Source organism: Xiphophorus hellerii, chromosome 7 (assembly GCF_003331165.1).
Source record: "Xiphophorus hellerii strain 12219 chromosome 7, Xiphophorus_hellerii-4.1, whole genome shotgun sequence".
Lineage (NCBI taxonomy): Eukaryota > Metazoa > Chordata > Actinopteri > Cyprinodontiformes > Poeciliidae > Xiphophorus > Xiphophorus hellerii.
In genome coordinates this window covers 12686466-12793124 of record NC_045678.1, presented here as the reverse complement: position 1 = coordinate 12793124, position 106659 = coordinate 12686466, and the positions used below count along the sequence as shown (strand labels likewise).

General features: G+C 40.8%; 1 protein-coding gene across 1 annotated transcript; it reads right to left on the bottom strand.

Moving 5' to 3' along the window:
- Positions 1 to 3209: 3209 nt before the first annotated feature.
- On the bottom strand, positions 3210 to 64300 carry nck2a (NCK adaptor protein 2a). Its single transcript, XM_032568010.1, has 4 exons — positions 64044 to 64300; positions 38076 to 38317; positions 7096 to 7865; positions 3210 to 6057 (listed from the first exon to the last, which is right to left on the bottom strand). Exons 2-4 carry the CDS (start codon positions 38299 to 38301, stop codon positions 5863 to 5865), a joined length of 1191 nt encoding a protein of 396 aa, XP_032423901.1. The 5' UTR covers positions 38302 to 38317; positions 64044 to 64300; the 3' UTR covers positions 3210 to 5862.
- Between the last annotated feature and the right edge of the window lie 42359 nt (positions 64301 to 106659).

Sequence of the window (106659 nt, the reverse complement as noted above, 5' to 3'; positions counted from 1 at the left end):
GCAAGATATAAGGTATTTTTTAAGTCAATAATTCATCAAAAAGTACTAGTTTCAGAGTTTCAGAGACATTTATGACATAATCTACCAGTGGAACTAGTATGTTTTTAATCATTATTAAGGAATTACATATTTAAAACAAGCTGCCATATCTGGCTGAAAAGTTATTTTTAGGTTAGTTTTGTTTTAATTCAAATGTACAAAGATATTTGAACTAAAAACTAAACAGAAAATACTTGGTAAGATTTTGTGTTTGCAGTGTATTAAGCTGACTGAACATTGAGTATGGGAGTAAAAACGTGCCTAATCAATTAGTTATGAATATGTATTTCTGAGATGAGAAAACAAAATTTCAAGTCATTAATTTTTCATCTATTGTTTACAAAATCACCCTGTAAATATGACAGCTTGAGAAAATCTTTTGAAAATTTTAGTTTTTGGTGCAGCCCCTCAACATTGGTTCAGTTCAAGTCAGGTCAGTGTTTATTGATATTCCAAAGAGAAATTGTTTTGCAGCGGACATCATAAATACAAAATGAAAAACAGAGAACACATCTACAAAAGACATCACATTCATTCTGTTAACTGGGCCTTTCCTTTGAAAAGAAAGGCCCTTTCCTTTTAGACCACCACTGTACTCACTTCCTGTGGAAGTAAGCTGTGTAGCAGTGCTAATTATGGGTTTTTATTACTGAAATTACAGGATGTTTATTGACTAACCTTTTATTATTATTATTGTGGAAAAGGAAATGCTGCATATAAGGACTGGAGTATATGCTAGATCCTTTTGAACTATTTAGAAGATAACTGTGCTCCAGTGACGTGCGGTCAGGGGAGGTAAGCAGAACCTCACCTGTCATCATGGAAGAATAATATATAATGATAAAATAAGTTATAATGCTATTTTCACCCTGTGGTTTGTACTATAAAGTACCTATTTTTCATTTAGCTTAACCAATTTTGATTATTTTTTTCTTCAAAATCGCTGAATTTTTGCATTTTCCCATTTAAATGCTCGGAAGAGAAGCCGGTGAGGCAGCAGTGAGCTGAGCCTCACCTGGGATGATCAACCTCTCGCTAACTGCACTGGCTGCCATTCTATGAGAGAATGTTTCTCCTGTCTGTACGTTGCCAATAAAGTGGCTAAAAAAACATTTAATATATGAACTGATTTTCCATAATTTAGCTTATCTATATGATGTACAGTGTTTTTTGTCACCAACTGTGTGTGTAAGGTGATTCGTGTGCTGAGGAGCGATCATGAACGGCAGAGAACAGATTCGAGGTGAGGCAGGCAGTTCTCTTGTTTCATGGCAGGGGGCGCTCATGATCCCAGACATTGTGACTCCACAACTGCAGAGTAAGAGACAGCGAGCTAGCATACAGTAAAGTGCAGCGATGATTATTAATAAGTGAGAAAATCACTTATTAATTAATCACAAAAACCACAACCTAAAACCATACTACTGCAACAGACTGAATGTTCTGCTCTTTGTGTAGGAAAAATTTGAGTGTTTTTTTTTGTTTTGTTTTGTTTTGTTGTTGTGGCGTTGTTGTCCGTTGCTATGGCAACGAGTCTGCCCGTAGCTTGCGCTGATTTAGAGAGCGACAAAGAAGTAGTTTTGAGTACTTTAACGGGTTTTCCCTTTGCTGTGGAGCACAGCACGAAATTAATATCATCTACACGTCCAAGTTTGATTGTGTTAACCGAATTATTCTACGGCGGCAGCGCGGCTATGCATGACATGTACTGTAGTGTTTTTGCCCTCCAGCGTTGTCCGCATGCGCGAAATTTCCTTACGTAAATAACATGCAGGGGGTCTATATTTGTAAATCTGATTATGATGAAGTCAGTGCCTCACCAGCTATGAACCTCACCGCACGTCACTGCTGTGCTCTGATGGCTCTAAATTGGGACCACAGAATATCTACAGTGAATAGTTACTATAGACGTGTTTATTTTTATATCAAAGCACGCTGAGAAGGAATGTTTTAACTTTGTCCTGCTCTTTTGGCAAACCCAGTTGAGATCTCAGCTCATGTGTGTCTGTGAAAGTTTGTTTTGTACTCAAGTTTTACTATTAAAACTGATTTCAGAATGTTTACTCTGCTAATAATTTACAGCTTTTTTTCTCATCCACAAATGTTTTATTTTAGTATTATTTTTAGAAACCACCACAAAATGAGCTCTGGATACAATTAGCTGAAAACAATACAAAAAGAATGAATAATTCAACATTGGAAATTTAGTTGTTTTTTTTTTTACTAGTTTCTTTCCCCCATTAAAGCTAAAATAGCTGGCAGTTCAAGGTCAATACTGCCCCCATGTGGAGAATTACTAGTAATGCAACAAATTATTCAAAGACCTTATGATTTTTGCATAATATAATCATAATCAGTTCTTTGCTGTAACTTTACTCAAGAGCATGTCTATCATCAGACTAGGATTACTGGAACACCTCATCCCAAATGGGTGGACAACAGTGGAAAATGTGTGTAATATTATATCAAGGTACTGAGTGTGTGAAGGCGTTCACAAAAATAGGAAATGTTGATATGAAACTTTCCTTTCCTTCACCAGCAGCTCTCTGGTTCCACCTCAGTACCAGATAAGAACCCGTCTGACAAGAATCATCCGTCCTCAGAGACGGGCAACACCTCAGATCAGAGCTCTCTATAAAAAAAACTACAGGAAATGCTCTTTAAGTGTTCACACCAAAACATGAAAGAACACAGCTTGATCTTTCAAGCAATATAACACATAAACTGCAGTGTTGCAATGCTTAGCCTGCATGACTCTTCTCTTTCTACGCTTCATTTTATGTCAGGTGATAACTCGGAAGCTAATAATAGCCAGCACACAGAAAGCATGGCAAACTTCTCACTCTTTTTCAAACAAGTACAGTAGCTAAAATGAATGCTGCAAAACATTGTTTTTTGTATGCTTAAATGTATGGACGCATGTCGCATGTGTATATATTTTAAAAAAAAATTGATTTGTACAAAATAAAGCATAAGTAGCGTGTCAGACTTCGCATGAGGACTTTAATCCAGTTGTGAAACCCAAGTGCCTTATGACCTCAGTAGGAACAGGAAGACACAATAGAACCATTAAGGAAGAAGCTAAATTTAGATGTTCTTTGGTACCAAAAGATTGTCAACCAGATAAGAGGGAAATAATCAAAAATGCAACCAAGAGACCAATCACAAAATAGCTTCAAAAAACTCCTTTATTGATGGTCCATATGGGAAGCTTCAAGCTCTACAAAGATTCAATTTATTAGAAAAAACAAAACGGAAACCCTTAAACTCAAACTTCACTGGATTTAAACCCAGAACCGTCAACGCTGCATGAAACAGTCACGAGTGTTTGTCAAAAAATTTTATTGAACAAAAGTATCTCAATTCTCATCACGTTGTCAGTGATACAGTACCGTAGGTTGGATCTCAATGATTCATATATGCACCTCTTCTTATTTGAATATATACATACAGTGGAGACAAGAATTAAATAACAGTGCTCAATAACATTCAGATATATCATATAAAAGCTGAGGACCCCGTGATCAACACTTCCATTGGTAAACAAACACAGAAACAAGTGGATGTTTGGTGTTGCTAGATTTCTGGATGCAAATCAGATGGTGGTGTATTTGGCTTCTTTACAATGAAGGATGATTTATTTCAACTGAATACAAGCTAATCAAGGGTTTTAATCTGCTACTATGCTATGCCTGTATAATAGTTATTGGGCCCTCTGTTAAAGATGTGTAAAATAGAATATTAATCTTATCACAGCAAATCCTACTAAAAAAGTTATTAGAACTTTTTAGTGTGTTTTTCTTGTTAATCTGTGCATCCAGAAACATTTTCCATTGGTCAAATTATGATACCGAGGCCTAATTTTCTTAGCCACTCTTCTAAATGAGAAAGACAAGAAAACATTTGAACTTCTTCTTATTCTGTGGATAAAGAAATTAAAAAAATCCCTCAGTAAAACTAATTTTTTGCTGAACATCACCTGTGCCAAAAATCAGCTCCAACATTTCTTATGAAATAAATATAAGTTTTAAAGTGTAGTTAAGTTTTCCTCTCTTGATCTCAGAGTCAATAAGCTTTTAATGACCAAGTGAAGATTTCATGTTTCCAGTGGGGATAATGACTATTTCTCTTACTTCAAAATAGGAAAGACAAGAAAACATGTCATTTTGTTAAAGTAGATGTGTGTTGATCAGATAAGTCATAAAAGGACGCAACAAAAAACAAAGCCACTCACCTAAATGTGACCATAGTGAGACTGAGAGAAGTGATTAAAAATAAAAAAATCACTAAAAAACTGTGACAAACACAGTTCTATAACTATTCCACTCTCTGTAGAGTGGGATAGTAAATAAGGTTAAAAAATAAACCCTCACCTTTAAAAAATGATTTTCCTTTTTGCACATCTTAAGCAGTGATGCCAATAAATGAGGAGCATCCAGAATGTCTAAATACAGCAAATTGACACTAATTTTACAATCAGGTGTTTGCGACTTTAATATTAAATAACTAGTTTTAAATATTCAGTCCTAAACAGAGCTGAAGTAGCCGCTAACCAGGGGTGCTAATATATCAAATTACTTTGATTTATAAAGATAGAGCTCTAAAATACCTATCCCTAAATAGACTTCTGTTCAAATCGGGGTTTCATTTAATTACTGATTAGTCTTTAATATATATTTCCTGCAAAGTTATTTGTAATCACAAAGATACTATCAGAAGAGGTACTTTCTTTCTTTTTCCCCAAACAGCATCGCCATCACAGAAACAGTGTAGTTACTCACGAAGCATTCCCAAAACAAACAAACAAAAAAGATTTTATTGTTGTTCTTCCTCATGTAGCTACAAACACGTACTGGAGAACAGAACGGCAACATGTTCAACTCGACACAATATAAAGCACGAGCACTGAGCTGTGGGTTAATCTGAGAGTGCAGTGCAGAATTGGAGCCAGTAGTAAACGGGTACAGGGTGGCACGTTTGGTTACATGGATCAACATTCAAACTCTACAGGAACTCTGAGGTCTCTTCTATTGCACCGCCTGGTAGAAATACTACAGTGATTGTTGTTGTCCAGATTTAAAGTATCACTAGCAATTAACTGTTCGGTAGAAACAGAAAAAGGTGGCACTAAAAAAAACAAAAAACAAAAACGAGCGGGTGGAGGAATGGTGAAAATTAGAAAGAAAAAAAAAAAGGCAAAAGTGATTCCGGTCACTTTGTGAAAAAGTAACTACAAAACTTGAACAAATTTAAATATGCTTTAAAAAATATATAATAAAGTGAGTTAACTAACAAGTGGGTCTTGATAGACTAAATGAAACATGGGCTGCGATTAGACGTGACTGAGGTCTGAGTCCCTCTTTGAACCGGTGAGAACGTCGATTCTCTCCTGGATGAGTTAAGAGCAATGGTGGAACTTACAATGTGCGTGCTAGTAAGAAGACGTTACGTATGACATCAGAGGGAGAGCTCAACCCCCCGACAAGGCCTCAGGCGTTCTGTTAGCAGCAAATGTGGTCACTGCATGTTAGCACATCCAAGAGAACAGAGGCTCGGTACACACTGTGTTCTCCGTGTGGCTCGGTGATGGCTGTCTGAGGGTCGTCTGCAAAAAACAGCAAAGAGCTAGAAAAAACAAACAAGAAAACAAGTTTGTCTAGTTTTCACTTGAAAAAAAACAAATCCAGGAGATCTGAGGATCTGGATGTGGTACAGACGCCACAGCAGGAGGGGTCCAGAGCTAAGGCTTGGGTTAAGACAGTTAGGGATCATGTGTGTGTGTGTGTTTGTGTGTGTGTGAGAGATCCAGTGTAGGTGTGTAGATCACAGCAGCGCCTTCACCAGGTACAGCTTCTCTCCGTGATCGCTTGTGTAGATGGGGGCCTTCTTGTAATGCTCCACTAGTTCATCCATGGAGGTGAACCTGCGCTGGCCGATGCAGTACATCCCGTCTGACAGCTGCACTTTAAAGTGCTTGTTTTTCTCCACCGCCTTCAGGGACACGGAGAAATCACTGGGCTAAAAGACAAAACAGGAACACACGATTACGTTGAGCAAATTAAGATCGGCCAGCAGGGGGCAGCATTGTGTTCATAATATAAAAAAAAAATAAAATCTTGTGCTATAATTTAAAGGTTTAAAATGGCAGTTTTACAACTTTTAAAACAAGTTAATCAAAAGGTGAAAGGTTACTTTCTATTAAGGCCATAAATACTGAGTGGATTTTATTTATTTAAATTTTCTTTCAACATGAAAAGGATTAATTGATACTAATCAGACAGGAAATGGGCAAAAAGAGTGAAAAGAGGGAGAAGAGATGCAGCAAAGGTGTCAGGTTCAGGAATCAAACCCAGGACGGCGGCAATGAGGATTACAGAGTCTGTACGAGAGACGCTCACTCCAACTCTACACCACAAAGCCTCCTGAGCTCATTTTAGACCTCGGAAGTTCATCTATTGAGATTAAAATGGTTTCCTCTGAATTCAGGATGTTTACTAACTATGAGTGGATCTAATGACTGAATTAGAAAAAAAGAGAAAAGTTAAGCAGAAAATAAGAATACCATTTATGTATGCATACATTAAACTGCTATGTATGAATTATGAAATTACTGAGCACTAAGTATATTTCAACATAAAATATTCTGCGCCATTTAGATAATTGTTTATTGGCGATTAATCAGTGTGAAAATGCAGAAATATGGTGCATTAGTCGGATGCAGCCACGTGCAACAGCTTGTTTAACTGGAAAATTGTACGCAATGGGTACAGACCTTACTGATTCATCTGCAGCCATAGCTACAAGTCAACAACCTCAATAATGTGTGTGAAAACATTGCTGGAAGCAGATGTAGATTAAATTCCTGCACCTCAGTTACATTTTCATGTGATTCTTGACCATCTACTCTTTAAAGTCATTTATATGCTTCTTTCATTTTATAATATGTGTGCAAATTTACCATGAGAATTTAATTAAGATTTCTAATTTTATTAACTTTGGATAAAAACCTTGTCAGCGTCTCCTACATGGTGCCATGACTTCACCTAAATGACTCACCGATGACTCGCTGTCTCGTATGAGGAAGTCGCCCTCCTCTCCCCGTTCGTTGAGTATGCACTCAGCCTCATGTCTGGTGATGTTGCCGTAGTACCAGTCCCTGCCGGCAAACCTCCCCGAGCGAGCCGGTCCCGTATAGCGGCTCTGAGGGGAGCTCGACGTGGTGGAGGGTGGGCCGGGTCGCTCGTCCAGCACCACCACATAGTTTTTAGGCACCAGGCCCACGATGCCACGAGAGTTCTTACACCTCCACCACTCTGGGTCGTTCTCCGGCTTCTCTATCACGTCCATGATTTCTCCTTTTTCAAAGTTCAGCTCCTCCTCGGTTGTCGAGCTGAAGGGGTAGAGCGTTTGGACCAGGTGGAGGACGACGCCCCGGCCGCCGGCACGGCCGTTGGCCAGCAGAGTTCCCTGAGGTCCGCCGATGTAACCCCGCGGGGAATCCCCCTCTCTGTCGTCCACCCCCATGAGCTCCTCCTGGACGTAATTGGAGGGGAACCAGCCGACGCGGCCGCCCTGACTGCCACGCCACCAGCCGTCGCTGCACTTCTCCATGACGACCACCCTGGAGCCTTTGAGCAGAGTTAGCTCGTCATCTCTCTCTTGTGTGTATGCAAACTTGACCACAGCAGGGATGTTGAGGTCATAGATCCTCTCTGCGGCGCCGACCACACCTCCGCCCCCGCTGCCGTTGGAAGGATACTCTGTGTCTGAGCTCGGCGTAGGGGAGGTATCACGCGCACTCGCCTTCCTCTTACCCTTTCCCAAACCTGTGCATGAAAAAGACAACACCTTCAGTTGAATAGTTTGGAAACACTGGACATAACTGCATCTGTGATCTTAACTCCTTTAGCAGTATCTTAGATGGCCAAACTTAATCACAAAATATAATTTGATTTCGTTTGTTTAAGCCTTCCTTTTTCTGGAAAGAAGTAATGACTTAAGAACTGACTGCCCTGCATTCAAGAAGACAAGCAGGAAGTTCGTGGATATTTTTGTTGTGAAAATATTGTTTTAGGTAGAAACAAAAGTCTCATATGTCCTGTAGAATGGCTAGTTTTATCTGTATTTAAAATTTCAAGAAGTGTTCTTTTTCCTGCCATCTTTTGGATCAGCAGAATACCTTTTAGGAGTCACCACTTATCAAATATGACAATCCAGCATCCAGTTACTGGACGTCTGAAGACGGATTTTGATGAGCTCCTGCTATTGCTAAAAACGCAAGCAGAAAAACAGTGCAGAGGGGGCGTGCCGTGGTGGCGTAGCGGTTAGCGCGACCCGTATTTGGAGGCCTTGAGTCCTCGACGCGGCCGTTGCGGGTTTGACTCCCGGACCCGACGACATTTGCCGCATGTCTTGCCCCCTCTCCTTCTCCGTTTCCTGTCAGCCTACTATCATATAAGGGACACTAGAGCCCACAAAAGACCCCCTGGAGGGGTAAAAAAAAAAAAAAGAAAAACAGTGCAGAAAATCAACGTCATCGTTCACAACTTCTCCTTCTGTTCCCTGATTGGCCAGCTTGAAATTCCACCGGAGGGAATCCAAACTAATGGGAAAAAAAGATTTAACTGAGTTGAGTTGTATCGAACCTTGGGACTTGATCAGCAAACTAATCCGGGGGGGATTATAAAATAAAGATGCAGGCAAATTGAGGAAATTGTACTGGCATGTGTCAAGTCAGCTATTTCTTCAAAACTGATAAAATGTAGTTGGGGCCTGCCATGCAAAGCAATGGCAGGAACCTATTGTTATTGTCGGAGAAAGTGTTTCTTTATTGGGGCCTGCCATGCAAAGCAATGGCAGGAACCTATTACTCTACACCCAACAAAGTGTCTCTTTATTGGGGCCTGCCATGCAAAGCAATGGCAGGAACCTATTACTATTGTCGGAGAGAAGCGTCTCTTTAATATTCTTTATTCTTCCGTAACCGTTAATGCGGCTCATACCGCTTGGTGCACACCTACAAATGAGGTATCAAAACGTGCAGAAAATTCACGCCATTGGAGCTATTACTTGTGGTGGGATTTGGGCTTAACGTGGCGACATAATTCGCAAAAAACTACGAAAAAAACCCCATTATAAGTCAATGGGAAAAATCCTAGAAATACCCTATTTTTGAGGATTTTCTGTGTCGTCACAAATTCACCTAGAAATGCCATTCAAATTTCATTTTGTAGATATGTCTGTGATCTCTTCGAAAGTGAAGACGGCTCGTCGATACCAGTTACGGTTTGTCCACAATTTGCCTCTAAGCGACCCAAAGTTTCTCATTTTTCTTCAAATTAGAGTGACAGCCCATCTCGGTTCAGATCTGGGCACAACATTTCTTTCTCTCATCGCTGTAAATGCTCTGAGTGAGGTACAGATATGAATCTCGGGACTATCGCAGAAGACACATTGAACTGTCATACGCTACAAACGCTTTTCGAATATGTATTACGGTTCCCGAACAGGAAGGATTTGTTTCCAATGCTTCTTTTCAGTAAAACGTGTTTGCTCAAACACACAATTGTGTGTTTGACAGCTCAGAGCTCAGAGCTCACACCCTGCTGAGACCATTATTTGCCATAGCAACGGAACTCAAGAGGCTATTGGCTGCTGATTTGTACTACAAATACGCATCATTGTAGTTCTATCTATCCTCAGTTGAAACAGATCAGGACTGAGAACTGGCCTTTAGAACTACGTGCTGCTATGGGCTGTATATAACTGATTTAACTCAGTAACTGTTACACATGGGATTAGTTTGGAACTTTAAAATTAAGCATATTGAAAATTTCAAAATAAAAGCCGAAATGAAGCATACTGAAAATTTCAAAATAAAAGCCTTGAATATTTTTACATCATGTAATTGCTGTTTTTGGCTTTGTATGACTTTTTCATCCAAAGCACTGTTACACATGGGATTAGTTTTGAACTTTAAAATGAAGCTTAACAAAAATTTCACAATAAAAGCCTTGAATATTTTTACATCATGTAATTGCTCTTTTTGGCTTTATTTGACTTTTTCATCCAAAGCACTGTTACACATGGTATTAGTTTGGCCCTTTGAAATGAAGCTTAACAAAAATTTCAAAATAAAAGCCTTGAATATTTTCACATCAGAAAATTGCTCTTTTGAGCTTTATATAACTGATTTAACCCAGCAATTGTTACACATGGGATTAGTGTGGCAATTTAAAATTAAGCTTGATGAAAATTTCAAAATAAAAGCTTTGAATATTTTTACATCAGGTAATTGCTGTTTTTGGCTTTATTTGACTTTTTCATCCAAAGCACTGTTACACATGGTATTAGTTTGGCCCTTTGAAATGAAGCTTAACAAAAATTTCAAAATAAAAGCCTTGAATATTTTTACATCATGTAATTGCTCTTTTTGGCTTTATTTGACTTTTTCATCCAAAGCACTGTTACACATGGTATTAGTTTGGCCCTTTGAAATGAAGCATACTGAAAATTTCAAAATAAAAGCCTTGAATATTTTTACATCATGTAATTGCTCTTTTTGGCTTTATTTGACTTTTTCATCCAAAGCACATGGTATTAGTTTGGCCCTTTGAAATGAAGCATACTGAAAATTTCAAAATAAAAGCCTTGAATATTTTTACATCAACTACTTGCGTTTTCAGCATTATATAACTGATTTAACCCAATGACTATTACACATGGGATTAAAATAGACTGTTTTGCATGAGCAGCAGATAGATCCTCTATTGCACATGTGTCAAACTCAAGGCCCGCGGGCCACATGTGGCCCGCTACGTCATTTTATGTGGCCCTCTCCCCCCTACCACCGTTTTACAGCCCCATTGATTGACTTAAAATAGGTTTTGAGCACGAATGGACTACAAACTACATATCCCATAATGCCTTCCGATTCTTACCAACCAACATTACGGCTTCTCGCCACTAGAGTGCAGCAGAGTCACCTCAAGCTGATTATTAATTGTTTTGAGCACGAATGGACTACAAACTACATATCCCATAATGCCTTCCGATTCTTACCAACCAACATTATGGCTTCTCGCCACTAGAGTGCAGCAGAGTCACCTCAAGCTGATTATTAATTTTCCCAGCGAATAAAACTGAAACATCGACAAGCTAAGAAGCTAAAGAGCGAAGTTCCGTGATGTTTCAATCGAGGACTTTTACTTTTACCGTCTACTGCCCCTGATTTAATGCCGCAGCTTCGACTCCACGCAGCTCGTGTTTTGTCCACGTTTGGAAGCACCTATCTGTGCGAAGAGATGTTTTCAATAATGACTTTAAACAAGACCAAGCACAGATCGCGCATTACTGACGAAAACCTACACGCCGTTTTGCGGATTGCCACAGAATAGAACAAAAAACCAGACATCGACGAACTGACCAGGGGGAAACGGTGCCTGACATCCGGCCAGAAAACATTGGTAAGCACAAACAAACTACATTTAAATAGAATGAATGTAAAACCAAAACTCAGTATACTGGAATATGCATATAGTTTATTGATTTTGCTTGTGTTTTGTTTATTTACAGAACACAACACAATGAGGATGTGTGTGAGTTGGTGACAGGGTGAAGAGGGATCAGCGTTGTGTTCAAGGACAGGCAACGTCACCTCATTGTTTTGTTCTTATGTGAAATGCATGTTCGTTGCGTAATAAATAACGAAAAAGTTTTGTGAATGAAGTTGAGAGTTAATATCAAAACTTGTTTTTTATTATTTGTCTGCTTATCTTCAAAGCAGACAAAGAATAATTTTCCCAGCGAATAAAACTGAAACATCGACAAGCTAACGAGCTAAAGAGCGAAGTTTAGCTGAGCAGCTTAAAAATACTGAGCATATTTTTAAACTGCTCAGTTTAAAAATACTGTAATTTTTAAACTGAGCAGTAATTTTACATCCATGCAAACTCAAATGTAATATTTAAAACTTGAATACATAAAATCAGTTATTTAACAATATGAGGTGTTGTTTAAAAATAAAAAAGATAGCAATTTCTTTTTATTGCAGAGACATTAGATTCTTAAATTTATGGTATTCTTTAAATGTTGTAATTTTGGTTCATTGTAAACTTTACCTGTAAAAAGTTTGTAGAAATCTTTAACATAAGGTCAATATATATTTTTAAACTGTGATATGTTGTGTGTGTGTGCGTTATTGAAAATTTATATTTGTGACAATCATTAGGTAAATGCTAATGAACTGCCTTCCTGCAGTTTATGAGCATTGAACTGTTACTAAACAGTTCAATGCAAGGTTCATTAGCGTTAGCATTTTAGCTTCAATAAGCTATTAGCTATTTATTTTACTTTTTAGCAATGTTTAGTATACTGAATGGAGTAAATCAATTACAGAAAATATCCTAGTGATTTCCCACATGCTGATGAAAGGAATGACGCTAACATTAGCGTTTCTGCTGATTTTAGCTGATATACTTACTTTATAATACTGAACGGTGCACGTCCGCCTCGCTTAACGTTCTTGCGGTTCTCCGCGTGCCACTGATTACGTCGCGGCGTTCTTTAGCGTCGATGCCGATTTGTGGCGTGACGACGCCGGGCCCATGCCCGACGGGCGCGCCTTGGCAGGCCCCGGCTAAATTTCTTCCGAAATTTTCTAGTTGGGGCCTGCCATGCAAAGCAATGGCAGGAACCTATTACTATTGTCGGAGAAAAGCGTCTCTTTAATATTCTTTATTTTTCTTCCGTAACCGTTAATGCGGCTCGTACCGCTGGGTGCACACCTACAAATGAGGTATCAAAACGTGCAGAAAATTCACGCCATTGGAGCTATTACTTCTGGTGGGATTTGGGCTTAACGTGGCGACATAATTCGCAAAAAACTACGAAAAAAACCCCATTATAACTCAATGGGAAAAATCCTAGAAATACCCTATTTTTGAGGATTTGCTGTGTCGTCACAAATTCACCTAGAAATGCCATTCAAATTTCATTTTGTAGATACGTCTGTGATCTCTTCGAAAGTGAAGACGGCTCGTCGATACCAGTTACGGTTTGTCCACAATTTGCCTCTAAGCGACCCAAAGTTTCTCATTTTTCCTAAAGTTAGAGTGCGTCTCTGGCTGCTTAGAGTGAGAGATGAAGACAACTTTTTCAGCCCAAATCATTTTTGAAATCGCCATCACGCCCACAAATATCGCACGATTAGTATCAAAATCGGTCCTGACATTGATACGCCTGTCTGCTCCGGTAAAATGTTTTCGAAATTTATCTAGACCGTACGGTTTTCTGTCACGGTGCTTCAGAGCAAAGTCATGCGACAGGATTTTCTGAGGCTCTCAGGCTCTTTCACTAACACTTCACACCTTGGTGTGAAACTTATTTAACATAGCAACGGAACTCAAGAGGCTATTGGCTGCTGGTTTGGACTACAAATACGCATCATTGTAGTTCTATCTATAGTGAAACCCTGAGTTGAAACAGATCAGGACTTAACTGGCCTTTATAACTACTTGCTGCTATGGGCTGTATATAACTGATTTAACTCAGTAACTGTTACACATGGGATTAGTTTGGCCCTTTGAAATGAAGCTTAACAAAAATTTCAAAATAAAAGCCTTGAATATTTTTACATCAGAAAATTGCTCTTTTGAGCTGTATATAACTGATTTAACCCAGCAATTGTTACACATGGGATTAGTGTGGCAATTTAAAATTAAGCTTGATGAAAATTTCAAAATAAAAGCCTTGAATATTTTTACATCAGGTCATTGCTCTTTTTGGCTTTATTTGATTTTTTCATCCAAAGCACTGTTACACATGGTATTAGTTTGGCCCTTTGAAATGAAGCATACTGAAAATTTCAAAATAAAAGCCTTGAATATTTTTACATGACGTAATTGCTCTTTTTGGCTTTATTTGACTTTTTCATCCAAAGCACTGTTACACATGGTATTAGTTTGGCCCTTTGAAATGAAGCATACTGAAAATTTCAAAATAAAAGCCTTGAATATTTTTACATGACGTAATTGCTCTTTTTGGCTTTATTTGACTTTTTCATCCAAAGCACTGTTACACATGGTATTAGTTTGGCCCTTTGAAATGAAGCATACTGAAAATTTCAAAATAAAAGCCTTGAATATTTTTACATGACGTAATTGCTCTTTTTGGCTTTATTTGACTTTTTCATCCAAAGCACTGTTACACATGGTATTAGTTTGGCCCTTTGAAATGAAGCATACTGAAAATTTCAAAATAAAAGCCTTGAATATTTTTACATGACGTAATTGCTCTTTTTGGCTTTATTTGACTTTTTCATCCAAAGCACTGTTACACATGGTATTAGTTTGGCCCTTTGAAATGAAGCATACTGAAAATTTCAAAATAAAAGCCTTGAATATTTTTACATGACGTAACTGCTCTTTTTGGCTTTATTTGACGTTTTCATCCAAAGCACTGATAAACATAGGATTAGTTTGGCGCTTTGAAATGAAGCTTAACAAACATTTCAAAATAAAAGCCTTGAATATTTTTACATCAGCTACTTGTGTTTTGAGCATTATATAACTATTTTAACCCAATGACTGTTACGCATGGGATTAGTTTGGCCCTTTGAAATGAAGTTTAACAAAACTTCCAAAATAAAAGCCTTGACAACATTTTAAATCATACTGAATGGTGCACGTCCGCCTCGCTTAACGTTCTTGCGGTTCTCCGCGTGCCACTGATTACGTCGCGGCGTTCTTTAGCGTCGACGCCGATTTGTGGCGTGACGACGCCGGGCCCAAGCCCGACGGGCGCGCCTTGGCAGGCCCCGGCTAAATTTCTTCCGAAATTTTCTAGTAATTCTTTATTTTTCTTCCGTAACCGTTAATGCGGCTCATACCGCTGGGTGCACACCTACAAATGAGGTATCAAAACGTGCAGAAAATTCACGCCATTGGAGCTATTATTTTTGGTGGGATTTGGGCTTAACGTGGCGACATAATTCGCAAAAAACTGCGAAAAAAAACCCATTATAACTCAATGGGAAAAATCCTGGAAATACCCTATTTTTGAGGATTTTCTGTGTCGTCACAAATTCACCTAGAAATGCCATTCAAATTTCCTTTTGTAGATACGTCTGTGATCTCTTCGAAAGTGAAGACGGCTCGTCGATACCAGTTACGGTTTGTCCACAATTTGTCTCTAAGCGACCCAAAGTTTCTCATTTTTCCTAAAGTTAGAGTGCGTCTCTGGCTGCTTAGAGTGAGAGATGAAGACAACTTTTTCAACCCAAATCATTTTTGAAATCGCCATCACGCCCACAAATATCGCACGATTAGTATCAAAATCGGTCCTCACATTGATACGCCTGTCTGCTCCGGTAAAATGTTTTCGAAATTTATCTAGACCGTACGGTTTTCTGTCACGGTGCTTCAGAGCAAAGTCATGCGACAGGATTTTCTGAGGCTCTCAGGCTGTTTCACTAACACTTCACACCTTGGTGTGAAACTTATTTAACATAGCAACGGATCTCAAGAGGCTATTGGCTGCTGGTTTGGACTACAAATACGCATCGCTGTAGTTCTATCTATCCTCAGTTGAAACAGATCAGGACTGAGAACTGGCCTTTAGAACTACGTGCTGCTATGGGCTGTATATAACTGATTTAACTCAGTAACTGTTACACATGGGATTAGTTTGGAACTTTAAAATTAAGCATATTGAAAATTTCAAAATAAAAGCCGAAATGAAGCATACTGAAAATTTCAAAATAAAAGCCTTGAATATTTTTACATCATGTAATTGCTGTTTTTGGCTTTGTATGACTTTTTCATCCAAAGCACTGTTACACATGGGATTAGTTTTGAACTTTAAAATGAAGCTTAACAAAAATTTCACAATAAAAGCCTTGAATATTTTTACATCATGTAATTGCTCTTTTTGGCTTTATTTGACTTTTTCATCCAAAGCACTGTTACACATGGTATTAGTTTGGCCCTTTGAAATGAAGCTTAACAAAAATTTCAAAATAAAAGCCTTGAATATTTTTACATCAGAAAATTGCTCTTTTGAGCTTTATATAACTGATTTAACCCAGCAATTGTTACACATGGGATTAGTGTGGCAATTTAAAATTAAGCTTGATGAAAATTTCAAAATAAAAGCCTTGAATATTTTTACATCAGGTAATTGCTGTTTTTGGCTTTATTTCACTTTTTCATCCAAAGCACTGTTACACATGGTATTAGTTTGGCCCTTTGAAATGAAGCTTAACAAAAATTTCAAAATAAAAGCCTTGAATATTTTTACATCAGGTAATTGCTGTTTTTGGCTTTATTTCACTTTTTCATCCAAAGCACTGTTACACATGGTATTAGTTTGGCCCTTTGAAATAAAGCATACTGAAAATTTCAAAATAAAAGCCTTGAATATTTTTACATCAACTACTTGCGTTTTCAGCATTATATAACTGATTTAACCCAATGACTATTACACATGGGATTAAAATAGACTGTTTTGCATGAGCAGCAGATAGATCCTCTATTGCACATGTGTCAAACTCAAGGCCCGCGGGCCACATGTGGCCCGCTACGTCATTTTATGTGGCCCTCTCCCCCCTACCACCGTTTTACAACCCCATTGATTGACTTAAAATAGGTTTTGAGCACGAATTGACTGCAAACTACATATCCCATAATGCCTTCCGATTCTTACCAACCAACATTACGGCTTCTCGCCACTAGAGTGCAGCAGAGTCACCTCAAGCTGATTATTAATTTTCCCAGCGAGTAAAACTGAAACGCTAACAAGCTAAAGAGCGAAGTCCCGTGATGTTTCAATCGAGGACTTTTACCGTCTCCTGCCCCCTGATTTGATGCCACAGCTTCGACTCCATGCAGCTCGTGTTTTGTCCACGTTTGAAAGCACCTATCTGTGCGAACAGATGTTTTCAATAATGACTTTAAACAAGACCAAGCACACATCGCGCATTACTGACGAAAACCTAAACGCCGTTTTGCGGATTGCCACAGAATAGAACTAAAACCAGACATCGACGAACTGACCAGGGGAAAACGGTGCCTGACATCCGGCCAGAAAACATTGGTAAGCACAAACAAACTACATTTAAATAGAATGGATGTAAAACCAAAACGCAGTATACTGGAATATGCATATAGTTTATTGATTTTGCTTGTGTTTTCTTTATTTACAGAACACAACGCAATTTTTAAACTGAGCAGTAATTTTACATCCATGCAAACTCAAATGTAATATTTAAAACTTGAATACATAAAATCAGTTATTTAACAATATGAGGTGTTGTTTAAAAATAAAAAAGATAGCAATTTCTTTTTATTGCAGAGACATTAGATTCTTAAATTTATGGTATTCTTTAAATGTTGTAATTTTGGTTCATTGTAAACTTTACCTGTAAAAAGTTTGTAGAAATCTTTAACATAAGGTCAATATATATTTTTAAACTGTAATATGTTGTGTGTGTGTGCGTTATTGAAAATTTATATTTGTGACAATCATTAGGTAAATGCTAATGAACTGCCTTCCTGCAGTTTATGAGCATTGAACTGTTACTAAACAGTTCAATGCAAGGTTCATTAGCGTTAGCATTTTAGCTTCAATAAGCTATTAGGTATTTATTTTACTTTTTAGCAATGTTTAGTATACTGAATGGAGTAAATCAATTACAGAAAATATCCTAGTGATTTCCCACATGCTGATGAAAGCAATGACGCTAACATTAGCGTTTCTGCTGATTTTAGCTGATATACTTACTTTATAATACTGAATGGAGCACGTCCGCCTCGCTTGACGTTCTTGCGATTCTCCGCGTGCCACTGATTACGTTGCGGCGTTCTTTAGCGTCGACGCCGATTTGTAGCGTGACGACGCCGGGCCCATGCCCGACGGGCGCGCCTTGGCAGGCCCCGGCTAAATTTATTCCGAAATTTTCTAGTTGGGGCCTGCCATGCAAAGCAATGGCAGGAACCTATTACTCTACACCCAACAAGGTGTCTCTTTATTCTTTATTTTTCTTCCGTAACCGTTAATGCGGCTCATACCGCTGGGTGCACACCTACAAATGAGGTATCAAAACGTGCAGAAAATTCACGCCATTGGAGCTATTATTTTTGGTGGGATTTGGGCTTAACGTGGCGACATAATTCGCAAAAAACTGCGAAAAAAAACCCATTATAAGTCAATGGGAAAAATCCTGGAAATACCCTATTTTTGAGGATTTTCTGTGTCGTCACAAATTCACCTAGAAATGCCATTCAAATTTCATTTTGTAGATACGTCTGTGATCTCTTCGAAAGTGAAGACGGCTCGTCGATACCAGTTACGGTTTGTCCACAATTTGCCTCTAAGCGACCCAAAGTTTCTCATTTTTCCTAAAGTTAGAGGGCTTCTCTCGCTGATTAGAGTGAGAGATCAAGACAACTTTTTCAACCCAAATCATTTTTGAAATCGCCATCACGGCCACAAATATCGCACGATTAGTATCAAAATCGGTCCTGACATTGATACGCCTGTCTGCTCCGGTAAAATGTTTTCGAAATTTATCTAGACCGTACGGTTTTCTGTCACGGTGCTTCAGAGCAAAGTCATGCGACAAGATTTTCTGAGGCTCTCAGGCTGTCTCACTGACATTTCACACCTTGGTGTGAAACTTATTTAACATAGCAACGGATCTCAAGAGGCTATTGGCTGCTGATTTGGACTACAAATACGCATCATTGTAGTTCTATCTATAGTGAAACCCTCAGTTGAAACAGATCAGGACTGAACTGGCCTTTAGAAGTAATTGCTGCTATGGGCTGTATGTAACTGATTTAACTCAGTACCTGTTACACATGGGATTAGTTTTGAACTTTAAAATGAAGCTTAACAAAAATTTCACAATAAAAGCCTTGAATATTTTTACATCAGAAAATTGCTCTTTTGAGCTGTATATAACTGATTTAACCCAGCAATTGTTACACATGGGATTAGTGTGGCAATTTAAAATTAAGCTTGATGAAAATTTCAAAATAAAAGCCTTGAATATTTTTACATCAGGTAATTGCTGTTTTTGGCTTTATTTGACTTTTTCATCCAAAGCACTGTTACACATGGTATTAGTTTGGCCCTTTGAAATGAAGCTTAACAAAAATTTCAAAATAAAAGCCTTGAATATTTTTACATCATGTAATTGCTCTTTTTGGCTTTATTTGACTTTTTCATCCAAAGCACTGTTACACATGGTATTAGTTTGGCCCTTTGAAATGAAGCATACTGAAAATTTCAAAATAAAAGCCTTGAATATTTTTACATCAACTACTTGCATTTTCAGCATTATATAACTGATTTAACCCAATGACTATTACACATGGGATTAAAATAGACTGTTTTGCATGAGCAGCAGATAGATCCTCTATTGCACATGTGTCAAACTCAAGGCCCGCGGGCCACATGTGGCCCGCTACGTCATTTTATGTGGCCCTCTCCCCCCTACCACCGTTTTACAGCCCCATTGATTGACTTAAAATAGGTTTTGAGCACGAATTGACTACAAACTACATATCCCATAATGCCTTCCGATTCTTACCAACCAACATTACGGCTTCTCGCCACTAGAGTGCAGCAGAGTCACCTCAAGCTGATTATTAATTTTCCCAGCGAATAAAACTGAAACATCGACAAGCTAAGAAGCTAAAGAGCGAAGTTCCGTGATGTTTCAATCGAGGACTTTTACTTTTACCGTCTACTGCCCCCTGATTTGATGCCACAGCTTCGACTCCACGCAGCTCGTGTTTTGTCCACGTTTGGAAGCACCTATCTGTGCGAACAGATGTTTTCAATAATGACTTTAAACAAGACCAAGCACAGATCGCGCATTACTGACGAAAACCTACACGCCGTTTTGCGGATTGCCACAGAATAGAACTAAAACCAGACATCGACAAACTGACCAGGGGAAAACGGTGCCTGACATCCGGCCAGAAAACATTGGTAAGCACAAACAAACTACATTTAAATAGAATGAATGTAAAACCAAAACTCAGTATACTGGAATATGCATATAGATTATTGATTTTGCTTGTGTTTTGTTTATTTACAGAACACAACACAATGAGGATGTGTGTGAGTTATTGACAGGGTGAAGAGGGATCAGCGTTGTGTTCAAGGACAGGCAACGTCACCTCATTGTTTTGTTCTTATGTGAAATGCATGTTCGTTGCGTAATAAATAACGAAAAAGTTTTGTGAATGAAGTTGAGAGTTAATATCAAAACTTGTTTTTTATTATTTGTCTGCTTATCTTCAAAGCAGACAAAGAATAATTTTCCCAGCGAATAAAACTGAAACATCGACAAGCTAACGAGCTAAACAGCAAAGTTTAGCTGAGCAGTTTAAAAATACTGAGCATATTTTTAAACTGCTCAGTTTAAAAATACTGTAATTTTTAAACTGAGCAGTAATTTTACATCCATGCAAACTCAAATGTAATATTTAAAACTTGAATACATAAAATCAGTTATTTAACAATATGAGGTGTTGTTTAAAAATAAAAAAGATAGCAATTTCTTTTTATTGCAGAGACATTAGATTCTTAAATTTATGGTATTCTTTAAATGTTGTAATTTTGGTTCATTGTAAACTTTACCTGTAAAACGTTTGTAGAAATCTTTAACATAAGGTCAATATATATTTTTAAACTGTAATATGTTGTGTGTGTGTGCGTTATTGAAAATTTATATTTGTGACAATCATTAGGTAAATGCTAATGAACTGCCTTCCTGCAGTTTATGAGCATTGAACTGTTACTAAACAGTTCAATGCAAGGTTCATTAGCGTTAGCATTTTAGCTTCAATAAGCTATTAGCTATTTATTTTACTTTTTAGCAATGTTTAGTATACTGAATGGAGTAAATCAATTACAGAAAATATCCTAGTGATTTCCCACATACTGATGAAAGCAATGACGCTAACATTAGCGTTTCTGCTGATTTTAGCTGATATACTTACTTTATAATACTGAACGGTGCACGTCCGCCTCGCTTAACGTTCTTGCGATTCTCCGCGTGCCACTGATTACGTCGCGGCGTTCTTTAGCGTCGACGCCGATTTGTGGCGTGACGACGCCGGGCCCATGCCCGACGGGCGCGCCTTGGCAGGCCCCGGCTAAATTTCTTCCGAAATTTTCTAGTTGGGGCCTGCCATGCAAAGCAATGGCAGGAACCTATTACTCTACACCCAACAAGCGTCTCTTTATTGGGGCCTGCCATGCAAAGCAATGGCAGGAACCTATTACTCTACACCCAACAAAGTGTCTCTTTAATATTATTATAATTCTTTATTTTTCTTCCGTAACCGTTAATGCGGCTCATACCGCTGGGTGCACACCTACAAATGAGGTATCAAAACGTGCAGAAAATTCACGCCATTGGAGCTATTACTTCTGGTGGGATTTGGGCTTAACGTGGCGACATAATTCGCAAAAAACTACGAAAAAAACCCCATTATAACTCAATGGGAAAAATCCTAGAAATACCCTATTTTTGAGGATTTGCTGTGTCGTCACAAATTCACCTAGAAATGCCATTCAAATTTCATTTTGTAGATACGTCTGTGATCTCTTCGAAAGTGAAGACGGCTCGTCGATACCAGTTACGGTTTGTCCACAATTTGCCTCTAAGCGACCCAAAGTTTCTCATTTTTCCTAAAGTTGGAGGGCTTCTCTCGCTGATTAGAGTGAGAGATCAAGACAACTTTTTCAACCCAAATCATTTTTGAAATCGCCATCACGGCCACAAATATCGCACGATTAGTATCAAAATCGGTCCTGACATTGATACGCCTGTCTGCTCCGGTTAAATGTTTTCGAAATTTATCTAGACCGTACGGTTTTCTGTCACGGTGCTTCAGAGCAAAGTCATGCGACAGGATTTTCTGAGGCTCTCAGGCTGTCTCACTGACACTTCACACCTTGGTGTGAAACTTATTTAACATAGCAACGGATCTCAAGAGGCTATTGGCTGCTGATTTGGACTACAAATACGCATCATTGTAGTTCTATCTATCCTCAGTTGAAACAGATCAGGACTTAACTGGCCTTTATAACTACTTGCTGCTATGGGCTGTATATAACTGATTTAACTCAGTAACTGTTACACATGGGATTAGTTTGGCCCTTTGAAATGAAGCTTAACAAAAATTTCAAAATAAAAGCCTTGAATATTTTTACATCAGAAAATTGCTCTTTTGAGCTGTATATAACTGATTTAACCCAGCAATTGTTACACATGGGATTAGTGTGGCAATTTAAAATTAAGCTTGATGAAAATTTCAAAATAAAAGCCTTGAATATTTTTACATCAGGTCATTGCTCTTTTTGGCTTTATTTGACTTTTTCATCCAAAGCACTGTTACACATGGTATTAGTTTGGCCCTTTGAAATGAAGCATACTGAAAATTTCAAAATAAAAGCCTTGAATATTTTTACATGACGTAATTGCTCTTTTTGGCTTTATTTGACTTTTTCATCCAAAGCACTGTTACACATGGTATTAGTTTGGCCCTTTGAAATGAAGCATACTGAAAATTTCAAAATAAAAGCCTTGAATATTTTTACATGACGTAATTGCTCTTTTTGGCTTTATTTGACTTTTTCATCCAAAGCACTGTTACACATGGTATTAGTTTGGCCCTTTGAAATGAAGCATACTGAAAATTTCAAAATAAAAGCCTTGAATATTTTTACATGACGTAACTGCTCTTTTTGGCTTTATTTGACGTTTTCATCCAAAGCACTGATAAACATAGGATTAGTTTGGCGCTTTGAAATGAAGCTTAACAAACATTTCAAAATAAAAGCCTTGAATATTTTTACATCAGCTACTTGTGTTTTGAGCATTATATAACTATTTTAACCCAATGACTGTTACGCATGGGATTAGTTTGGCCCTTTGAAATGAAGTTTAACAAAACTTCCAAAATAAAAGCCTTGACAACATTTTAAATCGTACTGAATGGTGCACGTCCGCCTCGCTTAACGTTCTTGCGGTTCTCCGCGTGCCACTGATTACGTCGCGGCGTTCTTTAGCGTCGACGCCGATTTGTGGCGTGACGACGCCGGGCCCAAGCCCGACGGGCGCGCCTTGGCAGGCCCCGGCTAAATTTCTTCCGAAATTTTCTAGTTATAATTCTTTATTTTTCTTCCGTCACCGTTAATGCGGCTCATACCGCTGGGTGCACACCTACAAATGAGGTATCAAAACGTGCAGAAAATTCACGCCATTGGAGCTATTATTTTTGGTGGGATTTGGGGTTAACGTGGCGACATAATTCGCAAAAAACTACGAAAAAAACCCCATTATAAGTCAATGGGAAAAATCCTGGAAATACCCTATTTTTGAGGATTTTCTGTGTCATCACAAATTCACCTAGAAATGCCATTCAAATTTCATTTTGTAGATACGTCTGTGATCTCTTCGAAAGTGAAGACGGCTCGTCGATACCAGTTACGGTTTGTCCACAATTTGCCTCTAAGCGACCCAAAGTTTCTCATTTTTCCGAAAATTACAGTGCTTCTCTCGCTGATTAGAGTGAGAGATGAAGACAACTTTTTCAACCCAAATCATTTTTGAAATCGCCATCACGCCCACAAATATCGCACGATTAGTATCAAAATCGGTCCTGACATTGATACGCCTGTCTGCTCCGGTAAAATGTTTTCGAAATTTATCTAGACCGTACGGTTTTCTGTCACGGTGCTTCAGAGCAAAGTCATGCGACAGGATTTTCTGAGGCTGTCTGAGGCTCTCTCCCATGTATTTGAATAGAATTTCAGATCTGGGCACAACATTTCTTTCTCTCATCGCTGTAAATGTTCTGAGTGAGGTACAGATATGAATCTCGGGACTATCGCAGAAGACACATAGGCCTGTCATACGCTCCAAACGCTTTTCGAATATGTATTACGGTTCCCGAACAGGAAGGATTTGTTTCCAATGCTTCTTTTCAGTAAAATGTGTTTGCTCAAACACACAATTGTGTGTTTGACAGCTCAGAGCTCAGAGCTCACACCCTGCTGAGACCATTATTTGCCATAGCAACGGATCTCAAGAGGCTATTGGCTGCTGGTTTGGACTACAGATACGCATCATTGTAGTTCTATCTATAGTGGAACCCTCAGTTGAAACAGATCAGGACTGAACTGGCCTTTAGAACTATTTGCTGCTATGGGCTGTATATAACTGATTTAACTCAGGAACTGTTACACATGGTATTAGTTTGGAACTTTAAAATTAAGCATAATAATAATTTCAAAATAAAAGCCTTGAATATTTTTACATCAGGTAATTGCTGTTTTTGGCTTTATTTGACTTTTTCATCCAAAGCACTGTTACACATGGTATTAGTTTGGCCCTTTGAAATGAAGCTTAACAAAAATTTCAAAATAAAAGCTTTGAATATTTTTACATCATGTAATTGCTCTTTTTGGCTTTATATGACTTTTTCATCCAAAGCACTGTTACACATGGGATTAGTTCGGAACTTTAAAATGGAGCATAATAATAATTTCAAAATAAAAGCCTTGAATATTTTTACATCAGGTAATTGCGCTTTTTGGCTTTATGTGACTTTTTTATCCAAAGCACTGTTACACAATGGAATAGTTTGGCCCTCTGAAATGAAGCATGCTGAAAATTTCAAAATAAAAGCCTTGAATATTTTTACGTCATGTAATTGCTCTTTTTGGCCGTATATGACTTTTTCATCCAAAGCACTGTTACACATGGGATTTGTTAGGAACTTTAAAATGGAGCATAATAATAATTTCAAAATAAAAGCCTTGAATATTTTTACGTCATGTAATTGCTCTTTTTGGCCGTATATGACTTTTTCATCCAAAGCACTGTTACACATGGGATTAGTTCGGAACTTTAAAATGGAGCATAATAATAATTTCAAAATAAAAGCCTTGCATATTTTTACATCAGGTAATTGCGCTTTTTGGCTTTATGTGACTTTTTTATCCAAAGCACTGTTACACATGGGATTCGTTCAGAACTTTAAAATGGAGCATACTGAAAATTTCAAAATAAAAGCCTTGAGAATTCTTACATGAGATTATTGCTGTTTTGAGCACTATATAACTGATTTTATCCAATGACTGTTATTCATGGGATTAGGTTGGCCCTTTGAAATGAAGTTTAACAAAACTTCCAAAATAAAAGCCTTGACAAAAATTTTAAATCGTACCGAATGGTGCACGTCCGCCTCGCTTAACGTTCTTGCGGTTCTCCGCGTGCCACTGATTACGTCGCGGCGTCCTTTGGCGTCGACGCCGATTTGTGGCGCGACGACGCCGGGCCCAAGCCCGACGGGCGCGCCTTGGCAGGCCCCGGCTAAATTTCTTCAGAAATTTTGTTTTTCTAGTTGGGGCCTGCCATGCAAAGCAATGGCAGGAACCTATTACTCTACACCCAACAAGCGTCTCTTTATTATTATAATTCTTTATTTTTCTTCCGTCACCGTTAATGCGGCTCATACCGCTGGGTGCACACCTACAAATGAGGTATCAAAACGTGCAGAAAATTCACGCCATTGGAGCTATTATTTTTGGTGGGATTTGGGGTTAACGTGGCGACATAATTCGCAAAAAACTACGAAAAAAACCCCATTATAAGTCAATGGGAAAAATCCTGGAAATACCCTATTTTTGAGGATTTTCTGTGTCGTCACAAATTCACCTAGAAATGCCATTCAAATTTCATTTTGTAGATACGTCTGTGATCTCTTCGAAAGTGAAGACGGCTCGTCGATACCAGTTACGGTTTGTCCACAATTTGCCTCTAAGCGACCCAAAGTTTCTCATTTTTCCGAAAATTACAGTGCTTCTCTCGCTGATTAGAGTGAGAGATGAAGACAACTTTTTCAACCCAAATCATTTTTGAAATCGCCATCACGCCCACAAATATCGCACGATTAGTATCAAAATCGGTCCTGACATTGATACGCCTGTCTGCTCCGGTAAAATGTTTTCGAAATTTATCTAGACCGTACGGTTTTCTGTCACGGTGCTTCAGAGCAAAGTCATGCGACAGGATTTTCTGAGGCTGTCTGAGGCTCTCTCCCATGTATTTGAATAGAATTTCAGATCTGGGCACAACATTTCTTTCTCTCATCACTGTAAATGTTCTGAGTGAGGTACAGATATGAATCTCGGGACTATCGCAGAAGACACATAGGCCTGTCATACGCTCCAAACGCTTTTCGAATATGTATTACGGTTCCCGAACAGGAAGGATTTGTTTCCAATGCTTCTTTTCAGTAAAATGTGTTTGCTCAAACACACAATTGTGTGTTTGACAGCTCAGAGCTCAGAGCTCACACCCTGCTGAGACCATTATTTGCCATAGCAACGGATCTCAAGAGGCTATTGGCTGCTGGTTTGGACTACAGATACGCATCATTGTAGTTCTATCTATAGTGGAACCCTCAGTTGAAACAGATCAGGACTGAACTGGCCTTTAGAACTATTTGCTGCTATGGGCTGTATATAACTGATTTAACTCAGGAACTGTTACACATGGTATTAGTTTGGAACTTTAAAATTAAGCATAATAATAATTTCAAAATAAAAGCCTTGAATATTTTTACATCAGGTAATTGCTGTTTTTGGCTTTATTTGACTTTTTCATCCAAAGCACTGTTACACATGGGATTAGTTTGGCCCTTTGAAATGAAGCTTAACAAAAATTTCAAAATAAAAGCTTTGAATATTTTTACATCATGTAATTGCTCTTTTTGGCTTTATATGACTTTTTCATCCAAAGCACTGTTACACATGGGATTAGTTCGGAACTTTAAAATGGAGCATAATAATAATTTCAAAATAAAAGCCTTGAATATTTTTACATCAGGTAATTGCGCTTTTTGGCTTTATGTGACTTTTTTATCCAAAGCACTGTTACACAATGGAATAGTTTGGCCCTCTGAAATGAAGCATACTGAAAATTTCAAAATAAAAGCCTTGAATATTTTTACGTCATGTAATTGCTCTTTTTGGCCGTATATGACTTTTTCATCCAAAGCACTGTTACACATGGGATTAGTTCGGAACTTTAAAATGGAGCATAATAATAATTTCAAAATAAAAGCCTTGCATATTTTTACATCAGGTAATTGCGCTTTTTGGCTTTATGTGACTTTTTTATCCAAAGCACTGTTACACATGGGATTCGTTCAGAACTTTAAAATGGAGCATACTGAAAATTTCAAAATAAAAGCCTTGAGAATTCTTACATGAGATTATTGCTGTTTTGAGCACTATATAACTGATTTTATCCAATGACTGTTATTCATGGGATTAGGTTGGCCCTTTGAAATGAAGTTTAACAAAACTTCCAAAATAAAAGCCTTGACAAAAATTTTAAATCGTACCGAATGGTGCACGTCCGCCTTGCTTAACGTTCTTGCGGTTCTCCGCGTGCCATTGATTATGTTGCGGCGTCCTTTAGCGTCGACGCCGATTTGTGGCGTGACGACGCCGGGCCCGAGCCCGACGGGCGCGCCTTGGCAGGCCCCGGCTAAATTTCTTCCGAAATTTTCTAGTTGGGGCCTGCCATGCAAAGCAATGGCAGGAACCTATTGTTATTGTCGGAGAAAGTGTTTCTTTATTCTTCTTTATTTTTCTTCCGTAACCGTTAATGCGGCTCATACCGCTTGGTGCACACCTACAAATGAGGTATCAAAACCTGCAGAAAATTCACGCCATTCCAGCTATTACTTCTGGTGGGATTTGGGCTTAACGTGGCGACATAATTCGCAAAAAACTACGAAAAAAACCCCATTATAAGTCAATGGGAAAAATCCTAGAAATACCCTATTTTTGAGGATTTTCTGTGTCGTCACAAATTCACCTAGAAATGCCATTCAAATGTCATTTTGTAGATACGTCTGTGATCTCTTCGAAAGTGAAGACGGCTCGTCGATACCAGTTACGGTTTGTCCACAATTTGCCTCTAAGCGACCCAAAGTTTCTCATTTTTCTTCAAATTAGAGTGACAGCCCATCTCGGTTCATATCTGGGCACAACATTTCTTTCTCTCATCACTGTAAATGCTCTGAGTGAGGTACAGATATGAATCTCGGGACTATCGCAGAAGACACATTGAACTGTCATACGCTTAAAACGCTTTTCGAATATGTATTACGGTTCCCGAACAAGAAGGATTTGTTTCCAATGCTTTTTTTCAGTAAAGTGTGTTTGCTCAAACACACTTGTGTGTTTGACAGCTCAGAGCTCAGAGCTCACACCCTGCTGAGACCATTATTTGCCATAGCAACGGAACTCAAGAGGCTATTGGCTGCTGGTTAGGACTACGAATACGCATCGCTGTAGTTCTATCTATCCTCAGTTGAAACAGATCAGGACTGAACTGGCCTTTACAACTAATTGCTGCTTTGGGCTGTATATAACTGATTTAACTCAGTAACTGTTACACATGGGATTAGTTTTACACTTTAAAATTAAGCATATTGAAAATTTCACAATAAAAGCCCTGAATATTTTTACATGACGTAATTGCTCTTTTTTGGCTTTATTTGACTTTTTCATCCAAAGCACTGTTACACATGGTATTAGTTTGGCCCTTTAAAATGAGGCTTAACAAAAATTTCAAAATAAAAGCCTTGAATATTTTTACATGACATAATTGCTCTTTTTGGCTTTATTTGACTTTTTCATCCAAAGCACTGTTACACATGGTATTAGTTCAGAACTTTAAAATGAAGCATACTGAAAATTTCAAAATAAAAGCCTTGAATATTTTTACATCATGTAATTGCTCTTTTTGGCTTTATATGACTTTTTCATCCAAAGCACTGTTACACATGGGATTAGTTTGTAACTTTAAAATGAAGCATACTGAAAATTTCAAAATAAAAGCCTTGAATATTTTTACATCATGTAATTGCTCTTTTTGGCTTTATTTGACTTTTTCATCCAAAGCACTGTTACACATGGTATTAGTTTGGAACTTTAAAATGGAGTATAATAATAATTTCAAAATAAAAGCCTTGAATAGTTTTTACATCATGTAATTGCTGTTTTTGGCTTTGTATGACTTTTTCATCCAAAGCACTGTTACACATGGTATTAGTTCAGAACTTTAAAATGAAGCATACTGAAAATTTCAAAATAAAAGCCTTGAATATTTTTACATCATGTAATTGCTCTTTTTGGCTTTATATGACTTTTTCATCCAAAGCACTGTTACACATGGGATTAGTTTGGAACTTTAAAATGAAGCATACTGAAAATTTCAAAATAAAAGCCTTGAATATTTTTACATCATGTAATTGCTCTTTTTGGCTTTATTTGACTTTTTCATCCAAAGCACTGTTACACATGGTATTAGTTTGGAACTTTAAAATGGAGCATAATAATAATTTCAAAATAAAAGCCTTCAATATTTTTACATCATGTAATTGCTGTTTTTGGCTTTGTATGACTTTTTCATCCAAAGCACTGTTACACATGGGATTAGTTCGGAACTTTAAAATGAAACATACTGAAAATTTCAAAATAAAAGCCTTGAATATTTTTACATCATGTAATTGCTCTTTTTGGCTTTATTTGACTTTTTCATCCAAAGCACTGTTACACATGGGATTAGTTTGGCCCTTTGAAATGAAGCATACTGAAAATTTTAAAATAAAAGCCTTGAATATTTTTACATGACGTAATTGCTGTTTGTGGCTTTATGTGACTTTTTCATCCAAAGCACTGTTACACATGGGATTAGTTTGGAACTTTAAAATTAAGCATACTGAAAATTTCAAAATAAAAGCCTTGAATATTTTACATGACGTAATTGCTTTTTTTGGCCGTATATGACTTTTTCATCCAAAGCACTGTTACACATGGGATTAGTTCGGAACTTTAAAATGGAGCATACTGAAAATTTCAAAATAAAAGCCTTGAATATTTTTACATCAGCTACTTGTGTTTTGAGCATTATATAACTATTTTAACCCAAGGACTATTACGCATGGGATTAGTTTGGCCCTTTGAAATGAAGTTTAACAAAACTTCCAAAATAAAAGCCTTGACAACATTTTAAATCGTACCGAATGGTGCACGTCCGCCTCGCTTAACGTTCTTGCGGTTCTCCGCGTGCCACTGGTTACGTCGCGGCGTTCTTTGGCGTCGACGCCGATTTGTGGCGTGACGACGCCGGGCCCAAGCCCGACGGGCGCGCCTCGGCAGGCCCCGGCTAAATTTCTTCAGAAATTTTGTTTTTCTAGTTCTTCTTTATTTTTCTTCCGTAACCGTTAATGCGGCTCATACCGCTTGGTGCACACCTACAAATGAGGTATCAAAACCTGCAGAAAATTCACGCCATTCCAGCTATTACTTCTGGTGGGATTTGGGCTTAACGTGGCGACATAATTCGCAAAAAACTACGAAAAAAACCCCATTATAAGTCAATGGGAAAAATCCTAGAAATACCCTATTTTTGAGGATTTTCTGTGTCGTCACAAATTCACCTAGAAATGCCATTCAAATGTCATTTTGTAGATACGTCTGTGATCTCTTCGAAAGTGAAGACGGCTCGTCGATACCAGTTACGGTTTGTCCACAATTTGCCTCTAAGCGACCCAAAGTTTCTCATTTTTCTTCAAATTAGAGTGACAGCCCATCTCGGTTCATATCTGGGCACAACATTTCTTTCTCTCATCACTGTAAATGCTCTGAGTGAGGTACAGATATGAATCTCGGGACTATCGCAGAAGACACATTGAACTGTCATACGCTTAAAACGCTTTTCGAATATGTATTACGGTTCCCGAACAAGAAGGATTTGTTTCCAATGCTTTTTTTCAGTAAAGTGTGTTTGCTCAAACACACTTGTGTGTTTGAGAGCTCAGAGCTCAGAGCTCACACCTGCTGAGACCATTATTTACCATAGCAACGGAACTCAAGAGGCTATTGGCTGCTGGTTAGGACTACGAATACGCATCGCTGTAGTTCTATCTATAGTGGAATACTCAGTTGAAACAGATCAGGACTGAACTGGCCTTTACAACTAATTGCTGCTTTGGGCTGTATATAACTGATTTAACTCAGTAACTGTTACACATGGGATTAGTTTTACACTTTAAAATTAAGCATATTGAAAATTTCACAATAAAAGCCCTGAATATTTTTACATGACGTAATTGCTCTTTTTTGGCTTTATTTGACTTTTTCATCCAAAGCACTGTTACACATGGTATTAGTTTGGCCCTTTAAAATGAGGCTTAACAAAAATTTCAAAATAAAAGCCTTGAATATTTTTACATGACATAATTGCTCTTTTTGGCTTTATTTGACTTTTTCATCCAAAGCACTGTTACACATGGTATTAGTTCAGAACTTTAAAATGAAGCATACTGAAAATTTCAAAATAAAAGCCTTGAATATTTTTACATCATGTAATTGCTCTTTTTGGCTTTATATGACTTTTTCATCCAAAGCACTGTTACACATGGGATTAGTTTGGAACTTTAAAATGAAGCATACTGAAAATTTCAAAATAAAAGCCTTGAATATTTTTACATCATGTAATTGCTCTTTTTGGCTTTATTTGACTTTTTCATCCAAAGCACTGTTACACATGGTATTAGTTTGGAACTTTAAAATGGAGCATAATAATAATTTCAAAATAAAAGCCTTGAATATTTTTACATCATGTAATTGCTGTTTTTGGCTTTGTATGACTTTTTCATCCAAAGCACTGTTACACATGGGATTAGTTCGGAACTTTAAAATGAAACATACTGAAAATTTCAAAATAAAAGCCTTGAATATTTTTACATCATGTAATTGCTCTTTTTGGCTTTATTTGACTTTTTCATCCAAAGCACTGTTACACATGGGATTAGTTTGGCCCTTTGAAATGAAGCATACTGAAAATTTTAAAATAAAAGCCTTGAATATTTTTACATGACGTAATTGCTGTTTGTGGCTTTATGTGACTTTTTCATCCAAAGCACTGTTACACATGGGATTAGTTTGGAACTTTAAAATGAAGCATACTGAAAATTTCAAAATAAAAGCCTTGAATATTTTACATGACGTATATGCTTTTTTTGGCCGTATATGACTTTTTCATCCAAAGCACTGTTACACATGGGATTAGTTCGGAACTTTAAAATGGAGCATACTGAAAATTTCAAAATAAAAGCCTTGAATATTTTTACATCAGCTACTTGTGTTTTGAGCATTATATAACTATTTTAACCCAAGGACTATTACGCATGGGATTAGTTTGGCCCTTTGAAATGAAGTTTAACAAAACTTCCAAAATAAAAGCCTTGACAACATTTTAAATCGTACTGAATGGTGCACGTCCGCCTCGCTTAACGTTCTTGCGGTTCTCCGCGTGCCACTGGTTACGTCGCGGCGTTCTTTGGCGTCGACGCCGATTTGTGGCGCGACGACGCCGGGCCCAAGCCCGACGGGCGCGCCTTGGCAGGCCCCGGCTAAATTTCTTCCGAAATTTTGTTTTTCTAGTTTTTATTGTAAAGCACATTAAAGTTGAGTATATGTGTTAATGCCATTTCAGTTATTTTTAATGCTGTAGTTTGCACGATCTCCCAGTTCATATGTGGTTTTCTCTCCAGCTTCTTCCCACAGTCCAGAAACATGATTGTTGGTTATTTGGGCTTTTTAAATTGTCCTTAGGTACGAGTGTGTGTGCATGGCTGTTTGTCCAGTGGTGCCCTGCGATGTACTGGCAACCTGTCCAGGGTGTACCCCACCTTTACCCCAATAAACCCTGGAGATTGGTACCAGCTCCCTTGCGACCCAGCAAGGATAAGCAAATTGACTGGAAATCAGTATTGCCCAATATTAAAATATTTACAAAGGTTTCTGGGTCAAAAGAAACTCCTGATCAGGATATCCTTCACATTCAATATGAGGGAGACTTTGTTGTTGTAAGAACTTTTGTTTAATGATCAATTAGAAGAAAACAGAGAAACTGCTGAGGCTTTTGCGGTAAGATGTCCTGCACTGGACAACACACGCCTTCCCCCAACTCCTACAGAACAAAACTAGGGCTTTTCTCTACTTAGCATTCAGCTGACATCATCTACACACCACATACACCTCCATATAAACCCAAAGGTTGAAAATAGATGGAGCACAGAGGGAATGAAAAGTGGAGCAGGCACCATGGGCTTAATAATGACAGGCACATCCAGGATCAAAGTCAGGCCCTGCCTTACCTGCTTCTGACTCCGCCATTCATGTTCTTTCAAAGACGAGTCTTTAAACTGTTTGAACACTTCACTCGGAATCAAACATTGTTTTTTTTTTTTAAACTCGACTGAACATAAACTGAGGAGGTCTCCTCTTCTTCCTCACATGGATGTTAAAACAGTAATTACACACAGCACGGCTGTCTGCATTTAAACCATTTACTTGACAGCTGAAGCTGGTGTCAGTGGAAGCTGGTGTGTGCTGCTAACGACTGAAGAGAGAGAAATTTTGACAGCTCCTCTCTCAGACTCTGCCGCAGAAATGTCACTGCTGAACAGAGCATTTACTTTGTTTGAAAATTGCAGGGTTCATGCAGAGTAGCATGAAACTTGTTGGCAGAGAGTAAGAGAGAGGGGAGTGTAGTGGAGAAAGACAGGGGGTCTCTTGGCAGCTGTTCCTCACACACGCTGGAGACCAAACACATCAGAGGCTATAGCTGACAAAAATGCAAAGGAGGAGGATGAGGTAGGAATAGCAAGCAGTGTGTGTTTGTGTATGGCACTGAGTAGCCCACAAATCTGATATTTATGAGTGAGGAGCAAGGCTGACATCTGGGACAACTTGAGAAGGTCAAGGAAAGAAAAACTAAATAAAATGACCAAGGTAATGCGGTTGAGAGATGCTTCACGTCTCCCTCCGAGCCAAGCAAAAAAACACCTGTATCTCCACACACCTCTCCTCTACACACATTTCCACTTCAAGGCACCGGTCTGCCTGTTAGAGCGGCGGCGTGACATCTTCTCTGAGCCTTCATCTACCTCTTCATCTTGTGAAAGGAGACGCAATTTTTAAACCCAGAGGGCTTCAACTAAGGGGGAAGTGAGCTGATGAAAGGCTCAAAGTTGCAGCATATTGCTTCACTCTTCTGCTTCCACTGAAAGGCAGCGGGGAAATAACTGTATTAAGCGAGTCCTTGCAAAATCGTACCACCCACCAAACACATGTGTCCGCAATCAAAAAGCCCAACAGGACCCTGTAGTGAAGTGTTAGCTCTAAAACAGCGGGTGATGAGGTTTAAGAGCTCTTTAAGAGTGAATCACAGGTGAGATATGTGGTCTTTTAAATAGCACCTCCAGCAGTGCGGCTCTGTTTTTAATCGAAGGGCTATGAGGTCTTAATGCCCCATTGTGTGTAAAGTCGGTAAGGCTGTCAAAAGGCTTGTGGAGTAAAAAAAAAAAAACTGAAAGAAAAGAGGGAAAAAACTACAAGGAGTGTTGGAGAACCCATGTTTTGGTTTAATATATTCTCTCAGACTAGGAGAACTTTGGACAAAAACTGTCAAACTTATCAAGTCAAAATGTTGGATGCTAATGACCAAAAATGACTTAGTGATGAAATCTAATAAAAACTTGGTGAGACAAAGTATTACTCTAAGGGTGTGCACACTTAAATGTAACCAGGAAATGGCAACTTTTTACAGTTTGTTTTTTGTTAGTTGAATCATATTTGACTACTTTTACAATACGAGTGAAAAACGCTTTGAAAAGGTTTTGTTGTGTTTGTTGCACAAACACAACAATGCATATATACTGTAGTCACACACAGTCAGGGTTACCTTCAAGTGTATTATATTTTTAAATTTCCTGTCAACTTTAAACATTTTTTAACTCAAAAACACGGCAGGCCGCTGAATGAATGACTGACCTAAAGCCCAACCGCCAGGCTTAGCAAGCTTCCTGGGGAAACCTTAGGAAGACTTAACGAAATTTGTACTCTTTAAAAACTCAAATAGGCAGAAATTGAATGTTCTATTTAGTTTTATAGGTGAGTATTGACCCAGTTCCAGCAACTATTAACACAACTATGTTTTTTTTATTTCCAAGGAGAAGAAAGTGGGGCACCGAGCAGCAGGCAGCCATTTATAGTTAAGACTCTGTTCAGATGGATGCTAATGATACAACTGCTCTAAAAAGCAGCATACATGGAGAAGAGAAGCTGCAGAGAACAGAAAAGAGAGGGTATCAAAATGCTCACTGAAGAGAATTAAAACAATGAGGAGGGAAAAAAAAGTCTGACAAAGTGATCAAACTCTCAACCAATCAAATTGTCCGCTGAAGTGTGTGCGTAGTTTCCATTATCACCTGACCCTCACCTATTGCTCATCGGCTCGTCGTGAAAGTGTTCTCGCCTATTGGATTTTCGCAGGCTTTTAACAGGAAAGAGCTGCAGGCAGGAAGGATGCTGCCCAGACTGGGATGGAACGGGGCCATAATGTTGTAGTCGATATATAACTCAGTCAGAGAACGGGGGGATGATCCATCATTCCGATACAGCCATTAGGTGCCTGATTTGTCCTGCAGTATAACTACTGATAAGAGAAAAGCAGAGGTCCATGGTGGCCAAGAGAGGAGCTGATGAAATTGGCGCGGGAGTGGAGAACAGCGGGAGGAGGGCTTCATCCCTGCGCCCTGTGACCTCTGGTTAAGGTGACCGACTGCAGCAGGCTGCGTCAGGGCGGCCGGCATGCAGCTGCAGCTGCAGCTCCCCCCCCCCGAGGGTCTGGATCCACAGAGTGGGAGAGGTGAATACATTAAAGCTGACCTCGATCCACCTCGCTCCGTCACCTCCGACTACAGCTGCCTTTAGAAACCACACATTTATTGCTTGTTTTACATTTAAACTGCTTTCCACCAGACATTTCCATTTCCTGTCCAGGTTCCTCTCATCCCCGTTCCCAACCATTCTGATAGCGGAACTGGTATCCCATAGTGAAGCTGTCAAAACAAATTAATTTCACTGTTTGCTTTGTTACCCATTAGTAGATCAAAAGAGCAAGTTTTTATATTTTGCTCCCTTGACTTGAGCATCAAAGATCAGAAAAAAAAACTAAGTGCTGCCATTTAATTTGTGGAGGATGTTTGCTGGGGGTGACATCTGTGGCATTTGTTCACTTCAGAGGGAAAACATCTGAGTGGGTGTTAAAGAGCGCCATTGTCCCAAATGATTTCTTGCCTACACTTCCATATTCAAAAACTTGTAAAAATGAATCAGGGCACAATCTACCTAAAGGCTAGAGAATTATTTCTCCCATAAGACGCCAAAATAAACCAAACTTTTCGCTCAACTTTACAAACTAAAAAGTCAACACTTGGATGCAAAACAATGTAACCAGAGGGCCCATTGTCACATAAAATATCACAACAACCAATCAGGATTCTTACCAAATTGATATTTCTCTAACCATGTCAGTCTCCTCATAAAGTATGTCTGCAAAAATTTATGACTTTACTGCAGATATTTTTATGTCAGTCAGACTTTATACCATCACAACCCAAAGAGGCATTTTTGCCCTCAGTCCATTTGACAAAACTCATTTGGAGCTGCAGATATTACCAGACGCTTCAACAACAGGACTAATAATTTCGGATAAATATCTACTTTGTTGTCAATCTTAAAGGCAGACCATTTTATTTCTGTTTTAGGCGTTTTCAAATTTTTTAAATAAAAACATTACTTTTATTTTATGTTACAATGCAATGTTGACATTTGTGGAAAAAGATGAGAACAAAAAGCAGCTTCCAACTTGACACGACAATATATATGTAAATATATAATTATTTATTAAGGGTACTTTTAGTTATTTTGTTAATTCCTTTAAAAAAACAGTAAAACTTCTATCTGTTATATCTATTTACAAAAACATTATGTGGTTCTTTATCATTTATCATATAAAGGGCCGTTGTAGAAGATCCAAGGAGCCACGGATGGACAAACAGATTGGTTGTCAGATGACGATTGGTGGAAAGACAAAAGGATTGATGGATTATGGACAAAAAAATGGATGGACAGATTGATGAATGAACAGACGAATGATCGATGGATAAAACTTTGAGTCTGCAGGATTGGGAATAAATGTATATATATATAAAAACTATGCTCAGTGACAGCTTTTCGGGACCACTAATGCACTGCACACCTGTAAGCTCTGCTTTCAAGCAAAAAATAATAATAATAAAAAATAAAAATAAAAACACAGACCCACTAAATGTTGACCTAAAATGTTCAGTGTGTTCTGTTTTTTCTTTCAACAGCACCATAAATCATAATTTCTCAAAGCCTAACGTGTTTCTTTCTTCTGGGCAACAATATTATTTTTGTTCTTTGTTTCATTTTTCTCCTTTAGATTCAAAAGTTTTAAACATGATTTAATAATGGGATGGAAATTTCTTCCTTTGACACAGATAATTGGTGTCTTCTATGTGCCTGAATGACAAAGTCGAGGAAAATTTATTGCATAAAGGAGAAGTCTCTTTGAATAATCTGTCATCTGTCGTTACTTTCATTGCCAGTCAATAGAAGGAGGGCTTCTATTTTCCTCTTACTTAATCGGAGAAAAGTAGAGACTTCCTTTCACATACACTATACACACCATTTTCACCCCCTTAGCTGAAAGCTATACCCACACAGAGAGACTAATATATTCAAGTCATGGCTGGGGACACTGAGCGACAGAGTGCTGACAGCTGAGAGCAATGGCCGACTCAACAGGCTCCCTGGAGAGACTGGTGACAGCTTCCAGCCAAGATAGAAACACAGTGAGAAAATCGTTTTACTCTTTATGAAAATCCAGACTGAAAAACAAACTCACAGAGCACGGAAATATCTCATCTTAGTCAATGTGGGACACAGATTTACTGCTTTTGATGAAAAGCATCTCTACACTTTAGTAGTGATAATTCGTGCACTCAGGGGACCTCATTCTCTGCCGCAGCCGGAAGCTGAAAGCCTCTTACCCAGGGTGTCTTTGATGTTCTTCACCAGAGAGCCTTTCTTCAGGCTGTTCTTGCGCTCCACGTAGTTCGACGGCACGTAACCCGTCTGGTTGGCGGTGTTGCGGACGCGCCACCACGTTTTCGAGTCGTCGAGGAGGTAGAGGCGCTCGTTTTTACGGATGTCAAGTTCCTGGTCCTGCTGGGCTATGTAGTCCCACTTGGCTACAACAATCACCTCCTCTGTCATCTTTCATGGAGTCCTCCTGGGGAGAAGCAGGAGGAGTCACAAGTCAACAACAAATACATGATGCCGAGCGATCTGTACATTTAAACACAATCCGACTTTTTCTCATGACAGAAAAACAAAAGCTGATAACAGACAATAGACTGAGTTAATAATTAATCAGCTATAAATTGCTGCATTTCAATGGTAGCTCCTGCAAAGGATTTGCCATGTTGATATTGTACAGTAGTCTGAATGGACAAATTAAATATTTGGTTTTTAGGAAACTTTTTTTCAGCTTTATCAATGAGGCATCCCTCATTCAAACACAGAAGGGAGTTTTCTAGACTTCTTCACATCATGGCCAAAAGCTTCCTGGTAAGTATTGGGATTTTATAAACTAAATGAACACATTTTCAATATGGGAAGAAGTAGATTCATGGTTGTCAAAAGAATTTTACAAATGAAAAAAAACAACCTAAAGAGTCAATCTTCAGAGTTCACCCTATGAGTCCATCTGAATGTAATTTAATCTTGATATAGAGTTGGTCTGCATGAAACATGGTGGTGGCAGCATAATGTTGCGGGCACACTCTTTAGAGTTGCAACTAACAATTATTTTAGTAATCGATCATTCTTACGATTGAAAATAAAAGTAGTTTTATTATACAAAACTACAAATACATTAAAAGATGCAAACAAATAAATAGCTTTTTTTTTTTTTTTAAAGAAAAAAAAGAAAAACACATTGCCTAAAATGCAAGTGCATACCATTGCTTCCGTGTACACTTCATTCATTGCAGTAAAGGAGGCATCTACAGCTAAAACAATACTTCCAGCATCAACATGACAATAGCCCGGCGCTCTCAGCTTAACTTAATACAGCTTCAAGCTAATCTGTCAACTATGTTTTGGATTAACTGATGAATAAATGGATAGCAAAAAAAAAAAATACATAGTTAAAAAAACTGATTTTGAACCAGGTGAAGCTAAAACTTTGCCACTTGAGGAGTTTTTGGTAGGACTTGTTTACAGACAAAAAGGCTTTTCATCTTAAAAGCAAAATGTAAATTTTTCGTACAGTTTAGACTTAATTATGTCTTTTTTCAGTCTGCTATACTCAAGTTAATTACAAAATCACTTGACAGTTATTTCAGTAATCGACTCATCACAATCTTTTCCATCTGACGTTGATCTACTACCAAGGTTGGTGGCTGTAACATGACTAAATGAGGAAGGGTTTAAAGGGTGTGAATACTTTATCGCTGTGTTTGTGAAGCTCAGTGCTGCTGTCACAAGTAAGAAGTCATTAAAAAATGATAAACACTCATCCCCGAGTAGAATTGCTAAAGTGCTTATCCCTGCTCACGCTGGGTATTAGTCGGGATAAACCCAGGAAAGGTTTCCAGTATATTATATAACCAAGATAAATGTTCATGGTAATATTTTGAGCATAAACTGGCATTAAAGCCTATAATTCCTTAAATGGAAATTATGGCAGCATTTCATATACGTCTAACAGTGAAGCCCAGTCGTGTCAGAAGATACCAGGTAACACCATTAGCTGAAAGCATGAAGTTTAACGGCAGAAACTGCAGCTCTACAGACATCGAAGCTTCTACAAAAGGCTTATTTTGGCAGAAAGCAGCACAAACACACCAAATAAATCAATTTATGTGCTCTCGCTTGTGCACAAATACACAAACACACCTTGCCTGTTGGGGGTTTCGTTTTTTTAGACAGTGCAGTGAGCGATTACATGCTCTATTTCACCAGGCTTTGAGTAAGGTCATTTGACATGGGTCAACTAGACCACCTTCCTGTTCAGGAACTGTAGTCTTGAGTCTGTGCATGTATGAGTAACGGCTGCTGTGGGATAACCTCACGGTATGAAAACAATCTGATCGACCCAGTTTATATTTAGCTCACCTTCGAGGTGTGAGAATAAAAACAAGAACATGAAAGGAAAGTCAACCGTCTCCAGACTGATTTAATTACTTATAACAAATTGGTGAATACTCAGTACAACAAACAGCCACTTTGTCAATGTTCTGCCATTGAAGATAAGCTGTAAAATTAATAAATGCGTGATCTTTTTATGAGCGATTGTTCTTTTAGAGCAATAAATGAAAACCTAATCTCAAGCAAGATTATGATTAGCGATTGAGATGTTAGGAAGTAGTGAGCAACCTTTAGACAAGAGTTAAAAATAGTCTTCCACATAAAAGGGAATAATAGATATCCATTGAGTTTTTTTCCACCATGTTGAAATGATCAGTCATTAACTGATTCAAACAGAAACCCCTGCAGTGGTTAAAATGGAAAACAACATTGATTTGAGTGCAGAGAGAAGCATGTGGGTGAGATTACCCATTAATATTTAGTGTATGTGAACAATGGATAGTTTTACACAGTCTAGACAGGGAAAAAAATGCATATTAGCCTGCAGCACAGATGCAAGAAGAATGTTTGCTTAATTATTTACATTTTACTCTTCAGTGAAAAAAATGGGTAAAAGCTACTCTGAAGAAAGATGACTCGCGCTAAGAGTTGCTTAAATTAGACGTTATAGAAAGATTCCATTAGCGGAGGAACAATTTATATCTTCTGCGTAGATTACTTATTAATACATGCTAATAGCAGCAGTGGAAAATGGTGCCCTCTTTACTCAACCACAGACATTTATCTCAGTTTCACTTAGGCCACAAGCGCAGAGTCAGAGATGACTGGGAACATTCCTGCTGTTACAACCCGTAGGTTGTGTCACTGCAGGAGAATGCCTAATGGCTGCTCTACAGCCGCTCATGTGCAACAGTTTGCACAGAAAATGTGCCCCTGCTTGCCGTCACTAAAAGCTGTCAAACTGGCTCTCGCCTCGCAGGCCGGGACAGGGACGGCTGAGAGGAGGAGGAGGAGGAGAAGAGTTGTGCAACACTGAGGAGTGTGTGCCAAGTTCGCTACAAGTTAAACAGCTTGACTGTTCAGGATGTGTGACTTTTATTTTTTCTTACTGCAGCGGAAGAATTGAGGTTAAGATGGTTAGGTTGACGTTTAAGGAGGAGACAAAAGCAACAGCTGGGATTCTTTAGAAAAGGGGAGGAAAGTGGATCAGAAGGATGGATTTATGACAAGATGAGGGACGGTGACGTCAGCTCTTCCAGGAGACAGGCGGTGTGTGAATGTGCTTGGGTCTCTGCGCCTCAGAAAGCAGTAGCTGGATTAGACTGGATTACAACTTTCTGTCAGTTTTACAATGTTTATTCCTCCTTTAAATGCATTCATGAAATCTGAGAACCACTTCATTGTTGCAGTGCCTAGGATTCGCACAGTCGTTAAACACCTACTGCAACCACAAACTTTTTTTTTTTTTGATTCTGTTATATACTAGCAAAAGTACTGCACTACTCCAAAGTGCAAGGAATTTTTTTAATGAGAAACTTAAAAAGCATTGCCTGCATTTGTAGTTAGCCCCTTCCCGCTGCATTAACAAGTGTAGAAGTCCTGGTAATGATTACTGTTTGATAGCGTAATCAGGTTTGATCAAAAGATTTAACCCAAGTCGTCACCAAACTTGTGAGGAGAAGAAGGTAGCTGAATTGGAAGCAAGACTAACAGGACATTTCCTCTCAAAAAACTGTTTTAATTTTTTCCTTTCACTTCACTCTGTTCTTATTATTAACCAGTTATTTGGCATGAAACACGAAACCGCTACCGCATAAGTTACTAAGTTACTTAACAGATTGTTGCTAGGTAACCAAAGAGCGAGGGAGTTAGCTGATGCCACCAACCTAGCTTAGCTTAGCTGGCCGAGAGAGGTTGAGCAGTTAAAGTCTTTGATCTGCCTACATTCCCCAGAAGGCTGTGCGTTTCTGGATCAGAGTTCAGTGAAATTATTGAATATTCTATTGGATGTATTATCTATCGATATTACTCATGTGTCTATCACAATATATTATTGATTTATTGCCTTGTCTCACATTTTAGCACCTACTATTTTAGTATATTTACAGTCTACATCTTGTGTACTGATGGTTTATTTTTCTATGCAGTTTATCATTTTCAGTGAATACTATATCTGAAAATATAGTATTCCTCTTGGTAATCACCAGAGGAGACTAGGCTTTACTTGTCTCCTTTCCAGTCTAACAGTTACAGTAAAGACGGATTAATCTAGGTTTATAGTGGCACCAATTGCGCCTTCCCTGAACCTGCCTGTTGGCCTCACATGCTATTATTTTGAAATTAGGACGCCTGCGAGTCCACCTCCAAATTTTTGTAACGTTTTACATTTTTTAACACACACGCGGTGGGCCACTAGCGGACTGCCCTACCGCCTCTACCACTGGGCTGAGCAGATCTTCTGGGGTAAACCAGAAGATCCAGAATTACCAGAAGATCTGCCACATGCCCTGTTTACAGGGCATGTGGCAAATAAATAAAGGAATGAAACTGCTTGTAACTGGAGTGAAACACATCCTGTTTCACTCCAGTTTTCAATATGAAGCACTGAAAATCTACTTTTTGCCTGCTAGACATAAATAAAATATACATAAAACCTTTCAATGCTTTCTACCATTGTACCATTATTTAGTGGTTTAATAATATTTTGTTTCTTAGCATGATTTCTCACATGACGATGTCAGAATGTTGCCTTTCTTTAGCTGTAATATCAATTTCTGCATCTTTGACAACCTTGCTCTGTATCTGCTACCCTAAATTATGAACACTCAGCAATCAGCCCCATGAGAGAGCTCCTTCTGACTTCCTGATTCACTCCCATTAAGGCAGTCAGAAATCTATCTACGACAACCCAAGAGCAGTGAAAAACAGATCTGGTTATGCTAAAAATAAAAATCTATTTTATAAGATTTTATTTGCTGCCTTTTTAGGGCCATGTAATTACTGGCTGCTCACTGGATGCTAACCAACAAATTTGGATGAAGTGGGTTAAAATAAATAAATAAAGGAATGATTTACAGCTCAAACTCCTCATGAGCCCCTGTTCCTCTACAAAGAGCTGTTAAAAGAGAAAGATGAGCAACAGACTGCTGAGCTGGGGTTCAACAACACTTCACAGCTCCCCTCGCTGATGGGGGAGCGTTCAGAGGCTCTTTCAACACTTCACAAAGAGGAAGAGAGAAAATAAAAGAGGATTATAAAAAAGAGGGAATGTTTAAAGTGGAAAAAAAATGTTGGCAGAATTTTCTGTGTTTGGCATTTAGGTCAAAGGCTGGCAAATTTCAATCAATGGGAGACTATTTCCACCCCCCTATCCGCTCTACAATGTTTGCAGTAGCTACCTCTCACAGAAAGGAGGCGGACTGCTTCACTCCCCATTGGCAATCGCTGTCGGAAACATTTAGAGCGAACTGAACGCACTGAAACAGGAGGAAGCCAAATTTGATGCAAGAGCCACCCCGGACAAGACTTTTTGTGATTTAAAGAGCTCTAATGCTCGTCTTCACAAGATGATTCATCTCCAACAACAAAACCAGGCAGAGGCAGAGTTGGATACCTTTCACATGCACTTGGGGATGAAGATGTCGTCCACATGTTTGCTGGCTGCTGCTATATTTCCTCGCATTTTGTGAGGCAAAAAAACAACAACATAGAACTGGAGTGTACACCTCAAAAGGTTTTCCATCTGTAACATTTACACATTAGGAGCCCTTTTGTTTTCAAAAGCTCCTGAAACAGAGGGTGTGGTGTAAGTAGAGTGCATCTGCCTTCCCATGATGTGGTTGTTTTTTACTCCTCTTCTGTCTCAGAAACAAAAATAGGTGCTGTGCACATGAATGCCATCATATTAATAAAAAAATCCCAAACCACAACAGGATGACATCAAAAGCATGTCTTGCAGTTAGATGGAAACAGGACAGAAAAACCACAAAAACTGAGCCAAGCCTGGTCACAGACAGAGGAGGCTTCTTCAGACTCAGCTATTCAAAGAAAGGGGAAAAACTAGCTTCCTGGAAAAGTCGGGCATGTTTCAAGGTTTTTACAGCAAATCCAGACCAAAACCAATGAAATATAAAAAGAGTATTCCAGAAAGAAGCTCTGTCCTTCAGTAGGAGTAGAAATTGTGAAATACAGAAAAAAAAACTGCTCTATCAACACAACTCAGCCCAGAACTGTGATCCGTTGGCTTAAATTCCCCTACATGCTCACAGTTACACAGTGAAAACATGAAGCTTAGAGATTTATAAAATTGCCTTACAATTTGGTACATCACAACTGCAACGGAGTACTTGGATGTAATATTTGATAGGATGTCATATTTCAAATGCCGTGGATGCAAATCCTGCAAGTCAATAATACTGTATATTTTTTGCTTGCCTGCCCTCAATGTCCACACCTGGTATATTTTTAGTGACTGAGATGAAAACATTCACAAAGAGTGGAAACTCAGAGAGGGAAGAACTTCAAATGAATCCAACATGTCAAGATTCATTAAAACCTTTTTGTGAGTATGATGAAGAAAACAAATTAACTAAGAGCAATTTGAACACAAAGTTGACTTTATACAATACAATTTTTGTTTACATAAGAGTTTCAGTAACTAGGAATCATGATTCTTAAGTTCTGTTAATATGTATGTAATATTTATCATCAGTAAAACTTCTCAGAGTTGTGCTGATTTACCAAGAACAAATAGTGATGGTTCCTCAGCTCTGAATGAGAGAATAATTACATAAAGTTCTCTTCAGGTCAGCAGTCTGGGGCCCTGATTGGATTATGTCTTAAATACACACCGACTTAAAGAAAAATATCCTAAAAAGCTTTAAAAAAAAAAAAAAGGTGTCATTTCCATGTTTCCATACTTTCATTGAGAGCAATTCCACTTTCATTTCCTGTCATCACTTCAGTCTGTCTCCCAAGAGGGGAAATTCAGATTCTTCAGTCGGTCTCAATGGGGGAAAAAATAGACAGTTCATTTTTCAGCTGCACAGTTGTTCCCTTATGAATTTCAGATTTATCCCTTCACCCTTCAGTTCTAGATAGCTCCTTTCTGAAGAACAAAATCTCAGCCACACAAAGGCAAATGGGAGCTATAGAGCCACAGGGTGGAGAAGAAAGGGGTAAAGAATGAGCCAGACAGAACCGGCATCTGATTAATCTACCAACAACAGAATGATCACTTCACTTCAATTACCTGCATCGCCTGCCAGATATGTCATCATCTGATTAAACAAAAATGCTAACCTTTCTGGAGCGAGTTAAACATAAAGGGTTTCTGGATAATAATGGTAGATTATTGATGCAAAATAATACATTCTAATTCAAGAAACAATGATATCTCAAAATGGAAATGCGGTCCCCTTGGGGTTGCTTTTGAATGTTTTGGTATGTAACAAAAGCCAAGTCAGGTAAGTCAGTAACGTTTAAAATTGATCTAAAAGGTCAACTTATACACCTATGGTAGCCACTAAACCACTCACTGATAATGAAACCAGTAAATCACCCAGTTTACTACCCAGAAAGATCGGTCTGATTTGGATATAATTGAGCACATGCAGACCAGGAATTAGTATGCAAATGGTTTGATTTGCAAGGAGCTTTCTCATCTAAAACAGAGACGACAATACATGTGTGCATCATCAGTTGCGATGTGTGTTGCAGGTAGATCCTGGAGCTTCTGACAGTCTGTCAAAGCAGTGAATGAGGATGCTTCATTCGTGCATTAGAAACAGAGTTTGACAGGAGGCGCTTTGTGGGTTTGAATGAGGCCAGTGCAATAGTAGGGCATAAAGATGTCAAAGAACGGCAATACAAGATGTCACCGACACATAACGTGTCATCCTTCGCCGTGTTGTGAATAGTGTGTCCCTTGTGTCGGACAAAAACTGGCATTACCGCAGCCTATAGTGGATCACTCAACTCCTGGTGCCGCCGCTTATGTGCTGTGGTGCAGTTTAGAGACGGCTCAGCTTCTTGCTAATCAAATCATTTACATGCCCATCACCGGTCTTCATGCAGTCCAAATTACATTAAAATCAGATCATTCCCTCTGGGTGTCTATGCTCAAAATTTTGATGAAGCCTTTTATAAGATTCAAAGTTGTACCCACAGGGTTGCACCCCACTCGTGTTTGCTATAAGTTTTTTGATAATTTTTCATAACATCCCAAACTTGGGCTGCAGCATATCTGAAAAAACTCAACCGGAAAACTTTTGCTTAATATTGAAAATAATGATATTGATTAAAAATAACCCAGATTTCAAATTACTATTTTTCCAACATTACCAATTTCTTCACTAGCTTTAGGATCCAAGACACAAAAAATATACATATACTATGCTCAAAGGCAGCTACAGTCTATCCATTTGGTCAAAAATTTTATCAGCAGGCACAATTACATGCACCCTAGTAGCTTGATTTGAAATACTAGTATATTCTTAGCATGCAGAAGGGGAATTCACAATACTTGAAATAAGATATTAAGCCAAATATTTAAATCAGGCAGTTCCTAGCCATTTTCAACACCAACATTGTGATGAACACTGCAATTTGATATATAGTGCAGCTCTATTTAAACCATGTATTTCCGTTTTACTGTAAATACACTTAAATATACCAATTAGAACAACCATTATGCATTAGTACAGATTCAGATTCATTTTATTCGTATCCCAATTTGGGCAATTAATATTGCAGCAAATACAGAAGGCTCAAAGACAAAATATCAAAGATTTTAATAAACAAAACAAAACAAACAAAAAAAAACTATAAGCACATAAAATACAGATCAACACATAAAGGGAAGAATACAGCAGCGTATTTCATTATTGGCCAACAGTTGCTACACTATATCAGGTGCAAGTCCCCCTACCTTGTCCTGCATTAAAAATAGATATTGCTGTAGGAACAAAGGAGTGCTTGTACCTGTTACTTTTTATACAAGGAAGTCAGAGCCTGATGCCAGAAGGCAGAAACTGGAACTCAGCATGTAAAGGATGAGAAGTATCAGCAATAATGTCTTTAGTTTTCCTAATGATTTGTTTTTTACACAGTTCTGTAAGTGATAATTGTTCAACCCCTAAGATCTTATTGCTAGTATGTATTACTCTGCTAAGGGCATTTTTTGGTCTAATACTGAGATTCACAAACCAACAGAGGAGGGAAAAAGTCAACACAGATTCAATATATGATCTATAAAATAGGATCATCAATGATTTATCAACTTGAAACTTTGCGAGCCTCCTTTTTTGTACGTTTTCTGAATGGCAGGTAAATTTTAACTTATTATCCAAAATAGTCCCAAGATATTTATAGTTTTCTACTCTACAGACTGATACTTAGAATATATAATCACAGAAGATGATTAAAAACTTTTCAAATAGCATGGATTTAAATTGTATAATATTTTGGAATATGTTTTAGAAACTAATAGTAGGCTGATGTTTGCTAAGCTAGTAAATGTCATCTACCAATGATGGCAAAAAAAGCAGCAAGAAAATACAGAGTAAAACAAGATTTGCTCCATCACCAGTAATACTGTAGCCATCATACCACAGTTATGTTGTTAAAAAATAAAACAAATCAAGCAGAGGTTGACTTACCAAGAAGAAATGTAGCACATGTAGCTTTTTACACGTAGCTACATCTAAAAAGCTGCTGTGATGATTAACCTTGTTTTATTTTGGGCTCTGCCTAATTCTTGCCTTTTAGGTTTGCCTGTCATCATGCGTTTAATTTTGTTTTCCTCTTGGTTTTTTTGAGCAGGTACAAGTCGAGAAATTTGCAGTTTTGCGATAACTTAATGTCACTTCTCTGCCATTAGTCCATCTGCAACACACCAGTATCTTCAGCCTCAAAGGCGATTGCGCGCTGTTCAGGAGAAGAGTGTGAGCAGCGCATCCATGAGCTTGATTGACAGCACTAAAACCCTCCCCCTGGCTCTGATTGGTTGTTTTTGAATAAGAGCGATGTATTACTGCAAGTGGCATTAGGACCGTAGGGAGAAGTCAAGGGAGCTTGATTTTGTTGAGAATATCTCTCATATTCTACTGTCAGGACCTACCAAGATTTTTTTAAAATATGAAAAAAAATTTTTCCAAAAAGTTACATACTGCAGCTTTAATCTCTTATTTCACTCAGAAATACAGAACTGCGGAAGTGTATAGCGTCCCAATTTTTAATAATTCCTTCCAGCAATGCACCACACTTTGCTCTCTAGTACGATTGGATTCAAATTATGCAAGATTCTGTTTTGATTAACATCTTAATTTAAAAACAGAATGATGCTGCATGCAAATTTGATTCAATTTTCCACTACTATGATTATATTAAAAGTTGATAAAAAGCCTTGGAGCTCAGAAATCTCAATAATTTCCCGTTTTTGTTCTTGTTTATAGGCCTAAATACAGCTTAAAAACTTGGGATACTTTTTCTACTGTTAATATTAGGTTTGTCTCCTTCCTCAACAGCACAGTGTTTGTTCCAGTTGCACACCTCCCTGTACTCTAAATATATAATGTAACACTTCTACAGAGCAGCATGTTCCCAGGAAATGAAATAGCCTAATTTTCTGTACACAGCCTTTTCTACCTTGCAGACATGCTCACCAGCATAAGGTTTTTTGTGTCTTTTTTATTTATTTTAAGTAGTAATGTGGTGCATCTTGCAGGACAAAAGTAGAAAAGTGTAACTGCATAGGTTTAACAAACTGCGGATGTCTGTTTTTTTCTCTGGTTGAATAGACAAAGCACTTGAAATGATGATGTAATTGACAATTAAATGATGGAGAAGAATTCAAGGCAGAGTAATTCTGTATCAAATTAGTAGATTATTAAGAACAACTGAAGATGTCCTTTGTTGTAACAGAAAAACATCTCCTGTTTTCCTGCTGAGTTTAAGATCTAAATGACAGGGTTCAAGTCTTCCTCAGTACAACATCCCATTTAGAGTTGAAATAGACATCTTTTGGTTAACTTATAGCATCCAACCTCAAAGATACACAAAATATTCAATGTTTATAATCCATGTCTATAACTGGCTTACGAATGCAGCAATTTATGCAAATGATACTGTTCAGGGTTCTTCTTCCTTTACTTATATCTCTAGATATTTTCCACCCATGCAAGACAGATCCTGGGGAACCTACTCAAGTAAAATGGGCCTGGGGACACATTTGGTCAGAGGTACTGCAGTCGCCAAATTCTCGAAACTCTTTACATAAGAGAAGTAATTACCAAACTACTTCAGCATCAAACAATGCAAACATTTCCCTATTATTTTAAACTAGGCATAGCAATTGGTGTTCAGTCAATGTGGGACATTGTTTTTAGTTTAAACTTCTGTAAAAACAAAATATGCAAAACAGATAATATTAAAAGTAATAAAAACTAAAATAAACCAAAGCCACACAATATTAGAAAACCGAACATACTGATTGCAACTGACCCAGATTTCCATCACTACTCTCTTTTCCATTACCACAATGTTCCCAACACTCCTGAGATTTATCATCTTGATCACCAAGATCTACATTAGGTGTGTGCCTGAATGATTGTGAAAGTCCATCCAAGTTGCTAAAATATATGATTTAGCAATATGATTGGTAATATGTTTTATATTTTTGGTAAATCTGAGATATTATTGCCACCCAACCTAAAATAAAGGTTTTTAAATAAGAGCACTACAAGGTCAGAGTTTGTGGTGATCACTGGTGAAAAATGAAACCAGAAAAAAATCTATGACAAAAGCAATATGAGAAGCAATGACCCAATTACACCTGATCTAACTAACCACATTAGCGGAACAATCTGGAGAAAACCTGGAGAAAGGAAAAGCAAAGAAAGCATCTCAGTTTACAAAGTTGTAACCTCATGGTGAAATGAAGGCAAGGCAATAACGCACATTTACATACATCTGTCAGATTTCCTACAAGCAACCAATTTTGCAGGGATTTCTGTTAATGAGGTAACATGGGAGATGAACCAGATCAGCCATTTTTGAAGAATGCATAATTAGTATGAATTCCTTACTTGTAGCTTAAGAGATCAATCAGAAGGATCACAACTGCTGAAAATAGCATAATTTTATAAGCCTAACAGGTGACTAGATTTAGTTAAGTACTACCTATTCGCATGTGAAAATTTAAGCTAACCAACTATGAAGCAAGAAAACAATCCAGACATTCTCTTCTAAATTTCTTATCTCTTCCTTGGGTAACACAAACCACAGCTGACTAAAATTGTGGCTTGAGATTTACCTTCTCTTGCATTCTCTGCTCCAGTGACTCTCTCCCTACTCCTCCCTCAGCTATAAACCTGAATTATTCCCTTTGATCAGATTTTATCTTCAGGCTCCCAGGAGAGAACAGCCCAATGTTTTAATAAAAATGCACGAGGCGCAGTGTGATGTGATGAAAACCTGTTGAGCACAAATATAGAGATTACACAAACTGCCGTATGAATATTTTTGTATCTGACAACACTAATACACAATAATTATCCGCCTTTTAAGGTTAGACACTTGTGTTTCACCTCTGCTGGGACCAAGATTTAAAGCAAAGTGGTCTCAACGTTAACAGCATTTGCATTAATCCCATTAGTGCTCTTAGAAAGTGAATCGTGGGACAATAAAAACAAAACAACTAGGATGAATCTTGTCAATTTTTGCATCAATACAGTGACTGGGTCTTGAGTTTTCAGCCTTTCGAGAATTTAAACCTTAGACTTTAACCTGGTAATTTCCTGGTCCCAGTGGGACAATAAAGTTAAAGAGTTAGCCTTATGTGTTTCATTAAAATGCCGTTAAACCTCATAGTAAGCACCACCATGCGCCTACATAACTACGTGGTTTTCAAATAAGTTGACAGTGTAATTCATCAAGACTTGTCAAGCTTCCCTTTAGATTTGTTGAACAGTTCAATGAGATTTGACTGATACGACCAGAAAAGATTTAGATCATGTATACACAGTAATTACAAACTCAAAATGAGCAAATTACTGGCAATATGAGGGGTGGAAGACAAAGCAGGATTCAATGAAAGCACTGTGTCTCCAGAATTATCTTTAGTAATGACAATTATAGAAAAAATGTGAATTCTACTTGTTTTCAAAGAGTTTTGGAAAATTATTTTTTCATCTGAACTTAATTGTTCATGAATGAAATCTTCCATCACTGACTGGAGAGAAAAACAATCTATATTTAACCAAGTTTTCTGATACACATGGGAACCTTCTCTAAAGGAATTTGAGCAGGGAGTTTTTGCTGCCGTTCTGCTCGTCAGTCTTGCTCGTGTTTATTTGCTTTTGTTGCACAACCTAGTTTTGATCCGTGAGGCACAAGAGATGCTCTCAAAACTATGGCAGAAACATAGCAGCACGTAAAGCTTACATTGTGCCTTACATGCTTAACTTAATCAGGAAGTCTTCAGATAAGAGCAAAAACAAGGGGGAACTTGCGTCACTGCACAAATCACAAAAATCAGACTACCAGCTAATGATTTTAACACTTAAAGGAAGTTTCCTTTTAGGGTGTTTATCAGCCAAAAGTGAAAGCATTTTAATAGCAAATTATATCTGCAATCAAAGCAACAAACTGATCACAATTTCAGACGCATCAACCAACTGATCAGAGATTAGCTTTTTTTTTTCCTACATTCAGTAAAATAGATTATAAAATGTTATTGGCCAAAATCAGCAGGTCAGATATTGAAGAAAAGTGGAAATCTGTATTGGCCATGAAAAGCCTTATCCAAACATTTCTAACTACAATTACAGTCAAATTAAAAGAAAGCTCACCAAGTCAAATGTGAGATGAATAATCTCATCATTATTTCCTAACACCATGAATCATACACAGAAATGTAACCAATGTGAAAATAATTGAGACAGTATTGATTATATCAAATTTATATTCTGGAGACCTTTTGAACATTTTCTATTTTCAAATTAATATTGTACCTCATTTGAAAACAAGATCTTGAAACCTCTGTGATTTTAATAAATATTGATTTTTCCTACAGCCTTTACTTATATCATCAATTGTCCTGCCATCCCCATTAATGCCGTCTCCTCTTTGTCCACCCCTCTGACTGATAATTCAATCCATTTAAGCCCTCCTGCTCCCAAGATGGTTTCTGCACTGCTGGGTTCCATAGCTTGACATTTTCCACTGCTGGCTAGAGTGATTTGCTCTGGCCTGAACACACAAAGGCATTCCTGTTTCTGTGACACGAAGATGATATCACTCCTTCAACATAAAACCGTGAAGCGCCAGAGTCAGCAAATGTCTGCCGGCAGCTCGCTGGAAACTGCCAAGGTCACGTTCAAACAGATGTAGTTCTGCCAAGCTAAACCTGCACGAAAAGGGTAAACAGATGCTTTGTAGCAAGTGCATATAAGAATGAGAGAGAGCAAAGAGCAGATGCTTACAAGCCAAATAGAGAGCACGCAAACGTGAATCCTCAGGAGAATCGTGTGGCATTCTGAGCTGTACACCTTATAAATAAAGCAGGACTCACTTCACCTGCAGCCATGTGGCTGTGTGTCTGAGTGTACGCCTGTTGAAGGAAATATAAGAGTGCACAAATGGATTAGACAAGGCCTATCACGTTGCTCTCTCCATCAATTGAATCAACTTCCAAGCACGCAGCAGCACCACATCACATGGTAATATCTAGTAGTATAGCTTGAATTTCTGAATAAATCTAGAAGAGAAATATCTAAAATGATGAAAACTGTCCAGATGGTTCACAGAAATCTATGTGACAATGAGTTAAATTATGTGTATTTACGGGTACTTCGATTCTCTCTGGAACACCATCTAAACACAGAGCCCCAAACTAAGCTAATCACCACAAAACATTTATAATTCAGACTTGGACTTCTCAAAAAGAATTTCATGGTTTATTGTAGCAATGGAGCCAAACTGATCAAATATCCGTAGCAAAGCCAACACTAATATCCTTCTTTTTCTATTGGATGTTGTCTAGACATTTAAGCCATCACTTAAACAAAAGTTAGAGATTTATGTGTTAAATTGTCAAATTAAATACATAGACTCGACAGATTGCTAGTAGTTCAAACATACTGATGGTACATCTAGTCAATCCTTATGAACTAAATTATGATTTTAAATGTTGGCCGACAAATCGAAAATTTTAAAACCAGGTAGGAATATGTAATTGTTAATCAATTCAATTTATTTAATCTAGAACATGGAGAAGTTGATGTTACTGAGTGCTAAACTGCTAAATTATTAAATGGTTTTGTGTAACTATTTGTTCACACCAATATGGCTCTGCTCATAATTACTGAGGGTTTGCTGCAGAAACCTTGTTGTGTAAGGATTCCTGAGACTACATTACCAATATCTACACCCCAATAAAGCTTAGGAGTTGACGGCACCAACCTTTTATGAACTACTTTTATGTGCTGAAGTGCATCATGTTGACCATTCTGCTATTCAGTCCTTACTCTTAGTTTATTTACAGCTTTAACACTTCTATAAGATAATTTTGACAGGCATAAAATGGTCATTTTGAAACTTATTATGCAATTACCAATCCAGTGAATACAGAAAGAACTCAAATTATGGGTAAATAATGTAGCAGTTTTAATGAAGTGTGTGCTTTTTAGATTTGCTGATCGTACAGCAAAGAGCCCTTCAAGATTTTCCAACATGCAGAATTTCCATAATGGGATGAATAAAGTGTAAAAAGAGAATTAACGATAATAAGAAACGCACAACCTGGTAGGTCAAAGTTCTTTGCTGACAAAGGAGCAACTATCAGTTTGCTGGTTGCTGTTGTGTCTTGTCTCATCTATTTTGCAATTCCTGCAGCTCTGTTTGGCCTTGCAGTGGAAGCGGTGGGGTTGGTGGCAGGTTTACACTGGAGTCAAATTCCATTCACACTTCCTCACTTAATTCATGCCTCAGCACAGGCACTCACCATTTGTATATGCGTGCTTTCATTTTTTTTCTGTGTATAGTCTGGGCACTTCCCATAAATGCAAGGATTTGTCCATAATCTTTTAAAGCAACACTTTATTGTTGAGCTGAGTTAAATGTAATGTAGGAGCATAAAGGATTTAAAGACAAAATCACAACTGAAGCAGATTTCAAGTTGGAAGTTTGTTAAACTTTATCTGTAGCCCGAGTCTCTGAAACCGGCTGTAGTAAATAACTAGACTGTCAGACAAAACCTTAAAATCAGTCAAGCCCTTTGGAAAAATGTTGATGTTTTTGTTCCAGAAAACTCTCTAAAATGAAGACTTACACATCTACACTGCGACTTCTGTGAACTCACCCAATTCCTGGCATTGCTGTGCCAGAATTTATTATCTTGGCTACTTCATAATTATATCATAGCAGTACCTGAAGTAAAGCAGTTTGTTTAGAAATCCAATCTTATGTAGTGCACTGTATCTTTTAATTAATTTGTTGTTAGCTAAAATTCTAATTTTGTTTGTCAATTACAATAATCACACAACTACGAACATGCCCACCTGTCGCGGATGCGGCCTTAATCAGATGGAGGAGGCACATCCACTCAGAGAGAAACTGGATTATTTTTCTACCGGTTACAGACAGAGATATCAAAATGAAAGTGGCTGATGAATCTAAATTGAATACCTTCGTATTGTATTTGTTCCCCCATTTGTAAACATAAACATAAGAAGGATGAAAATCATTTTTCCTCTTGTGCTTGGGCTAGAGAAAAGCACCAGAGGAAAAATTAAATTTTGCAGAGAACAGAGAAGGTATGATTTTACGAGTCACAACTACATGGAAGGAAGTAACTTTTACCAATCATAAACGTGACTTCCTTTTATGATTGGTCATTTCATTAGTGGATAACATCCCAGTCTTTCCATCCACCATTCTCAACCAATGACAGAAAATGAGCACCTTAAAATATTAACAATACCCAAGTATATTTTGCAAATCCAGACCTCCCTAATACAATGTAAGCATTTTTAAACTGAAGTGGTTGCATCGTGCAGGTCTACACTAGTGGGAATAAAGCTGTTACACCTTAAACATTGTTTTAAAGGCCTGACCATCTAACAATGCTTTTGTTGCAGCTTTTAATGACCAAGACTATATAAAAAAGAATGTGAAATCTAGGTTCAGTTAAGTAAAATATCTATGTAACAATATTACAGAAAGTATATAAAATCATGATTATGATCACTATTATGCAGCTCTACCTCCTCTGTAAAGAATACATTATCTGACTTGACAAAACAATGAACTTAATAAAGTTTTTTGTGATTATTTTCATGTTTTCCTAATGTATTTTTCCACATTTATTAGAACGCTGATGCCTTCTGCGGCATCCACAAGAATGGCCCAAGTCCGTCAACGAGGTTGAACCACAGATGGATTGATGCTACGTGGGCTGGGAAGCTCTAGAGGGAAACTTGGATCGTTCTGCAAAATACAGATAAGCAAAGCTCATGTTGTGGAGTTTGAGATAACATGATGCGTGTCTGCATGCTGTCAGCTTGTGCATTAGAACAGCCAAAGGGGGGGGTGTACGTCCACTTAATTAAATCAATTAGAGCGTGAAGGGCCCGTCAAAGCCTCTGCCGAGAACAACAGAATCGAACGAACTCTGAAACAAAAGCTGAACTCTCTTTATGAGTCAGACAAGCTGCAACATTTTCCTCTGAACCTTTTTACAGACAATGCACCCACATTGATGCGATTACAACTATCCACCAACAAATGAAAACGGTCTGGTTCATATTTAAATTATTAACATTTTACCCTGCTTTAAAAAAATGTATCCACTCATCGACAATGTTTATATTTTTTTGCTCTCTTTCCTTGTTGTTCAGTTTTAGTAACGAGTTATAGTTGTGAGCTTTTGTCCCAATTTGAAAATTTCCTTTTACGACCCGCTAGATTTCACTCTCATCATGTCTCTCCTAATGGCTCAAGTGGTAATTTTCTCCCATGTAAGACAATCCCCATACACATTAAAGGAAAGAGTGGGGGTGACTGTTACAATTTAACGAGCAGCTCTCCGCATGTTTATGAATTTGTGCTCACTTTCTCTCGAGTAAGGAGAAGATGAAGTTAGAATCTGCAAGATGATCTTCTAGAAAGCCTCGAACGGATCACAGCCTCCCTTGTCTTGAAACGCATTCCCTGAAGTAAAGAAGAAAAATGAGAATTTTCCTCAAAATAGGAGTTTAATTTCACAGCAGTCTGGAAAACTGCTGCACATTAATTTGTAGCTGGCTGGCTTCATCGTTCCCTTTCTGATTTGCGTTTGGTGAGACGTGGTTAAAGCCAAAGAAAGAGTAAAACTCATCAACTCAAATGACTGCTTTAAGTGGTTCTTCAAGTCAAAAAGTCTTGATTTAAAACAGGAAGACGGAAGCAGCATTGGAGAATAGCATGATATGACTCACAGTTGTTGCTGGTCTGAGAAAACCCTCACATGACAGCCGCGTATATTCCCACATATTATATCCCACAGATCCCCGAAGATGAAAGTAATTCCAGGAAGAGAACGTTCTCCTTTTCCATCCCATGGATCTACACAGCAGATGTTTTTCCTCTCCCTGATGAATGCTTTGCATTAGGGGCGTCTACAGTTTTTCCAACTGAATTACCAACAGGAGCAACAAAGCCTACAGACTTTCCCATTCTCCAGCAAACACACAGGAAAGTTGGCTTTCAAACCAGTCAATGAAAGAATGATTTATTTTAATCTTTCACCACTACTTTAGTGATTTCCTTCGATGCCATCTTGGGTCTTATCATACACCACTAAACAGCATGTTGGTTTCTGTGGAAAACTGGGCTTCTACCATATTTACTCACAAACTTACCACTCCTCCCAGTTTTCTGCCCTTTCTTGCCGTCCCAACCAATGCCAAGGATTAGGCAGGTTGCCCAGTGGTGAACAGGGACAGTGAGGCCAACAGACTGAAACCAGTTGTCTGGCATTAATTGGGAACTCAAGTCTGAGTGTTGGCGAAAGGAGATAATGACTGAGATGAATGTTAAAAAAAGAGAATAAATAGGAGAAGAGTAGTAAGTACAGATGAAAGAAGCAGAAAAAGGTCATGTCTGAATGACATTCAAATTTAAACAAGTTTAACACTTTGACAACAAAACGACTTTTAAGAAAAAACAAATCAATGGTTTTAGCATACATAAGATATACTATAGATTGTGAAAAAACAAACAAAAAACCCCCATAATTTCACAAACGGATGTAGATCAAACATCCTGACATCAGATGATCCCAGAATAGCTTTGGCTGACTTTAATAATGTTTGGAGTGCTAATATGTTTAATTAGCCTATTATTTCTCATAATTGATTCGGCTGTTTCACAACACATAACTTCAATATTTATTAATCATCTGGTGCTCAGTGTTGCGCAAGTTCACTAAGCACAACCACAGTTCACACAGTTAACCTAATTCAATATAGTTCACCATCGGAAAGGTTTTAGCTGTGTTCAAAGTTCCAAAATAAACAATATGGCATTAATCTACATTTTAATATATGAGTATACTGTCACCTTGTAGCACATTCACTACAACAGATTCTGTAGTCTGTGTTAATTTCCACTGTATTCACATTTAATAAATCTTAATTTCAGGATGCTCATCTGGAAATCATTGCAATAATAATGTTCAAATGAGTCATTGAGTTGCAATAAAGCTGCAATTTCATGCTTCCTTCATGATTATAGGCACCGTGTGGGAGCACCTACTGCAGGGAGATGCCAAAATCCAGTAATAATTAATTTGTCATTAGCAACCAAAAATAAATTTTACATATTTTGGATAGAAAAGGACACAAATGCTGCACTGCAAATGGTTATTTGAAAACAAATACTGAAAAGGTCTTTTTTTACATCTGTATGTCCAATCATATGTCCAATAAAGCATTTCATTTTCAAATACTCTCTTTTTATCATCAAAAAGTAAAAAAAGAAAAAGATCTTCCATTTCTCTACTATGTCTGGATACTATGGGTGTAATCATGAATCAAGCTTACTAACTGAAACAATACACCGTAGGTCTCAAAGTCCAGTACTCACGAGCCACTTCCCAGAAATTCTTTTTGTTTCCTGCTCAAAAACATCTGGATCAAAGTTTAAGGCCATTTACCTGATTCCAGCATGTTGGACGCAAGCTGAAGGGCAATGGCTCTCAAGGACTGGAGTTAGAGACAGCAACAACAACCCGCACTGGGGTTATGAGAACAAAAAACAAACACATTTTCCAGTAGCGTCGTTTTTAAGCACTGTCTCATAGGTTGGTCCTTAGTCCCCAAAATAAAAGTAGAATCCCAATTGTTATGATCCTATATTCAGATTTAAGTGTTTTAGATGTTTTAGCGATGCGTTATCAAAATCCTTAAAAGAACCATTTGCTCGGCACCCACCAGTAGCTACAGATCAGTTTCATAATTCAACATTTAACACTAAACAATTAATAAATTGTGCTTTAAATAAGCTGTAAGAATTGTGAAATAATTCAGTTCTAGTTGATATTCAGTCAGAACTGAATTAATGAGCCAGCATGATATTCGGCATTAAGAAAAAGGGGATGACAACAAAAATCATTAGCTCTTAAACCGATTAAGCCATGTAATTGATGCTTAAAAGCTAAAATTTTTACCAAAAGGTTCCCCAGTTTCAAACACAGCCAAATCCTAGAGCAACCTATCATATGCATGTTCAAAATACAGAAGATTTTGTGAACTGTGACCTGGAGTGACTCTTAAAAACACTGAGGCATGTGAGATTATGCAATTATAATACAATTTTAATTCTATGTCCCAAGCCCTTAATGTGTTTCCACTAATGTCACCACAGATGTAAACACAGTGCGATAGTTACCATATCTCTAGATCACTGGGTCATAGGAACAGGTTGAGCTATTATGGTTGCTGGCCCTCCCAGTTTAACAACAATCCCATTCACCAGGTTACAGTTCCCCACTAAGACAAAGGCCTTTATTTTGCTATCAACATGATGATCTTCATGAGTAATTTTCTGTCTCCTGACCGCTCATCTGTTCCTACGCTTATTAATTCCTCTCTCTCTCTCTTTCTACTACAGAGCTTAAATTTTCCCAAAGGGAAACAAACATGTTGCTTTCCTCGGGACAAAAATACCATATGTGAAAAATATTTCCACTTCCTAAATATGCTTTCCCATTTCTCGATCCTAAAGATTACGACTAAAAATTAAGTTATTGTATTTTGCCAAGCAAACAAACAAAAAAATGGAAAAAAAATATAAAAACCCCATAAGGGACGGAGAATTAATTATAGCAAAATGATTCTGATCCTAAACTGTAAACCTACAAGGTTTACAGTTTACACAAGGTTTACAGTTTACACAAAAAAATATTCTAGTTACTTCCCAATAGGAAAGTCATAAGATACAGGTCACAAGATCTATGGCAATGTTTCTGCTCCATTTTATTTATTTATTTTTACATATTTTTAAAAAAGTCACCACAAACACAGATAAAGGTTTCAAACCTCTAATGAAATCTATCAGACGAAGGCATGTAGGCCTTTAAACCACCAGCAGTGACTCAGGACATTTCAAACGCATTAAGCAGGAGAGGAAGAGGAGCAATTAGTCTGATGTCATGACTGCATTTACAAAGACTTCATCTGTCAAAACATTTCTCATTGGATCACTATATCTAAACAGGGATTCAATGCAAAAACTTAAAAGTAGATAATTATTTGAACAATAAAAGAGAACAAACCCAGGAGATTACATTGAGATACTTTATATCCAACACTGACGCACTAACCAGCAGTACGACCGAAACTAGAAGCTCAGAGTCCTTGCAGTTCACACACCTTGTATCAAACTGTAGCTCAAAGTGCTGAGGAACAAAAACATGTTTTCAAAATGAACTACATTATGTCATTAACCAGTTGTTATGTCTTCAGCACACTATGTTCAAGAAAACAACATATATCAATTTACTAATCATTAACTACGTTTACTATGTTTTATATTCTCAATATTACAACCAGCACTAAACCAAGAATCACCAAGTACCCAATGGTTACCATTTCATAACATTCGACTTTGTTCATTTGTGATAACTAGTAAAGCAACTGAATGTGAAATAAAGGCTCAATTTATGCTGTACCGACAATTATTTTGTATACTTAGCTTAATAATACTTAGCTTAATTCTCAATTGTCCATTTTTTGAATATGCATTGTTTTTAAAATGGTCTAACGTGTTATTAGCTGAAGCTCAAAACTTCCCGCTAATAAAAAAGAAAAAAAAAGGAAGTGAATTCTTATAAACAAAATTATGGTACAAAAAAAAGTTTTAATCCGAATTACAATGAAATCTAGCTCGTTATGTTCTCAGCCCTTTCACACAATAAAGAAAATGTTTGCGATGTGAACTCTATTCCAAAAATAAAGAGATCACAAAGGAAGTGGACTCTAAAAAGACCAACAGGAAACAATGGTAAAATGAAAGCATTACCAAAGCACTCTGTTGCTGATCAACTGTCTATAAAACAAACATTAGAGATGGTTCAGATTTTCAAGGTTACCACAAGCCAGTGTCTTCTTGGGATACACCCGGGAAATGGTTATTGGTCAGTTAATGAATATGACTGGTGATCGGCAAGTCAAATTCAAAAACTGAATCAATTTACGCTCAGAGAACACGCCGCGTCTCAGCTAACGCGAATGCTAATGCTAAAAAAATTTGTCAGTCAGTGAGATGTTTAAAAAATAGTTACAAATGCTAACCAAGCTAATTAGTAATACTAAAATAAACAAGAAGTTTGACTTTTATTTTATTTATTTATTTTAACAGTCACTCCTCTCAAATATAGTGTTGCTTCACATATGTTCTTGGTATAAATTATTGTTCCTAGTGAGAAAGGTAGAAAAAATACTTTTCATACACAAATTAGCATATCTTTTCTTTAACCAATTCAAAATCTGAAGCTCTCATCTTAAAAAAGATTTTAAACAAAGGATTATTCAGAGAAATTTTATTCTGAGAAAGTGAGGTTGGAGCCAAGTAAAGTAAATATACAACTTGCTCTTCCTGTTATTATATCTAAAATACCCAGTCAGAGTTTATACCTTTACTCAGATTTCTGAGATGATAAAAATGTTAGGCATTCAAAGCTGAAAGTGTCTCTGCTTGACATGTTGTAATAGTTTCTGTGATTCAGATCTAGTCCAGAATGTGCTGTTGCCTTCCACCTAATGCTAACCAAGATAATCAGTAGTACTAAAGTAAACAAGAAGTTTGACTTTTATTTTATTTATTTATTTTAACAGTCACTCCTCTCAAATATAGTGTTGCTTCACATATGTTCTTGGTATAAATGATTGTTCCTGGTGAGAAAACTAGAAAAAAATACTTTTCATACACAAATTAGCATATCTTTTCTTTAACCAATTCAAAATCTGAAGCTCTCATCTTAAAAAAAGATTTTAAACAAAGGATTATTCAGAGAAATTTTATTCTGAGAAATTGAGGTTGGAGCCAAGTAAAGTAAATATACAACTTGCTCTTCCTGTTATTATATCTAAAATACCTAGTCAGCCTTTGTATCTTTACTCGGATTTCTGAGATGATAAAATTGTTAGGTATTCAAAGCTCAAAGTGTCTCTGCTTGACATGTTGTAATAGTTTCTGTGATTCAGATCTAGGAGTCCAGAATGTGCTGTTGCCTTTCACCTAAGTAAAACACCTGAGTGAACCTTATCTTAGTCTCAAAATAATAACGTAGTGAACTCAGAGGGTGTGTCAGCAGAATGGGTGTGCCATGGAAGTAGCTGAATATAGGAATAGATGCCTTCTTGCACCTGTAACCCCTTCATTAACATTGCAAACCTGTAGTATAACTTTGGGCCTCTTCAGAAAAATGCTGATGAATCAATGATAATTACTACAATGCATCTTACAATCCACAGAAACTAGGCACATAGGCTTCAACAAGCCTGTGGATGCCATTTTGGCTCCAACCCCTTGATTGGTGATGGGGTTACTTGCTTGACCAACCCCTTAAAATTTTTTATGGCCTATTTGAGGTTTATAAAAGTCCCACTGATATAGTGAACAGGCCCAGAATATCAATGGTTATCCATTTCTTTTACCGTTACTATTAGCAACATAGGGCTTAAGATGTGTTCAATGTGTCTCGGAAATCTGAGCTGGAACTGAAGTCACACCTAGGTTAAGTGATTTAAATTAGTAAGTCGGAAAAGAGTGGGATTTCTTTTGATGAAAAAATGGTATTGACATAAATAATATTAAGTTTGTTTGTTTTTTGTTTATTTATTTTCAAATCAAGTAGCAATATGCAACAACAAGTTTCTTCCATTTTAAGAAATAAAGATTGACAACTGCAACAAATAAAAAGAAAAAAGATCAACTTAAATGGCCACAGATATAGATTGATTCATTTTGACTCTGAACCAAGACTGTCATTGCTAATGTTAGCTCACAGCAACATTCCTGGCATTGAAATCATACGGCTAGAAATGAACTGTAAAATATACAATTAAACAGACATTTTCAAAAGGATCTCTGTTTTCTGTAATTAATTAATAAAACTTGACACGTTAAAGCCCCACAAATCATTCCTAGGTTAAAACCCCCCCCCACTAAATTCAACAATCATTTACAGAAAGTGCATGAGTCCCACAGGTTTAACGATACAATCTATCATGAGAACTGATGAACAGATAATACCTTTCATCTTATATGTGATTATTACGGGAAATTATGGGATACGAAAGATAATGTTCCTCTGAGGGTGTTATCGTATTATTTTATTCTCAAGATAAACTTATTTAAAGTGTAAGCACAATCTTAATAATTGTCCAATTTCTACCAAGTTGGGTAATAACATACTGTGGAAAAAGTAACGTGATAAACTGGCTAAATAAAGTCAATTAACTTACATTTATTATAAGAACACTAAAAAGATGCATGTTATCATTAAATTAGGCATTTATTTTGCTATTACTTACCACTTTCGTACATTTTAAACCTACACACCTGATCTTGGCATCAACTGATAGATACTTCAATGCCAGTCCAGATAAGCTCGTTTGTTTAGAAGTACAACTCCTAAAATCATTGGAAGCACATGTAATTAGAGGGATGGGTGGTGCAGTTCCCAATGAAAGCCACTAGAACCATTGACAAAGCTAGGCATGTGGCACCAGTCGCTAATCTCCAGTGTTTTGGCAAGTAAGGGTCATTGTGTAAGCTGTTGCGGCTTCAACAGGAGATCCACCACACAGCAGGGCGCATTACGATTGAATGAATGAGAAAACGTCTGTCTGGATTTATTACAGACAATAAATGTGATGGACATTACAAATAAAAAGCAGATGTCTCACTACATAGAGATTTCTCAAGACCTGTTTGTGGATTGCAGCCCTCGCTTGCAGGCCTTTATTAAGTGGCCCCGAACAAAATAAATAGGGAAATTATGATGTAGATGAACGTAAGCCTTTTGATTTTGCTGTAAACAGTAAGGAAGAGTAGACATGAGGCAGAAAAGAGATAAATCAGGGGCGAATTGAGGTTTGAGCTCGATGTGTGGTTAAACCACATCTGAGTGGACAAAGAGCAGGCGTCAAAGCGTGAAAGTGACACCAGTAAGCCGCCGTCTTTGTCCCAACTTTTACTACAGTTTCCAGTCTCCTCAAAGACAGATCAAACTAAACCATAAAGATACAAAAGCGTCTAAAGTAACCGGTTCAACCCCACCAACTTAACACAGTTCATTTGTAAGGTTTGCAGGCTCTTACCTTAGTGTTCACTCCAGTGACAATGGGCAAACAGCGACACGCTCAACACGCCACAGCCCGAGAGCCAAACAATAAGTAACTGAGCCCGCGTGAAAGTGACGAAAACCCCACTCACATCCACATATCCTCCACTTTAACTAATTTTCCTTCTTTTAAAACACGGGCTGGGCATGTAGTGCCCGACCTGTCCTCGCTTGTTTTCCCTTCGCAGGCTGACTGCCTCCACCTCGATCACTTCTTTCAAGCTAGCTAGAGCGAACTACGCACTTCCGGTCAGACGTTTCACAATAAAACAAAAAAAAATAATGGAAAGTTATGTTTACTGGCCATCCTCTTAAATTAATAAATGAACTACAAAAATAGATTCCCTACTGTAGACACTCATTCCAAACTATATAAGACTTTTGCTGTCCTAAGATAGTTATCAGGTCATTATGAGAGACTTTTCTCACCCTGAAATATTGAGATGATAATTCTGTTATTACGAGTAAAGAATATTGATTCTCCCAAAGAAAAAAAAAAAAGATTTGATTTTTCCATTTTCATGAGAAAACAACTTTTACTATCATAAGATAATTAACCCATTATCTTTAGATAATTAAAAAATATTTACAGCAGGCACGGCTGCTGTTGGCTTCACTAAAAATGGCAATAGCAAATATTTTAACTAAAAAGGACAGTAAATGAAGAATATCTTCTTACCACTGCATTGTTTCACACTGACTGGAAAAAGATTGTTTTTTACACCAATTAGACAAACTAGGGTCTTCAACTCTGGGCCTTGATGGCTAATTTCCTGCAACTTGTAGGTGTGTTTCTGCTTCAACACCTAAGTCAGATGATTTGGACTTGAGCAGGAATCTGGAGAAATTGACTCCATACTGTGGAAGTTCTTTAGCCAATTGAGAAAGGTGTTTTGAACCAAGGACACATTTAAAAGACACTGGCCCTTGAGGACTGGAGGTCAAGACCTCGCTTACACAGACAATTAAATTGAATAAAGCTGATTATGTCTTCATTATCACACATGTTAACAGGTAGAATATTGTTTGTATTGTAAGTGCTGTTAACAGCACTTAACAGCTGTTAACAGCTGTTAAGTGCTGTTAACAGCACTTAACAGCTTTAAGTGCTGTTAAAGCAGAAAAATGGGTAAGCATAAAGATTTGAGCTAGTTTGACAAAGTCAAATTGTGAGAGCATGATGATTGGGTCAGATCATCCCTTGTGGGTGATGTTGGTCTTCAGAGCTCAGTTTCTATTTCAGTCCAGTTGAGGGTCTGTTGCATGTATTGGGCAGACAAGTCCGATCCACAGATGTACCTACCTCACAACAGGACTTGTTCTGTTGGTAACACATTGGCACAAACCTCATAGCACACCTTTGAGGGTCAGGTAGGGTCCATGTGTTGAGAAGTTAGCACTGTTTTGGCATCAAAATGGGAACCAACACATTAACAGGCGGATAGTCAAAATGTCATGCCGAATCAGCAATGAACAGCAATTGGCCACTTTTTCAGGTACTTCTTTTACTTGTTAATATTAAATTGAATCAGAGAATCGGGTGGCAGAAACTCAGCGCATGTAGGCATGTGGTGAGAGCAACTTGCTTCAAGTTCAAATCATAATGGGGAGAAAGGAAATTTAAGTACCTGGTCTGAGTGTTTCAGATCAAAAAGTTACATTTAGGGCTTTTGTATATTCAAACATGTTTACTTAAAAACATCATCCAGATCTGACTTAATTTGCAATCAGATTTAACTTAACTGAATGTGGTGCAGACTTAAAATACTTTTGTGGTCAGTTGCTCAATGTGAACCTTTACACAAAACTTTATGACTATTCACAATGTAAATAATTGAATTTTCTTTTCATCATTTTGCTACCGACTTTCCTTTCTTGTTTCTATTTTCTCCTTTGTTTTTAACTTTGCAGTGAATTTGGGGTGTCGAGCTCTTATTTTGAAAGAAGAAACTTTTAATTTGCGGTTTGACGTAGACGTTTTCCTGCAGCTTTATCGCGGACCAGCTTGGTGACGTCGCTGACGCCGGGACTAGTACAGGACAACGCCGGAGGAAAAGGGACAGATTGTGGATGAATATGTCGCCCCTTGGCGATGGCAGTGAGAAATGGGTGATACTTTCCTTGCCTCCTTTTTTTTTAGCTCACCCATCAAACCCTTTATTGCTCACTGATGTTGACAGTTTGCAGAAAGACCATATTAAGCATCAGAGGCCACCAAGTTTATAAATATTTCTATTGTTCAGAGAAAAATAAACAACCTTAACCACAATGGCTCACGTCATGATACGTAGTTACTCATATGTTAAAATTGGACTGTTATTTCCTGTTGTGGTTTTATTTTTAGGGCTTTTGACAACCTTCACACAACGTGGTAACACTTATATATTGGTCTAACCAAAGCAACTGGGTTGTAAATTCTCCACTACATTTTAGATAATGCAAGTTAGCAGGACATAGCTAGACCAAAAAGACTTCTCCAGTTTGAAAAAGAGTGTTTTCTTAAAGCCAAGGGCTGTATTTATGGTAGAGTGAACGGTGGCATTGTGGAACTTATAATAAATATATTTAAAAATAGCTAAAGAGTGACTAAAATAAAAAAGAAAATAGAAATAAAATATATATATTGTAGACATTGGGTTAACTTTATGTTCCAGAAAACTATTAAAACTCATGTTACTCCAAACTGCTACACACAGTGTAATACATGATGGGAAAAGCAGGGGTTAACTTTTTTTTTGTTGCCGTGAAGACATATTGAATTCACAGTTCTTATAGATAATAGTTCTGATTATTTTTTAAAGATATTAAATTAGTGTGCCCACTCTAAAGCCTGTCATATGTTCTACTGAGTCGAATAAAAGTCAAATCAAATTTTATTTGTATTGCACATTTCTACAACAAGGCGGGTCAACATGCTTTACATCATAAAAACATAAGAACATCACAAAAACTTTGTACAATCATCAATTGTGAAACCAGTAACAAACATTTCATTTTGTCAAACGCCATAAACAAATCATCAAATATGTTGATCATTGTTCCAATTATTATGAATCAAAAGAAACTCTAAAAAGGCAGGTTTTTATCCTTGATTTAAAGGTACTCTGTGTTTCCAGCTTTTATTTTTAATTGACAACACTTGTATGTGTTGTTTGTTTTTCCACAGCTCCCCTTAGTCACTATTTATTTTCATGATTGACCAGTTCATTGCAGTTACTGAGAAGTTCCCCCATATTTTTATGTTGTTATTTTTACATTTTCCACTTATGTTGGAAATCAAAGTTTTGAAGATTTTTTTCTTTTATTGTTTTAGCTTGTTTTCATGGCATCTCTGATGGCTGGGGGGGGGGAAAGAACTGCTTGTTTACTGCTGTGCATTTCTGAGTTAAGCATGTAGACGTCCTGCTCTTTGAAGACGTTCCGAGGACCAGAACTAAAGAACTTGCTGCAGAATTTAGTCTCTATGCTCCTCGTCTCGGGGACAAACTCCCTGAAAATGAGCTGTGGAGAAACTGCTGGCTCTTTTAGATCAGGTCTTTGAAAAACTGTTATTTACAATAGCCTTTGATAGAACAATTGAACTTATAAACTGTTTTCCTGCTTGAAACACTCTATTAAAGATGAGATTTGAATTTGGATTTAAATGTAAAGAACCCATTTCAGTTTATTTCAGTTTATATTTTGTCCATTTTAAAATGTTATGCAACCCTTAAAAAAATTGAGCTCCTTTTTAAACCAGTTCTTCAGCTTCTTAATGTCCTGTAAACTCTTTAGCTTGGCTTGTGTATGAATACTGCAACATAAATAAACTTGTCTTGCCTAGCTCACTGTGAGAGAGAAAAAAACACAAAGCTTAATGGTATTAATGTCAAATGCTTCCTGAGATTTTCTATCACAAGGGGGCAGAACATCCCAGCAGACAGATCTCACTGCACATCACCCTACTAAACTTCACCAGGTTGTTGCCATGGTGCCAGAAGGAGGGATAAATGTCCGAGCTGAGTGTGATTTAACCAGCAATATTTACACTCCTTCTTTTAACTTTAAGGTTTTACCAGAATCAGTTCAACAAGGTAACCAGATGCACATGCTTGTCAGCTGAAGAGAGGCACGTTTCCCCTGAAACTTGCTTTCAGACAGCTGACTTGTGACCGGAAAGAGCTGAGTGGCGTGGCGAACATACTTAAGAGTTTGCATCGTTCAGTTACGTGACTGACTTTAATTTAATTTAATGGAAACCTTATTACGCAGGACAGCGTAAGGCCACAGGTAGCATCTGCAACGCTGTGCTGAAAATGAGCAGTTAGTGGAATGGCTCGCCATTTGTAACCCTTCTCCTCTTAAGCTTAAGGTAAGCTCGACTAATTCAACCAGCCCGAGGAACACGTCAGCACTCTATCTGCTGCTATAACTGGGATGTCTTCCATTTTAGATCCACAACCCCTCATACTCTCACCAGCTGCACAATATGGTCCCACTGAGAGACTGTTTGCTGAGAGGCCTGCAGCAAAGTTATAGTTACTGATGAGGCTGGATGTTTATTTTGGCAGAAAGGCGCCTGTCCTTAAGTCCACCTGACTAGAGGTGATGATGTATGTGGTGAACTAGCGGCTCCTGTGCTATGTTTGCTATCCTCTGGCCTCTGCTCCCTCACTCTGTGAAACGTGAATCTCATGAAATGTAGATTATGTGTATGGTGAAAAGGTGTGTATGCAATTCACATAGATAAGATGCACTTATCTAAATCAGAAATATATCTTTGGGAATTAACACACTCTTAAGTTTTTACGCTATTTAATACGTAAATAACTGCCAGCAGCTGCTGTAGCTGAAAATTACAGCAGCCATCTAGTTAATTGTTAAGTTATGAGCTGTTTAAGAGAGATGTAGATACTTTTCACGCTGTCAAATATAAAGCAAAGATTCCCACAGGAGAGTTTAAAAACGGAAGGTTATATATTGAGAATGATCACATTATAAAAGTATAAACAAAATAAAAGAGAAATAAATATTAGTTATTATTTTTAGATAAATTAGTCACATAACCTTTAGAACTGAAAAAAATGCCAGATCTATATCTCTGGTTTAAGTAATTTAGATATAAGCGTAATGAGAAGATTAAAAACGCATAAATTTTAATTAACATGACCCACAGTACAGCATTAGAGTTAGATGAAGATAAAATGTGAAATAGAAATATTAGGATTTAATCTATTAAAAGTGAGAAAAATCAGTCAGAAGTAAAATTAAAATTTGGCAAAAAAAGTTTGGGGAAAAAAATGTTCCACTGATAGACAAGAAACAAGGGTTAAAACAGGAAAACTGGAATGTAAGGAAGCAAGAACACTGGGAGTATTTCTAAATGATCATTTTCAAAGTGGCTTTATTCATCTGCTTTCCTCTGAACAATCATTATGATCAACTTATTGTTTCCATCTTTGAAGCTAAACTTAAAGGTATCAAACAAAAATGTGCTTGCTGCTTCCCCTATTCTATTAACCCTTAGAGGATACGTTTGTGTACTTCCTTCAAGGTTGCAATTTTTCCTGTTTAACTTTGTTTTTCTCCCAATGTATGATGCTTTGTAGGATAAACAAGCTAATACATGTCTACCTGCATTTCTGGAACTGCCAGTATGAGCAACATCTTTTCTAGGAATCACAATTAGCAAAAGTTTCCAGCCATAAGTACAGTGAAGGGAAAGTACAGAAGACTCTCTGAGGGAACTTAATTTACAAAATGCTTTGAGGTTAGCTGTTTTGTCGGCCAAAAAAGGACTTTAGTTATCAGTTATCTAAGGCAGGGGTGTCCAAACTTTTTGCAAAGAGGGCCAGATTTGATAAAGTCAAGATGCCCGGGGCCAATAGTTTGTTCGGACATTTTTTAACTACAAAAGTGTCATGCACTTATAAAACAATTTTCATTGTTACAATTATCTTTATTTTTCAAATGACAAAAAAACCAAATATAAGCCAGTCAGGCAGATGAGAACAACTCTAAAAACACAAATTCTGCTTTTGAAATACCTTAAATTTACATGAGTTTAAAAATATCTTTGCCTCAAGAACATTTTAAACAGGTGTTATAAGTAATGCAAAGTTGTCTGTTATTATTAAATCTTAAAACAAGTGAATTTTGCTCTTGTCATTTACAATATCTTTCAGAAAGTAATAGTTTTCATCTACAGGTTCATAACCAAATCTTACTCAAGAGTTTAATAAAAATAAGTGCCATAAATCCAGGTGCATAAATGTTCTTTTGGCTTTTCACTGCTGATAGTGACAGATGTTACCGTTCAAAACACTCAGTTTTATGTCCTCAACTCTCAGTGCCACACTGTTACGTGCCAGGCAAACATTCGCAAATTCTTGCTTCTTCTCAGGGCAAATGTTCTCCACCATTTTCAAAACACAGTTTTGATAAATGTATCTTCAGTAAAAGGTTTGCCATGTTTAGCTATTAACATTAACATCGTAGCTTGCTTTGGTGGTATTTTCTTTTGACTCAGGCCCAAAAAAATCGCTGTTGTGATGCCAGTGCAGCTTGGAGCTGCTTCAGTTTTTCAGCACGGTCACTCCCTGTTAGCTTGTTGTATGTGTTAGCATGTTTAGTCTGGTAGTGTCTCTTTACGTCAAAATCCTTAAACAAGGCAACCGTCTCATTACAAATTAGACAAGCACAATTGCCTTGATTTTCAGAAAAGAAGTATTGTAATTCCCATCTCTCTTGAAAGCGGCGGCCCTCACTGTTAACTTGTTTTCTTTGCAGTGGCCATGGCAGAAATGAGCGGAGAGGGGTTTGCTGCACGGAGGCAGAGACTGATAGTATTAAAGTGGTGCTGCCACCATTTGGTGAAAGGAGGAATTACAGTTTCAAGTTTTATGATTTATTTATTCTGTTTCACAGTGCAGGCGGGCCATAAATAATACATTATAAGACCGAAGCTGCGGGCCGTATGAAATCTGACCGCGGGCCGTGATTGGCCCCCGGGCCGGACTTTGGACATGCCTGATCTAAGGTCTAAGTAAAGAAAACGATAACTTAATCACTAAAAAGGGATCTAAAAGGAACTTTGTACAGTTTATTCCATTAGTTTCACCTTTAAAGTGGACAACTTTGTCAGAGTAAACTAATAAACTTTGATAGTGGCTACTGAAGGACAGAGATAAACTAGAAAATTCCTGACAAAATTTAACCGGCACCTGCCAAAGTGTGCCCGTCGGTTTGGACCCAGCGTTCTGATGCTAAAAATTAGCATCAATGCTAAGCTTAGCTAAATTGTAGTCAATAGCCTGTGGAGAGTCAGAAGAATGTCGATTAACATGGATTTCTGCTAATAGAAAATTAGCTTGATAGCGACCTTGAACGGTTCAGTTCAACAGCCAAAGATTTATGCCTGCATCTCTGTGTGAAGCTGAGTTTTAACTTGAAATTAAAGCTGCAAGCAGCCTCGGGCGGCCCTCGCAGCAAGCGCCGCTCCGGCCTATTGGCCACCGTGGGGGTTCCAGCCACCGCAGAAGCTCTCGCACGATTTCCAGAGCCGCAGCCAACTCCCCACCGCAGAAGCTCTGCCGCAGTTTCCAGCACCGCCGCCCGCTAGCCGCCGCAGAAGCTGTCGCGCATTTTCCATGCCCGTCCACCGGGCGACACGCGTGAATGCGTTCGGCGGCGCTCCCCGACGACTGTCAAAAAATCTGGTGCAGATCGGTCGATGCATCGAGGAGATACAGCCGATGTATTAACTTAGGGGGCGCAGTGGAGCCAAATTACATCTCAATCCCGTTGGGCTCTTTAGAGGTGAACAAAGGTCATACATATCCAGTTTGGAGCCAATCGGATGATCCATGCTTGAATTAGAGCCAAACGTATGAATATGGCGAGGGACTGATATTCGCCATTTGGCCACGCCCACACGGTTCAGCCAGCAGCGAGCAATGACAGAGCTCATCATCCGAATCATCTTGATTAGGTCAAGAGAGCCATAAACGGAGCTTTCCAAGGAAAAAAACGGCACTTCCGGTTCCGAGGGGGCGGGGCTTAGATGACGTCATAATGTGATGACGTAGGATCGACGGGCAAGCCTCCAGGATCACTCAGGCCAAGTTTGATGCAGCTCGGTCAAAATATGTGGAATGTAGAGGCAAACGTATACGAACGGCGTTGCCGCCATTGAAAACTCTTGGCACTTTAAAGCAAGCGAGACCAACTTCCTATCTGTCATCCAACACAGAATCACCTTGATTAGGTCAAGAGAGCCATAAAAAGAGCTTTCCAAGGAAAAAAACGGCACTTCCGGTTCCGAGGGGGCGGGGCTTAGATGACGTCATAATGTGATGACGTAGGATTGACGGGCAAGCCTCCAGGATCACTCAGGCCAAGTTTGATGCAGCTCGGTCAAAATATGTGGAATGTAGAGGCAAACGTATACGAACGGCGTTGCCGCCATTGAAAACTCTTGGCACTTTAAAGCAAGCGAGACCAACTTCCTATCTGTCATCCAACACAGAATCACCTTGATTAGGTCAAGAGAGCCATAAACAGAGCTTTCCAAGGAAAAAAACGGCACTTCCGGTTCCGAGGGGGCGGGGCTTAGATGACGTCATAATATGATGACATAGCATTGTCAGGCATCACACCAGGATGAGTCAGGCCAAGTTTGGTGCAGCTCGGTCGAAATATGTGGAATCTAGAAGCAAACGTATGGCATCGGCGTTACAGGTCACTTCGCCACGCCGCCACACCCAGCTGCTTCATCGCAGCCAGTCAGGGCTTGAATCCACAACACACCAACATGTCTTCTGTCTCTGGACACAGTTTAATAATGATTATGTCAAAGTGCTAAGATAGCGACCGTTCACAGTAAAACATGAGACTTCCTGTTCTCAGGGGGCGTGGCCTAAGTGATGTCATCATTTGACCACAGGGTATTTTTGGACACCTAATGATGATCAATAATTTAAAGTTTGGTATCTCTGTGAGTTTCTGTGCAGGATATATAAGAGTTTCGTGTTTCATGGCGAGTAGGTGAACTTTGACCCCTGTTAACCCCCCTTCAGCAATCTCAGACAGTCACCAATTTGATAACTTTAAATCAGACATGCCTTATGATCAGACTGACCGAGTTTGAAGCCGATCAATCGAAATCCCTAGGAGGAGTTCGATCAAATGCAAAGGCTGTAAACGTCAAAATCGAGGTCAAATGAACTTCAATCTAAAATGGCCGACTTCCTGTTGGGTTTCGACCATGGCTCTAAGAGACTTTTTTGTACGTCCTGACAAGATACACATGTGTACCAAGTTTTGTAATTCTAGGTTAAAGCATGGCTTAGTGCTGTTCATTTAAAATACTCTAGGGGTCGCTATAGAGAAATTAGGCCACGCCCACCACATTTTGTTATGAATTCCTGTCGGTGGGTGGATAAGGATCCATCCTAGTGAGTTTGGAGCAGCTGGGCCCGAAATTGTGGAATTCAGAGCCAAACGTATGGCAACGGCGTTACAGGTCACTTCGCCACGCCGCCACGCCCACCTGCTATGTCAAAGCCGGTCGGGGTTGGAATCCACAACACACCAACATGTCTTCTGTCTCTGGACACAGTTTCATGTTGATTAGGTCAAAGGGCTAAGATAGCGACCGTTCACAGTAAAACATGACACTTTCTGTTCTCAGGGGGCGTGGCCTACTTAAAAAAATAATTTCACCACAGGGTATTTTAGGACACCCAATGACGATCAATCAATGAAAGTTTGGTCCCTCTCTGTGTTTTTGTATAGGAAATATAAGAGTTTCGTGTTTCATGGCGAGTAGGTGAACTTTGACCCCTGCTAACCCCCCTTCAACATGCTCCAAAACTCACCAATTTGATAACTTTAAATCAGACATGCCTTATGATCAGACTGACCGAGTTTGAAGCCGATCAATCAAAATCCCTAGGAGGAGTTCGATCAAATACGAAGGCTGTAAACGTCAAAATCGAGGTAAAAAATGGACGTTCTATACAAAATGGCCGACTTCCTGTGATAGTTGCACTATGAAATCTATACCAAATTCTGAATGTCTTTTTGAGCTCTACATGTGTACCAAATTTCATGTCTGTACAATGAAATAAATGAATTGCAAAGGTTCCGTTGAAAATTGCTAGTTGCTGCCGTTGAGCAATTTTTTTTGCGATTTTTGCAACGACCTTAAAATTCAAAATTTTTAAACCGCCTAGTCGCGACCGCCAAGTTTGGTGAGTTTTTGAATATGATAAAGCCCCCAAAAAGGCGCACGAAGAGGGGGTAAGAATAATAATAATAATAAACAGTACAGATACAATAGGCCTTCGCAGCGCTTTGCTGCTCGGGCCTAATAATTAAAGCTGCAAGCAGCCTCGGGCGGCCCTCGCAGCAAGCGCCGCTCCGGCCTATTGGCCACCGCGGGGGTTCCGGCCACCGCAGAAGCTCTCGCGCGTTTTCCAGAGCCGCAGCCCGCTCCCCACCGCAGAAGCTCTGCCGCAGTTTCCAGCACTGCCGCCCGCTAGCCGCTGCAGAAGCTGTCGCGCATTTTCCCCAAATTACATCTCAAACCCGTTGGGCTCTTTAGAGCAGAACAAAGGTCATACATATCCAGTTTGGCGCCAATCGGATGATCCATGTGTGAATTAGAGCCAAACGTATGTATATGGCGAGGGACTGATATTCGCCATTTGGCCACGCCCACACGGTTCAGCCAGCAGTGAGCATTGACAGAGTTTATCATCCGTATCATCTTGATTAGGTCAAGAGAGCCATAAACAGAGCTTTCCAAGGAAAAAAACGGCACTTCCTGTTCCGGGGGGGCGGGGCTTAGATTACGTCATAATATGATGACGTAGGATCGACGGGCAAGCCTCCAGGATCACTCAGGCCAAGTTTGATGCAGCTCGGTCAAAATATGTGGAATGTAGAGGCAAACGTATACGAACGGCGTTGCCGCCATTGAAAACTCTTGGCACTTTAAAGCAAGCGAGATCAACTTCCTATCTGTCATCCAACACAGAATCACCTTGATTAGGTCAAGAGAGCCATAGATGAAAGTTTCCAAGGAAAAAAATAGCACTTCCTGTTCTGAGGGGGCGGGGCTTAGATGACGTCATAATCTGATGACATAGAATTTTCAGACATCACACCAGCATCACTCAAGCCAAGTTTGGTGCAGCTCGGTCGAAACATGTGGAATCTAGAAGCAAAAGTATGGCATCGGCGTTACAGGTCACTTCGCCACGCCGCCACGCCCAGCTGCTATCTCAAAGCCGGTCAGGGTTGGAAACCTCAACACACCAACATGTCTTCTGTCTCTGGACACAGGTTCATGTTGATTAGGTCAAAGGGCTAAGAGAGCGACCGTTCACAGTAAAACATGACACTTCCTGTTCTCAGGGGGCGTGGCCTACGTGATGTCATCATTTGACCATATGGTATTGTAGGCCACCTGATGACGATCAATCACTGAAAGTTTGGAGTCTCTGTGAGTTTTTGTGTTAGAAATACCAATTTTTCATTTTTTCCTGTGTATTACAAAATCGAAGAATTTCATCTGCAGGGCAATGCTGCCCTCTGGTGTCGAATTACTGAAATAATGAAACTATTTCAGTGGCCAGCAGAGGGCAGCATTGCCCTACAAACGACGAACATGTACTGTTTATTATGTAATTACACAGAAGATCTCTCTAATTCATTCTGAGGGGGCGGGGCTTAGATGACGTCATAATATGATGACATAGCATTGTCAGGCATCACAACAGCATCACTGAGGCCAAGTTTGGTGCAGCTCGGTCGAAACATGTGGAATCTAGAAGCAAACGTATGGCATCGGCGTTACAGGTCACTTCGCCACGCCGCCACACCCAGCTGCTTCATCGCAGCCGGTCAGGGCTTGAATCCACAACACACCAACATGTCTTCTGTCTCTGGACACAGTTTCATGTTGATTAGGTCAAAGGGCTAAGATAGCGACCGTTCACAGTAAAACATGACACTTCCTGTTCTCAGGGGGCGTGGCCTAAGCGATGTCATAATTTCACCACAGGGTATTTTAGGACACCTATTGTTGATCAATAACTGAAAATTTGGTGTCTCTGTGAGTTTCTGTGCAGGATATATAAGAGTTTCGTGTTTCATGGCGAGTAGGTGAACTTTGACCCCTGGTAACCCCCCTTCAGCAATCTCAGACAGTCACCAATTTGATAACTTTAAATCAGACATGCCTTATGATCAGACTGACCGAGTTTGAAGCCGATCAATCGAAATCCCTAGGAGGAGTTCGATCAAATGCAAAGGCTGTAAACGTCAAAATCGAGGTCAAATGAACTTCAATCTAAAATGGCCGACTTCCTGTTGGGTTTCGACCATGGCTGTAATAGACTTTTTTGTACGTCCTGACAAGATACACATGTGTACCAAGTTTCGTAATTCTAGGTTAAAGCATGGCTTAGGGCTGTTCATTTAAAATACTCTAGGGGTCGCTATAGAGAAATTAGGCCACGCCCACCAAATTTTGTTATGAATTCCTGTCGGTGGGTGGATAAGGATCCATCCTAGTGAGTTTGGAGCAGCTGGGCCCGAAATTGTGGAATTCAGAGCCAAACGTATGGCAACGGCGTTACAGGTCACTTCGCCACGCCTCCACGCCCACCTGCTATGTCAAAGCCGGTCAGGGTTGGAATCCTCAACACACCAAGATGTCTTCTGTCTCTGGACACAGTTTCATGTTGATTAGGTCAAAGGGCTAAGATAGCGACCGTTCACAGTAAAACATGACACTTCCTGTTCTCAGGGGGCGTGGCCTAAGTGATGTCATCATTTGACCATAGGGTAGTGTAGGGCACCCGATGACGATCAATCACTGAAAGTTTGGTCCCTCTATGTGTTTTTGTATAGGAAATATAAGAGTTTCGTGTTTCATGGCGAGTAGGTGAACTTTGACCCCTGCTAACCCCCCTTCAACATGCTCCAAAACTCACCAATTTGATAACTTTAAATCAAACATGCCTTATGATCAGACTGACCGAGTTTGAAGCCGATCAATCGAAATCCCTAGGAGGAGTTCGATCAAATACGAAGGCTGTAAACGTCAAAATCGAGGAAAAAAATGGACGTTCAATACAAAATGGCCGACTTTCTGTGATAGTTGGCTTATAACATTAAATGTAAGTTCTGAGTGTTTTGGTGAGCTCTACAAGTGTACCAAATTTCATGTCTCTACGATGAAGTACGTTCATACCATTGTGTCAACAGAAAATTGCTAGTTGCCGCCGTTCAGCAATTTTTTTTGCGATTTTTGCGACAACCTTAAAATTCAAAATTTTTAAATTTTCTAGTCGCGACCGCCAAGTTTGGTGAGTTTTTGAATATGATAAAGCCCCCAAAAAGGCGCCTCTTTGGGGGGGCAGAATCGTAATAATAATTAAAGCTGCGAGCAGCCTCGGGCGGCCCTCGCAGCAAGCGCCGCTCCGGCCTATTGGCCACCGCGGGGGTTCCGGCCACCGCAGAAGCTCTCGCGCGTTTTCCAGAGCCGCAGCCCGCTCCCCACCGCAGAAGCTCTGCCGCAGTTTCCAGCACTGCCGCCCGCTAGCCGCTGCAGAAGCTGTCGCGGATTTTCCCCAAATTACATCTCAAACCCGTTGGGCTCTTTAGAGCAGAACAAAGGTCATACATATCCAGTTTGGCGCCAATCGGATGATCCATGTGTGAATTAGAGCCAAACGTATGTATATGGCGAGGGACTGATATTCGCCATTTGGCCACGCCCACACGGTTCAGCCAGCAGTGAGCATTGACAGAGTTTATCATCCGAATCATCTTGATTAGGTCAAGAGAGTCATAAACAGAGCTTTCCAAGGAAAAAAACGGCACTTCCTGTTCCGAGGGGGCGGGGCTTAGATGACGTCATAATATGATGACGTAGGATCGACGGGCAAGCCTCCAGGATCACTCAGGCCAAGTTTGATGCAGCTCGGTCAAAATATGTGGAATGTAGAGGCAAACGTATACGAACGGCGTTGCCGCCATTGAAAACTCTTGGCACTTTAAAGCAAGCGAGACCAACTTCCTATCTGTCATCCAACACAGAATCACCTTGATTAGGTCAAGAGAGCAATAAACAGAGCTTTCCAAGGAAAAACACGGCACTTCCTGTTCCGAGGGGGCGGGGCTTAGATAACGTCATAATGTGATGACGTAGGATCGACGGGCAAGCCTCCAGGATCACTCAGGCCAAGTTTGATGCAGCTCGGTCAAAATATGTGGAATGTAGAGGCAAACGTATACGAACGGCGTTGCCGCCATTGAAAACTCTTGGCACTTTAAAGCAAGCGAGACCAACTTCCTATCTGTCATCCAACACAGAATCACCTTGATTAGGTCAAGAGAGCCATAAACAGAGCTTTCCAAGGAAAAAAACGGCACTTCCGGTTCCGAGGGGGCGGGGCTTAGATGACGTCATAATGTGATGACGTAGGATTGACGGGCAAGCCTCCAGGATCACTCAGGCCAAGTTTGATGCAGCTCGGTCAAAATATGTGGAATGTAGAGGCAAACGTATACGAACGGCGTTGCCGCCATTGAAAACTCTTGGCACTTTAAAGCAAGCGAGACCAACTTCCTATCTGTCATCCAACACAGAATCACCTTGATTAGGTCAAGAGAGCAATAAACAGAGCTTTCCAAGGAAAAACACGGCACTTCCTGTTCCGAGGGGGCGGGGCTTAGATAACGTCATAATGTGATGACGTAGGATCGACGGGCAAGCCTCCAGGATCACTCAGGCCAAGTTTGATGCAGCTCGGTCAAAATATGTGGAATGTAGAGGCAAACGTATACGAACGGCGTTGCCGCCATTGAAAACTCTTGGCACTTTAAAGCAAGCGAGACCAACTTCCTATCTGTCATCCAACACAGAATCACCTTGATTAGGTCAAGAGAGCCATAAACAGAGCTTTCCAAGGAAAAAAACGGCACTTCCGGTTCCGAGGGGGCGGGGCTTAGATGACGTCATAATGTGATGACGTAGGATTGACGGGCAAGCCTCCAGGATCACTCAGGCCAAGTTTGATGCAGCTCGGTCAAAATATGTGGAATGTAGAGGCAAACGTATACGAACGGCGTTGCCGCCATTGAAAACTCTTGGCACTTTAAAGCAAGCGAGACCAACTTCCTATCTGTCATCCAACACAGAATCACCTTGATTAGGTCAAGAGAGCCATAGATGAAAGTTTCCAAGGAAAAAAATAGCACTTCCTGTTCTGAGGGGGCGGGGCTTAGATGACGTCATAATCTGATGACATAGAATTTTCAGGTATCACACCAGCATCACTCAAGCCAAGTTTGGTGCAGCTCGGTCGAAACATGTGGAATCTAGAAGCAAACGTATGGCATCGGCGTTACAGGTCACTTCGCCACGCCGCCACGCCCAGCTGCTATCTCAAAGCCGGTCAGGGTTGGAAACCTCAACACACCAACATGTCTTCTGTCTCTGGACACAGGTTCATGTTGATTAGGTCAAAGGGCTAAGATAGCGACCGTTCACAGTAAAACATGACACTTCCTGTTCTCAGGGGGCGTGGCCTAAGCGATGTCATCATTTCACCACAGGGTATTTTAGGACACCTATTGTTGATCAATAACTGAAAATTTGGTGTCTCTGTGAGTTTCTGTGCAGGATATATAAGAGTTTCGTGTTTCATGGCGAGTAGGTGAACTTTGACCCCTGGTAACCCCCCTTCAGCAAGCTCATACAGTCACCAATTTGATAACTTTAAATCAGACATGCCTTATGATCAGACTGACCGAGTTTGAAGCCGATCAATCGAAATCCCTAGGAGGAGTTCGATCAAATACGAATGCTGTAAACGTCAAAATCGAGGTCAAATGAAATTCAATCTAAAATGGCCGACTTCCTGTTGGGTTTAGAGCATAGCTCTAAGAGACTTTTTTGTACGTCCCGACAAAATACACATGTGTACCAAGTTTCGTAATTCTAGGTTTAAGCATGGCTTGGGGCTGTTCATTTAAAATACTCTAGGGGTCGCTATAGAGAAATTAGGCCACGCCCACCAAATTTTGTTATGAATTCCTGTCGGTGAGTGGATAAGGATCCATCCTAGTGAGTTTGGAGCAGCTGGGCCCGAAATTGTGGAATTCAGAGCCAAACGTATGGCAACGGCGTTACAGGTCACTTCGCCACGCCGCCACGCCCACCTGCTATGTCAAAGCCGGTCAGGGTTGGAATCCTAAACACACCAACATGTCTTCTGTCTCTGGACACAGTTTCATATTGATGAGGTCAAAGGGCTAAGATAGCGACCGTTCACAGTAAAACATGACACTTCCTGTTCTCAGGGGGCGTGGCCTAAGTGATGTCATCATTTGATCATAGGGTATTGTAGGGCACCCGATGACGATCAATCACTGAAAGTTTGGTCCCTCTATGTGTTTTTGTATAGGAAATATAAGAGTTTCGTGTTTCATGGCGAGTAGGTGAACTTTGACCCCTGCTAACCCCCCTTCAACATGCTCCAAAACTCACCAATTTGATAACTTTAAATCAAACATGCCTTATGATCAGACTGACCAAGTTTGAAGTCGATCAATCGAAATCCCTAGGAGGAGTTCGATCAAATACGAAGGCTGTAAACGTCAAAATCGAGGTAAAAAATGGACGTTCAATACAAAATGGCCGACTTCCTGTGATAGTTGGCTTATAACATTAAATGTAAGTTCTGAGTCTTTTGGTGAGCTCTACATGTGTACCAAATTTCATGTCTCTACGATGAAGTACGTTCATACCATTGTGTCAACAGAAAATTGCTAGTTGCCGCCGTTCAGCAATTTTTTTTGCGATTTTTGCGACAACCTTAAAATTCAAAATTTTTAAATTTTCTAGTCGCCACCGCCAAGTTTGGTGAGTTTTTGAATATGATAAAGCCCCCAAAAAGGCGCCTCTTTGGGGGGGCAGAATCGTAATAATAATTAAAGCTGCAAGCAGCCTCGGGCGGCCCTCGCAGCAAGCGCCGCTCCGGCCTATTGGCCACCGCGGGGGTTCCAGCCACCGCAGAAGCTCTCGCACGATTTCCAGAGCCGCAGCCAACTCCCCACCGCAGAAGCTCTGCCGCAGTTTCCAGCACCGCCGCCCGCTAGCCACCGCAGAAGCTGTCGCGCATTTTCCATGCCCGTCCACCGGGCGACACGCGTGAATGCGTTCGGCGGCGCTCCCTGACGACTGTCAAAAAATCTGGTGCAGATCGGTCGATGCGTCGAGGAGATACAGCCGATGTATTAACTTAGGGGGCGCAGTGGAGCCAAATTACATCTCAATCCCGTTGGGCTCTTTAGAGGTGAACAAAGGTCATACATATCCAGTTTGGAGCCAATCGGATGATCCATGCTTGAATTAGAGCCAAACGTATGAATATGGCGAGGGACTGATATTCGCCATTTGGTCACGCCCACACGGTTCAGCCAGCAGCGAGCAATGACAGAGCTCATCATCCGAATCATCTTGATTAGGTCAAGAGAGCCATAAACGGAGCTTTCCAAGGAAAAAACCGGCACTTCCGGTTCCGAGGGGGCGGGGCTTAGATGACGTCATAATGTGATGACGTAGGATCGACGGGCAAGCCTCCAGGATCACTCAGGCCAAGTTTGATGCAGCTCGGTCAAAATATGTGGAATGTAGAGGCAAACGTATACGAACGGCGTTGCCGCCATTGAAAACTCTTGGCACTTTAAAGCAAGCGAGACCAACTTCCTATCTGTCATCCAACACAGAATCACCTTGATTAGGTCAAGAGAGCCATAAACAGAGCTTTCCAAGGAAAAAAACGGCACTTCCGGTTCCGAGGGGGCGGGGCTTAGATGACGTCATAATGTGATGACGTAGGATTGACGGGCAAGCCTCCAGGATCACTCAGGCCAAGTTTGATGCAGCTCGGTCAAAATATGTGGAATGTAGAGGCAAACGTATACGAACGGCGTTGCCGCCATTGAAAACTCTTGGCACTTTAAAGCAAGCGAGACCAACTTCCTATCTGTCATCCAACACAGAATCACCTTGATTAGGTCAAGAGAGCCATAGATGAAAGTTTCCAAGGAAAAAAATAGCACTTCCTGTTCTGAGGGGGCGGGGCTTAGATGACGTCATAATCTGATGACATAGAATTTTCAGGTATCACACCAGCATCACTCAAGCCAAGTTTGGTGCAGCTCGGTCGAAACATGTGGAATCTAGAAGCAAACGTATGGCATCGGCGTTACAGGTCACTTCGCCACGCCGCCACGCCCAGCTGCTATCTCAAAGCCGGTCAGGGTTGGAATCCTCAACACACCAACATGTCTTCTGTGTCTGGACACAGTTTCATGTTGATTAGGTCAAAGGGCTAAGAGAGCGACCGCTCACAGTAAAACATGACACTTCCTGTTCTCAGGGGGCGTGGCTTAAGTGATGTCATCATTTGACCATATGGTATTGTAGGCCACCTGATGACGATCAATCACTGAAAGTTTGGAGTCTCTGTGAGTTTTTGTGTTAGAAATACCAATTTTTCATTTTTTCCTGTGTATTACAAAATCGAAGAATTTCATCTGCAGGGCAATGCTGCCCTCTGGTGTCGAATTACTGAAATAATGAAACTATTTCAGTGGCCAGCAGAGGGCAGCATTGCCCTACAAACGACGAACATGTACTGTTTATTATGTAATTACACAGAAGATCTCTCTAATTCATTTTGAGGGGGCGGGGCTTAGATGACGTCATAATATGATGACATAGCATTGTCAGGCATCACAACAGCATCACTGAGGCCAAGTTTGGTGCAGCTCGGTCGAAACATGTGGAATCTAGAAGCAAACGTATGGCATCGGCGTTACAGGTCACTTCGCCACGCCGCCACACCCAGCTGCTTCATCGCAGCCGGTCAGGGCTTGAATCCACAACACACCAACATGTCTTCTGTCTCTGGACACAGTTTCATATTGATTATGTCAAAGGGCTAAGATAGCGACCGTTCACAGTAAAACATGACACTTCCTGTTCTCAGGGGGCGTGGCCTAAGTGATGTCATCATTTCACCACAGGGTATTTTAGGACACCCGATGACGACCAATCACTGAAAGTTTGGTGTCTCTGTGAGTTTCTGTGCAGGATATATAAGAGTTTGGTGTTTCATGGCGAGTAGGTGAACTTTGACCCCTGGTAACCCCCCTTCAGCAAGCTCATACAGTCACCAATTTGATAACTTTAAATCAAACATGCCTTATGATCAGACTGACCGAGTTTGAAGCCGATCAATCGAAATCCCTAGGAGGAGTTCGATCAAATACGAAGGCTGTAAACGTCAAACTCGAGGTCCAAAATGGACCTTCAACACAAAATGGCCGACTTCCTGTTGGGTTTCGACCATGGCTCTAAGAGACTTTTTTGTACGTCCTGACAAGATACACATATGTACCAAGTTTCGTAATTCTAGGTTAAAGCATGGCTTGGGGCTGTTCATTTAAAATACTCTAGGGGGCGCAATAGATAAATTAGGCCACGCCCACCAAATTTTGTTATGAATTCCTGTCGGTGGGTGGATAAGGATCCATCCTAGTGAGTTTGGAGCAGCTGGGCCCGAAATTGTGGAATTCAGAGCCAAACGAAATTCGACGGCGTTCGCAACGCCGCCACGCCCACCTGCTTCATCGCAGCCGGTCGGGGTTGGAATCCACAACACACCAACATGTCTTCTGTCTCTGGACACAGTTTCATGTTGATTAGGTCAAAGGGCTAAGATAGCGACCGTTCACAGTAAAACATGACACTTCCTGTTCTCAGGGGGCGTGGCCTAAGTGATGTCATCATTTGACCATAGGGTATTGTAGGGCACCCGATGACGATCAATCACTGAAAGTTTGGTCCCTCTATGTGTTTTTATATAGGAAATATAAGAGTTTCGTGTTTCATGGCGAGTAGGTGAACTTTGACCCCTGCTAACCCCCCTTCAACATGCTCCAAAACTCACCAATTTGATAACTTTAAATCAAACATGCCTTATGATCAGACTGACCGAGTTTGAAGTCGATCAATCGAAATCCCTAGGAGGAGTTCGATCAAATACGAAGGCTGTAAACGTCAAAATCGAGGAAAAAAATGGACGTTCAAGACAAAATGGCTGACTTCCTGTGATAGTTGGCTAATAACATTAAATGTAAGTTCTGAGTCTTTTGGTGAGCTCTACAAGTGTGCCAAATTTCATGTCTCTACGATGAAGTACGTTCATACCATTGTGTTAACAGAAAATTGCTAGTTGCCGCCGTTGAGCAATTTTTTTTGCGATTTTTGCAACAACCTTAAAATTCAAAATTTTTAATTTTTCTAGTTGCGACCGCCAAGTTTGGTGAGTTTTTGAATATGATAAAGCCCCCAAAAAGGCACACGAAGAGGTGGGAAGAATAATAATAATAAACAGTACAGATACAATAGGCCTTCGCAGCGCTTTGCTGCTCGGGCCTAATAATAAACAGTACAGATACAATAGGCCTTCGCAGCGCTTTGCTGCTCGGGCCTAATAAACAGTACAGATACAATAGGCCTTCGCAGCGCTTTGCTGCTCGGGCCTAATAATAATAAGAAACAGTACAGAAACAATAGGCCTTCGCAGCGCTTTGCTGCTCGGGCCTAATAATTAAAGCTGCAAGCAGCCTCGGGCGGCCCTCGCAGCAAGCGCCGCTCCGGCCTATTGGCCACCGCGGGTGTTCCGGCCACCGCAGAAGCTCTCGCACGATTTCCAGAGCCGCAGCCCGCTCCCCACCGCGGAAGCTCCGCCGCAGTTTCCAGCACCGCCGCCCGCTAGCCACCGCAGAAGCTGTAGCGCATTTTCCACACCCATCCACCAGGCGACACGCGTGAATGCGTTCGGCAGCGCTCCCCGACGACTGTCAAAAAATCTGGTGCAGATCGGTCGATGCGTCGAGGAGATACAGCCCATGTATTAACTTAGGGGGCGCAGTGGAGCCAAATTACATTTCAAACCCGTCGGGCTCTTTAGAGGTGAACAAAGGTCATACATATCCAGATTGGCGCCAATCGGATGATCTATGTGTGAATTAGAGCCAAACGTATGAATATGGCGAGGGACTGATATTCGCCATTTGGCCACGCCCACACGGTTCAGCCAGAAGCGAGCATTGACAGAGCTCATCATCCGAATTACCTTGATTAGGTCAAGAGAGCCATAAACAGAGCTTTCCAAGGAAAAAAAAGACACTTCCTGTTCTGAGGGGGCGGGGCTTAGATGACGTCATAATATGATGACACAGGGTCGTCAGGGATCCCACCAGGGTCACTCGTGCAAAGTTTGGTGCAGAAGGTATCGACCGTTCACAGTAAAATACAAGACTTCCTGTTGTCAGGGGGCGTGGCCTACGTGATGTCATCATTTAACCATTGGATATTATTGGACACAAGATAATGATCAATAACTGAAGGTTTGGTGTCTCTGTCAGTTTTTGTGTTAGAATTACAAATTATTTAATTTTTTCCTCTTTAATTCAACATTGAACTGTCATTCCGTAGGGCAATGCTGCCCTCTGGTGTCGAATTACTGAAATAATGAAACTATTTCAGTGGGCAGCAGAGGGCAGCATTGCCCTACAAACAACGAACATGGACTGTTTATTATGTAATTACACAGAAGATCTCTCTAATTCATTCTGAGGGGGCGGGGCTTAGATGATGTCATAATATGATGACATAGCATTGTCAGGTATCACACCAGGATGAGTCAGGCCAAGTTTGGTGCAGCTCGGTCGAAACATGTGGAATCTAGAAGCAAACGTATGGCATCGGCGTTACAGGTCACTTCGCCACGCCGCCACACCCAGCTGCTTCATCGCAGCCGGTCAGGGCTTGGATCCACAACACACCAACATGTCTTCTGTCTCTGGACACAGTTTCATGTTGATGAGGTCAAAGGGCTAAGATAGCGACCGTTCACAGTAAAACATGACACTTCCTGTTCTCAGGGGGCGTGGCCTAAGCGATGTCATAATTTCACCACAGGGTATTTTAGGACACCTATTGATGATCAATAATTGAAAGTTTGGTGTCTCTGTGAGTTTCTGTGCAGGATATATAAGAGTTTCGTGTTTCATGGCGAGTAGGTGAACTTTGACCCCTGGTGACCCCCCTTCAGCAATCTCAGACAGTCACCAATTTGATAACTTTAAATCAGACATGCCTTATGATCAGACTGACCGAGTTTGAAGCCGATCAATCGAAATCCCTAGGAGGAGTTCGATCAAATGCAAAGGCTGTAAACGTCAAAGTCGAGGTCCAAAATGGACCTTCAATACAAAATGGCCGACTTCCTGTTGGGTTTCGACCATGGCTCTAAGAGACTTTTTTGTACGTCCTGACAAGATACACATGTGTACCAAGTTTCGTAATTCTAGGTTAAAGCATGGCTTGGGGCTGTTCATTTAAAATACTCTAGGGGTCGCTATAGAGAAATTAGGCCACGCCCACCAAATTTTGTTATGAATTCCTGTCGGTGGGTGGATAAGGATCCATCCTAGTGAGTTTGGAGCAGCTGGGCCCGAAATTGTGGAATTCAGAGCCAAACGAAATTCGATGGCGTTCGCAACGCCGCCACGCCCACCTGCTTCATCGCAGCCGGTCGGGGTTGGATTACTCAACACACCAACATGTCTTCTGTCTCTGGACACAGTTTCATGTTGATTAGGTCAAAGGGCTAAGATAGCGACCGTTCACAGTAAAACATGACACTTCCTGTTCTCAGGGGGCGTGGCCTAAGTGATGTCATCATTTGACCATAGGTTATTGTAGGGCACCCGATGACGATCAATCACTGAAAGTTTGATCCCTCTATGTGTTTTTATATAGGAAATATAAGAGTTTCGTGTTTCATGGCGAGTAGGTGAACTTTGACCCCTGCTAACCCCCCTTCAACATGCTCCAAAACTCACCAATTTGATAACTTTAAATCAAACATGCCTTATGATCAGACTGACCAAGTTTGAAGCCGATCAATCAAAATCCCTAGGAGGAGTTCGATCAAATACGAAGGCTGTAAACGTCAAAATCGAGGTAAAAAATGGACTTTCAATACAAAATGGCCGACTTCCTGTGATAGTTGGCTTATAACATTAAATGTAAGTTCTGAGTCTTTTGGTGAGCTCTACAAGTGTGCCAAATTTCATGTCTCTACGATGAAGTACGTTCATACCATTGTGTCAACAGAAAATTGCTAGTTGCCGCCGTTGAGCAATTTTTTTAGCGATTTTTGCGACAACCTTAAAATTCAAAATTTTTAATTTTTCTAGTCGCGACCGCCAAGTTTGGTGAGTTTTTGAATATGATAAAGCCCCCAAAAAGGCACACGAAGAGGGGGGCAGAATAATAATTAAAGCTGCAAGCAGCCTCGGGCGGCCCTCGCAGCAAGCGCCGCTCCGGCCTATTGGCCACCGCGGGGGTTCCGGCCACCGCAGAAGCTCTCGCACGATTTCCAGAGCCGCAGCCAACTCCCCACCGCAGAAGCTCCGCCGCAGTTTCCAGCACCGCCGCCCGCTAGCCACCGCAGAAGCTGTCGCGCATTTTCCACACCCGTCCACCAGGCGACACGCGTGAATGCGTTCGGCAGCGCTCCCCGACGACTGTCGAAAAATCTGGTGCAGATCGGTCGATGCGTCGAGGAGATACGGCCCATGTATTAACTTAGGGGGCGCAGTGGAGTCAAATTACATTTCAACCTAGTTGGGCTCTTTAGAGGTGAACAAAGGTCATGCATATCCAGTTTGGCGCCAATCGGATGATCCATGCGTGAATAAGAGCCAAACGTATGCATATGGCGAGGGACTGATATTCGCCATTTGGCCACGCCCACACGGTTCAGCCAGCAGCGAGCATTGACAGAGTTTATCATCCGAATCATCTTGATTAGGTCAAGAGAGCCATAAACAGAGCTTTGAAAGGAAAAAAACGGCACTTCCTGTTTTGAGGGGGCGGGGCTTAGATGACGTCATAATATGATGACGTACGATCGTCCGGCATCCCACCAGGAACACTCATGCCAAATTTGGTGCAGCTCGGTCAAAATATGTGGAATGTAGAGGCAAACGTATACGAACGGCGTTGCCGCCATTGAAAACTCTTGGCGCTTTAAAGCAAGCGAGACCAACTTCCTATCTGTCATCCAACACAGAATCACCTTGATTAGGTCAAGAGAGCCATAAACAGAGCTTTCCAAGGAAAAAAACGGCACTTCCGGTTCCGAGGGGGCGGGGCTTAGATGACGTCATAATGTGATGACGTAGGATTGACGGGCAAGCCTCCAGGATCACTCAAGCCAAGTTTGGTGCAACTCGGTCGAAACATGTGGAATCTAGAAGCAAACGTATGGCATCGGCGTTACAGGTCACTTCGCCACGCCGCCACGCCCAGCTGCTATCTCAAAGTCGGTCGGGGTTGGAATCCTCAACACACCAACATGTCTTCTGTGTCTGGACACAGTTTCATGTTGATTAGGTCAAAGGGCTAAGATAGCGACCGTTCACAGTAAAACATGACACTTCCTGTTCTCAGGGGGCGTGGCCTAAGTGATGTCATCATTTGACCATTGGATATTATTGGACACTCGATTATGATCAATCACTGAACGTTTGGTGTCTCTGTGAATTTTTGTGTTAGAATTACAAATTATTTAATTTTTTCCTCCATTACAACATTGAACTTTCATTCCGTAGGGCAATGCTGCCCTCTGGTGTCGAATTACTGAAATAATGAAACTATTTCAGTGGGCAGCAGAGGGCAGCATTGCCCTACAAACAACGAACATGGACTGTTTATTATGTAATTACACAGAAGATCTCTCTAATTCATTCTAAGGGGGCGGGGCTTAGATGACGTCATAATATGATGACATAGCATTGTCAGGTATCACACCAGGATGAGTCAGGCCAAGTTTGGTGCAGCTCGGTCGAAACATGTGGAATCTAGAAGCAAACGTATGGCATCGGCGTTACAGTTCACTTCGCCACGCCGCCACACCCAGCTGCTTCATCGCAGCCGGTCAGGGCTTGAATCCACAACACACCAACATGTCTTCTGTCTCTGGACACAGTTTCATGTTGATTAGGTCAAAGGGCTAAGATAGCGACCGTTCACAGTAAAACATGACACTTCCTGTTCTCAGGGGGCGTGGCCTACTTAAAAAAATAATTTCACCACAGGGTATTTTAGGACACCCGATGACAATCAATCAATGAAAGTTTGGTCCCTCTCTGTGTTTTTGTATAGGAAATATAAGAGTTTCGTGTTTCATGGCGAGTAGGTGAACTTTGACCCCTGCTAACCCCCCTTCAACAAGCTCATGCAGTCACCAATTTGATAACTTTAAATCAAACATGCCTTATGATCAGACTGACCGAGTTTGAAGCCGATCAATCGAAATCCCTAGGAGGAGTTCGATCAAATGCAAAGGCTGTAAACGTCAAAGTCGAGGTCCAAAATGGACGTTCAATACAAAATGGCCGACTTCCTGTTGGGTTTCGACCATAGCTCTAATAGACTTTTTTGTACGTCCTGACAAGATACACATATGTACCAAGTTTCGTAATTCTAGGTTAAAGCATGGCTTGGGGCTGTTCATTTAAAATACTCTAGGGGTCGCTATAGATAAATTAGGCCACGCCCACCAAATATTGTTATGAATTCCTGTCGGTGGGTGGATAAGGATCCATCCTAGTGAGTTTGGAGCAGCTGGGCCCGAAATTGTGGAATTCAGAGCCAAACGTATGGCAACGGCGTTACAGGTCACTTCGCCACGCCGCCACGCCCACCTGCTATGTCAAAGCCGGTCGGGGTTGGAATGCTCAACACACCAACATGTCTTCTGTCTCTGGACACAGTTTCATGTTGATGAGGTCAAAGGGCTAAGATAGCGACCGTTCACAGTAAAACATGACACTTCCTGTTCTCAGGGGGCGTGGCCTAAGTGATGTCATCATTTCACCACAGGGTATTGTAGGGCACCCGATGACGATCAATCACTGAAAGTTTGGTCCCTCTATGTGTTTTTGTATAGGAAATATAAGAGTTTCGTGTTTCATGGCGAGTAGGTGAACTTTGACCCCTGCTAACCCCCCTTCAACATGCTCCAAAACTCACCAATTTGATAACTTTAAATCAAACATGCCTTATGATCAGACTGACCAAGTTTGAAGTCGATCAATCGAAATCCCTAGGAGGAGTTCGATCAAATACGAAGGCTGTAAACGTCAAAATCGAGGTAAAAAATGGACGTTCAATACAAAATGGCCGACTTCCTGTGATAGTTGGCTTATAACATTAAATGTAAGTTCTGAGTCTTTTGGTGAGCTCTACAAGTGTACCAAATTTCATGTCTCTACGATGAAGTACGTTCATACCATTGTGTCAACAGAAAATTGCTAGTTGCTGCCGTTCAGCAATTTTTTTTGCGATTTTTGCGACAACCTTAAAATTCAAAATTTTGAATTTTTCTAGTCGCGACCGCCAAGTTTGGTGAGTTTTTGAATATGATAAAGCCCCCAAAAAGGCGCCTCTTTGGGGGGGCAGAATCGTAATAATAATAAGAAACAGTACAGAAACAATAGGCCTTCGCAGCGCTTTGCTGCTCGGGCCTAATTAAAGCTGCAAGCAGCCTCGGGCGGCCCTCGCAGCAAGCGCCGCTCCGGCCTATTGGCCACCGCGGGGGTTCCGGCCACCGCAGAAGCTCTCGCACGATTTCCAGAGCCGCAGCCAACTCCCCACCGCAGAAGCTCCGCCGCAGTTTCCAGCACCGCCGCCCGCTAGCCGCCGCAGAAGCTGTCGCGCATTTTCCCCGCCCGTCCACCGGGCGACACGCGTGAATGCGTTCGGCGGCGCTCCCCGACGACTGTCAAAAAATCTGGTGCAGATCGGTCGATGCCTCGAGGAGATACAGCCGATGTATTAACTTAGGGGGCGCAGTGGAGCCAAATTACATCTCAATCCCGTTGGGCTCTTTAGAGGTGAACAAAGGTCATACATATCCAGTTTGGAGCCAATCGGATGATCCATGCTTGAATTAGAGCCAAACGTATGAATATGGCGAGGGACTGATATTCGCCATTTGGCCACGCCCACACGGTTCAGCCAGCAGCGAGCAATGACAGAGCTCATCATCCGAATCATCTTGATTAGGTCAAGAGAGCCATAAACGGAGCTTTCCAAGGAAAAAAACGGCACTTCCGGTTCCGAGGGGGCGGGGCTTAGATGACGTCATAATGTGATGACGTAGGATCGACGGGCAAGCCTCCAGGATCACTCAGGCCAAGTTTGATGCAGCTCGGTCAAAATATGTGGAATGTAGAGGCAAACGTATACGAACGGCGTTGCCGCCATTGAAAACTCTTGGCACTTTAAAGCAAGCGAGACCAACTTCCTATCTGTCATCCAACACAGAATCACCTTGATTAGGTCAAGAGAGCCATAAACAGAGCTTTCCAAGGAAAAAAACGGCACTTCCGGTTCCGAGGGGGCGGGGCTTAGATGACGTCATAATGTGATGACGTAGGATTGACGGGCAAGCCTCCAGGATCACTCAGGCCAAGTTTGATGCAGCTCGGTCAAAATATGTGGAATGTAGAGGCAAACGTATACGAACGGCGTTGCCGCCATTGAAAACTCTTGGCACTTTAAAGCAAGCGAGACCAACTTCCTATCTGTCATCCAACACAGAATCACCTTGATTAGGTCAAGAGAGCCATAGATGAAAGTTTCCAAGGAAAAAAATAGCACTTCCTGTTCTGAGGGGGCGGGGCTTAGATGACGTCATAATCTGATGACATAGAATTTTCAGGTATCACACCAGCATCACTCAAGCCAAGTTTGGTGCAGCTCGGTCGAAACATGTGGAATCTAGAAGCAAACGTATGGCATCGGCGTTACAGGTCACTTCGCCACGCCGCCACGCCCAGCTGCTATCTCAAAGCCGGTCAGGGTTGGAATCCTCAACACACCAACATGTCTTCTGTGTCTGGACACAGTTTCATGTTGATTAGGTCAAAGGGCTAAGAGAGCGACCGCTCACAGTAAAACATGACACTTCCTGTTCTCAGGGGGCGTGGCTTAAGTGATGTCATCATTTCACCACAGGGTATTTTAGGACATCCGATGCCGATCAATCACTGAAAGTTTGGTCCCTCTATGTGTTTTTTTATAGGAAATATAAGAGTTTCGTGTTTCATGGCGAGTAGGTGAACTTTGACCCCTGCTAACCCCCCTTCAACATACTCCAAAACTCACCAATTTGATAACTTTAAATCAAACATGCCTTATGATCAGACTGACCGAGTTTGAAGTCGATCAATCGAAATCCCTAGGAGGAGTTCGATCAAATACGAAGGCTGTAAACGTCAAAATCGAGGAAAAAAATGGACGTTCAATACAAAATGGCCGACTTCCTGTGATAGTTGGCTAATAACATTAAATGTAAGTTCTGAGTCTTTTGGTGAGCTCTACAAGTGTACCAAATTTCATGTCTCTACGATGAAGTACGTTCATACCATTGTGTCAACAGAAAATTGCTAGTTGCCGCCGTTGAGCAATTTTTTTTGCGATTTTTGCGACAACCTTAAAATTCAAAATTTTGAATTTTTCTAGTCGCGACCGCCAAGTTTGGTGAGTTTTTGAATATGATAAAGCCCCCAAAAAGGCAATTCATTTGGGTGGAAGAATAATAAGAATAATTAAAGCTGCAAGCAGCCTCGGGCGGCCCTCGCAGCAAGCGCCGCTCCGGCCTATTGGCCACCGCGGGGGTTCCAGCCACCGCATAAGCTCTCGCACAATTTCCAGAGCCGCAGCCAACTCCCCATCGCAGAAGCTCCGCCGCAGTTTCCAGCACCGCCGCCCGCTAGCCACCGCAGAAGCTGTCGCGCATTTTCCACACCCATCCACCAGGCGACACGCGTGAATGCGTTCGGCAGCGCTCCCCGACGACCGTCAAAAAATCTGGTGCAGATCGGTCGATGCGTTGAGGAGATACAGCCCATGTATTAACTTAGGGGGCGCAGTGGAGTCAAATTACATTTCAAACCCGTCGGGCTCTTTAGAGGTGAACAAAGGTCATACATATCCAGTTTGGCGCCAATCGGATGATCTATGTGTGAATTAGAGCCAAACGTATGAATATGGCGAGGGACTGATATTCGCCATTTGGCCACGCCCACACGGTTCAGCCAGAAGCGAGCATTGACAGAGCTCATCATCCGAATTACCTTGATTAGGTCAAGAGAGCCATAAACAGAGCTTTCCAAGGAAAAAAAAGACACTTCCTGTTCTGAGGGGGCGGGGCTTAGATGACGTCATAATATGATGACACAGGGTCGTCAGGGATCCCACCAGGGTCACTCGTGCAAAGTTTGGTGCAGAAGCTGTCGACCGTTCACAGTAAAATACAAGACTTCCTGTTGTCAGGGGGCGTGGCCTACGTGATGTCATCATTTAACCATTGGATATTATTGGACACAAGATAATGATCAATAACTGAAGGTTTGGTGTCTCTGTCAGTTTTTGTGTTAGAATTACAAATTATTTAATTTTTTCCTCTTTAATTCAACATTGAACTGTCATTCCGTAGGGCAATGCTGCCCTCTGGTGTCGAATTACTGAAATAATGAAACTATTTCAGTGGGCAGCAGAGGGCAGCATTGCCCTACAAACAACGAACATGGACTGTTTATTATGTAATTACACAGAAGATCTCTCTAATTCATTCTGAGGGGGCGGGGTTTAGATGATGTCATAATATGATGACATAGCATTGTCAGGTATCACACCAGGATGAGTCAGGCCAAGTTTGGTGCAGCTCGGTCGAAACATGTGGAATCTAGAAGCAAACGTATGGCATCGGCGTTACAGGTCACTTCGCCACGCCGCCACACCCAGCTGCTTCATCGCAGCCGGTCAGGGCTTGAATCCACAACACACCAACATGTCTTCTGTCTCTGGACACAGTTTAATATTGATTATGTCAAAGGGCTAAGATAGCGACCGTTCACAGTAAAACATGACACTTCCTGTTCTCAGGGGGCGTGGCCTAAGTGATGTCATCATTTCACCACAGGGTATTTTTGGACACCTAATGATGATTAATAATTTAAAGTTTGGTATCTCTGTGAGTTTCTGTGCAGGATATATAAGAGTTTCGTGTTTCATGGCGAGTAGGTGAACTTTGACCCCTGGTAACCCCCCTTCAGCAAGCTCATACAGTCACCAATTTGATAACTTTAAATCAGACATGCCTTATGATCAGACTGACCGAGTTTGAAGCCGATCAATCGAAATCCCTAGGAGGAGTTCGATCAAATGCAAAGGCTGTAAACGTCAAAATCGAGGTCAAATGAACTTCAATCTAAAATGGCCGACTTCCTGTTGGGTTTCGACCATGGCTCTAAGAGACTTTTTTGTACGTCCCGACAAGATACACATGTGTACCAAGTTTCGTAATTCTAGGTTTAAGCATGGCTTGGGGCTGTTCATTTAAAATACTCTAGGGGTCGCTATAGAAAAATTAGGCCACGCCCACCAAATATCGCTATGGATTCCTGTTCGGGGATGGATAAGGATCCATCCTAGTGAGTTTGGAGCAGCTCACCCCGAAACTGTGGAATTCAGAGCCAAACGAAATTCGATGGCGTTCGCAACGCCGCCACGCCCACCTGCTTCAGCGCAGCCGGTCGGGGTTGGAATCCACAACACACCAACATGTCTTCTGTCTCTGGACACAGTTTCATGTTGATTAGGTCAAAGGGCTAAGATAGCGACCGTTCACAGTAAAACATGACACTTCCTGTTCTCAGGGGGCGTGGCCTAAGTGATGTCATCATTTCACCACAGGGTATTTTAGGACACCCGATGACGATCAATCAGTGAAAGTTTGGTCCCTCTATGTGTTTTTATATAGGAAATATAAGAGTTTCGTGTTTCATGGCGAGTAGGTGAACTTTGACCCCTGCTAACCCCCCTTCAACATGCTCCAAAACTCACCAATTTGATAACTTTAAATCAAACATGCGTTATGATCAGACTGACCGAGTTTGAAGCCGATCAATCGAAATCCCTAGGAGGAGTTCGATCAAATACGAAGGCTGTAAACGTCAAAATCGAGGAAAAAAATGGACGTTCAAGACAAAATGGCTGACTTCCTGTGATAGTTGGCTAATAACATTAAATGTAAGTTCTGAGTCTTTTGGTGAGCTCTACAAGTGTACCAAATTTCATGTCTCTACGATGAAGTACGTTCATACCATTGTGTCAACAGAAAATTGCTAGTTGCTGCCGTTGAGCAATTTTTTTTGCGATTTTTGTGACAACCTTAAAATTCAAAATTTTGAATTTTTCTAGTCGCGACCGCCAAGTTTGGTGAGTTTTTGAATATGATAAAGCCCCCAAAAAGGCAATTCATTTGGGTGGAAGAATAATAAGAATAATTAAAGCTGCAAGCAGCCTCGGGCGGCCCTCGCAGCAAGCGCCGCTCCGGCCTATTGGCCACCGCGGGGGTTCCAGCCACCGCAGAAGCTCTCGCACGATTTCCAGAGCCGCAGCCCGCTCCCCACCGCAGAAGCTCTGCCGCAGTTTCCAGCACCGCCGCCCGCTAGCCGCCGCAGAAGCTGTCGCGCATTTTCCACGCCCGTCCACCGGGCGACACGCGTGAATGCGTTCGGCGGCGCTCCCCGACGACTGTCAAAAAATCTGGTGCAGATCGGTCGATGCGTCGAGGAGATACAGCCGATGTATTAACTTAGGGGGCGCAGTGGAGCCAAATTACATCTCAATCCCGTTGGGCTCTTTAGAGGTGAACAAAGGTCATACATATCCAGTTTGGAGCCAATCGGATGATCCATGCTTGAATTAGAGCCAAACGTATGAATATGGCGAGGGACTGATATTCGCCATTTGGCCACGCCCACACGGTTCAGCCCGCAGCGAGCAATGACAGAGCTCATCATCCGAATCATCTTGATTAGGTCAAGAGAGCCATAAACGGAGCTTTCCAAGGAAAAAAACGGCACTTCCGGTTCCGAGGGGGCGGGGCTTAGATGACGTCATAATGTGATGACGTAGGATCGACGGGCAAGCCTCCAGGATCACTCAGGCCAAGTTTGATGCAGCTCGGTCAAAATATGTGGAATGTAGAGGCAAACGTATACGAACGGCGTTGCCGCCATTGAAAACTCTTGGCACTTTAAAGCAAGCGAGACCAACTTCCTATCTGTCATCCAACACAGAATCACCTTGATTAGGTCAAGAGAGCCATAAACAGAGCTTTCCAAGGAAAAAAACGGCACTTCCGGTTCCGAGGGGGCGGGGCTTAGATGACGTCATAATCTGATGACATAGAATTTTCAGACATCACACCAGCATCACTCAAGCCAAGTTTGGTGCAGCTCGGTCGAAACATGTGGAATCTAGAAGCAAACGTATGGCATCGGCGTTACAGGTCACTTCGCCACGCCGCCACACCCAGCTGCTTCATCGCAGCCGGTCAGGGCTTGGATCCACAACACACCAACATGTCTTCGGTCTCTGGACACAGTTTCATGTTGATTAGGTCAAAGGGCTAAGATAGCGACCGTTCACAGTAAAACATGACACTTCCTGTTCTCAGGGGGCGTGGCCTAAGTGATGTCATCATTTGACCATTGGATATTATTGGACACTCGATTATGATCAATCACTGAACGTTTGGTGTCTCTGTGAGTTTTTGTGTTAGAATTACAAATTATTTAATTTTTTCCTCCATTACAACATTGAACTGTCATTCCGTAGGGCAATGCTGCCCTCTGGTGTCGAATTACTGAAATAATGAAACTATTTCAGTGGGCAGCAGAGGGCAGCATTGCCCTACAAACAACGAACATGGACTGTTTATTATGTAATTACACAGAAGATCTCTCTAATTCATTCTGAGGGGGCGGGGCTTAGATGACGTCATAATATGATGACATAGCATTGTCAGGCATGACACCAGGATGAGTCAGGCCAAGTTTGGTGCAGCTCGGTCGAAACATGTGGAATCTAGAAGCAAACGTATGGCATCGGCGTTACAGGTCACTTCGCCACGCCGCCACACCCAGCTGCATCATCGCAGCTGGTCAGGGCTTGGATCCACAACACACCAACATATCTTCTGTCTCTGGACACAGTTTCATGTTGATTAGGTCAAAGGGCTAAGATAGCGACCGTTCACAGTAAAACATGACACTTCCTGTTCTCAGGGGGCGTGGCCTAAGTGATGTCATCATTTCACCACAGGGTATTTTAGGACACCCGATGACGACCAATCACTGAAAGTTTGGTGTCTCTGTGAGTTTCTGTGCAGGATATATAAGAGTTTGGTGTTTCATGGCGAGTAGGTGAACTTTGACCCCTGGTAACCCCCCTTCAGCAAGCTCATACAGTCACCAATTTGATAACTTTAAATCAAACATGCCTTATGATCAGACTGACCGAGTTTGAAGCCGATCAATCGAAATCCCTAGGAGGAGTTCGATCAAATACGAAGGCTGTAAACGTCAAACTCGAGGTCCAAAATGGACCTTCAACACAAAATGGCCGACTTCCTGTTGGGTTTCGACCATGGCTCTAAGAGACTTTTTTGTACGTCCTGACAAGATACACATATGTACCAAGTTTCGTAATTCTAGGTTAAAGCATGGCTTGGGGCTGTTCATTTAAAATACTCTAGGGGGCGCAATAGATAAATTAGGCCACGCCCACCAAATTTTGTTATGAATTCCTGTCGGTGGGTGGATAAGGATCCATCCTAGTGAGTTTGGAGCAGCTGGGCCCGAAATTGTGGAATTCAGAGCCAAACGAAATTCGACGGCGTTCGCAACGCCGCCACGCCCACCTGCTTCATCGCAGCCGGTCGGGGTTGGAATCCACAACACACCAACATGTCTTCTGTCTCTGGACACAGTTTCATGTTGATTAGGTCAAAGGGCTAAGATAGCGACCGTTCACAGTAAAACATGACACTTCCTGTTCTCAGGGGGCGTGGCCTAAGTGATGTCATCATTTGACCATAGGGTATTGTAGGGCACCCGATGACGATCAATCACTGAAAGTTTGGTCCCTCTATGTGTTTTTATATAGGAAATATAAGAGTTTCGTGTTTCATGGCGAGTAGGTGAACTTTGACCCCTGCTAACCCCCCTTCAACATGCTCCAAAACTCACCAATTTGATAACTTTAAATCAAACATGCCTTATGATCAGACTGACCGAGTTTGAAGTCGATCAATCGAAATCCCTAGGAGGAGTTCGATCAAATACGAAGGCTGTAAACGTCAAAATCGAGGAAAAAAATGGACGTTCAAGACAAAATGGCTGACTTCCTGTGATAGTTGGCTAATAACATTAAATGTAAGTTCTGAGTCTTTTGGTGAGCTCTACAAGTGTGCCAAATTTCATGTCTCTACGATGAAGTACGTTCATACCATTGTGTTAACAGAAAATTGCTAGTTGCCGCCGTTGAGCAATTTTTTTTGCGATTTTTGCAACAACCTTAAAATTCAAAATTTTTAATTTTTCTAGTTGCGACCGCCAAGTTTGGTGAGTTTTTGAATATGATAAAGCCCCCAAAAAGGCACACGAAGAGGTGGGAAGAATAATAATAATAAACAGTACAGATACAATAGGCCTTCGCAGCGCTTTGCTGCTCGGGCCTAATTAAAGCTGCAAGCAGCCTCGGGCGGCCCTCGCAGCAAGCGCCGCTCCGGCCTATTGGCCACCGCGGGGGTTCCAGCCACCGCATAAGCTCTCGCACAATTTCCAGAGCCGCAGCCAACTCCCCATCGCAGAAGCTCCGCCGCAGTTTCCAGCACCGCCGCCCGCTAGCCACCGCAGAAGCTGTCGCGCATTTTCCACACCCATCCACCAGGCGACACGCGTGAATGCGTTCGGCAGCGCTCCCCGACGACCGTCAAAAAATCTGGTGCAGATCGGTCGATGCGTTGAGGAGATACAGCCCATGTATTAACTTAGGGGGCGCAGTGGAGTCAAATTACATTTCAAACCCGTCGGGCTCTTTAGAGGTGAACAAAGGTCATACATATCCAGTTTGGCGCCAATCGGATGATCTATGTGTGAATTAGAGCCAAACGTATGAATATGGCGAGGGACTGATATTCGCCATTTGGCCACGCCCACACGGTTCAGCCAGAAGCGAGCATTGACAGAGCTCATCATCCGAATTACCTTGATTAGGTCAAGAGAGCCATAAACAGAGCTTTCCAAGGAAAAAAAAGACACTTCCTGTTCTGAGGGGGCGGGGCTTAGATGACGTCATAATATGATGACACAGGGTCGTCAGGGATCCCACCAGGGTCACTCGTGCAAAGTTTGGTGCAGAAGCTGTCGACCGTTCACAGTAAAATACAAGACTTCCTGTTGTCAGGGGGCGTGGCCTACGTGATGTCATCATTTAACCATTGGATATTATTGGACACAAGATAATGATCAATAACTGAAGGTTTGGTGTCTCTGTCAGTTTTTGTGTTAGAATTACAAATTATTTAATTTTTTCCTCTTTAATTCAACATTGAACTGTCATTCCGTAGGGCAATGCTGCCCTCTGGTGTCGAATTACTGAAATAATGAAACTATTTCAGTGGGCAGCAGAGGGCAGCATTGCCCTACAAACAACGAACATGGACTGTTTATTATGTAATTACACAGAAGATCTCTCTAATTCATTCTGAGGGGGCGGGGTTTAGATGATGTCATAATATGATGACATAGCATTGTCAGGTATCACACCAGGATGAGTCAGGCCAAGTTTGGTGCAGCTCGGTCGAAACATGTGGAATCTAGAAGCAAACGTATGGCATCGGCGTTACAGGTCACTTCGCCACGCCGCCACACCCAGCTGCTTCATCGCAGCCGGTCAGGGCTTGAATCCACAACACACCAACATGTCTTCTGTCTCTGGACACAGTTTAATATTGATTATGTCAAAGGGCTAAGATAGCGACCGTTCACAGTAAAACATGACACTTCCTGTTCTCAGGGGGCGTGGCCTAAGTGATGTCATCATTTCACCACAGGGTATTTTTGGACACCTAATGATGATTAATAATTTAAAGTTTGGTATCTCTGTGAGTTTCTGTGCAGGATATATAAGAGTTTCGTGTTTCATGGCGAGTAGGTGAACTTTGACCCCTGGTAACCCCCCTTCAGCAAGCTCATACAGTCACCAATTTGATAACTTTAAATCAGACATGCCTTATGATCAGACTGACCGAGTTTGAAGCCGATCAATCGAAATCCCTAGGAGGAGTTCGATCAAATGCAAAGGCTGTAAACGTCAAAATCGAGGTCAAATGAACTTCAATCTAAAATGGCCGACTTCCTGTTGGGTTTCGACCATGGCTCTAAGAGACTTTTTTGTACGTCCCGACAAGATACACATGTGTACCAAGTTTCGTAATTCTAGGTTTAAGCATGGCTTGGGGCTGTTCATTTAAAATACTCTAGGGGTCGCTATAGAAAAATTAGGCCACGCCCACCAAATATCGCTATGGATTCCTGTTCGGGGATGGATAAGGATCCATCCTAGTGAGTTTGGAGCAGCTCACCCCGAAACTGTGGAATTCAGAGCCAAACGAAATTCGATGGCGTTCGCAACGCCGCCACGCCCACCTGCTTCAGCGCAGCCGGTCGGGGTTGGAATCCACAACACACCAACATGTCTTCTGTCTCTGGACACAGTTTCATGTTGATTAGGTCAAAGGGCTAAGATAGCGACCGTTCACAGTAAAACATGACACTTCCTGTTCTCAGGGGGCGTGGCCTAAGTGATGTCATCATTTCACCACAGGGTATTTTAGGACACCCGATGACGATCAATCAGTGAAAGTTTGGTCCCTCTATGTGTTTTTATATAGGAAATATAAGAGTTTCGTGTTTCATGGCGAGTAGGTGAACTTTGACCCCTGCTAACCCCCCTTCAACATGCTCCAAAACTCACCAATTTGATAACTTTAAATCAAACATGCGTTATGATCAGACTGACCGAGTTTGAAGCCGATCAATCGAAATCCCTAGGAGGAGTTCGATCAAATACGAAGGCTGTAAACGTCAAAATCGAGGAAAAAAATGGACGTTCAAGACAAAATGGCTGACTTCCTGTGATAGTTGGCTAATAACATTAAATGTAAGTTCTGAGTCTTTTGGTGAGCTCTACAAGTGTACCAAATTTCATGTCTCTACGATGAAGTACGTTCATACCATTGTGTCAACAGAAAATTGCTAGTTGCTGCCGTTGAGCAATTTTTTTTGCGATTTTTGTGACAACCTTAAAATTCAAAATTTTGAATTTTTCTAGTCGCGACCGCCAAGTTTGGTGAGTTTTTGAATATGATAAAGCCCCCAAAAAGGCAATTCATTTGGGTGGAAGAATAATAAGAATAATTAAAGCTGCAAGCAGCCTCGGGCGGCCCTCGCAGCAAGCGCCGCTCCGGCCTATTGGCCACCGCGGGGGTTCCAGCCACCGCAGAAGCTCTGGCACAATTTCCGGAGCCGCAGCCAACTCCCCACCGCAGGAGCTCTGCCGCAGTTTCCAGTACCGCCGCCCGCTAGCTGCCGCAGAAGCTGTCGCGCATTTTCCACGCCCGTCCACCGGGCGATACGCGTGAATGCGTTCGGCGGCGCTCCCCGACGACTGTCAAAAAATCTGGTGCAGATCGGTCGATGCGTCGAGGAGATACAGCCGATGTATTAACTTAGGGGGCGCAGTGGAGCCAAATTACATCTCAATCCCGTTGGGCTCTTTAGAGGTGAACAAAGGTCATACATATCCAGTTTGGAGCCAATCGGATGATCCGTGCTTGAATTAGAGCCAAACGTATGAATATGGCGAGGGACTGATATTCGCCATTTGGCCACGCCCACACGGTTCAGCCAGCAGCGAGCAATGACAGAGCTCATCATCCGAATCATCTTGATTAGGTCAAGAGAGCCATAAACGGAGCTTTCCAAGGAAAAAAACGGCACTTCCGGTTCCGAGGGGGCGGGGCTTAGATGACGTCATAATGTGATGACGTAGGATCGACGGGCAAGCCTCCAGGATCACTCAGGCCAAGTTTGATGCAGCTCGGTCAAAATATGTGGAATGTAGAGGCAAACGTATACGAACGGCGTTGCCGCCATTGAAAACTCTTGGCACTTTAAAGCAAGCGAGACCAACTTCCTATCTGTCATCCAACACAGAATCACCTTGATTAGGTCAAGAGAGCCATAAACAGAGCTTTCCAAGGAAAAAAACGGCACTTCCGGTTCCGAGGGGGCGGGGCTTAGATGACGTCATAATGTGATGACGTAGGATTGACGGGCAAGCCTCCAGGATCACTCAGGCCAAGTTTGATGCAGCTCGGTCAAAATATGTGGAATGTAGAGGCAAACGTATACGAACGGCGTTGCCGCCATTGAAAACTCTTGGCACTTTAAAGCAAGCGAGACCAACTTCCTATCTGTCATCCAACACAGAATCACCTTGATTAGGTCAAGAGAGCCATAGATGAAAGTTTCCAAGGAAAAAAATAGCACTTCCTGTTCTGAGGGGGCGGGGCTTAGATGACGTCATAATCTGATGACATAGAATTTTCAGGTATCACACCAGCATCACTCAAGCCAAGTTTGGTGCAGCTCGGTCGAAACATGTGGAATCTAGAAGCAAACGTATGGCATCGGCGTTACAGGTCACTTCGCCACGCCGCCACGCCCAGCTGCTATCTCAAAGCCGGTCAGGGTTGGAAACCTCAACACACCAACATGTCTTCTGTCTCTAGACACAGGTTCATGTTGATTAGGTCAAAGGGCTAAGATAGCGACCGTTCACAGTAAAACATGACACTTCCTGTTCTCAGGGGGCGTGGCCTAAGCGATGTCATCATTTCACCACAGGGTATTTTAGGACACCTATTGTTGATCAATAACTGAAAATTTGGTGTCTCTGTGAGTTTCTGTGCAGGATATATAAGAGTTTCGTGTTTCATGGCGAGTAGGTGAACTTTGACCCCTGGTAACCCCCCTTCAGCAAGCTCATACAGTCACCAATTTGATAACTTTAAATCAGACATGCCTTATGATCAGACTGACCGAGTTTGAAGCCGATCAATCGAAATCCCTAGGAGGAGTTCGATCAAATACGAATGCTGTAAACGTCAAAATCGAGGTCAAATGAAATTCAATCTAAAATGGCCGACTTCCTGTTGGGTTTAGAGCATAGCTCTAAGAGACTTTTTTGTACGTCCCGACAAGATACACATGTGTACCAAGTTTCGTAATTCTAGGTTTAAGCATGGCTTGGGGCTGTTCATTTAAAATACTCTAGGGGTCGCTATAGAGAAATTAGGCCACGCCCACCAAATTTTGTTATGAATTCCTGTCGGTGAGTGGATAAGGATCCATCCTAGTGAGTTTGGAGCAGCTGGGCCCGAAATTGTGGAATTCAGAGCCAAACGTATGGCAACGGCGTTACAGGTCACTTCGCCACGCCGCCACGCCCACCTGCTATGTCAAAGCCGGTCAGGGTTGGAATCCTAAACACACCAACATGTCTTCTGTCTCTGGACACAGTTTCATATTGATGAGGTCAAAGGGCTAAGATAGCGACCGTTCACAGTAAAACATGACACTTCCTGTTCTCAGGGGGCGTGGCCTAAGTGATGTCATCATTTGATCATAGGGTATTGTAGGGCACCCGATGACGATCAATCACTGAAAGTTTGGTCCCTCTATGTGTTTTTGTATAGGAAATATAAGAGTTTCGTGTTTCATGGCGAGTAGGTGAACTTTGACCCCTGCTAACCCCCCTTCAACATGCTCCAAAACTCACCAATTTGATAACTTTAAATCAAACATGCCTTATGATCAGACTGACCAAGTTTGAAGTCGATCAATCGAAATCCCTAGGAGGAGTTCGATCAAATACGAAGGCTGTAAACGTCAAAATCGAGGTAAAAAATGGACGTTCAATACAAAATGGCCGACTTCCTGTGATAGTTGGCTTATAACATTAAATGTAAGTTCTGAGTCTTTTGGTGAGCTCTACATGTGTACCAAATTTCATGTCTCTACGATGAAGTACGTTCATACCATTGTGTCAACAGAAAATTGCTAGTTGCCGCCGTTCAGCAATTTTTTTTGCGATTTTTGCGACAACCTTAAAATTCAAAATTTTTAAATTTTCTAGTCGCCACCGCCAAGTTTGGTGAGTTTTTGAATATGATAAAGCCCCCAAAAAGGCGCCTCTTTGGGGGGGCAGAATCGTAATAATAATTAAAGCTGCAAGCAGCCTCGGGCGGCCCTCGCAGCAAGCGCCGCTCCGGCCTATTGGCCACCGCGGGGGTTCCAGCCACCGCAGAAGGTCTCGCACGATTTCCAGAGCCGCAGCCAACTCCCCACCGCAGAAGCTCCGCCGCAGTTTCCAGCACCGCCGCCCGCTAGCCGCCGCAGAAGCTGTCGCGCATTTTCCCCGCCCGTCCACCGGGCGACACGCGTGAATGCGTTCGGCGGCGCTCCCCGACGACTGTCAAAAAATCTGGTGCAGATCGGTCGATGCATCGAGGAGATACAGCCGATGTATTAACTTAGGGGGCGCAGTGGAGCCAAATTACATCTCAATCCCGTTGGGCTCTTTAGAGGTGAACAAAGGTCATACATATCCAGTTTGGAGCCAATCGGATGATCCATGCTTGAATTAGAGCCAAACGTATGAATATGGCGAGGGACTGATATTCGCCATTTGGCCACGCCCACACGGTTCAGCCAGCAGCGAGCAATGACAGAGCTCATCATCCGAATCATCTTGATTAGGTCAAGAGAGCCATAAACGGAGCTTTCCAAGGAAAAAAACGGCACTTCCGGTTCCGAGGGGGCGGGGCTTAGATGACGTCATAATGTGATGACGTAGGATCGACGGGCAAGCCTCCAGGATCACTCAGGCCAAGTTTGATGCAGCTCGGTCAAAATATGTGGAATGTAGAGGCAAACGTATACGAACGGCGTTGCCGCCATTGAAAACTCTTGGCACTTTAAAGCAAGCGAGACCAACTTCCTATCTGTCATCCAACACAGAATCACCTTGATTAGGTCAAGAGAGCCATAAACAGAGCTTTCCAAGGAAAAAAACGGCACTTCCGGTTCCGAGGGGGCGGGGCTTAGATGACGTCATAATGTGATGACGTAGGATTGACGGGCAAGCCTCCAGGATCACTCAGGCCAAGTTTGATGCAGCTCGGTCAAAATATGTGGAATGTAGAGGCAAACGTATACGAACGGCGTTGCCGCCATTGAAAACTCTTGGCACTTTAAAGCAAGCGAGACCAACTTCCTATCTGTCATCCAACACAGAATCACCTTGATTAGGTCAAGAGAGCCATAGATGAAAGTTTCCAAGGAAAAAAATAGCACTTCCTGTTCTGAGGGGGCGGGGCTTAGATGACGTCATAATCTGATGACATAGAATTTTCAGGTATCACACCAGCATCACTCAAGCCAAGTTTGGTGCAGCTCGGTCGAAACATGTGGAATCTAGAAGCAAACGTATGGCATCGGCGTTACAGGTCACTTCGCCACGCCGCCACGCCCAGCTGCTATCTCAAAGCCGGTCAGGGTTGGAATCCTCAACACACCAACATGTCTTCTGTGTCTGGACACAGTTTCATGTTGATTAGGTCAAAGGGCTAAGAGAGCGACCGCTCACAGTAAAACATGACACTTCCTGTTCTCAGGGGGCGTGGCTTAAGTGATGTCATCATTTCACCACAGGGTATTTTAGGACATCCGATGCCGATCAATCACTGAAAGTTTGGTCCCTCTATGTGTTTTTTTATAGGAAATATAAGAGTTTCGTGTTTCATGGCGAGTAGGTGAACTTTGACCCCTGCTAACCCCCCTTCAACATACTCCAAAACTCACCAATTTGATAACTTTAAATCAAACATGCCTTATGATCAGACTGACCGAGTTTGAAGTCGATCAATCGAAATCCCTAGGAGGAGTTCGATCAAATACGAAGGCTGTAAACGTCAAAATCGAGGAAAAAAATGGACGTTCAATACAAAATGGCCGACTTCCTGTGATAGTTGGCTAATAACATTAAATGTAAGTTCTGAGTCTTTTGGTGAGCTCTACAAGTGTACCAAATTTCATGTCTCTACGATGAAGTACGTTCATACCATTGTGTCAACAGAAAATTGCTAGTTGCCGCCGTTGAGCAATTTTTTTTGCGATTTTTGCGACAACCTTAAAATTCAAAATTTTGAATTTTTCTAGTCGCGACCGCCAAGTTTGGTGAGTTTTTGAATATGATAAAGCCCCCAAAAAGGCAATTCATTTGGGTGGAAGAATAATAAGAATAATAATTAAAGCTGCAAGCAGCCTCGGGCGGCCCTCGCAGCAAGCGCCGCTCCGGCCTATTGGCCACCGCGGGGGTTCCAGCCACCGCAGAAGCTCTCGCGCGTTTTCCAGAGCCGCAGCCAGCTCCCCACCGCGGAAGCTCCGCCGCAGTT

Bases quoted from the DNA above. Each gene is read 5' to 3' on its own strand.
- nck2a (XM_032568010.1), bottom strand. From the start codon at position 38,301: ATGACAGAGGAGGTGATTGTTGTAGCCAAGTGGGACTACATAGCCCAG. The intron at 7,866-38,075 runs GTAAGAGGCTTT...TTTCATGCACAG, and splicing joins GAACATCAAAGACACCCTGG to GTTTGGGAAAGGGTAAGAGG. The intron at 6,058-7,095 runs GTGAGTCATTTA...TTTGTCTTTTAG, and splicing joins TACGAGACAGCGAGTCATCG to CCCAGTGATTTCTCCGTGTC.